Raw genomic sequence first — 131,160 nt, 5'->3', positions numbered from 1 at the left:
AAAAATCCTCCACCAGAGTGGTACATTTATTGAAATTGATGGAGTCTGATTTTGATGCATCATTATCACCCCAAGTCTGTAGTCTCCACTAGGATTCACTTTTGGTGTTGCACGTTCTATGGGTTTTGACGTGTGTATGATGACTTGTGTGCACCCATATAATATCATACGGAATAGTTTCATTGCCTTAAAAATCCTCGGTGCTCTGCCTATTACTCCTTCTCTTCCCCCGAACCCTTGGCAGTCACAGAGTTTTTTACAGTCTCCATAGTTTTCCAGAATGTCATAGTTGGGTTCTGGACTTTTTCCAGAATGTCACATAGTTGGGTTCATATACTACACAGCTAGATTCTGCAATACACTTTTAGTGATATATAATTTTCTTATTCATTTCTCTTACTATCTGCTTCCCTGAATTAGAACGCAGGTTGCCGGAGGGCAGAAACCTTGTGCGTCTTCTTGACTTACACTGTATCCCCAGTACATATAATTGTGCCTGCCACCTAGTAGGCATTAATGAATATTTGTTGAGAGGAAGAATACATCTTGAGATTTGTCCATGTCACGTCCTAATTGATTGGAATCCAGGTCTCCTTAACATAGCCCAAACTAATGAGTTCATTCATCACCACCTTGGGGTGGGGGGGGGGTGGCACGGTAAACAGAGAAGGGAAAGGGCAGGAAGAGTGAAGGGAAGAAAGAAGGAGGGTAAGGGCAAATCAATTTTCCACAGAACACATTGGCCAAGGGGGCCAGTGGGAACATAATCCCCTGGTTCTTCTCAACATAACTGAGAGAGGCTCACATTTGTTTTAAGCAAACAAAAAACTTTACCTAATATTATTTAAGGAGGAACAAAAAGAAAATAAACAATGACAATGCATGAACTGTGAAACAGTCCAGGAGAGACTGGAGTATAAAGTTTCCATTCTCATTGCAGCTAGCTTTATCCCTGGACTCCCAGACTTGGGCTCTCTGCGTATCTTGCTCCCCAATTCCATAGGACTTCTCTGCAAATTTTCAGTCCCCTTGAATGCCTTCCTGGTTTCCCTGCCTCCCAGCTCACAGTCTGTTTGCCTTGGTGGGTGTGTGGGCACATTAAGATGCTCTAAGCATGAAAAAGATGGTGACGATCCTTGTGCAGTGAAAAGCAAGTCAACAATTCAACTGTAAAAAAAAAAAGAAATAAATAAGTCTAACAAAATTCTGAAAATTTCCATGACAGATCTCGTGTTTAGAGGAAAATGACAAATACCAACTTTATCTCTAAATAAATATTTTTCAGTGCCCCTGCTCTGCCAGCACCCAGCACGCCTATTGTGTAAATATTCCCTGTTGCATACCCCCCAACCCTACCTCTGGGGGGAAACATTTAAATTTTTTAAAATGTTTATTTATTTTTGACAGAGAGACAGAGTGTGAGCGGGGGAGGGGCAGAGAGGGAGAGAGAGGGAGACACAGAATCTGAAGGACTCTCCAGGCTCTGAGCTGTCAGCCCAGAGCTCCACGCAGGGCTCACACTTGTGAACCACAAGATCCTGACCTGAGTTGAAGTCAGATGCTTAACCGACTGAGCCACCCAGGCGCCCCTAGAGGAAACACAGGGCATTGTCACTTTTCTCATTTGGAGTATTTTCCCGCTGGGCATGAAAACTCTGAAGTAGTGTTTCCCCAAATGTTTATCTTGGAAGATTTTTAAACTTTCTGCAGGTTTAAAGTTGCGAGAACAATCCAATTTCATCTATACTCTCTAGTCAACACTTCCCCACACTGGTTATGTGTTTTTGCTAAACCATCCTGAGAGTTGCTTGCAGACGTCAACTTCATTCCTAAATACTTCATCACGTACTTACCAAGAGCAGACATTTCTCCATAACCTCAAAACATTATCAAACTCAGGAAATTTAACATTGTTACGGTATTATCTAATATATAGTCCATTTCAAAATTTCCCAATTGTCCCAACAATATCCTGAGGACTTAAAAAAAAAAAAAAATCTGGGATCCAGATTAGTTATGTCTCTTTAGTTTCCTTAAAAGCAACAGTTTCCGGGGTGCCTGGGTCTCTGTCCCGAAAATAAATAAAAAAACGTTGAAAAAAAATTTTAAAAACTGACAGTTTCCTAGCTGTTTTTTTTTTCCTTTTATAACATTGATATTTTTGAATAGAACAGGCCAATTGTTTTAGAAATATACCTCCATTTGTTTCCTTGTGGTCAGATCCAGTTTAAACTTTATTTTGTTTTGTTTTGTTTTGTTGAGACAGAGAGAGACAGAGAGAGGGAGAGAATGTGCACATGGGAGAGGGGAAGACAGAGAGAGACAGACAGAGAATCTTAAGCACAGTGTGGAGCCCAATGTGGGGCTTGGTCCCATGACCTTGGGATCATGACCTGAGTCGATAAGTCACCCAGGTGCCCCTCAACATTTTTGGTAGGAATACTACCTTGGGTGACATTGTGTCCTTCTCAGTGCATCCATTGGGGGTATATGATGTCAGTTTGTCTCATGTTTGGTGGTGTTAAATTTGGTCATTTGGTTAGGGTGGTGTTTGTGGCATTTTGCTTAATCAGAGAAGATATTACCTTAATGTTTATTCATTTTGAATACATTTTGAGAGAAAGAGAGAGAGAGTGAGTACAAGCAAGGGGAGGGGCACAGAGAGAGGGAGAGAGAGAATCCCAAGTAGGCTCTGTGCTGTCACAGAAGAGCCCGATGTGGGGCTTGAACTCATGAACCATGAGATCATGACCTGAGCCCAAAAGAGGGGTCAGATGCCTAACTGAGCCACCCAGGTGCCCCATGGAGCGATGAAAGAATTTTAGTGAATTTGTATATATCTGTGAGTATATATGAGATGAGGAAGTTTGATATTTGCTAAATATTATTCCATTAAAATATTATATCATTAAATATATTCTCACCTCTTATACACATATATAAAGCTGGATTTCTGGACCATTTTTGGCAAGGGCCAAAGCAACTCTTTCCAGTTTTTTTTTTTTTTTCCTTCCAGTAATTACTTAGTCAGAAAGATTGGGAAACAAAGGGAAAATGACCTTCTGACTCTCCTTAATACTCGAAAAAGTTATTTTATTTTTTTTTATGTTTATTCATTTCTGAAAGACAGAGAGAGACAGAGAACAAGCAGGGGTGGGGCGGAGAGAGAGGGGGACACAGAATCTGAAGCAGGCTCCAGGCTCTGAGCTGTCAGCACAGAGCCCGACGCGGGGCTCAAACTCACAGACTGTGAGATCATGACCTGAGCCGAAGTCGGATGCTCAACCGACTGAGCCACCCAGGCGCCCCAATACTCTAAAAAGTTTTAAGGAAAAGTGTGGGCATCATGATATTCTACCTCCAAATACTTCAGTAGTATTTTTAAAAAATAACATTTAAAAAATGTTTATTTATTTTGAGAGAGAGAGAGAGAGCACAAGCTTGAGTGGGGGATAGGCAGAGAGAGAGAGGGAGAGAAAGAATACCAAGCAAGCTCCATGCTGCCAGTGAGGAGCCTGGTGTAGGACTTAATCCCACACATTGTGAGATCATGACCTGAGTGGAAGTCAAGAGCCAGGTGCTTAATCGACTGAGCCACCGAGGCACCCCGAACATTTTTTTTAAAGTAGGCTCCATGCCCAACGTGGGGCTTGAACTCATGACCCTGAGATTAAGAGTCATATGCTCCATTGACTGAGCCAGCCAGGTGCCCCCAAAATAATATTTTCTTATAGCGCCAAAATAACATTATGCTTCCTAACACAATTAAAAATAATTCCATCAAATACCCAGTACATCGTCAAGTTTCTCCACTTGTAAGAAGGGAACTTAAATTAATTTTTGATGGGTTTGGGCTGAGGAGGGACTTGAAAAGCCCTCGAGAAGGAAGTGGGATTTTGAACAAGCCTTGAATGGTGACTAATAGCTACATCATTGTGGCAGGACAATTCCAAGATGGCCCCTATATGATCCCCATCTTCTGGTATTCATGACCTTGGATAATTCCCTTCTCTTGTGTATGGGCTGGCTTAGTGATTTGCTTCAGTTTGTAGAACACAGCAAAAGTGATGGGGTGGCTTTTGTAATTAGCTGCCAGAGATTATAACTTCCATCTTTTTTAAAATTTATTTTATTTTTTAAATACAATTTATTATCACGTTAGCTTACATACAACACCCAGTATTCATCCTAATAAGTGCCCTCCTCAATGCCCACCATCCACTTTTTCCTCTCCCCCATCCCCCATCAACCCTCAGTTAGTTCTCTGTATTAAGAGTCTCTTATGGTTTGCCTCCCTCCCTCTCTGTAACTTTTTTCCCCCCTTCCCTTCCCCCATGGTCTTCTGTTCAGTTTCTCAAGATCCACATGTGAGTGAAGACATGAGATATCTTTCTCTGACTGACTTATTTCACGTAGCATAATACCCTCTGGTTCCATCCATGTTGCTGCAAATGGCATGATTTTATTCTTTCTTAGTGCCAAGTAGTATTCCATTGTATATATAAACCACATCTTCTGTATCCATTCATCTGTTGATGGACATTTAGGCTCTTTCCATAATTTGGCTATTGTTGAAAGCACTGCTATAAACATGTGCCCCTATGCATCAGCACTCCTGTGTCCCTTGGGTAAATTCCTAGCAGTGCCATTGCTGGGTCATAGGGTAGGTCTATTTTTAATTTTTTGAGGAACCTCCACACTGTTTTCCAGAGCGGCTGCACCAGTTTGCATTGCCACCAACAGTGCAAGAGGGTTCCCGTTTCTTCACATCCTCGCCAGCATCTATAGTTTCCTGATTTGTTCATTTCAGCCACTCTGGCTGGTGTGAGGTGGTATCTCAGTGTGGCTTTGATTTGTATTTCCCTGATGATGAGTGACGTTGAGCATCATTTCATGTGTCTGTTGGCCATCTGGATGTTTCTTGGGAAAAGTGACTATTCATGTGTTCTGCCCATTTCTTCACTGGATTGTTTGTTTTTCAGGTGTGGAGTTTGATAAGTCCTTTATAGATTTTGGATACTAGCCCTTTGTCTGATATGTCATTTGCAAATATCTTTTCCCATTCTGTCGGTTGCCTTTTAGTTTTGTTGATTGTTTCCTTTGCAGTGCAGAAGCTTTTTATCTTGAGGTCCCAATAGTTCATTTTTGTTTTTAATTCCCTTGCCTTTGGAGATGTATATGACTTCCATCTTGCTGGCAGACTCTATCCTTTCCTGGCTTTGATGAAGCAAGCTGCCATGTTGGAGAGGCCCATGTGGCCCGTTCAGCAACCTGAAGGAACTCGATCCTGCCAACAGCCACCTGAATTTGGAGTTGGGTTCTTTCTCATTCGAGCCTCAGATGAGACTGCAGCCCTGGCATCTTTGTGAGGTCTTGAAGCCTACAGCATCCAGCTTAGACATGTCCAGATTCCTGATCTACAGAACCTATGAGATAATAAATGTGTGTTGTTTTAAGATGGCAAATGTGTGGCCATTTGTTATGTAGCACTAGGTAACTAACACACTTAACAAAACAGCCTTGTATATGGAAGCCATTGTTATCATCCTTTTTTACTGAGGAGGAAACCAAGGCTCAGGGAGGCTTGATCAATTGTCCAATGTACCAGGTGTCTTCTTGGTTACAAAACCAGAAACCAACTCCAGTTAATGTGGGAAGAGACATTCATTGGAGGGGTAAGGAATAACTTTTCCATGGAATTGACGGAAAGGCCAGAGTACTAACCAGTCTTTAAAAACATGCAGGGGGGCGCCTGGGTGGCGCAGTCGGTTAAGCGTCCGACTTCAGCCAGGTCACGATCTCGCGGTCCGTGAGTTCGAGCCCCGCGTCAGGCTCTGGGCTGATGGCTCAGAGCCTGGAGCCTGTTTCCGGTTCTGTGTCTCCCTCTCTCTCTGCCCCTCCCCCGTTCATGCTCTGTCTCTCTCTGTCCCAAAAATAAATAAACGTTGAAAAAAAAATTAAAAAAAAAACATGCAGGAACAAAGGGAAATTAGGCAGCAGGAACCATGGAAGGGTTTGGTTTTGGAGGTTCTTGCCACTGTCACTGGGCACACCATCGCCAACAGCAGAATAAATTCTAAACTGATCTAGCTTCTTCACTTCACCAGCTCCAGACTCAAAGCCCTTGGTTGGAGTGCCTGATCATCTGAGCTTGGGTCAGCTTCACACAGGCTGGTGCCTGGGATCAGCTCACAGCAAGTAGATGCTCAAAAATAGTTCATTCAGTTTACAAACAAAAGACAAATCTGCAGATGGAGAGCTGGCTCGTGTCTCAGAAACTGATATGACCCTTTGCTTTAATGCAGTGACATTCCCAGCCCTTCCCAGGATTTCCCATACTGCCCCGCAGGGAGCAGGGAGCCAGAGGAGAAGACCGTAGATTAAGTAGTGAAAACCTGGGGCGATTAACTATGGGAATGCAGTGTCAGAAATCTGCCACCAGAGGGCACATGAGACTCAGAAATCTACGAAGGGAGCAAGAGGTTATTGGGGCAGCAGAATTACCAGGAATGGTGGAGAAGGCTGAGGCAGTCAGGCTTGGTTAGGGTTCCTGCAGGCTGGGCTCTGGGGACCCAGAGAAGAAGGAGCAGTGGTGTGGGTACCAACAGGTTTCTCTTGTCTTTGTGGCCCTGGCTGCACCCTCTCCCCACTGTTGGGGCTTTGGACTCCCCTGGTCTTTGTTCTGAGATCTTGGGAGAACTTTGGACTCTTTTTTATGGCATCAATTCTCCAACTGTAAACACTCCCCCCACCCCATCAACCCCAGCTCAGCACTGGAGTAGAGTGCAGGGGTGGGGTGCCTCTGGCCCTGAAAATGGGGCAGGGTTGGGGATGGGCAGTAGCTTCCCAGCCTAGAGCTTTCTATGGCAATAGGGCAGGAGGAGGTAGGTTTGTCTTCTCCTCTGGACTGTAACGTCCAGTTCCTGGCACTGTGCCTGGCATATGGTAGGTGCTCAATAGATATTTTTCGGTTGTTGATATGAATAAACCACACACAGGGAACCAAGGCTGGCTTCGGTACTCCAACTCCAAAGCATTTCTCAACAGCCCTCTATTGCCATCCTTGTCCAAGCCACTGCCGTTTCTCCCTGTGCCACTATGATAGCTTCTTAAGTGGTTTCCCTTGCATCTCTTGATCCCTTGATTTATTGTGTACCCAGCAGCCAACGATCTTTTAAAACCATAAATCAGATCATGCCGCTTCCGAGCCTAACATCTTCCAAAGGCTTCTCATTACACTTTGCATATAATCCAAACTCCTTACCCCGGCCTGTGAGCTTCTGTACTAGCTAAGGCATGTCTCCTTCTCTGACCTCACTCTGTACTCTCTTCCAACACACTGGGCTTTGGCCTCGCTGACTTTCTTTCTGTTTCTTGAACACAGTGAACTTGCTATTGCCTTAGGACTTTTGCACGAGTTGTTCCCTCTGCTTGGAACGCTCTTCACCCAGATTCTTTGCATGGCTGACTCCTTGCCATTCAGGTCTCCGTGAACGTCACTTCCTCAGGGAGGCCCCTGGACAATCCAGCCTGGGTTTCTCCTCCGGTCACTTCCTATCCATCCCCACTTCTAATTGTGATCATGGCAACTTATCACCATCAACTACCTTTTCATCTGTTCACTGGTTTCTTGTCCCTTCCCACTAGAAGTCAACTCCATAAGAACAGAGAGCCAGTCTGCCGAGTTCAACTACTATATCCTTAGTGCCTATTAACAGAGCCCTATCTGGCCATAGAAGTCTCTCAGTACAGATTTGTGCAAAGGATGGATGAATGAATAAATGGTGGGGAGCTAAGGAATAGGCAAGGGAAGTTTGTATCCCTTGGGAGCTTATGGTCAATCATTTCATTCGTTTGGGTGGCAGTTGTTGTGGGACGGGTGGGGGCCAAGGCCTCCTCCAACCCTGGGACCTAGAGGAAGCCAAAATCTTTGGGGTGCTGCAGTCTCATTAGGGGTGGTGAGGTGGGCAGGGTATATATGCTGCATTGAACGAACGTGGGTTTTCTTTGCACATCTTTCTTTCTTACTTTCAGAAAATGTAATGGGCAGAAATCTAATGTTTAAGACAGAGAAGTTAGGGAATGGTTATTTGCACTGTAAAAGGAATCCTTGCTTTGTAAAAGGGAGTAGGCAGAGATTCACTTAGCCTCTGGGAAGACTCAGGGGACTCAAGCCCATCCATTAGTTTTGTTACAGGATGTTTTCAACACAGGATATTTATAGAGTGTTGTCCAGATACACTTAGGGGTATATGAAACTTGCATTTACATGTGATACACTCTCCTTGTGGGAATTTCTCCTTCCTGAAAGTGAGAGGTGTGACTACATCACTGTGAGTGTGGTCTGTATTAGAAAAACCAAGGTCATTGAGACCAAGCTAGACTTGGAGAAATAGAAACAGTTCATGCCAGCTGCCTTGGCTCCTTTTTTCTTTTCATTGTCAGGGTGAAGACCTTTCAATTAATTCCTGACTTGATGTTTATTTTCCATCCTGTGACGAGGAGGTCCTTTCTGAATATTTTACTTGTAGCAGTTCTCGAACTGGGCTCAGTGGGGCTGATATTCTGTAAGCTGGAGCAAGGTATTCTGTCATAAAAATTCAGTAAGAGCCATCTTGTCCCAGTTCAAAGAAAAAAAAATTGGTAGAATTTCCTCTATGTTAAGACTTTTCCAATATTTTCCCCCCTAAGTCTTTGGTGTCTGTGATTCTAGACTCTGTCAGATCTGGCAATAGCACAAAATCGTGATTTAGTTATTTTATTTATTTTTTCCGTTATTTTAATATGTTACTATTTCATCGTGTTCTGCTGAGAGTATCATTTCTTCTAGGGTAGGGGCTCAGTGTAAGTCTGAGAACCACTGTCTCAGAGACTCCATTATTGGACCTCTCTGTGCCTCAATTTTTCCCATGTCTAAGATGAACATGACAATAATAGCATCAGGCAGTTTTATAAGGATTAGACTAATTATTTTGTGTTAAGGGCTTTGAAGAAAACTTGGCACATAGTAAATGCTAAACAAGTGCTTGCTATTAAAATTACCAAAAGGATAGCAGCTGAAATTGACCATCTTTATGACCCCTTCCTGCTCTAATGTCCTGTACATTTAAAAATTCAATAATTGAGGGGCGCCTGGGTGGCGCAGTCGGTTAGGCGTCCGACTTCAGCCGGGTCACGATCTCGCGGTCCGTGAGTTCGAGCCCCGCGTCGGGCTCTGGGCTGATGGCTCGGAGCCTGGAGCCTGTTTCCGATTCTGTGTCTCCCTCTCTCTCTGCCCCTCCCCCGTTCATGCTCTGTCTCTCTCTGTCCCAAAAATAAATAAACGTTAAAAAAAAAAATTTAAAAATTCAATAATTGAGTGTTTCCCATGTGTCTAGCCCTAGCTCATGTTTCCTATCCATGGAACAAGAGACTGGAATCATTTTTCAGGGCCAGTCTATAGTGCTCGAAGAGGTCCTCTGTGTAAGGTGCTGATGGTGAGGAGGAGCAAAGAAAAGGGCTGACGGTACCTCTGCCCTCCAGCAACCAGCAGTAGAACTCAGGAGGCCAGACTAACACCCGGCCATACACAAGGGTAGGGGAGGCCTGTGTGACTGAAAGCACCCAGAGATGGACCCTTGGCACATTTTTCCAGCTGACTTGGTTGGTGTCAAATTTTTTTTTCATTCCAAAAGACGATGAAGGACAAAGCCTTCAGTTCCAAAAAAATAACGTTATAATGCACACAGATGCACGTAAATTTCAAAATTTTATTTTTTTCTCAATTGTGTTTTGGATTTTCCCCATGTGGCCCATGAACGTATTATTCTAAGAGGTAAATGGCAGATACTGGCTTAAGGGTGGAGAGGAAATTTTGATAGTGGTGAGAACAGTGGCTACTTGAAGGGAGAAGTCAAGCAAAGAGGCCCCAAAGGTCAAATAATAGGCCAGGCCTGTACAACCAAGAATCGTCCACAGCAGAATAATCTGTAACCTTTCTCATTTTCATTTCCCATTTTCAAACATTTTTTTGTGTGAGCCTTAAAATCCTGTAAGAAAGACAAGGCAGATCATTTTATCCCTATTTTATGTTTTCTATTTTATTTTAGTAGAATCTTTTAAAATTCCCATTTTAGGGGTGCCTGCCTGGCTCAGTGGGTAGAGAGTGTGACTCTTGATCTCGGGGGTTGTAAGTTTGAGCCCCACTTTGGGTGTGGAGATTACTTAAAAATAAAATCTTTTTTTTTTTTTTTCTCAAGTTAGTTAACATACAGTGTGGTCTTGGCTTCAGGGATAGAACCCAGTGATTCATCTCTTATGTATGACACCCAGTGCTCATCCCAACAAATGCCCTCCTTAATGCCCATCACCCAGTTAACCCACCCCCACACCACCATCACCCCTGTTTGTTCTCTGTATTTAAGAGTCTCTGACAGTTTGCCTCCCCCTCTGTTTTTGTCTTATTTTTCCTTCCTTTCCCCTATGTTCATCCCCTAAGTTTCTCAATTTCCACATATGAGTGAAATCATATGATATCTTTCTTTCTCTGACTTATTTACTTAAAAATAAAATCTTGAGGGGCGCCTGGGTGGCGCAGTCGGTTAAGCGTCCGGCTTCAGCCAGGTCACGATCTCGCGGTCCGTGAGTTCGAGCCCCGCGTCGGGCTCTGGGCTGATGGCTCAGAGCCTGGAGCCTGTTTCCGATTCTGTGTCTCCCTCTCTCTCTGCCCCTCCCCCGTTCATGCTCTGTCTCTCTCTGTCCCAAAAATAAATAAACGTTGAAAAAATTTGAAAAAAAATAAAATAAAATAAAATCTTGAAAAAAATTCCCATTTTTTAGATGAGGCTCCAAGAGGGTAAGTGATGATTTACCAAAGCACATAGTTTGATATTACATATGGCTGATGAGCGATGGAAACAGATTTCCCTAATTCCTCCCCTCTCTTCCTTGCCTCAAGTTCTATCCTGGGTTTAGGAACCCCAGTGGGGATTTGTCAGGACTAGAGTTGGGCTTTGAAGGTCTACAGCGTAGTAGAAGGCGCTGAAGAGCCAGCTGAGGTGGGACACTGGGTGGGGAAGGAGCTGCCTACGGCAAAAGGAGCCATGGGTGTGGTTGAGGGAACCACTAGCCAGGCTTCCAAGGGAAGCAAGCCAGGCAAGCTGCCCTCTTCCCAGCTCTGGAGCAATGAATGGCATTCGTTCCAAAGTCAGACTCACCCACATTCTGGGAATTAACTCTCTTCCCCTTTCTGGCTATAGCATGTTTCAAACCCTTAAAGGGTTAAAGCAGCTTCCACGTGATTTTCCCATCACCCAGGTAACTTCGGTTGATGCTTTGTGCGAGAAAACGTGGGAAATAAATAAAAATCCCCAATAATTTCTCAGTACGTGCACCTAGCAATGCACCCCTCTTCGCCCCCACCCGCTGCAGGGAAGCACAACCCTTTGGGTAAATGGTGCCCGGGGGAGGGCCTCTGCCCGTTGTCAGGTGCGAGGGAGGGGCTGCCGAGAGAGTGGGGCAGTGGGCCGCGGGGGAGAGCGCCCCTGCCTTCAGTCTCCCTCTTGGGCTCTGGGTGCAGCAGGTTCGCGTCGGGCCGGTGCCCCAGAGGGTTGGGGAAGAAGGAAACAAGTGGCTTGTGGGGAAGCAGGCCGCACACACCTGGCGCCCGGTGGAATGAAATCTTGATTAATTATTAAACTGAGTTCCCGCGGGAGGGAGCGGGGCCGCGGCGGCTGGGCGGGAATGGCAGGGTGGGGGCTGGGGGTGGGAGGAAGGGAGGAGGATTGAGGAGTGGGCGCGGGGGGCAGGTTCAGCCTCCAGGGACCCCGGCCGGAAGGAAGCCGACCCTCCTGGCGCGGGGCGGGGCGGGGCGGGAGGGGGCGGTGGGTAATCGCTGAGAAAGAGTGGGTTTGCTGGCGCTCCCGGGGACCCCTGGGTGAGGGTGGGCGGAGAACGCTGCAGGAGGCATCCAGGGGGTGGAGGGAAGGGGCAGCGGGCGGGACGGCCCCCTCCCCTAGGGTCTTGATCCCAGAACAGAAGCCACTTGTTTTCCCAGGACTGGGGGAGGGAGCGGCCGGAGAGAGGAGGGGGGCGCGCGGAGGGAGGGGCGCTGCTCGGGCTCCCCCACCCCTACCCGGCTCCTCGGAAGGGGAGTGGGCCCCGCGCGGGGCTCGGGAGGCGGAGGGGGAGGGGGCGCCCAGACAATAGGAGCTTGTGCCTTTAAGGCGGGGAGTCCGGGAGCCGGCGGGGAGGGGACTTCTGGATCCGGGGTAGAGGGCGGCTGCGCTGGCCAGCTAGGAGGGGGCGCGGGCCGGGCGGACTGCGGACAGCGGGAGGGACGGCCGGGACGCGCGGGCACGGAGCAGGACCGCGGGACGGCCGGCCGCCCGGCCGGAGCCCGCGGCGGTGGCGGGGCGGGGGCCCGGGGGAGGCGCGGAGCCCGGCAGGCAGGTGAGCCCGCGCGGAGGAGCGGTGGAGGGGAGCGGCGGCGCTGGGCGCTCGGGTCTCGGGGGGGGGGGCGTGAAGACTCCGCGCGGCTCCCGAGAGTGAGGGTTTTTTGTTGGGGGCACAGAAGCGCGAGATGGGGAGGCTCGATAGTGTTTGGAGGCGAGCCTGAGGCCATTGGGGCTGGACTGAGAAATCGGGGAGGAGATGGGGGGCTCAAGGCTCCCACCCTCACCCCCTTCCTCCACCCGAAGCGAGTGTCAGGCTTGCTGGGACCCGGGGAAAGGCATGTATTGGGGGAGGGACTGGGTGAGGTTTTCGCAGAGGGGCTGTGGGGTGAGCCTCCGAGTTTGGGGTAGACTGTGATTGTGTTTAAGGGAGGAGGGCAGTCTGGGCGGCAGGAGGGAATGCCCTCTGCCTGCAGGAGTTCCCCCCAACTCCCCTAACCCCAGAGCTTGGCGATGAAAAGGGTGGTGTCACTGCCCGCTGCAGGGGGCCAGGGTGGGGAGCAGACTTTATTCTGAACGTGGCCTGACCGAAAACCTAGAGGTGGAATCCCGAGATGGGGACTCTTTCCCCATACCCTCCCCTTACTAGAACACCCCTGTGGGTGGAAAATCCTAGTGGGGGTTGTGTGCTTGGGTGTGGAAGTGGGAGCCTTCTGCGGTCTTCAGGGAGACTGAAGGTCGGGGAAGCCAGGCCAAGGCAATCCTGGACCTCCAGATACAGGCCTTGGGGGAGGCTCCTCTACATCTGGAAAGGCCTGGAATTGAGGCCCACTTCCCAGCATGGTGGGCGGTGCTGGCACTGAAGGGCCCTGCCTGGGCAGCGCCTTCTACCATGAACTTTCTGAAGTCACTTTAAATCCCCTGGAGCCTCCTTCTGCCAAGGAGGGCAGGGGCAGGGACAGACAGAGGTGGCCAGGAAGAGGGTTTGGGCAAAGCAGTGGGCAGAGCTATCCTTGGGGCTGGGCCTTGGCCTGCTTCAGACTCTGGGTCTCAAGCCGGAGGATCAGTGTTGGGAGGGACTTGAGGTCTGGGAGGCACTGGGCCTCCAACTGCCAAGCTGAATGGATGTGGCTCTGGCTGTGGGAGCTGGTGTCTGGAGCAGCACATCTGTGAGAGAGAGCAAGGGACCAGGACCCAGGGGCGGAAAAGGTTGGAGGCAGGGGAAGAGGGAGGTGGTCTGTGGTTCAGAGTGACGGATTATTTCTGGACAACGAAGGTTGGGGGACCATGTAGGGAAGTTTTGTGGCTTTGAGCAGTGCCCTCCCTTGTTCCTTGTCATACCGGCCTAGTCTGGGGTGCCAGGAGTGCTAGGAGCCTGGTGAGTTCTCCAAGGTGGGCAGTGGTGCTTGGGGTGGAGTCCCAGGTGGGGTGGTTGCAGTTAGTTGGACAGTTACATAACTCGGAAGCTAACCTCTTGGGGAGTCAGAGTGTTCTGGGGATGGTCATGCATTCTCCTGGACAGTGTCTGCCCCTTCCTCTGTGGGTATGAGCCAGATGCTAGGATGTGCTTCCAGGAGGCTGGGAACATGGCCAGAAACAGGTCCTTTGGGAACAGAGGTCTGGGCCATTTCAAGCGGGGGGAGGAATGGTTAATACAGGGCAGGGGACTGGCAAGTAGGAGGAGGCTGAAGCAAAATGTCATGGTAGGGGTGGTGGGAAACCTGCTCACTCTGGGCTTTGTCTCCAGCAGCTCTGGGGACTGACAGCCAAGGACGTGGGGACTGTTAGAACCAGGTGTCTAACTGGCTGGGGAGATGTGTGTTCTTGCTTGTGGCTCTTCTGTCTTTCCATTTCTTGGACGCTGGCAGAGTTTTGGGTTCAAAGTGGTATAGGGTGGGGGAGAAGAACTCATTTATCGGGTGTGTGTTATGTGAAAGATACTGTTGGATTTTTTTCATGACTATTACTTTTCCCATTTTACAGATGAAGAAACTGATACAGGGAGATAGTAACTTGTTCAAGGCTGTGCAGCCAGCATGTAATTACCCTAAGGTTTGAAGCCTGGTCTTGCTCCAAAAATTGTGCTTTTAATGAAGTATTTTGAAGAGCCAGGCTTCCTTTGGTGACTTTTTCCAAATGCCAACCTGACCCAAAGTCTTGGATTTCTGATCTGTCCCTCCAGAGGGTGCTGTTGGTGATGTTAGGAGGGCATGGTGCTCTGTGGGATACGGGAGAAGGGATGCTGAGAGAAGTTGGCTGAGAGTGATCCAGGGATGTGGGTCTCTAGCATGCAGAGAGGTCCCCAGTCTGCCTTCTGTTTAGTGGGCCTCTGGGTGTCTGCTCGAAGTGCCACTTGTCTGCCTTGAGCTGCTGATCCTGTGGGCATTACTCCTCCCCCCCCCCCCCCCAGGACAAATGTCAAGGCTGCTAGCTCTGAAGGTTTAAATACAAAGAGCCCCGGGGTGCCCTGTGGGCATGGAGGACTGTGGCCCTGTTAGAGACACAGGCATCTGTGGACGAGAATGCTCTCATCCACACTTTCTCTTGAGCTGCTCTCAGCTAGGAGACACATTGAGTGTATTGTCATAGAGTCCTCCCCACCCCAGTTGAAGGCACTACCCTCCAGGAGACCTGAGATCTGGGGCTAATTTGGTGACCTAGGATCTCTGTAACTTGGGCCAGCTGTATAGAACTGCTATGGACCTTGTTTTCTTTCTTTCCTTCTTTCCTTCTCCCTTCTCTTCCTTCCTTCCTTCCTTCCTTCCTTCCTTCCTTCCTTCCTTCCTTCCTTCCTTCCCCCTGTCAAATCTGTGTGCAAGGTGGCCACAGGAGCAGTTTCGCAGGGCTTTGGTGAAGATCAGATGGAATTGGGTATGTGAAAGGGACCTCGAAGAGTTTAAAGCACAGAGAAAATATTATCTACCCATCCGCTCTAGGAACACTTATTTAGACCCTATTAGGTGTTTGCAGATACAGCAGGGAGCGAAATGGGCCCAAATCCCTGCCTTCATGAGGCTGACATTCCAGTGAGGAGAGACAATGAACAAATAAGGAAAATATATAGAATGGCAGTTGCTGATAAGAGCTGTGGAGAAAAATAAAGCATGAAGCTGGGAAGAAAGATAGGGAGCTCCAGGAAAGGGGGTTGCTATTTTAATAGAACGGTCAGGGAAAGACTCACTGATAAGGGAACACTTGAGCTGTGACCTGGAGGAGCTCTTAGTCCAGGCAGCGGGCACCACAGTCCCAGGCCGCCCCGTGCATGGTGTGTTGGGGACCAGCAAGGAGGCTAATAGAACTGGAGTGCGGTGAGAAAGATGAAGAATCATAGGATTATCACTCTTTATTATTATTACACAGTAGCTGCTCTATGCCAGTGCCCTTGAGCTTTCTCTCTGTCTTTTCAACATACATTTCTCAAGTCCTTACCATGAGCCAGGCTCAGTACTCGGTGCTGGGGCTAAGGTGCTAAGCAAAACAGGACAATCCCTACCCTCACAAAAGTTTATAGTGAGAGGGGTGGGGACACATGAACAAGGGGCAATTTAATTGTGATAAGTACTATGGAGGAAATGTACAGAGGGTAAACAGGGGGCCAAATTTAGTGTGGGTGGGGGAGCTGGGACATCTTCCCTGAGGAAGTTCCATCTAAGCTGTGACCCGAGGGAGAAGTTGAATTTGGCTTGGTGAAGTGTGCATGGTGTGAGTACGATGAGGAACAATGTAGAAAGAGATTCCCTTTTGTATAGAGGTCACCGATTGGCAGCTCACAGGCTGAATTCATTCCATAGACGTGATTTATTTGGCTTGCAGTGTTGAAAAATGTGAGTTACTTGCCAGCATTTAAAACTCAGGAGATGTCATGTTAAAATGTACATTTTTTTCAGCTTCTGTTGAAAATCAGAAGATCAGGCTCCACTGGGATGCCGGTGCCGGCTATGTGCTGGTGTGGTACCTGCCCCGGTGCTCGGGAGTGGACTTTTCAGTTCCTCCCAGACCTCCTTTGCTTATTGACACAGCACTCGAGCTTGTAACCACCAAGAAATCAGTGCTTTTTAGGGAAGAGGTGAATGTTGAAGTGTACTGCTTTGGAGTCTGGCAGATCTGGGTTAGAATCTTGGTTCCCACACCTCCGTGGCTGCTTGATGTAGGGCGAGTTACCCGCCTGCTTCTGTCTCGGTTTCCTCACCTGCTGAATGGGGATCCCGTCATCCTCCTCCATACTTTTATGTGAGTGGTGTGTCGGAAGCGTTTAGCTTGGCTGTGGATGTACTTGGTTTATGTAGTTACTGGTGGCGGTAGGCCGTGACGGTGGTGTTAATACCAACTCGTTCCCTTCTCTCAGCAGCATGTCCTGGTTTAGTGGCCTCCTGGTCCCCAAGGTGGATGAACGGAAAACAGCCTGGGGTGAACGCAATGGGCAGAAGCGTCCACGCCGTGGGACTCGGACCAGCGGCTTCTGCACACCGCGCTATATGAGCTGCCTCCGGGATGCACAGCCCCCCAGCCCCACCCCTGCAGCTCCTCCTCGGTGCCCCTGGCAGGATGAGACTTTCTTGCGGAGAGGTGGCCCAGGCAAGGAGCCGGGGCTGCGGGCGGTGGCCCTCGGCTTTGAGGACACTGAGGTGATGGCGGCGGTCGGGGCAGCCGAGGTGGCACCCGACGTGGCAGCCCGGGGTAGGCGGTCTTGCTGGCGCCGTCTGGCCCAGGTGTTCCAGTCCAAGCAGTTCCGCTCGGCCAAGCTGGAGCGCCTGTACCAGCGGTACTTCTTTCAGATGAACCAGAGCAGCCTGACGCTGCTGATGGCCGTGCTGGTGCTGCTGACGGCCGTGCTGCTAGCCTTTCATGCTGCACCTGCCCGCCCTCAGCCTGCCTATGTGGCCCTACTGGCCTGTGCCGCCGCCCTCTTTGTAGCGCTCATGGTGGTGTGTAACCGGCACAGCTTCCGCCAGGACTCCATGTGGGTGGTGAGCTATGTGGTGCTGGGCATCCTGGCAGCCGTGCAGGTTGGGGGTGCCCTGGCAGCCAACCCCCGCAGCCCCTCTGTGGGCCTCTGGTGCCCCGTGTTTTTTGTCTACATCACTTACACGCTCCTACCCATCCGCATGCGGGCGGCTGTCTTCAGTGGCCTGGGCCTCTCCACCCTGCATCTGATCTTGGCCTGGCAGCTCAACCATGGTGATGCCTTCCTCTGGAAGCAGGTGCGTAGTCAGGAAGCAGGCACAGGGTAGTGGCTGGGGGCACCAGGCCGGGAATGAGAAGGGGTCTGGTAATCGAGGGTGGGTGGGGACTGGGTGTAGGGATGTCTGGTTGTGTCCAAGAGGAAGGGCAGATGATGGGAGGCGAGGTTTCAGGGGTCGGCTCCATCTGGGATCTGGAGCAGAGGGCACTGCTGAGGAGAGGGAGGGCCCCAGGACCCAGCTTGTACTCTCACCAAGGGCCACGGTTTACAGCTCTTTGGCCTGAGGCACCTGAAATCGTGTAGCCCATAGACCTGACGTAGGGCTGGAAGTGGGAATGTGATGTTTAGCCCCAGGGCAGGAGTGGGGTTGAGAGAGCAGTGTTGGCGACATCTCTGGCCCCAAGTCGATACATGAGACGCAGGCCTTGGTGCCATTCCTGAAAAGCAGCTCCAGGTGGTGACCTGGAGGGAGCAAGCGGGGTTTGGGTGGAGTTAGCAAGAGAGGAGTTGCTTCTCTCCTGGACCAAGGGAGTCTCTAAAAGGACGCGGAGGGTGATAAGTAGGATTCATTTTCTCCTGGGCTGGGAGTGGTTTGAGTGGGGTTGGAAGAGGGGCATCAGGGTCTGATCTCCTCCTACCCTCCTCCCACTGAGCACCAGGGGTCTGGCAGCCCTGCCTCGAGGTTCTCTGCCCATGCCAGCTATTGCATCTGGGTTCTGAGTGGTGCGTGGGGTGGGGCTTGACAGCATGGTATTTGAGTGAGAAATCAAGGCTTGGCTCCGGGCAGACCTGGTTGTCCAATGGGCTGCGTTCTTTTCTGTGAGCTCTTAGACAACTAACCTTACTTCTCTCCCAGCCTTCTTCCCAGTCTGTAAACGTGGGATAAAAATAGTATCTACCTCATGATGTTGCTGTTAGGTCTCCACCCTCTCCCAGAGTGGAGTAGAACCCGACAGGGCAGGGTTCTCACCTGGGGGCAGGGAGGTGTGGGAGTGCTGTAGGGGATGGTACTCAGGGAAGGGCCCTCCCAGAAGTCCCTTTCAGAGAGACAGGAGCATGTGGAGTTGGCCATCTCAGGTCATCCGCTTGACCAGGGAGCAGAGACCAGGACATCTTGCCCAGCTGATCTTCAGGGGCTGCTCTAGACACGGCCCCTAACCAACACACCTCATGATCCCTGTGCTGGTACCCTGATATTGAGGGTGTCTGTCTTGCTCAAGTTTTGAGGGAATTGGCCTCTGCCTTGTCTAGGGTTTGTGGCCTGTAGCCCACCCTAGCCCCACCCACAAAGAGGAAGTTGCCTGGGGCTCCCAGGGTGAGAAGCTGGGTGCTCTGGCATGATGCCCTTCTCCGCCCAGCTTGTGCTCCGGAACAGAACGTACCTTTTTAAAAGTAACTTTATAGCCCATTTGTTTGTGGAGCACGCACCCACAAGGCAGCCAGACCTCTTAAAGGGCCAGGGTCTTTCTGTCCTTGCGGGCCCCCCACTTCTCACCAGGTAGCTATTGTGCTGGGCTTTGGAGTTGGACTACCCTCCTGGGGAAGGAAGAGCTTGGAGGAAGCCAGCTCTCTGGCTGGCCAGGGGTAGGTGGGTGTCTCTTCCCTGCTTTCAGCTGGCATGGTGCCCAGAGCCAGGCCCAAGGCTTGATCGGGGAGGTGCAGCCCCATGGAGGCCAGGACTCTGCCAGCCTCCTGCCTCCCCAGGGGCACCCAGCTGCAGCCTTACCCAGTAGGTCTCAGCATGCACGTTCTTGGGGCGAGGGGAGAAAGTCACCCCTGCCCCTGTGCCAGTCCTTAGAGCCAGGGTTGCCCATACCCCTTCTCTGAACTAAGAAGGATTCCCTGTGTTCAGTTGGCCTATGGGTGTCTGGATGGTGTGGGTCTGTGGCCTCCTTTCTAGGCTCCTTGGGCAGCCCCTTTCCAGATCCAGCCCTGCTCATGGGAAGGAGGCTTCGTTCTCCTCTGACCCACTCATTCAGACACATTGAGCAGTTTCACCCAGTGACCCTGGCGCAGCCTGGAATCTCCTCTAGTGCCCTGGCATCCATTTTTTCTCACAGTGGGATAGGGGTCTGTGTACAGATCTATTTCAGTCTCTCGTCCCCCTTCCCCTTCCCTCCACCATGACTCACTTTTTCCTCTTGGGCTCCTGGGGCCAGGAAGGGAAGTTGCCTGGTTTACCCCCCCTTCCCTTCTCCCCGACTGGGGGCTATTCTTAGAAACTCCTGAGGGAGATAATGTGCCCCCCTCTTCACCCCTGCTGCTGGGAGGGGGGCCCTTGTGAGCTGGACCGGGAAGGAAAGCTGGGAGGCCAGTCCTAGAGGGTCAGAGCTAGAAATAGCTGGGGGTTTGCTGAATCTCCCCCTCCATTTTACCTAAGAAAATTGAAGCCGAGGTCCCAGAGATGAACTGACCTTCCCAAGTTTGCAAGACTGGTTCTGGTTCTGGGCAGAGCCCAGAATTCCTTTCTTCCAGTTGGTGCTCTTTCCCTCCCTTCTCCCCAAACCAGAGCCCTGCCCCAGCCAACTCGGGTGGAGCCACAAATGCCAGGTTAACCCCTGAATTTCCAGAAACACTGAGGCCAGCTTTTCTTAGACATGCTCTCCAGTCAGTGCTACTGATGCTGATTGAGAGGTGATTATCCTGAGATCAGGGTCCTAGGGCATGGGGGCTGGCTGTGCCAAGTATTGGGGGTGCTGGGCATGGTGGCAACACTTCCTAGTTAGGAAGAGTTTTTCATGATAGTCAAATTGATGACTCCCAAGCCTGGGCTATGGGGCTGGACCTCAAGAGCTTGGGTGAGTGGAGTAAGCAGGAATCTTGGAAATCTGGAATGTACCAGCAGTAGGGTTTGGACAGAGGCTTTGGAGTCTGACTGTCCTGGATTCGCGTCCCACACCAGCCACTATTAGCTGTGTGATCTTGGGCAAATTACTTAGTGTCTCTGTGCTTGAGTACCTCACCTTTAAAATGAGATAGTTTCACTTCATAGAGTTGTAGGAAATCCATTAGTTACTGTATAGGAGGCAGCTATAGAAGCCAGCCATATTGGAGACAGCCAGCAAATTAGTTCCAGTGATTATAATAATAATTATTATTCTATCAAGTTATGTCGGAGCAGGGAGGAACCTTAGAAATCTTCTTATTGTCCTGCTCCAGGTTCTAGATGAGCAAACAGAGGCCCAGAGAGATGAGATGACTTGTCCTGGGCATTCACAGGAGGATATAGAGCTCGAGTCTCCTGGGTGTTGTCGTGTGAGGAGAACCACATGCAGAAGGAGCAGCATTTGTCTTTTGTTTGGGCTGATTGTGGGGCAGGAAGTCATAGTGTTCCGGGCCCCGGCCCCATGACCCACCTTGCCCTGGTTGGTGCTTCTGCTCCCAGGAGTTGTGAGAAGCTCTCATTTCTAGCTGTGGAGTGATCCAGGCAGGGGTCCAGAGTCCTGTGGGAGAAGAAGGAAGTGTATTACAGGGGTGGGGAGAGCTTGGGGACAGACAGGGCACAGGATCCGGGCTTCCTTCCCGAAGCAATGCATCCACAGAGAGGATAGCAAGTTGCACCTGTGCGTAGGTGGGGGGTGGTCACCATTCTGCCTCTGCCACCCTCTTGCAGCTTGGTGCCAACATGCTGCTGTTCCTCTGCACCAACGTCATTGGCATCTGCACACACTATCCAGCTGAGGTGTCTCAGCGCCAGGCCTTTCAGGAGACCCGTGGTTACATCCAGGCCCGGCTGCACCTGCAGCATGAGAATCGGCAGCAGGTGGGGCTGTTCTCCCTGTCCAAGGCCTTCCCCCACCTCACCCCCAGATAACCTGTATGCTAGATCTGCTGCCTTGTACCACTCCATGGAATAAGTCTGAATGGTTCCCCCTGATTGTGCACAGCACAATCCCTGTGACACTGGGGTTCCTGTCCTGTCTGAAGGTGGGAGGGCGTAAATGGGAGCATGAGTGAGGGGTTGCGTGGGGGTGGTCAGAGAGGGCTGGGAGGTATATCTGCTGTAGACTGTAATAGGGGAGGTCCAGAAGGGAAGCTCAGGTCTCCAGGGGGGGGTCTGGGAGGCCTCTGGGGTTGTGGAGGCACCAGGAGGAATTACAGTATGAGGCTAAGAAGATAGTGGTGCCCTGTTGAAACTACTGGTCTAGGAACGGCTGCTGCTATCAGTGTTGCCCCAGCACGTTGCCATGGAGATGAAAGAAGATATCAACACAAAGAAAGAAGACATGATGTTCCACAAGATCTACATACAGAAGCATGACAATGTCAGGTAGGGTTGGGGGTGGGAGGATCCCAGGAGGGATGGGGGGACCTGGGAGTCTTTGAGGGCCATGTGGCCCTTCCATCTTCTCCCCATTGTCCACAGCATCCTGTTTGCAGACATTGAAGGCTTCACCAGCCTGGCATCCCAGTGCACTGCGCAGGAGCTGGTCATGACCCTGAATGAGCTCTTTGCCCGGTTTGACAAACTGGCTGCGGTGAGGGTGCTGGGGCTGGGGGGGGCAGGGCTGCATGTGGTGAGAACATAGCCTCATTGGAGCGGCCTGGGAGAGTGGGCTAGATGGTGACTCAGTGAGGGTGCTGGGTGGGCAAGAGAGTGGGAGTGACTGTCTCCAACTCTCTCCCCTTTAGGAAAATCATTGCCTGAGGATCAAGATCTTAGGGGACTGTTACTACTGTGTGTCGGGGCTGCCGGAAGCCCGAGCAGACCATGCCCACTGCTGTGTGGAGATGGGGGTGGACATGATCGAGGCCATCTCGTAAGCAGTGTCCCTCCCAGGCTCCCTGGAACTGAGGGTGCCCCCACCAGCTCTTACCCTTTGATGTGTCCTTGGGATTTTTTTCTCAGTTTTGGCTGTTTCTCTGTTTTGGAGATCCATCGCCTGGGAGGGGAATGGATCTTTCTTCAGCTTGTGCACTTTAGACTCCAGCCAGCCAGGCAGGGTAGGGGAGCCATGGTGAGGGGATTTGGGCTGGTGAGAATGCTAGTTGAGCAAGCCTAAGGGGAGAGCAGTGACTCCTCCCTTTGTAGCTCAATTCCACAGGATGCTGGTGAACACAGTTCTCAAACATTTGTCCTTGAGACCCATGCAGCCTTTTGCCCATGTCCAGCCAAGGCTGTGTTCCCATGTCTGGCACCTGGGTCTGTCCCTGCCTGCTTGGCTCTGAGGGGAGTGAAGGGCCTTAGTTCTGGGCTGGGGGTGGGGATGTCTGTGCCAGAAGCTGAGCCGGAGCCGCCTCCTCCCAGGCTGGTGCGTGAGGTGACAGGTGTGAACGTGAACATGCGCGTGGGCATCCACAGCGGGCGTGTGCACTGTGGCGTCCTTGGTCTGCGGAAATGGCAATTCGATGTGTGGTCCAATGACGTGACTCTGGCCAACCACATGGAGGCGGGGGGCCGGGCCGGGTGAGTGTCGGGTCCGGGTGGCCAGGGATGGGAGTGAGGTGGGCTAGCCCAGGTCTCACCCTCCTGTTCCCTCACAGCCGCATCCATATCACTCGGGCCACACTGCAGTACCTGAATGGGGATTATGAGGTGGAGCCAGGCCGTGGTGGTGAACGTAATGCATACCTCAAGGAGCAGCATATTGAGACCTTCCTCATCCTGGGAGCCAGCCAGAAACGGGTCAGTCCAGGGTGGGGGTGGGGGTGGGGGCAGGCAGGCAGAAGGGCAAATGCAGGGAGCAAACAGACATCTTGTCTGGAACCCTCTTTTGATACTGTGCCCGTGCTTCCTGCACAGAAAGAGGAGAAGGCCATGCTGGCCAAGCTGCAGCGTACACGGGCCAACTCCATGGAAGGACTGATGCCACGCTGGGTGCCTGAGCGCGCCTTTTCCCGGACCAAGGACTCCAAGGCTTTCCGCCAGATGGTGAGGGGTCCACAGCACTAGGACCTGAGGCCTCACCTTCCTAACACGCTGTGCCCCTCTTCCCTCTTTGGCCTTCCTTGTTGTGGCTCATACATCTCCGTGTATGACTTCTGGTACTGGGGGCAGGAGGGGTGACTTCATAACAGGGGTCCTAAGCTCCTCCAAAGTACACGGGGGGAACACTCAGCACAGTGTTGGGAATGGGGAAGGGATTGTGGAGGCGAAGATGGTCTGCCCTTCACCCCATTGCACACTTTGTCCCTTTCTCCAGGGCATTGATGATTCCAGCAAAGACAAGTAAGTCAGGTTATTGAGGAGGGAGGAAGGGGAGGGAGAAGGCACTTACACCCTGGGACAGGGCTGTGGGGGAGCCGAGATCCCCCCTCTTTCCTGGACTGTAGGTGTGTCGTGTGGGAGTAGGTGCCACACAGCTACTCCATTCTTTGGGTGCTGCCCATGCCCTTCCTTTCTCATTGCCTCTCACGTGGTAATGCTCATGCCCCTGGTGAAGCCATGTCCCCTGCCCTCAGCCGGGGTGCCCAAGATGCCCTGAACCCTGAGGATGAGGTAGATGAGTTCCTGGGCCGTGCCATCGATGCCCGCAGCATCGATCAACTACGGAAGGACCATGTGCGCCGCTTCCTGCTCACCTTCCAGAGAGAGGATCTTGAAAAGAAGGTTTGCCCCCAAAGGCTAAGGGCAAAGGGGGATGAGGGCCGGGGTAGGAGGGGAGGTTCAGGGGGGGAGGCTGAGCACAACTGAGGGATCAGCAGGTTTTTTGAGGATTGGGGGGTGACCACAGGGCACAGTGGGGATTCCTATTAATTGAGCCACTGCTTGCCCCTACTTGAGGCCCCTGGCAGTGGCCTGCCTCCCCCAGGGCAGAGCCCAGCCCCCAGCTCAGCCTCTTCTCCCTCAGTACTCGCGGAAGGTGGACCCCCGCTTCGGAGCCTACGTAGCCTGTGCGCTGTTGGTCTTCTGCTTCATCTGCTTTATCCAACTCCTCGTCTTCCCACAGTGAGAGCCCCGCCCTTCCTTGCTCTGTTTCTCTTCCCTCCACCACTTCCCAGAACCTTCTTAAACACCCATGCCAGCTCACAGTCCTGGGAGCCTGTACCCTGCCAATCTGGGGAGTGGGACAAGGATGCCCAGGACTTCCAGAGTAACATTTTCCCTGGCCCTCTTCTGCCCTAGTTCAACTCTGCTGCTTGGGATCTATGCCAGTATCTTCCTGCTGTTGCTGATCACTGTGCTGACCTGTGCCGTGTACTCCTGTGGCTCTGTATGTTGGGGGTTCTTCCAGGGCTGGTTGGGGAGGGCAAGCTGGGCCGGGGCGGTGAGGAATCATGCAGGGAGAGGGAAGAGAAGGCCAGGCCTCCCTTACTGGGCCCCATCCCTGGTTGGCCTTACCCCTTGGCTGACACAGTCTCTAACTCTCGGTCTCTTGCCTGTCTGCAGCTCTTCCCCAAGGCCCTGCAACGCCTTTCCCGCAGCATTGTCCGTTCTCGGGCACACAGCACTGCGGTTGGCATCTTTTCAGTCTTGCTTGTGTTCACCTCTGCCATCGCCAACATGGTAAAGGTCAAGTGGGGATTCTTCTACCCCTCCTCTATGCCAAGCACTGCTCTGGGCTTTGGGGCTACAGAAAGGAATAAGACCCATTTCCTGCCCTCCAAGAGGTTGTTATCCCAAAGGAGGGGGTGGGGTTAACTCTAGTCCCCCATTCTCCTTGCTCTCCCCATCTCCTGTCATCCTTTAGTGAGAACTTTGACCTCCAGGGTATAAGGCACTGAGGCATGGCCCTTGAGCCCCTCTCCTCCATGCGTACCCTGATATGCCTCCCTCAACTTTTGCAGTTCACCTGTAACCACACCCCCATACGGACTTGTGCAGCCCGGATGCTGAATGTAACACCTGCTGACATCACTGCCTGCCACCTGCAGCAGCTCAATTACTCTCTGGGCCTGGATGCTCCCCTGTGTGAGGGCACCGCACCCACTTGCAGCTTCCCTGAGGTGTCCAAGCCGTGTTCAGGCGGGATGGGGTGGGGGGTTCCTAATCAGTACTAGTTATTGACTCCTCTGTGCCAGACCTGCTGACAGGCAATGGGGACCCAGGATCTCACCAGAGTTCCTACTGGAGGAACATCTAGGGGTCCTGGAGTGGTGTGGGGCTGGCTGTGGAAGGTGAAGGAGGTTTGGGTTTGAGGTTGTGGAGGGGAGCTTAGGTCAGGCAGGGAAGTGCGGTGCTCTTCCTGAATGGGTGGGGGAGGGCATGACTTCTGTCTTCGTCCAACACCACCTCTGCCATTGCTCCCCAGTACTTCGTTGGGAACATGCTGCTGAGTCTCTTGGCCAGCTCTGTCTTCCTACACATCAGTAGCATCGGGAAGTTGGCAATGATCTTTGTCCTCGGGCTCATCTATTTGGTGCTGCTTCTGCTGGGCCCCCCAGCCACCATCTTTGACAACTATGACCTGCTGCTTGGTGTCCATGGCTTGTGAGTTTATCCTCAATCCCTTTAATCCCCTGTGAGCTTCCTGACCCTTCTGGGTCACTGTGATTTTTCTGGTCCCCAGGCCTCTTGTGCCCTCGCAATGTCACCACTCACACTCCTCACCTTTAGGGGGAAAAGAGGCAGTAGAGGAGCTCCCAGCATATGACCCCCGACCGTCACCCCAAGGAAACCCCAGTCTTGGGAAGTCCCTGTGTCTTTAGGCTAGACATTTAAAGAATTCCTTCTCTCATTTGCATGGTGCTTTCATACCCATTCTCTTAGGCCACACAGCTGCTTGGTGGCAGAGCCCTGGCTAGGAACAAAAACTTTCGACTCCTGATTAAGGGCTTTGCCTGGGACACCACACTGGCTTTTCCTCTGCAAACCCCATCGCATAGCTCTGTGTAGTAGGAAAAGCCTCTGGAGTCCACTGGGTTTGAACCCCACTCTGCCTCTTGTTAGCTATGTGACCTTAGACAGGTAAGTTAACTTCTCTGAGCCTCAGTTTCCTCATCTGTAAAATAGCAGTGGCACCTAGATTGTAGATGGTTGTAGAGATTACAGTGATATTTGTTGAAGCCCTACTCCAAGCCAGGTGCCATGCTAGGCCTTTTGTGTGCACTATTTAGATCTTGTCCCTCTTTTACTGATGAGGAAACAGGCCTAGAGTTAAACATCTTGTTCCAGGTCACAGAACTGGTAAGTGGAGGAGCTAGGAGTGGAACCTTCTCATAACCTCTGCTCTTAATGAGTTAATATAAGCACAAGCCCTGGCCCTGTGCCTTATTTTGTGCTATGTGCTCAGTAAATGCAGTTTCTGTCTCCCCTTCCCTGCCCCCACCCAGCAACCCAAGAACTGATGACTTTGTCTCTTGTATCTTCCTGCCAGGGCTTCTTCCAATGAGACTTTCGATGGGCTGGACTGGTAAGTGAGGGCTCTGGGGCAGGAAAGGGCAGGACTGCCACATGTCTCTTGCAGACACTGAGCTTGACTCTGCTTACCCTCAGCCCAGCTGCAGGGAGGGTAGCACTCAAATACATGACCCCCGTGATTCTGCTGGTGTTTGCTCTGGCGCTGTATCTGCATGCCCAGCAGGTGGAATCAACTGCTCGTCTGGACTTCCTCTGGAAACTGCAGGTGACTGAGTGGGCCTCCGGGGCAGGGGGAGGATCCTGGGGACAGAATCTGGGTCAAGCCAGAAATGCATCTTGTTAGCTGGCGAAGGCTCAGGCCGCACCAAGCCCACCCTGGCCCCAAGCCTTCTGTGTGCCCATCCCCTATCCCTGCCTCATTCTGTCCCTGCCCCTATCACCCCTTTGCCTGTTCTTCAGGCCTCATCTGTCCATGCCTTTCTTCTTCCCCGTGATTCCCTCTGATGCCCGTCTCCAGGCACTGGCCACTGCACCTATCTCTTGTGAATGTTGGGCAGTGGGTGATGGGTGTGGTGTCCACAGGCAACAGGGGAGAAGGAGGAGATGGAGGAGCTGCAGGCATACAACCGAAGGCTGCTCCATAACATTCTGCCCAAGGACGTGGCTGCCCACTTCCTGGCCCGGGAGCGCCGGAACGATGAGCTCTACTATCAGTCGTGTGAGTGTGTGGCCGTCATGTTTGCCTCCATTGCCAACTTTTCTGAGTTCTATGTGGAGCTGGAGGCAAACAATGAGGGCGTCGAGTGCCTGCGGCTGCTCAACGAAATCATCGCTGACTTTGATGAGGTACTTATCTGGTTGGTTGGTGCTGGCAGAGCGCCTAAGGGAGACTAGCCGGACCAGGGCAGTGGAGAGAACTTTGGATAGGAGGGCCAGCATTGGAGGAGGCGTGGCTGGATTGGGAGGAGGAAGGGAGGTTTGATGGGACCCAGAGATGTTAGGGTAGGAGTAAGGGTAGGTATGGCAGAAACAAGGACAAGGACCCTCGGTGTCCGAGGCAGCGAGGTCAGCCCCAGTGGGGCAGGGTCATCACTGCTGGGAGCAAAGGACATGAGGACCTGCGGAGAGGACATGATAGGTACCGGGTGGATGTTACTGAATAAGAAGGCAGTAAACTGGACAGAACCTCATGAGCCCAAGTAAGCAAGATGGGCCCCTCAATAGAGAAAATGGAAGCAAATGTGAGGAAGTATCCTGAATATCCAGGTCAGGAATGGGTCATTTACTGTTCTGGAGGAAAGTCACTTCCCTCTGGTACTCAGTTTCCCAAAAAGTGAGGGTTAGAATAATTGACGGCTAATATCCCTTCTATAGTTCTGTGAGCTATGGAAGTTTTGTGAGCGAGCTTTGGAAGTTGGCCTAAAGCTGTATGCTTGAGTCCTGGCCTGGGGTTCTGATGGCTGCCTTGTAAAGGAGGCCTATTTTCCAAGTTCCTCCCTCAGTCCTGCACTAACTGGAAGACGGGACTCACTCACTAAAAGGATGGGAGCTGTTGAAACAGGGAAGGGGGGGATGAGGCCGAGGCATGGCATGAGTGAGCATTGGGCAGGGTGGGTTTGGCCTCTCTGCCTTGACAGCCAGGTCTCCCTGTGCTGTCCAGATCATCAGCGAGGAGCGGTTCCGGCAGCTGGAGAAGATCAAGACGATTGGTAGCACCTACATGGCTGCCTCAGGGCTGAATGCCAGCACCTATGATCAAGCGGGCCGCTCCCACATCACTGCCCTGGCTGACTATGCCATGCGGCTCATGGAACAGATGAAGCACATCAACGAGCACTCCTTCAACAATTTCCAGATGAAGATTGGTGAGATGGCCCGCTTGCCTGGCAGCTTTTTCCCAGGGCTGTTTCTGGGTGAGGCCAAGGAATCAGGCTGGGGATGGCATCACAGATTTCCCATCAGGAATCCTTTGGGATGTCCTTTTCTCTCACCTCCTAGCTCGTCTCATATTAAGAACAGAGATCATTGATTGAGGGCCTACTGTGTGCTAGGCACTGAGACATCGTAATCCTCACATTGTTATCCCCTTTTACAGATAGAGATTGACTCTCACATTAAATAACTTGGCCAAGGCCAAACAACTAGTAGGTGGCTGAACTAGGATTCAGAACCAGGTTTATTTAAGCTCTAGTACCTGTACCCTCACCTATGGCCAGTCCAATAAGAGGTACTTCCTCTCAGATGTTCTAGGAGCTGATGGGCGGGAGTAATGGTTAACAGACTGGGTTCTGGACTCATAACTGGTTTAAATTCCGGTTGTTCCACCTACTGGCTTGTTTAGCAAGTCGCCCAACTCCTCTACGTTTCACAAGGTTATCTATAAAATGGGATGATACCTGCCTTTTAGGGTTGTTGAAGGGATGAAATAATGGAATGCATAAAGCTTACCAGAGTGGTTGGCACAGAGCGAGCACTCAGTTGATTAGCTACTGTTAGAGCAATAGCTGTTTTAACTCAGGGGAGCTGCTCAGCTGACATACCCAGATCTTCCATTCTTTACAACCAGGACACTTGTCCCTTTGCCATTTTTCTTCTCTGGGTCCTTCTAAAGGTTCCAGGAGGGGGGGGATGACTCCCTGGGCTGACTCTGGAACATCCACTAGTCTGTTTCTTGCTGCTGTCCCCATCGCAGGGCTGAACATGGGCCCAGTCGTGGCAGGCGTCATTGGGGCTCGGAAACCACAGTATGACATCTGGGGGAACACAGTGAATGTCTCTAGCCGTATGGACAGCACGGGGGTCCCTGACCGAATCCAGGTGAGGGGGATGTGAGCAGAGGCTGGGAAGGGTATGGGTGTGGAGGGCTTCTGCAGGTCAGCTAGGACAGGGGTAGGGTGGCAGTGTTCAGTGGTTGGGGGTGTGTGGGATGGGGGGCTAGCATGACTAGAAACCCCTGGACCCCTGCAAATGCAGCAGGAAGGATCCCAGGCTAAGTGGGTTCCCCTCCCATCCCCCAGGTGACCACGGACTTGTACCAGGTTCTAGCTGCCAAGGGCTACCAGCTGGAGTGTCGAGGGGTGGTCAAGGTGAAGGGCAAGGGGGAGATGACCACCTACTTCCTCAATGGGGGCCCCCCCAGTTAGCAGGACCCAACTACATATTCAGCTGACAGGACCAAGGTGGGCATTTGAGTGGACTCTGTGCTCGCTGGGTGGAGCTGTGGCAGGGGGCACCGAGCCTCCAGACCCTGCTGACCACAAAAGGGAACCTCCCAGCAGGCTGTGCTTGGACCATGCTCGTCTGCCCTCAGGCTGGTGAACAGGGGGATACCAAGAGGATCATGCAAGTGACTTTTACTTTTCTAATTGGGATAGGGCTGTTCCCTCTCCTCTCTTCCAGCTTTTGGGAGCAGGGGAGGGGGCAGGGCAGCAGCAGAGGCAGCAGGGATTAAAATGGCAGCTTGCCATGCCTACCCTTTCCCTGTCTGTCTGGGTAACAGACTCAGGGCTGGGCCCTTCCTTTCCCTCTTTTTCCTGGGAATATTTTGTACAAAGACTGGGGCAGGCATGAGGAGTGCCTATTCCATGCTTGCCTCTGCTATGCCTGCATCCCCAGCACTGGCCTTGGATACCCCACCCCAGTCGGGTCTTCCTCCTAGGCACAGGGCAGACGAGGGAGATGCTCTGGGGACCCTGCTCTGTCCATATTTCAGGGGAATGTTTCCATTTGCCAAATCCTAGTCCCATGATCTGTCCCCAAAGGGGAACAAAGGGACTTCTGACAGCTCAGATTTAGCCCTAGTTCCTGCACAGCTCCAGGAAAAGGGGCATCTAGCCTCCTTTGGTACTGTGAAAACACCCAGCTAGAAAGCAAGCATGTATGTGGGGATGTCAAAAGGTCAGGAGCTGGAAGTTCACCTGTAGATGCCCAAGAGAGCAGGCTGGCCAGGGAGCGGGGTGGTACCAGACTCTTGATCTGAGGGCCCCATTGGGGTCAGGATCAGGTCACTCTGCCCCCATGCTCTCTTGCTGTCTGCTGGCAAGGGGGCACAGAGCATCTCTACCCCTTCTGTTGCCAAATAGAAAAGGGTCAGGGCATGGAGGAGGGTGACCCTGATCTCAAACCTGTCCTCCCAAGTCTTGGCACTGGGGAGGGCCTGTATGTCTGTGTAATGTGTGTGCCTGTCAGCCTTTTTGTGTGTGTATCTGTTTCCAGGTCTGTGTGTGTCCTTATGGTTCTCCTCAGCTCTCCACCCTGGGTTGCCTCTCTCCTGTGGGCCTCTGTCTTCGGGGAATAAGGCAGGGTTTCTGATTTCAAGGGATGGAGAGAGACGCCTAGGTTGTACAGGAGTAGCATGGGGTGTGGCAGCAAGAGGAAGGTGGCCCTGGGGAGAGGAGTCCTTTTTGTGCCAAATCCCTAAGTGCCATTTGGGGGCCGTGTGTGCAGCATGACTGTCTCCCTGCCTGGGGCAGGGACCTAAGCGCCTGCTTGAGCCTCAGTGCTCCATGCACTTGAACTGTCTGGGTTTGGCGGGCAGAGCCTCAGGACTTTCCTGGGTTCCCCAGATGGTGGTATACTTTGGGACTGGGGTAGCATGGGATCCCTCTGAGGACCCAGATACTGGTACTAGGGGATGGGGCAAGGGAACCTGAAACTTGGCTTTCCCCAGCCTTCAGTCTCAGTCTAGCATGTTCCTGGCTCCCCAGTCTCCATGAAGCCTTCAAGGGCTGGAAGGAGGGTCAGGAGGTTGGACTCTAGATTCCCTTCCTATCTCTGCCTTCCTTTTACTCCTTTCCCTGCAACCTCCTTGCCACCTAACTTAGTTGGTGCCTTGGTTTCTCTGTCTGTCTGTACCTATTTAAGCCAGAGGCATTAGCCTGAATTTTGCTTGAAGATCATTTTGTGTTAAAGATGATTAGAGAGACAGAGAAGAGGGTTCCAGAGTTGCTAAGTTTGAAGAATGAAAGGGGTGGGTGGCACCCTTGCCCTTCCTCATGCCTTTTCTGACTCGAGCTCCTTGCAGAGGCCTGGTTTCTGGCTTGCACTGCCTGCCTTGGGGGATCTTGATGCATCAGTCAAGTGGGTCATCAGGCACTTCATTAGCTATGGCAGGAGGAGGGGAAAAGACTAGTTGGTCCAGAGAGAAGATCAACTCCCTCTCCCCAGACATATCCCTGGATGGGAAAGGGACTGCTTGGAGCCCTGGGGTGGGGATAGGGGTGTAAGGAGACCAGAGTGGGAAGACCTCAGTCTTGGGTGATTTGTCTTTGCTTCTTGTCAAGTGGGAGGGACCTGTCCAACACCCTGACTCCCCATACCACAGTGCCAGCCATGCCCTTTTCCTGGGCTACCATTGCCCCCTTTCTCACCAGTTGGTGGGGGAGTCAGTGGATGGGAGGCCCATGGACTTTGGTTTTATAATGTAACCACTGTGGGGGTGGGGGAGGGTGGTATACCATGTATTTCAGTGAAATATTTAATATATTTAAATATCAATAAAATCAAACTCTTTGTAAAATTCCCAGCTCTCTGAAGATGTTCTGGGCCCTGGGTTGGGTCAGAAGTGGCAGAGCCAGGTATAGGAGGCAGCCTTTCCTCTGTGGCTAGAGGGTTTCCTCTGGTTTTCTCCCTGCCAAGCTGAAGCTGCAGTGTCTTCAGAGAGCATGACTACTCTAGGCCCTTCAGCATCATGAAGACCATTGTGTGTCTTCCCAGACTTGTTACTCGGACACCTGCCATTCCTGAGGTCAAGGACACCCTTAGTAGTCTTTCCTGTACCTTGGCCCCTCCCAAACCAAACACCAAGTTCTGGCTCCCACACATCTGATCTCATAGGAATTTGGGCATTGGAATAATTTCCCTCCCCCTCACTGCCAGTGCACACAAGTGACTTCTAATTCAATGTTTACTCTGCTCTTGAGGTCCCCTCCTCCCATTAGTCCCTCAGTGGAACCAGGACACCTTCTCCGTTTTCTCCTTCTTTGCCCTGCTTCCACAGTCCATCGTGCAAATATATCCTGTTCAATACAGACTGAAGTTTCTGTCACTCAGAACAGAGTGATCCATAAACCTGGAAAAGAAAGAGAGGGTCTCAGATTCAGCCAGGCCAGGCTGGTGTGTGTGTGGTGGTGTCCTTAAACATAGCTCCCAAAGACTGCCTCAGGGCAGAAAGGGCAGGGGCAGTAATGAGGAAGTAGGGCTGCTGCCTATGAATGGTGGTTGGAGGGTGGGAGACAGCAATGAAGGGAGTGGAAACATCCCTGGACCTCACAGGAGAGCTATAGATACTTGTCTTGTGCTTGCTCCAGAAGTCCTATCCACAAGATGAAATACACAGACATAAACAAATCTTTAACTTCTTTGAATGCCACCACTGCCCAGATTCTGGGGCCAGCTTTTCCTGGTAAGATCCAAACTTTGTCTTCTATTCCCTAACTCTTAGTAGAGTGAAGCAGTCTCTAAGGATGGAGTACTTCCCTTTGCCTCCCCACCCTTACCCATCCCAGCCTAACCTGGTCATTGGGCTTTTAATGAGGCAGTGGCGGGGGCTCCGGATCCATGGCATGGTTTCTTCTGGGCGCACTCCTGGATCATGGGACCGCCAGAAGCTGAAGTTCTGAGCATCAGTCAAGGGGACTCTGAAGACCTGATTGGGGACTGAATGTTGGGGAAGGGCAAGTTATCCAATTTTTTCAACTTCTTTGCTCCCCCATGGCAGTATAAGCCCAGCCTAGCAACTGGGCCTGACCAGGTGCTGAGAAGTCCTGGGAATCTGGTCACCACACCCATCTTCATTTCTGGATTCCAGCATCTAATACCCTTCATGGTCAGTTGAATCAGTCTTGGTTCTGCCTGCTGTTACTAAGCCCATCTCCAAGAGAGCTTCCCCAAGTGCTAAGATGGTGGAAAAACAAGTGGCCAACCCCTTAGGGAAATGTGCAAGATGGGTCTACTGGCTCTTCCCCCTTGCTCTCAGGCTTAATCATTCTCATTCCCTTCCCTCCTCTCTGAAAAAAATTGCTTCCTTTTCTCATTCCAGGTAATTCTCTGAAACTCAGCAATGAGTACCTCATACTTAGGTACTGCTAATAGAGTCACTTATCAAGTGTCTATTATGTTCTAAATGTATTAGGTGTTCTTAAGATTTTGAATAGTGTATCAGACTTTCCTAGGTTTTTTTGTATTTTTATTCTTTACTTGGATAAATCTAATTATACCACTGTATAAAATTTGTATATTCTTTAAGCTTAATTATAGCCTAATATCCTGGCCATATAGTCTTTATAATCATTATTTAAAAAAAAAATCCCTAATATACCATCGAGTAGATGTTACATGTTTTACTTAGTTGTTTTCTTCTTGATTAATAGTAAGCTCTTAAAAAGAATTTGCTATTAGGAATAACTCTTAGATACTCCTCTTCACACATATGTCTCTTTAAATTTCTGAAAGTATCTTAGTTTTCTAAATTAAACTTTAATTTTGAGATAACTATGGATTCATATATAGTTGTAAGAAATGATAACATAAGATCCTGTGTACCCTTTACTCAGTTTCTCCCAATGGGAAAGGTAATTGGCCTTTTATAGTCATGTTCTCCCACCCCTTCATTGGCAATCAATAATGTGTTCTTCATTTCTATAATTTTGTCATGTGAAGAATGTTATATAAATGGCATTGGGGACTGGCTTTCTTAATTTTTTTTTTTCAACGTTTATTTATTTTTGGGACAGAGAGAGACAGAGCATGAACGGGGGAGGGGCAGAGAGAGAGGGAGACACAGAATCGGAAACAGGCTCCAGGCTCTGAGCCATCAGCCCAGAGCCTGACGCGGGGCTCGAACTCACGCACCGCGAGATCGTGACCTGGCTGAAGTCGGACGCTTAACCGACTGCGCCACCCAGGCGCCCCAGGGACTGGCTTTCTTTACATGGCATAACTCTTTGAAGATTCCTAGTTCTCACATGTATCAGTAGTTTGTCCTAGATGCTTTTTTAAATGTACATTTTCTCTAACTTTTATAACAATGCTAGAGTATGATTCCCATTTTCACATAGTTCAGTGAGGTTAAGTGGTTAAAGGAACTTGCCCAAGGTCACACAACTTGTTTGGAGTTTAAACTCCATTCAAATTCCAAAGCTAGTGCTTGGTCTACCACTACTCACAGGCATAGCATATAATGTAAAAAGTACTGTCTTATTTTGTTGTGATCCTCACAGTTCCGTAAGTTCGGTAGAGCAGGCATTTTTTCCCCCATTGTTTCCCCCAACAAATGAACAAGTGACTACCCAAGGTGAGACACTTAAAACTAGGACTCAAATATGGGGCTTCAGCTTCCAGTCTGATTCAATTTTTGTTTTGTCTTGCTCACCCCATTCAAGTCTACTTTCTCCCTCCTTTTCTCAGCCCCCCTTCTTGGCTATTTTTTTTCCCCTTGCCCTAAAATTATGCCCCACCACAGCCCAGCCATTCTTTATGAACTCAGGCATATCTGTTCTGTCCCTAGCATAGTGCCCACTCCAAGATACTTACATGTCTTTAACAACACCTTCTTTATAGCTTCATGATACCTTGTGTGGCTATTCTGGTGTACGGAATAATTCCCATCTTCTGAGATAATACGGGGAAGCCTAGTGGGCACTGGTTCCTTCTGGTCTGAAACAAGAAGCAGACTTGTTATAAATACTTACAAAGTGGGGCTCTTTGGTTTTGAGTCTCTGGTCTCCATACCAACCAGGCACATGGCAGGGGTCTCTCCTAGCCACTCAAATCTGATCTCAGATCTCAGAAGTCAATTCACAATGCCTGTGTCAGAAGGGAGGCAGAGGGAACCGATCGCAAGACATTCCTCACCCTTCTCTTGCTTCTCTTCAACTCCGGGGTTTTGAATGGCTTCCTGCTGGAATCAGGATATTGACAGACCCGTAGGGTTAGTGCAGGTGAAAAAGGCCCCTTATCTGGATGGACACCTATTTCCTGGGATTGGCATATTTGAAGAGCTTTAACTGGTCTAATAGGGAAAGTTATGTTTGAGCTGTCTTGGAGGATAAGAAGGAGTCCATGGGACATAGTGGTATCAAGAAGAGCATTCCAGGCAGCAGGATAGCAAGTGTGTAGAAGATAGAAGTATGAGAGAGGTTTCAGCTTGCTATTGATTTAGAGCCTGATTTGTGCGTGGCAAAATGGAGAGGGGCAGGGAAGGGGCTAGAAAAGTGGTAGAGAGTAGGGTAGGGTAAGGTAAGGTATGGTAGAGTAGGGCAGTATATATTTTATGTTTTTATTTTATTTTTGAGAGAGACAGTGCGAGCGGGGAGGGACAGAGAGCGGGAGACAGAATCTGAAGCAGGCTCCAGGCTCTGAGCTGTCAGCACAGAGACAGACGCAGGGCTTGAACAGACGGACTGCAAGATCATGACCTGAGCCAAAGTTAGACACCCAAGTGACTGAGCCACCCAGACGCCCCTAGAGTAGAGCAGTATAGACCTAGCATTCTTATGGGGGGTTAGGAATCCTCTCTGAGGCAAAACTGGAATCGCACTATGGAGGCTGAAAAGACCAGAACTTCCTTACCCAGGTCTAAATGTTTGTGTCTCCCCTAAACTCCTATGTCGAAAACCTAATTCCCAAGGTGATAGTATTTGTAAGTGGGGTCTTTAGGAGGTGATTAGGTCATAAGGGTAGAGCCCTTAAGAATGGAATTGGTGCCCTTCTAAAAAAGGCCTCAGAGAGGTCTCCCCTTCCACCACATGAGGGCACAATGAGAAGTCTGCAACCTGAAAGAAGGCCCTCTTCCTGACCAGGCTGGCACAGTGCTCTTGCACTTCCAGCCTCCAAAACTGTGAGAAATACATTTCTGTTGTTGATAAGCTACCCAGTCTATGGCGTTCTGTGATAGCAGCCCAGATGGACTAAGGTGCCAGCCTCTCTTGCAGCTAGGGCATAGATAGGCAAAGAGTTTTAGCTAGGCCAAACACATCTGCCTCAGATTCGGAATCAAAGATGAGGCTGCAAAGAAGCAGGGGCTGTGTAAAGTCTTTTTCTACTAATGGGAAGTTGCAGCAGCGAAGCTACCTCTTCTTTCTAGCAGCAGCATCCAGAGCCCAGTGTCCTTGGTGTCTGCGGTGTCTGCTACAGTACTGAATGCAGCAGTGTCTATGCCAGCCAGGTCTGCAGCATGATTCTGAACATTCTTTCTGGTTATTAGCCACCAAACTTGGTTCTCTGTGCCTTTTACAGCTCTATGCACTTACTGATACTCTTTTTAAAGAAATTACTTTATTGTAAAATTGATGTAAAAGTAGTTGTATATATTTAATATGTATAACTGAATGAGTTTGGAGGTAAGTAGACACCTGTGAAACCATCGCTGCAATCTATGCCGTAAACCTTATCCATCCCCTCCAAAAATTCCCTCCTGCCCTCTTTATTGTAATTTATTTTGTGATAAGAACATTTAACAGGAGATCTATGCTTTTAGGAAAATTTTAGTATATAATACAGTATTAACCGTAGGTTCTATCTGTACAGATCTCTAGGACTTACCTTTTTTTTTTTTTTTAATTTTTTTTTCAACGTTTATTTATTTTTGGGACAGAGAGAGACAGAGCATGAACAGGGGAGGGGCAGAGAGAGAGGGAGACACAGAACCGGAAACAGGCTCCAGGCTCTGAGCCATCAGCCCAGAGCCCGACGCGGGGCTCGAACCCACGGACCGCGAGATCGTGACCTGGCTGAAGTCGGACGCTTAACCGACTGCGCCACCCAGGCGCCCCTGGACTTACCTTTTTTAAATAACATCTTTTTTTTAATGTTTATTTATTTTGTGTATGTGTGAGAGAGAAAACATCCCAAGCAGGTTCTACACTCAGTGCTGAGCCCGATCTCACCATCGAGATCATGACCGGGGCCGAAATCATGAGTTGGATACTCAACTGACTGAGCCACCCAGGTGCCCTTAGGACTTATATAACTGAGACTTTGCACCCTTTGACTACTACCCCTCCACTTATCCCTACCCCCAGCCTCTGGCAACCACCATTCTAGTCTCTGCCTCTGTAAGTTTGATTATTTTAGATTTTTCACGTAAGTGATATCATATAGTATTTGTCCCTTGTTGGCTTATTTCACCTAGCATGTCTTCCAGGTTCACCCATGTTGTTGCAAATGGCAGGACTTCCTTCTTTTTAAAGGCTGAACAATATTTGTGCGCCCGTGTGTGTGTGTGTGTGTGTGTGTGTGTGTGTGTGTGATCATATTTTCTTTATCCATTTGTGTATTGATGGACATTTATGTTGCTTCCATGTCTTGGTTATTGTGAATGATGCTGTAATGGACATCAAAGTGCAGATATCTCTTTGAGACCATAATTTCAATTACTTTGGGTATATACCCAGAAATAGGATTTACTTTTACTTATTTAAGGAACCTCTGTACTGTTTTCCACGCACTGCACCAATTTACATTCCCATGAACAGTATACAAAGGTTCCCCCCTTTTCTCCACATCCTCACCAACATGTTATTTCTTTTTAAAAGTTTACTTATTTAGAGAGAGAGAGCAGGGAAGGGGCAGAGAGAGGGGGAGAGAGAATCCCAAGCAGGATCCACATTGTCAGCATGGAGCCTGGTGTGGGGCTAGAACTCACAAATCAAAACCAAGAGTCAGATGCCTAACCAACTGAGGCACCCAAGCACCACCCACCCCCCTTTTGAAATAACAGCCACTTTTACAGGTGTGAGGTGATATATCATTGTAATTTTTTTAAATGTTTATTTATTTTTGAGAGAGAGAGGAGAGAGAACAGGGAGGGGCAGAGAGAGGAGACACAAAATCCAAAGCAGGCTCCAGGCTCTGAGCTGTCAGCACAGAGCCTGATGCGGGGTTTAAACCCACAAACCACGAGATCATGACCTGAGCCAAAGTCAGACACTTAAACCGACTGAGCCACTATGCACCCCTCATTGTAATTTTAATTTGCAATTCTCTAAAGATTAGTGATGTTGAGCATCTTTTCATATACCTGTTGGCTATACATGTGTCTTCTTTGGATAAATGTCTGCTCCAATCTTATGTCAGTTTTTTAATCAGATTTTTTTTTTCTATTGAGTTACAGGAATTTACTTTGAATATTAATCCTTTATCAAATATACAGTTTACAATGGTCTCCTCTTATTCTGTGGGCTGCCTTTTCGTTTTGTTGTTTCCTTTGCTGTGCAGAAGCTTTTTGATATTATCCCACCAATATTTTGTTTAATAAATTCATGTTCTGCTTAAATAGGCTAGATTTGGCTTGCATCTCAGACTCCTGAGCTTGTCAGGAACTGGAAGCCATTCTCTCCAGAAATTGTTGTGATCACTGACTCACCTCTGGTACAGAGTGGGGATGCTACCTGTCTTCTGGAGTTTTTCCCTGGCTCCTGCTTTCCCTTCATTCTGGCTTGACGCCATTCATTTGTTTCTGTCCTTCCTCCCCAACTTTTGCTCTCTGGTGGAAATCTTCTTTCACATTCTCTCTCATAACACCAGAGTGATGCACTGTTTGAATCCCCTCCTTTCCCAATTGAGGATTTGGACAGGTGACAGAATATTGAGTTCTGAATTCCAAGCCTGAATTCAACCTGGGGGCTGATTTGTACTTCATCACAGATTACCACAATGAGGGGCCAGTTCCTGGAAATAGTGTCATTTGACTTTGGGCAAGGTGGGGGTGCCAGAATGTCTGTGGCCAAGTACATGTGGACTGAGGAGAAAGAGCAAGACCATATTCCTAGTGGGCAAAGGGACCTTGACTGAGAGTAATTATTGGTCTGGGTGCAGGTAATGGTAGGAGCTCTTTATCTGGTCCTGAGGTCTCAGACTGATTGTCCTTAAGGGTACAGCCAGGTCATGTTCTCTATTTAATCTCAGTTTCCAAGTAGCAGGCTCCCAGCTTTCCATATAAGTGGTTACTGTGTGTTTGGAGGTGTGCTGGACAGTATCTCTCATTTGGATGCCTTCCTCCTGAATCAAGCACCAGCTGGCATACTCTTTGGATGGGGGTTTTTGGCAAACTGGAAGATATTTTTGGTAACCCATAATTTCCCCCAGCTGCCAACTTTTGGAAGCCACGTGGGGTGAAGGGTGGTGAGCTGTGGGTAAAAATCATGCCACAGCTACTGCGAATGGGCATGTTGAGGTGGAGGGAGGCAATGAGTTCTTATAAGCAAACTACACTGTGGCAGAGTAGATGAACCCATCATTTTGTTGGCAGTGTAACAGAGGTTCTTCATCCCCCCAGTTAATACTACGCTCCATATAGTTTTTGGTGGTAAATAGATACAAAAGGCCCTGATGGTTTCTTCTAGAACTGGGCCATAAATTGGGAGTTTCCATAAGACCACATCTTATACTTTGAAAGTATCATGAAGGACATTGGGGTGGTGCAAAAGTACTTGGATGGATCCTCCACTTACCCAAATTATTGTTGCAGGTTTCTCAATACTACAGGCTGCATAGGGCCACTGTTATCCACTACTTTGCCTATTGCCTCCGGTTAGTTGGAACTGGGAGTGACTGGCCACAATGTTTTCAGGTTGAAGAATTTTTAGAATGGGTCTATCTCAATGGCTGCTAGAATTCTGACTTGTAGGTTAGGATACTTGCTTGACCATTCCAGATGCTTAGTACATAGTGGTGATAATATCTAACACACATTACTTGCAAGTTGGTATTGCTGTAAGCACAGTAACAGCACCCTGACAAGAAATTCACAGAAGATCAGTTTGAGAGAAAATGTTGTGGTATTTTACATAAAAAATGACTCCTATCTAGGATTTCCTATCAGATTCTGGGCATTAATACCTTGAAGTTGGATGGAGCAATAACATAGACTGAAATTGGCTGAAGGCAATTTGAAGTGTTTGGAAGACCATCTTGATTTATTGTCTTCATTGACACAAGAACATTGTCAGTGCATTGGGAGGAAGTGGACAGGAGCATAAGACCAGGGAACCGGGCACATTTTACATATGGGGGCAGTTCCTTTGCCTCCATGTCCAAAAGTATCTTCCTCAAAGTCATGCATTTGTTCAGGATTCTGAACACAGGGGAAGTAGATGGGATATGGGATAACAGACCTACTGCTGGCTGCAGACTGCTGATGTAAAAGGGACTACATGGATCTTCTAGAGATGATAACAATAAACCAAATGAATAACGAATGTGCTCGGCACAACTATAAGAGGTAGGTACTATTATTATCTTATTTTACAAATGGGGGAAAAGAGTCCCGGAGAAGTTTACTAATTTGCCCAAGTTCACTAAATTAGCATATGGCAGAGACATGAATATAACTCAGTATTTTGGATCCAGAGCCCAGGCTGTTAACCACACTAACCTGTTCTTGAAATCATCTATTCAGGGCTTCCAGGCAAAACAAAGGACTAAGGGAAAACACAAACTGATAAAACTGGCCTCTTGTTGGGGTCCCTTGTGTACAGCTCAGTGGGGGTCCTGTCAAAGGTATCTGCTCACCCTGGGACCAGTGTTGAGTTGGGTTGGCACATGATCTCATTATCTCATTCTAAAGGCAGATCCCTGCCTCCTTGAGCTCCACTGAAATGTGGAGTATCATTTCCTATGACCGGCATTGGGGAAGCAGAGGATTGAACCTGGTTGGCCACTCTGCAGTAGACTGGACCAGTGCCAGTGCAGAAAACCACTGGGGAAAGGCTGTGGTCCCATAGAAAAAGTGGCCTATCTGCTGCCATACAGACATAGTCACCCACCTTGGAGGTGCCTCCTTCTTAGGCTTTGGCAGATTGTAGTTATGAGTAGCCCTGAGTATCTTCTCTAGTTTCAGGTAGATAGGGGATGATGGTCTATAACAGCTACAAGATGTATGGGTTGTTTCCAAGATACATTTCCTTTATTATTTTTAAAAATCTTTTTCAGAGAGAGTGCGCACATGGTGGGGAGGGTGGGGGCAGGGGAGGAGCAGAGGGAGAGGGAGAGAAAATCTTAAGCAGGCTCCACACCCAGGCCCAGTGCGGAGCCTGACACGGGGCTCGCTCTCACAACTGTGAGATGAAGACCTGAGGTGAAATCAAGAGTCAGACACTTAACTGACTGAGCCACCCATGTGCCTCCAAGCAACATTTCTCTAACTTCAGTAAATTTATACATTTCGAAAGGCAGAGGGGTTTTAGAGGCTTTGGGCGATTCATTCCTGGCTGAATTGTGCCATTCAAACTCCCATTTGAAAAGCCAGAACTACAGTGCCCTCTGCTGGAATCTAAGAATGGCATCCCCAGCTGTCTCCTAACAGGTGGGTCACCAAACAGGCAGTTGGGAAAGACCAGAAGACCTAGAAGACTGAGCAAGAACATTCCAGCCAGGGTGGGGAAAATCATCTAATATCCTCTGACAGGATCCAGAAAATGAGAATGCAAGTGAGAAGTGCTCAGCTTTTACCATGCATTTGAGGCTTACTCTTTCTTTGAAGAGATTATTTAGATGGGAGCCCAGGTGGCTCAGTTGGTTAAGTGTCTGACTCTTGATTTTGGCTCAGGTCATGATCTCTCAGTTCATGGGTTCTAGCCCCACATTGGGCTTTGTACTGACAGCACGGAGCCTGCTTCGAATTGTCTCCCTCTCTCTCTGCCCCTCCCCCACTTAAGTTCTTTCTCTGTCTCCCAAAAATAAACAAACATAAAAAAAAAAAAGAATTGGGAGAGCAGCTCTGAGTACTCAGTGAATTCCTCTGGGAAGAGGAATGATACAAGCAGCAGTGGAGGAAGATGTGTGGAGCTTGTACGTCACTGTGTCTGGCTAGAGGGCAGTTGCTAAAGTCTGGCAGGGAACTGTCATTTGTCTCAAGACAAAAACAACAATAATCTCTTCCTACCACCACTCCCATCAACTTGCCTCTGAGACTCCTATCAGTGGGAAATGTCCTGAGTGTAGATTTGTGTTATGATGAGGTTTAGACTGACATTGGGTTTTCATGCAACAGGACAACGGAGTTGCCTCATCAAAGGGCCAAATAAAAGTTAATTCGTCTGAATTCAAGACAATGAAACTCTGGACTAAGAGGACTCCTCAGGTATGAAGCTTAGACAGGAGAGCAGAGTTCAAAGCAGGTGGTGAGATAGAGTCTGCAAAGCAAAGGGCAGATATAGGGTCATGCTCCCCAGGGGAGAACAGAGAAGGGAAAACTTAGGCATTCCAAGAGACCAGCACATAAGGTGAACAAATTCTGGAAGCTGGACCGAAACTGCAGGGGCCACCAGTATTAGGATTAGGAAGAATGAATCTGGGAGGGCAGGAATCTACTGATGGGTGGACATGTGAGTTCTGGTCACTGGTGAGGGGTGCTCTTGTGCGGATAGCTGTAACTGGATGAAAAATCCTTTGAAGCCAGCCAGTAGTTTTTGCTTCTCAAGGAAACTTAATAGTTAAAAATATTGCTTTCCAGATACCCTATCCTGGCAAGTATGTCTCAAGAAGTAAACAAAGATATTTCGGTCATAGGAAAAGTATGTATTCCACATGTATATACTAACATATATTACAGTTTATAATTTTTCCTCCAGTCATCTATTGTACAGTTTTGTGTGCTAGGTCTTATGTGTATTACATACATTATTTCATTTCATTTAATCTGCACAACAGATCTATAAGGCATTATTATCTCCATTTACAGGCAAGGAAACTGAGGCATTCTGAATTTGCTTAGTGTGAGTTAGCCCCCTGAACATGAACAACCCTGGATACCTGATAAAACTGAGTTATGAAGTCAAGGATAGACCTAAGTATGCTCCCCACATCCCTTTGGTTTTTCTATTTTAGTTCTTTATCAGGAGGGAAAAGGAAGGAGGCAGAGACTCGCAGAATATTTGGTTACATGTGTTGACTCACCTCTATAAGTTTCCATTATGACTATAATAAGGAAAGCTTGAGTGGGCCCTTTTGAGTAGAATGTTAATACAGTCACACCTACAGGAGAAAAAAAAAACCCTATCTTTCTTTAAAGAAAAATTGTGAATGACTTAAAAATATCCTTATAATAAGAGTATTAGAAGTTTTAATATTAATAGGTTCATTTTTATGGTTGCTGTTAAAGCCCTAGGTGATAGGCAAGGTTAAGAGTGTGGTTAATTTGAGCATGGAGAACAGGCTCAAGTGCTAGTGCAGGTGAACAGAAAAGGGTCAAGCCACTTGAGTGAATGTGTTGACATGGTGAAATCAGCTAGATAATCATTCTAAAGACAAGTGGGGGTTACAAATCAGTCCTGCAAGATTGTTTGGATTGTGGAACTAAGGGGGAGCAGAGTCAGGAACTGTGGGTTCTTGAATTAATGGACATATCAGTCGGGATTAGGAAGACTGGGGCAAGCAAGGTAGATGTAGGCTTGCTAACAGCCAAATACAATGTTGTGTCTTATCCATACTCTTCCTGCCCCTTCCTTGTTAATTTCCCAAACCAGTTTTTGAATAATAGAAACAAATGGGGCAAGTTCCCCATTATGGTGGTCCACAGGCTCAAACCTCTCCCAGCGGACCATATACTGCAAGCAGCCTCAGCAGTACCAGGAGTCAGAATGATCTGAGCCCTCTTGCACTCTTCTGTTGATGTGTTAAACAAGATGAGAGCTAAGAGAACAGCAACATGGTAAGTGGATATGAACATTGGTGACTAGATACAAGCAGTTCCAGTGGAATGATTGGGGCAAGAGCCTGACTGGCATGAGTTCAAGAGAATGGAGGGGCGTCTGAGTGGCTCAGTAGGTTAAGCATTGGACTTCAGCTCAGGTCGTGATCTCATGGTTCAGGGGTTGAGCCCCGCATCGGGCTCTGTGCTGATAGCTTGGAAACTGCGCATGCTTCAGATTCTGTGTCTCCCTCTCTCTCTGCCCCTCCTCTGCTTGCGCTCTCTTTCTCTGTCTCAAAAATAAACAAACATTAAAAAAATTAGAAAAAATAAAAAAGAGAATGGAAGGAGAAGAAATGGAGTCAGCAAGACCGGACAACTCTCTTGAGGAATTTTTCCGTATAGGGAGCGGGGAAATAGGAAATATAGGGCTTTAAGATGGAAGAAATTGTAGCATGCATGTAGGCAGATAGGAATGACCAGGGACAGAAAAATTGATGCGATCGAGTGCAAATAGTATTGGAGTAGTGTCCTTGAACAGGCAAAAAGATGGGCTCTGATGCACAAGTGGAGGGGTTGGTCTTAATAGGTGTGTGGACCGTTCATTCATTACAAGACAAATATGGACACAGAAGCACGTAGATGGATAGATGTGGTTTGTGTGAGGTTGTAAGAAATAATCTACTTGCTTCTGTTTTCGCAATGAAAACTGTGAAATAGAAAACAAGTCATTATCTGAAAGTGAAGCTAGAGGAGGAAGTGTTGGAGGTCTGAGGAAAGAGAAGGTATGAAGAGGCCTCCAGGAGACAGTACATGGAACAAGGAAATGTAGTCTGACTTCTGGGCAGCCATAAAGGCCCACTTGAGTTTAGTGATTATGAATTTAAAGTGAGGCCTATCAGCATGGTTGTTTTTCTCTAGCTGATGAGTACAAACTACTCTTTCTAGGAGTTGTGGTATAATCAGGGGTGGGAAGGAGGAGAGAATGGTGGAGAAAGAAATGGGAATAATATTTTCAGGGTCAAGGGAGGGTCTTTCCTTCCTTCCCCCCCCACCCCCCTGCAAAAGGTTGCAGAATATTTGGATACTTATGGAAATGATTTATTTAGGAGGAGGAAAACTGAAGGAGAGGGAGATAATTTCAGGAGCAAAATCCTTGAGTAGGTGAGAGGGGATGAGATCCAGTGCACAAATGGAGTCATTTCACTCACTGTGCTAGAGGGAAGTTACAGATGCAGTGGAATGTTAGATGTGATGATGGAAAGTCTCTTCTGATTGCTTCTATTTTCTTAGTGAAACAAGGAGCAAAGACGTTATCAGCTCAGAATGAGGATGGGAGAGGGGTTTTAGAGACTTGAGGAGGAAGAGATGTGAAATAATTGCCTTGAGGAGTAGGGGAGTGACTAGAGAAATATAATAGGATTGTCAGGCAGTCCTGAGTGCCCACCTGAGGTTTGCGGTTACAGTACTAATCATTCTAGAAAGACTAAATGTCCTCGGAGGAGAGCCAAATACATGAACCTTTGTCCTGATAGGTTTCCCTGGAGCTCAACACTCCAACTTCCTGGAGTTTCACAGCCTTATACTAAGCTCCTAGTCAGCCTAGTGTGCCCCAGACCTTGGCCACGTGGGCCCACACTTCAGCTCTGAGACAGCTCAAAAGGCTTCAAGGAAATGATAGAAATAGAACATATTTTCTACTAAATGGAATTTTAGGTAGAAATCTGAATGACATGGTTGAAGCCATGGCTTCAACCACGTTGCCTGAATGTCATTGTGGAAAGGGTAGTAGTGCCAGAAATATTGTTCTAAGTTTCCTTTAATTATGAGGTCATGAATGATGGGCAGAGTGCATAGATATTTCAGGATGTGCATGATTTATTAAAACAGCTTGTCAGAAGTGGGAGATGGGTTACAGGCTTCTGGCTGGGATGCAGTGAGAGCAGTCTGTGATCAAAGTGGGTGCAGGTGCTTTGTTATAGTTTTGGCCTTGAATTGCTTCTAGATTTTAAAATTTTCTATGAAGATAAAGCTCTAGCCTCAGCTCTACACAAGGCTGGGTTGTTCTGATTCTTCAGGGTGTTGCTCAGACATTACCTCCTGGATTACTTTGTTTAATAAAGTGGGCCTCTCCAATAAATAACCTTTAAAAATAAAAGGGGCACCTGGGTGGCTCAGTCGGCTGAGCATCCTACTTCAGCTCAGGTCATGATCTCACAGTATGTGAGGTTGAGCCCCACATTGGGCTCCACGTTGACAGTGCAGAACCTGCTTGGGATTTTCTCTCTCTCCCCCTCTTCTCTGCCCCCTTCTCATGCTTTTTCTCTCTCTCAAAATAAATAAACTTATTCTCCATTTTGAGATCTGCAAACTCAGCTGCCTATAAGAGCCAGACAGATGTTTATGAGTAAAGCAAATTGAATAAGAAACCTGTCCCATCTAACAAGGCAGCTGCTATTTGCTCTGGCTGTTTGTGGTTACATGGGAATTTAAGGCCAGTGTGGCCAGTTCTAATTTTTTAAGAGGCAAGAATGTGGATTTTACATAAAATCTTTTATTTTCACTTATTTTTTTAAATGTTTGTTTATTTTTGAGAGAGAGAGAGAGAATGCACACTCGAGTCGGGGAGGGGCAGAGAGAGAGGGAGACAGAGGATCCAAAGTGGGCTCTCCACTAAATACAGAGAACCAATATGGAGTTTGAACTCACAAACTGTGAAATCATAACCTGAACTGAAGTGGGAGCCACCCAGGCACCCCTTAATCTCCTAACTTTTAAATGTTGGTCCAAAATTTTTGAAGAAAAGAACAATGCAAGCTGAGTCTGGCCTCTAGTCAGCAGTTTATAACTTCTGATCTATTGCATTACCCTCCCCTTATTTCCTCCCTAGCACTTGTTATAATCTGTGAACATCTTGTTTATTTACTTATTGTCTATTAGTCACTGTTGTATTTCCAGTGTTTAACACAGTACTTGGCACAATCAGTTCCCAATAAATAAATATCTGATGTTAGATGAGAAGGGGAGTCTGGATTGGTGCTTTACTTGGGAGCTTTTTATATATTCTGAATATTATTATGTATATGAGTTATACACATGAGGATATGTATGTATATATGTATATATTCATATATACACACATCTTTGTACGGCCAATATTTTCTCTCAATCTCTTTTTAACTTTAATGTCTTTTGTTACACAATTTACAATTTTTTGTTTAGTACAAATTTTTGTCAATCTTCTTAGGCTTCTAGGCTTTATGTCCTATGAAAAAAGTTTTCCAAGACCATCCTAAGATTGTAAAAATATTATTTCCTCTAATGTTTCTATACTTTTGTTTTATAGATTTAGCTCTTTAATCCATCTGGAATTTATTTTTATGTATGATGTGATGTGGGAGGTCTTTATTATGCTTTCATTCTTAATTTACAAAGTGTGTTTTTTAAATGTTTATTTTTGAGAAAGAGAGAGAGAAGGTGCAGAGAAAAGGGGGACAGAGGATCCAAAGCAGGCTCTGTGTTGAGAGCCCAACGTGGGGCTCAAACTCAGGTACCGTGACATATGACCTGAGCCAAAGTCGGACACTTAACCAACTGAGCCACCCAGGCATCCCTACAAAAAGTTTTTTAAAAAATATCAAGGGGCACTTGGGTGGTTCAGTCCGTTGAGTGTCTGACTTCAGCTCAGGTCACGATCTCATAGTTCGTGAATTCAAGCCCTGCATTGGGCCCTGTGTTGACAGCTCAGAGTTTGGAGCCTGCTTTGGATTCTGTGTCTCCCTCTCTCTTTGCCCATCCCTGCTCATGCCCTCTCTCTCTCTCTCAAAAATAAACATTAAGCAAAAATTTAAAAATGTCAAATGCCTGGGTGGCTCAGGTCATGATCTTACAGTTTGCGGGTTTGACCCTGTGTCAGTCTCTGCACTGACAGTGCAGAGCCTGAAGCTTCCTTCAGATTCTGTGTCTCCCTCTGTCCCTCCCCTGCTTGTGCTTTCTCTCCCTCTCTCTCAAAAATAAATAGACATTAAAAAAAATCTTAAAAAAATATATCAAATGCTTTGGCGTGCCTGGGTGGCTCAGTTGGCTAAGCGGCCCACTCTTGATTTTGGCTCAGGTCATGATCTCATGCTGTGTGAGATCAGGTCTGTGTCTGGCTCTGCATTGACTGTGTGGAGCCTCCTTGGGATTCTCTCTCTCCCTCTCTCTGCCTTTCCCCTGCTTATGCACACACAGTACTCTCTCTCTCTCAAAATAAATAAACTTAAAAAAATATCAAATGCCTTTTTAGTTCCTAGTGAGATAGTTGTAAATATCTTTTTAATTTGACATAGGTATGATATATCAATCTTTTCCAATATTAAGTCATCATTGTATTACTGGAATAAGCCCTACTTGGTGGTAGATGACTATCTTTAATACATTCTTGAATTTGATCTGTCAGTGGGATTTGTCCATTTATACTTACATTGGTCCATGGGTTCCTCTTTTGTACTATATTCTATAGTATGCTTTATATTATTTTATCAGTTTTGTGTTAGTGTGACAGAATAGTTTTCATTGCTTTTCGTGTTTTAAAAAATGGAATTATAACTTAAACTTTTGAAAAAACTTCCTATCAAAATTGCACTCACAGACTTTTTTTCATGCAACTGTTTAGCAAGTTTTTCTCTTGTGATCATTGACTTAATATAGGTTTATACTTATTTATTTTATATTTGTCTTGTAATCCAAACATTTACCAAAAAAACTCACAAACTTTCCACTTTCTTGATGGCATCTTTTGAAGTACAACATTTTTTTTTTTCATTTTGATGAAATCCAATTTATCTATCTTTCTGTCACTTACGCTTTTGGTATCATATCTTAGAAACCACTGCCTGATCTAAGGTCAGGAAGATTTTTCTTTCAACAGTTTAAAGTTTTACCCCTTGTATTTATGTCTATGATCCATTTTGAGTTAACTTTTGTATATGGTGTGATGTGGAGTCCAATTTCATTCTCTTGCAAGTGAATTTCCAGTTTTTGCTGCATCATTTGTTGAAAAAATAATTCTTTTCCTATTAAATTGTCTTGGCATTCTTGTTGAAAGTCTATTGATCACAAGTGTAAGGGTTTATTTCTAGATCTCAATTCTATTCTATTGATCTATCTATATGTCAATCCTTATGGCAGTATCACATTGTCTTGATTAGTGTGGCTTTGTAGAAGATTTGAAATTGGGAAGTATGTTCTCCAACAATGTTATTTTTCAATGTTGCTTTGATTATTCCAAGTCCTCTGAATTTCTATGTGAATTTCAGGGTATTTTGTCAGTTTTTGCTAGGAACCATCATCTTTGGCACAAGGAATTCTAAGAAGCTAAGCTACACCTGGAAAGGGAGCTCTAATCTATCCCTCTCCTACATGCTAGCTCAGCTCACATAGTGAATTTGGCAAACATTCAGGAATCTCCAACTTGGTCCAAGACAAAGTTATCTAAGTGTCTATTAGTAATTAATTCTTTAAGATTCCTTAATTTCTGGGGCACCTGAGTGACACAGCTGGTTAAGCGTCCAACTTCAGCCCAGGTCATGAGCTCATGGTTTGTGAGTTCGAGCCCCTCAACAGGCTCTCTGCTCTCAGCACAGAGCCCACTTTGGATCCTCTGTCTCCCTCCCTCTCTGCCTCTCCCCCACTCAGGCTCTCTCTCTCTCTTAAAAATAAATAAACATTTTCATCTTTTTTTTTTAATGTTTATTTATTTTGAGAGAGAGTGCACGAGTGAGGGAGGGTGAGAGGGGAAGGGGCAGAAAGAGAAGGAAAGAGAGTCCCAAGCAGGCTCCATACTGTCAGCTCAGAGACTGATGTGGGGCTTAATTTCATGAACCATGAGATCACTGACCTGAACCAAAATCAAGAATTGGACGCTTAATGGACTGAGCCATCCAGGTATCCCATAAGATCCTTGAATGTCTTGATTTTTTTTTTCCTTGAGGTATTTTAGAACATAAAATGTGAATAACCCAATATTATAAATAGTAGAAGATCCACTGAATAGGCCTGCTAGGTAAATTAATGTTCTTCATTTCCTCTGAAAAACATTAAAAGATGCCTGCAACATTTCAGTTGCAGCTGAGAGCTACTCTTCAGCATATCTGCATACTTCTGCTCCCACAAATTAAACTGTATGGTTACTGGTTACCATGAGGCAGTAGTGTGGTCCGCCCCCCCCCCCCCCGCCAAACAATTTATGCTGGGTTATTTTGTAACTGCAATTTTACAGTTTTAAAAAATATTAAACTAATAGATTATGTGTTAAGAAAAGAGTAGTGATTTATATAAAAAGTAAGTTGAATGTTTTAGAAAAACTCAAAACTTAACAAATTACTGTAAGCCTTGAGTTAAAATAGATTTGAGTTAGGAAATTACCATTTTGTAGCTATCATGAAATAGTATCACTCAGAACTGTCAATAGATACTAAAACTAGTGGATGGAAGTTTGATGAAGAATACGGTATTATGTGGAGTTTGGGTGGCTCAGTCCATTAAGTGTCTCGCTCTTTATTTTGGCTCAGGTCATGATTTCATGGTTTGTGGGTTCAAGGCTCGTGTCAGGCTCTGTGCTGACAGTGTGGATGCAGCCTGCTTGGGATTTTCCTTCTCTCCCTCTCTCTCTACCCCTCCCCTGTTCACACTCTCTGTCTCTCAAAATAGATAAATAAAGTTTAAAAAAAACTTAAGGAAAAAAGAATAAGGTATTTACATTTTTTCGAGTATCTTCCTGGAAAGTACTACAAATTATAAAACAAAAATAATAATGACAAATTACAACACAAAAATAATACCTTGACAGTGGAGAAAACTGGCAAACACCACCTTAATCAAAAGGTCAGTTAACATCACCTATAAAGGGCAAAATGACATTAGGGACCTCCTGATGTGACCTACTGAAAACATACTGTTGCTTATTCCTGCCAAAAATATTTATACCCAATCTAATCATGAGAAACATCAGCAAACCCACATTAAGGACAATTCTACAAAATATCTTATCTGTACTATTAAAAAAAATAAATATCAATGTCATGACACACAAAGGAACTGAGCAATTGTTCCAGATTAAAGGGGACTAAAGAGGTATGCCAACTAAATGCAATGCTGATCCTTAATCAGATCTCTGAAGGAAAAATTTTTCTCTAAAGGACATTAATGGGACAACTGGCAAAACTGAAATATAGACTATAGATTAGATAATAGTATTGTATCAATGTTAAAATTTGCTGAGTTTAAAACCTATATTGTGGGTTATTATCTAAGACAATAAAATACAAACTGAGGGGCGCCTGGGTGGCTCAGTCGGTTAAGCATCTGACTTCAGTTCAGGTCATGATCTCACTGTATGTGAGTTCAAGGCCCACATCAGGCTCTGTGCTGACAGCTCGGAGCCTGGAGCCTGCTTCATATTCTGTGTCTCCCTCTCTCTCTGCCCCTTTCCCACTTGTGTTCTGTCTCTCTCAAAAATAAATAAACATTAAAAAAGATTTAAAATTTTTTTTTTCAACGTTTATTTATTTTTGGGACAGAGAGAGACAGAGCATGAACCGGGGAGGTGCAGAGAGAGAGGGAGACACAGAATCAGAAACAGGCTCTGAGCCATCAGCCCAGAGCCTGACGCGGGGCTCGAACTCACGGAGTGCGAGATCGTGACCTGACTGAAGTCGGACGCTTAACCGACTGCGCCACCCAGGCGCCCCTAAAAAAGATTTTAAAAAATACAAACTGAGATGTCTGGGGATAAAGGAATATAATACGAGCAACTTTTTTATTTTTTTTTTTTATTTTTTTTTTTTATTTTTTTTTTTCAACGTTTATTTATTTTTGGGACAGAGAGAGACAGAGCATGAACGGGGGAGGGGCAGAGAGAGAGGGAGACACAGAATCGGAAACAGGCTCCAGGCTCTGAGCCATCAGCCCAGACCCCGACGTGGGGCTCGAACTCACGGACCGCGAGATCGTGACCTGGCTGAAGTCGGACGCTTAACCGACTGCGCCACCCAGGCGCCCCTATTTTTTATTTTTTTATTTATTTTGGGGACAGAGAGAGACAGAGCATGAACGGGGGAGGGGCAGAGAGAGAGGGAGACACAGAATCGGAAACAGGCTCCAGGCTCCGAGCCATCAGCCCAGAGCCTGACGCGGGGCTCGAACTCACGGACCGCGAGATCGTGACCTGGCTGAAGTCGGACGCTTAACCGACTGTGCCACCCAGGCGCCCCATAATATGAGCAACTTATTCTCAACTAGCTAAGACAGAGAAAGAGAGGGAGAGGGAAAGAAAATGTGGCCAAATAAAATTGGCTAACTTGGATAAACAGTATAGGGAGTTTGTTTGTACTAAACTTACAACTTTTATATAATTTTGAAATTATATCACCAAAGAAAGTTTTTAAAAGATAATTAATTGACCATATAAGTTTATTTCCTTTCTCTCTCAAATTTGCTAAAATGACATCAAAATAACAACAACGGCATTAACCTTCAAGGGCAAAGAGAGAGTAAGGATAAAACAGCAGATGATACATTTCAGTGGAAATATCTTTTGGAAAATGGCAAGTGGACAGAGGGGTAGTAACTAACCTTTCAGAATGGGAACAGTTCTAACTTAAGTTTCTGCAGTGGAGGATAGAACTAGAATTGGGCCGGGGTGCCTGGGCTGCTTAGTTGGTTGGACATCTGACTTGGTTTTGATCTCAGTTTGTGAGTTTGAGCCCTGCATAGAGCTCTGAGCTGGCAGTGCGGAGCCTGTTTGAGATTCTCTCTCCCTCTCTCTCTCTGCCCCTTCCCTGCTCATGCTTGTTCTCTCTCTCAAAATAAACATTTAAAAAATTTTAAAAAAAAGAACTAGAATTGGGTCATTTCATCTGAGAGGTTCAAACTTTATAATGTAACAGCTACCACAGAAGGCAGGAGTAAAGAATAGGTCTGAGAACAGGAAGGTGGTAACTGAAACCCTGTCTACAGAGCATGCACCACAAGCAGAAAAACCACCTAGCCCAACAAGGAGATAGAAGATTTCTCTGCCCAGCAATCTCACTTCTGGGTATATATCCAAAGGAAATGAAAAAAGGATCTCGAAGAGTTATCTTCACTCTCATTTTCATTACAGCATTATTCACAGTAGCCAAGATGTGGATACCTAAGTGTCTGTCAATGGATGAATGAATAAGGAAGATGTGGTGTGTGTGTATATATGTGTACAGTAGAATATTATTTAGCCATGAGAAAGAAGGAAATCCTGCCATTTGCAACAACAACACGGATAGATCCTGAGGGCATGATGCTAAGGTAAGTTGGACAGAGAAAGACAAATATTATGATCTCATACATGGAATCTAAAAAAGCTGAACTCATAGAAACAGAGTAAAATAGTGGTTACCAAGGGCTGTGGGGTGGGGGAAAGAAATGTTGGTTGAAAGATACAAACTTCCAGTTTTAAGATGAATAAGTTCTGGGGATCTAATGTACAGCATAGTGATTATAGTTAATAATACTGTTTTATATGCTTGAAAGGTGCTAAGAGAGCAAATCTTAAACGTTCTTACCACAAAAAAGAAAGGTAATTATGTAATGAGATGGAGGTGTTAGCTAATATTATTGTAGTAATCACTTTGCAGTATATATAATCAAATCAACATGTTGTACACCTTAAATTTACACAATGTTATATGTCAATTACATCTCAATAAATTGGGGAAAAAAAGACTTCTTTGGGGAAAGTGAATCTAAGAGGCACTGCACTCCTAGCCAGGGTTCACTGTGAGGGATGGCATATGGTGGAAGACCAAAAATCTGATGATTAAGTGAAAATTCAGATCCTCATAAGTGTGATTCTCAATACTCCCTTCTCCTGTCCTGGTCCTAGCATTATAACCAAGCCCCAGAGAAACAATTATACGATTCTTCCTGGAAAAATTGTAGCTATCCAGAAGAAAGCTCACAGTGAAAGCTCACAGGCCACAATAGACAATTCCCACCATAGGCTTTTAGTCAGCTTTTAGTTCCTCACTCTTAAATTATAATGGAGAGCCAAGGATCATGAATTGTTTGACAAGAGTCATCAATGAGAAAAAAAAGGTCATAGGAAAAATAGCTCAGAGGAGATGGAGCTAATGCAGGGAACAGAATTTCAAATAAAGTATAATATCCATGAAGAAAAGAGAAAAGATATGCACAAGGAAAGCCAGATAACCAAAAATGGCCCTTGGAACTTAAATATAGTAACCAAGATAAAATGTTCTGATACAAAGGTGTGGTGTTTTCCACATATGTCCACAACTTCTTCACTATTTCTTCAAGAAGTAGAGCTTATTTCCCCTCCCCTTAAGCATGGGCTGCATTTAGTGACTTTCTTCTAACAAAAAGAATAAGGTGGAAGTGATAGTCACTTCTGAGACTAGGTCATAAAAAGGCATTGTGGCTTCCTTACTCTCTTGGATCACCTGCTCTGCAGTTACCTCCCACGTGAGAACACTGCAGCAGCTTATGGAGAGGCCCATGTGGTGAGAAACTGAGGTGTCTTGTCAACAGCCAGAGAGGAACTGAGGCCTGTAGCCATCAGATGACTGCAGCCCCTGCTGACATCCTGTTTTCAACCACATGAGAAACCTTGAGCTAGAACTACCTAGCTAAGTTGCTCCTTGGATCCCTGAGTCACAGAAACAGTGAGGTAATAAATGTTTGTTAAGCCTCTGTTTTAGGATACTTTGTTACATAGAATAGATAATTAACACAGAAAGTTGGAAGATAAAGTTGGGGAATCTCCCAAGGAATGCATTTTTAAAAACCCAAAGAAAATAAAGAGAATGATTAGTGAGTTAGAGAATCAGCTCAGAAGGTTTTTTGTTTTAATTTTTTAAATTTACTTTTTTTTTGGCGGGGGGCAGAATCTTAAGCAGGCTCCAGGCTCAGCACAGAGCCCGAAGTGGGGCTCAATCCCATGACCCTGGGATCATGACCTGAGCCAAAATCATGAGTTAGATACTCAACCAACTGGGGCACCCAGGTGCCCCTCAGCTCAGAAGAATTTATAGTTGACAAATGGAAGTTCCAAAAAGAGAGAAGAGAGAAAATAGAGAATAAATTAATAAAAGACAGTTTCCCAGAAATGAAGGGCACAGGAGCACCTGGGTGGCTCAGTCAGTTAAGCATCCGGCTTGGGCTCAGGTCATAATCTCGCGGTTTGTGGGTTCAAGCCCCACGTTGGGCTCTGTGCTGACAGCTCAGAGCCTGGAGCCTGCTTCAGATTCTGTGTCTCCCCTTCTCTCTGCCCCTCCCCTACTTGTGCTCTGTCTCTCTCTGTTTCTCAATTATAAATAAACATTAGAAAAATTTTTTAATAAAAAAATTAAAAGAAATGAAGGGCACAAATTTCCGGATTGAAAAGGTTCATGAAGTATCTATTGCAATGAATGAAAAAAGACCTACAGCAAATTCCATCAGTATGAAATTTATTACTTTGCAGTCCTAGAAGTCAGAAGTCTGGGCAGGCTTGACTGGGTCCTCTGCTTAGTTTCACCAGGCCAAAATTAAGGTGTTGGCTGGGCTGGGGTCTTATGTGAGGCTCCAAAAAAGAATACACTTTCAGGCTCATTCAGGTTGTTGGCAGAATTCAGTTTCTTGTGGTTATAGGGCTCAGCCTTGCTGACTGTCAGCCAGACCACTCTCAGCTCCTAAATGCCACCCACATTCTTTGGCATGTGGCCCCCTCCATTTTCAAAACCAGCAATGATGTGTCAAATTCCGCTCGTGCTTCTAATCTCTGAATTCCTCTTTTGCTGGTAACTGGAGAAAACACTCTGCTTTTAAAGGGCTTGTATGATTAGGTTAGGCCCACTCAGATAATCTCCCTTTCTCCATATAAAGTAACAATCATGGAGTGTTATCCATCATATTCAGAGGTTCCACCCACACTCAAAGGGGAGGGGATTATACAAAGGTAAGATTCATTGAGGGTCATTCTGAGAATTTTGCCTACGGCAAACCTAAAACTGTGACATAACTATACTGGAAAAACCAGGGTGGGAGAAGAGAAGCACGGGGTATATGGTATAAGAAAGCTAAATTCCCAACTATCATAACAGGAAAGCAATATATCATAGCCAAAAATGGATAAATCAATACATACCATAAAAGCATATTCTTTAAAAGTAGGAAGGTTAAGTACCAAAGAAACAACTGGAAGAGTTCAAAATTTGTCTCTGGAGACTGGAGGTGAGAGGGTAGAGTAGGGGATTCTTATTTTTCATTATAAACTTTTAGCACCATTAGTTTTATTTTTGTTTTAGTTTTTAATTTTTAGAGAGAGAGCGTGCACGGGCAGGGGAGAGGGGCAGAGGGAGAGAGAATCTTAAGCAGGTTTACACTCAGTGCGGAATCTGATGCAGGGCTTGATCCACGACCCTGGGATCATGACCTGAGCTGAAATCAAGTGTTGGACGCTCAACTGACTGAGCCACCCAGGTGCCCCATAATATTACTCTGAAAAAGAATTACAAAGATAAGTTTTAAGTATTTCTGATTACACATGAGGAAGATAACTAAAAGGTTTGAAGAATATCATAAAAATCATAAGAAAAATAAGTTTGCTTTGCAAATGCCTGACTCCACTTTAAAAAGACCCAAATGAGGGGCACCTGAGTGGCTCAGTTGGTTAAGCGTCCCAACTTCGGCTCAGGTCATGCATGATCTCACCGTTCGTGGGTTCGAGCCCTGCATCAGACTCTCTGCTGACAGCTCGGAGCCTAGAGCCTGCTTCAGATTCTGTGGCTCCCCCTTTCTCTGTTCCTCCCCTGCTCATGCTCTATCTCTCTCTTTTCTCAAATAGAAATAAAGGTTAAAAAAAAAAAGAAAATTATAGATGATGCATTGCAGGGGCAAAGAAAGGCATGACAGTCATCAATGGACACAATTTCAAAGAAATGGAATTGGCACCATGTCAAAAAAATTGGTGAATCTACAGTTACACATATTAAGTGAAACTAAAATGTATAAGGTATGTATCTTTTCTTGATTTCCCAATTTACAATGTAATCTTTGACCAACTATTTGTCTAAAAGAGTCTACTGTACAACTGATCCTTGAACAACACAGGCTTAAACTGCATAGGTCCACTTATATGTGGATTTTTTTTTGTCATAAATATACTACAACAAAAGAAGATTACAGTACTACAAATATATTTTCTCTTATGATTTTCTTAACATTTCCTCTTTCCCATATTTACTATAAGAACACAGTGTATAATAAATTTACAAAATATGTGTTAACTGGACAGTTTATGTTCTTGGTAGAGCTTCTGGTCAACAGTAGGCTGTTAGTAGTTAAGTTTTGGGGGAGTCCAAAGTTACATGCAGATTTTTTACTATGTGGGGGATCAGTGCCCCTAACCCCTACATTGTTCAAAGATCAACTGTAGGGGCGCCTGGGTGGCGCAGTCGGTTGAGCGTCTGACTTCAGCCAGGTCACGATCTCGCGGTCCGTGAGTTCGAGCCCCGCGTCGGGCTCTGGGCTGATGGCTCAGAGCCTGGAGCCTGTTTCCGACTCTGTGTCTCCCTCTCTCTCTGCCCCTTCCCCGTTCATGCTCTGTCTCTCTCTGTCCCAAAAATAAATAAACGTTGAAAAAAAAATTAAAAAAAAAAAGATCAACTGTAATTATATTCAACTTATATTATATAGTATTTATTAATTGATCTAAGCTTACTAGCTTGACATATATTGGCAGGTTTATACCAGGGATCTGTAGTTGGTGGTCAGGAGTTTATGGATTAGGTTAGCCACACTCCAGGGTTATATGGACCACAATTAGTTTAACGTGCCTCCTGGAAGGATGGAATCAGTGGTAACTAGTTACCTTGCCAAATGGTGATTTCACTAAATTCTTGTCACAGAACTGAAACATCCTAGTTTTCTCTGGAGTAATAGGATGTGGATAGACTTATATCACTGGGTTTCATCAATAACTCCAGCAAAGTTTGAGTTTTAAGCACAGGAAACATCAAACTATTGTTTTGATATCTGCATATAAGAGACCACATAATAATGACTCTGTGCGTATGAGAGAGAGACAAAAAGAGAGAAGGAACCCACCCAGTTACTTTTTCCCATGCTTGCAGAACACCACTTTGAGGGTGGAGAACTGTAACTTTTTGGGAAGTCGCCCAGGGGCTATGAGAGAAGGTTATAAGGCATTGACTCCATAGAAGAGTTCCCAAATCAACAATTCTGGACATTAGCTGAGCAAAAAGTTACCATTCAGTTCCAGTGAATGGTAGGTAGGCTTCTGGCAATCTTGAGAACCACCTGTTAGAGAACAGTGAACAACTCTATAGCCCACCTGCCATTCAAACTCAGGGTTTAGGAGTTAACAGATTTTCCTAGAAAGGCTGATCATCAATCATTTGTACAGTTGCCTGCTCACAGCAAAAGACCTGTATAATTTTCTGTAATTTTCTTCTGTTGTAGCATATTTGTAAAAAAAAGTCCACATATGAGCAATATGTGTTTGACAATTTGGAATCAAATTTCGGCTCTATCACTGATCTTGGGTAAATAAGTTAATAACCTCTTTGGGCCTGTTTCCTTATTGATAAGAAGAGAATAGTAATACCTACCTCACAGGCATATTGAGAGAATTAAATGGAATCATGCATGAGGGTGTAAAATTGAGGGGGGAGGGGGAAACAACTTGTAGGGGTGACAAAGCTGATGTCCAGTCTTTTTTTTTTTTAATTTTTTTTTCAACGTTTATTTATTTTTGGGACAGAGAGAAACAGAGCATGAACAGGGGAGGGGCAGAGAGAGAGAGGGAGACACAGAATCGGAAACAGGCTCCAGGCTCTGAGCCATCAGCCCAGAGCCCGACGCGGGGCTCGAACCCACGGACCGCGAGATCGTGACCTGGCTGAAGTCGGACGCTCAACCGACTGTGCCACCCAGGCGCCCCCAGTCTTTTTTTTTTAATTTTTTTAATATTTACTTTTGAGAGAGAGAGAGAGAGAGAGAGAGAGAGATTGGGGGAGGGGCAGAGAGATGGGGACAGAGGATCCGAGGAAGGCTCTAAGCTGACAGCAGCAAGCCTGATGTGGGGCTCGAACTTATAACTATGAGATCATGACCTGAGATGAAGCTGGATACTCAACTAACTGAGCCACCCAGGCACTCCTGTCCAGTCTTCCTTCTAACCTTACATTTTAAGCCAACAATTTGGCTAAGCCTACAGCCTCTGATAGTCTGCCACTGGAATGAAAAATATTGGGTAAGCAGATGATAACAGAATACATCTCTATTACCCCATAGGGGACTTCGGTTTTATAAAGTGAAGTCTTTTTTTCTGCCTAGCCTACGATGAAATTAATCAGAAATGAGACTCAGGCCTCTTTGGATTGATACCAGGTCTTATTTACTGGAGTTTAGGTAGCGAACTGGGTAGGAAAACCCTAGGCTTGGGGCTTAGTTCCCTCAATGGTGAGAAGTCCCATCTAGTAGGGGCAGGCAGGGTTGAAGCAGCCAGGAGAGGCCTATTTTTGGCCTGGAACAAAGAAAATTTATGGCTTAAGCCAAATGTGTTTCTCTGAGAGCGGGTGAGGAGCTCCTTATTTGGAGACAATGGCGGCCCCATGGCATAATGCTGGGACACAGCTGGGTGGAGGCCAGGCGGGGAGGGGTGGTGTAGGGGTATTAAGGAATTTCTAGAGTTCACCAGTGGGACCCTTTGTACAAACCATACCTGAAAGGTGGGTATGTAAAAACAGAGCTTTTCTGATATCATTAGAAAGAGGAAAGAGAGTGCCAATAGAGGCCTATACAGGATTAGTCTCTCTCAACCTTAACTTTGTGCTTTATACTTACCAGTTACCCCCTCCCTTCACTCCAATAAAACTTTGCTTTACTACCTGCCTACACTTAATTTCCTTCACATATGTTCTCCATTTTTCCTGAAATGCCCTGTCCCATCCATTTCTGTGCTTTTCAACAATTCATTTTTTAAGACCTTAACCAATTATCACATTTCCTCCAAAGCCTCCTCTAACTTCTTTAGAGATGATCAAATATCATTTATTAATTTATTTACCTACCAGTATTTATTAATTGTATTATGTATTCTTGCATAATACATAGTGTATTATGTATTAGGCATTACTAGGCATTGTGAAGATAATACAATTGGGTATTTACTCACTGCCTATTAAAAATCCTTCAATGGTTCCCTATAAAGTTAAAATTCTTAGCATGGCTAACAGCATCCTCCATTTTCTGGCCCCTGACAAGTTTTGAAGGCTTACTTCTCAGCACGTGTCTTCTTTACACTTTATCTGTACCCAAGGAGTTCACTTAGTATGGCTGTCTCTCAAGTCTCTGTTCCTTTGTGCAATATTCCCTTCTTGTCTACTTGGTGACCTCCAATCATCTCTTAACTCTCAGTTCTGGGAGCATTTCCTGTGTGAAGTATTCTCTAAAGGATTCTCTTGTGCTCATTCAAATCCAATAGTATCAGGTACTTCCTCTTTTGTAGTTCCACAGCATTCTATATTTAATTTATTCATACACTATATTGCAAATTTTTTGTTTGCATATTTATCTTTATCCAGCAGCCACTTTATGGCAGAGACCTCCTATCCATCTTTGTTACCCCAGGCACCAATATAAAGCCTGGCACAAAACTGTACTTAGTAAATGTTAACTAAATGAACAAATGAATAAGAATACATTTATTCCGTTGAACAAACTGAATGTCTCAACATGGATATTAAATGACAGAAGAGGGAAGCTGAATGGATAATCTCCCTACTCCATAATTTTAACTATAGAGTAATTGTTAATTGTGGGGGATAAAGCTCTAACTCAAGGTAGAAAAAGAAACGGCTAAGAAGAAGCTCTTCTATATCTACCACCAGCTCTTCTCCTCCACCCTGTATTCCCCTTACTTGTTTCTTTAGTTGTGTCCCTTTTCTTGTTCCAAAAGGAATTTTGATATCCCAATAGATATAAGTTGAAGAAGGCCATCTTAGCTCCTCCCTGTCCTCTTCTGGAATGTCCAGGCTGGAGCACTGGTCTCTGTGTTTGGTAACCATGGTAATGCCCTGAAGAATTACTATGACTGACACTCCCTTTATCTAAGGAGATAGGATTTATGGGTTCAATGTAGAGCTGGAGTGGGAGTGGGCTAAATAACTTCAGAAAAATGGAGGAATCAAGTGCCAGTTACTCTTTTTCTTGTCCCAGTCTTATGTGTACTGTAAGTTTCAGAAGGCAGCGAGTTGAAAGAGCACAGACCTGGGGTCAAATATTAGTTTTGCCATATTCTTGGGATCTTTGAATAGATTAAGCCTCTGTTTTATTTTTAAAAATGGCAATGGTATCTACTTCATAGATTTAGAATTAAATTGAGATTAGATTCTACTTCATAGATTGAGAATTAAATGAGATAATACATGCCAATTTCCTCAGTATAGTGTTTAGCATATGATGGAAACGACAGTATTTTAATGTAAATATGGTACTTCTGATGAGTCTTTAAGCTATTTCAAGCAGAGTGCTCAATCAGTTCACACTAGTTTTTAGCTGCCTGTTAAATTTTCAGGAATTTTGCAAGCTCATTGTTAAGCCACTATTAAAAAGTATCTAAACATACAATTGAATAAACGATATTAAAAATAAAAGTAATAGATACTAAAAACTCATCTCTTCCTATACTACATTGTACTATTATATATAGGCTTATGAAGTTATTTATATGTATTGTATCTAGATATTGTTTTTATTCTTTTTCTCTTTGCTTTTCAGTTTGCGAAGTTTCTATTGACATATCTTTAAACTCACTGATTCTTTACTTGGTTGTGTCCGGTGTATTGATAAGCCCATCAAAGGCATTCATTTCCTTTATGGTGTTCGTCAGTTGTGTTTTTTTTTTTTTTTTTTTTGCTGAAGTAAGCTCTAGGCCTAACATGGGGCTTTAACTCATGACTCTAAGATCAAAAGTCTACTGACTGTGAGCCAGCCAGGCACCCCTATTACAGTGTTTTTTATGTGATATTTCCTTTTGTAATTTTGTTTTTTTTTTTTTTTAGAGAAAGAGAGTAGGAGTGGGAGAGAGGGAAAGAGGGAGATAGAGAATCCTATGCTCCATGCTGAGCATGGAGCCTGATGTGGCACTTGAATTCATGACCCTGGGATCATGACCTGAGCCGACATCAAGAGCCGACACTCAACCGATTAAATCACCCAGGCGCCCCTCTAACATTCCCTTTTGATTCTTAGCTTTCACCTCCCTGCTTGCATTACTCATCTGTTCTTGCATGTTGTCCACTTCTTCCTTTAGAGTCCTTAACATATTAGTCAGTTAAATTCCCAGTTTGATAATTCCAAAATTATCAAAAGTCTGGTTCTGATGCTTGCTTTGTCTCTTGAACAGTACTTTTTACCTTTTGGTATGCCTTATAATCTTTTTGTAGAAAGTTAGATGTGATATATTGGGTAAAAGGAATGGGGGTTTTATATTTATCTGTTTGGGAATTAGGCTGGTATTTCCTGTTTGCTATGGCTATACCTGTCAGAGGCTAAAATTTCCTCTGATGTCTCTGTCTCCCATGTTGTCTTTGGGTTTACCTACAGACTCCTTAAATAGGGTCTGAATTTGTAGTTCCTTCCATTGTAATCCTGTTATTATACAGATCTACTGATGTGTTGATAAGAGGGGGAAGCTGGGGAAGTGTTTTTTTTTTTTTTTTTAAGTTTATTTATTTTGAGAGAGAGAGCATGAGCAGGGGAAGGGCAAAGAGAGAGGGAGAGAAAGAGAATCCAAAGCAGGTTCCACACTGTCAGTGGTGAGCCTGATGCAGGGCTGGAACTCATGAACTGTGAAATCATGACCTGAGCCGAAAACAAGAGTCATCCGCTTAACCCGACTGAGCCACCCAGGTGCCCCGGGGGAAGCGTTTTATAATCCTGTCAGGTCTCAGTATTTTAGTGAGTTTGTGTCCTCCCTGGACTGACCTTCACAAATGCTTATTAACTTATCCCCTTCCCCCACCCCCATCTTAGGTGAAACCAGAAGGCTAGAGGAGGCTGTTGTTGGTTATTTTCCTTCTCCTGTGTTGGTTAGGCTCTGTTAAGTAGCTATCATTGAGGACAGGCCTTCGTTAAGGAGAACTGAATGCTCTGGGTCTATTTCCAAGTATTTTTTCTCTCTCCCTGACAGAAGGATGAGGGGATTTTTCTCCAATCTTCAGAGTAAGACCTATGGGGCTCCTGGAGGTAAAACTCATGAAAATGTGGGGGCCCTCAGGAGTTTTTGTTTTTGTTTTAATCTCTCAATCTAGCCTATGTGCAGTCTCCAGCAGTTAGTCAACTGCCCAAGTATTCCTATCAGTTTCTGGTTTCAAAAGTAGTTTTTGCTCCCAGTAAGCCATGAGTTTCTGTTCTGCCTCTTCTGATTCTGTCTTTCTAGTTTCTAGTTTTTATGGTGGAGGTTTGCCCTGTCATGTCAGTTCTCTGCTGGATCTAACAAGGGTTGTTGATTTTCAGTTTCTTCATGTTTTTTTGTTGTTATGAGAACAGGGGCAATGACTTCCAAGCTCTTTACATATCAGATTGGAAACCAGAAGTCCCTGTCTATTGTTATCTATACGGAGGAAATACTACGTGATGGTGTTCATCTCTTCCCAATTTCATGCTCAGTGATGTCATATTTGTAGCCTGAAATTGGCCATAATGGGAGAATTTACAATACAGAATTGGCAAATGCTACAAACAAAAGCTTGATTTATTTATTTTGTTGACTAGACTTAAGAAAGCGATAAGAGAATAAGTTAATGTAGATTAAGTTTAAAAGTGTATCATGTTGGGGCACTTTGGTGGCCCAGTTGGTTAAGCCTCTGACTTTGGCTCAGGTCATGATCTCACGGTTTATGAGTTGGAGCCCTACATCAGGTTCTCTCCTGTTGGCATAGACCATACTTCAGATCCTCTGTCTTTCCCTCTCTCTGCCCCTGCCCCACTCTCTCTTTCTCTAAAATAAAGATATTAAAAAAATAAACACAAAAAAGTATATCATGTCTATAGCCATTAAATTGTCAATAGCTCAAAAAATTGAAAGATTCTTCAAGTTTTCAAAAACTATTATCCAAGTCAGCAAAAATGTTGCTCAAGTCACTGAAAATAAGTGGAGTTCCAACATTAAGTCTCATTGTTTCACTTTTATTTTATTGATTAACATAAATGAAAATGTCAACCAATAGTCAAAACTATTCTCATTTGTCAAATGAAATCACAGGTTAGTTCTTAAAACAAGAATTTGGCAAAACTGGAGGTGCCTGGGTGGCTCAGTCGGTTGGGTGGCCAACTTTGGCTCAGGTCATAATCTCATGGCTCGTGAGTTGGAGCCCCACATCAAGCTCTGTGCTGATAGCTCGGAGCTTGGAGCCTGTTTCAGATTCTGTGTCTCCCTCTCTCTCTGCCCCTTCCCGCTCATGCTCTGTCTTTCTCTCCTTCAAATATAAATAAACATTAAAAAAAAAAAAAGAATTCAGCAAAACTGGGTTAAAGTATTCTGTGAGAATCAACTGGCTATAAGAAATTTATGATAAAGATTGTAGGAGTGCCTGGGTGACTCGGTCGGTTAAACTCAGGTCTTGATGTCATGGTTCCTGAGTTTGAGCCCTGCGTCGGGCTCTGTGCTGACAACTCAGAGCCTGGAGCCTGCTTTGGGTTCTGTGTCTCCCTCTCTTTCTGCCCTTCCCCAACTTGTGCTCTGTTTCTCTCTGTCTCTCTGTCTCAATAAACATTGGTTTAATGTTTAAATAAACCTTAAAAAAAAAGAAATTTATGATAAAGATTGTATATTCTATTTTTTAGAAATTGTGTGCTACACATCTTTTATGTTGGTAAGTTTATGTATAAACTTATGTACATATATGTACACATATAATTATTTTCTGGATAGCTAGTTGTTAATAATTTACCAGAACACCCACACACCATGGCAAATTTCAAGCTATCAGAGTGACATCAACTGAATGTGGAATTAGGAACAGTTACAAATGGCACACCATCTTTTCATGTTTTAATTTGGAGACTATACAAATGTTAGAAAGAAATTTTTGGGGGGAAATTTCTTTTTTAAATGTTTAAGAGAGGGAGAAAGAGAGAGAGAGTGGGGGGCAGGGAGAGGCAGAGAGAGAGAGAGAGAGAGAGAGAGAGAGAGAGAGAGAGAGAGAGAAAGAGAGAATCCCAAGCAGGCTCTGAGCTGTCTGTGCAGAGTCTAATGCAGGGCTTGATCTCATGAACTGTGAGATACTGACCTGAGCCAAAATCAAGAGTCACTTAACTGACTGAGCCACCCAGGGGTCCTGGAAAGAAACTGTTTTAACAGTAGTAGATGGTAATGTTCAACGTGGATGAAATACAACATTTGTAAGCACAATGCAAAATAAGATCAAACCATGCGATATGGTATAATCCTACATTCAGAACAAGATTAATCTAGTTATGAGGAAGAGTAGCTTGATGGGTTTCACTTATAGGAAATAGGGTCCTATTTAAATTAAAAAAAGAGAAAAAAAGGAAAATTCCTCTGGTTTAAGATTTTGTCAATTGTTCTTTCAGAGCAACTTATCTGAAGGTTAACATTATTTTTTATTTATATTTATTTATTTATTTATTTAATTTTAAATGTTTTTACTTATTTTTGAGAGAGAGAGGCAGAGCATGAGTGGGGGAGGGGCAAAGAGAGACAGACACACACACACACCAACTCTGAAGCAGGCTCCAGGCTCTGATCTGTCAGCTCAGAGTCCAACGTGGGGCTTGAACTCATGGACCGTGAGATGACATCCTAGCTGAAGGTGGATGCTTAACTGACTGAGCCACCCAGACGCCCTGAAGGTTAACATTATTTTGACAATAAACATGCACTGAATACCTACTATGTGCCAGATGGTGTCCCGTCAGGATCCAGAGATAACATTTAAGATCACACAGCTAGTTAAAAGAACAGCTGGGAATTTTAAGGACATTATACTAAGTGAAACAAGCCAGTCACAGAAAGACAAACACTGTATGATTCCACTTATATGAGATAGCTAAAGCAAACTCATAGAAGCACAATATTGAATGGGGGTTGTCAGAGGTGTGAAGAGAGGGAAATGAGGAGTTGTTCAATAGGTATGGAGTTTCAGTTCTGCTAAATGAAAAAGTTGTAAAGACCAGTTGCATAACAATGTGATTACAGTTGACACTATGGAACTGCACACTTAAAAATGGCTGAGGGTTAACAACAACAACAAAAAAGAGCTGGGATTTGAATACAGGCCTGATGCAAAACTTGTGTTTAGCAATTATTATTATTGCTACCTACTTTCAAATATTTATCTTCAGTCAAAGAATATTTCCTTTCTCTGAGTTCTGTATGCCTGGGTAGCAAGGCATTGATTACCACCTGCATTGCCTAGAGCTTAGCAGATACCAGAACTTTTTCTTGGAAGACTGGTATACTCAGCCAGGATAGCAAATTCAAAATGGAGTCATTAATCCAAGGGATCAAATAGAGAACCAAACACAGGTCAGAGAAACAGGCAAGAGGGTTCTGGGAGAAATAATTTTGGCTGTTTAAAAGATTATATAATGACTACATAATTGAAAAAATGCTTATTCTATTAAAAGACACAAGTCTGTGATATCAGAAGTTTGAAATCATACATTTTTTTTAAATGTTATAACCTGAAATAAGTCACTTAAATCTTCCTGAACCTCAGTTTTTCTGTAGTAAAATGTCGCTAATGCTAACTGTAGGTAGTAGATGGCAGAGAAGGGCCTGAAATGGAAGGAAATACTGAGAATGAATTAGAATCAAACTGAGTGAGAACAGCCACGTCTAAAATGGTGAAACTCAAAATATTATAAAAGACAAAGGATCTAAATCTATACCAATTTAATTAAGGCAAATTGAGTGTTTTAGAAAAGCAAGAATACAGTTTACTAGAATGGAAAGAATTATGGAATTAGATTTGATTTAAAAACTTACACTTACAAGCAGTGTAGTGTGTAGGGCAAACTACTTAATCTCCCCGAGCCCGTTTCTTTATTGTAGGGTGTTGTGAGCACTTATTTGACAAATATTTATTGACTACTAGGGCCAGGACTGCACTAAGTAAGTGCTATGGACACAAAGATGAAGAAGGCATTGTCCTTACCCTCAATTTTAATATAATAAACACTATGATAACATCTAATCAATGTTTTCTATGTTCCTATGATCCAGGTACTATTACAAAGGCTTTTAACTAATTATAGCTTCATTTAATCCTTCTCACAACCTGTAGGTACTATTATTACCATTTCCATTTATACGAGAGGCACAAAGAGGCTAAGTATCTTGCCCGTGCGTTCAGCTGGAGTATATCTCGACGGAGGACAAGGACTTACAAACTTGTGCGTGTGTTATGTGGAGGTGGAAGCTTTCCACAATGAAGGAGTTTTAGTTCATTCGTCCACCAAACGAGGACTGAAGTACTACTATCTCTTGGTAGTGATATTGGGCCTTTTAAATGAAGAGTCAATAGTGCGCCTGGAACATAGCAATCACTAAATTAAAAAAAAAAAAAATTGAGAGGGAGGAAGGGCAGAGAGAGGGACAGAGGATGGAAGTCAGCTCTGTGCTGAGAGCCCCACCCAAGGTTTGAACTCCCGAACTGTGAGATCATGCATGACCTGAGCTGAAGTCCGAAGCTTAACTAACTGAGCCACCAAGGCGCCCCATAATCGCTAAATTCATTAACACTATTCATTTCATTTCATTCCCTTATGTTGAATCACTGTGGCAAGGGATAGGAATTTTTTCAAGGCTTTGGATAAATGTTGTAAAGCGGCTTTGTAAATGGGTAGTTTACAGTTACCAACAACGTAACAGCTTTCTTGTTGCTTTATATTACGATATATGATAGGGTCACTCTCTTTGATTACTTTCTTCAGTTTTCGACAGTCTCACCTGTTTTCTGTCAAGTTCAGAAAAGGCACCATTTTTATACCTCCACCCCCACCACAAACGAAATTCTCTGAAGAACCACCGAGGGGCGCGTGGGCGGGCGCCTACGCCCGCCACAACCCTTACCCCGCCACCTCTTCCACCACGCGAAGGCTAAACCCAGATCTCGCGGGAGGAGATGGGGTTTCAAACGAGAACTTCTAACCCCACCCTACCTCCCAGGGGTCACATGACTGGCGCCTGCGTCCTAGACTCAAGGTCTTTCCTGGTTGCCTACTGGCTGTTAATTCGGCTACAGGCTGTCGTGAGGTCCATTCCGGAAGTAGATCCCTTATCTAGTCCTTCTTTGCGGAAGCCTGTCACAACCTAGCCGTCCATCCTCCAGCGGAAGTTCGTCACGTCGCGGTTGCCCCCGCACAGCGGATGTGTGTCGCCGCTTAGGTGACGCTGGGAAGTGCTGCAGCCTCCGCCGCTGCCTTCTGGTTGAAGCACTATGGAGGGAGAGAGGAAGAACAACAACAAACGGTGGTATTTTACTCGAGAACAGCTGGAAAACAGCCCGTCCCGTCGTTTTGGCCTGGACCCAGATAAAGAACTTTCTTCTCGCCAGCAGGCGGCCAATCTGCTCCAGGACATGGGACAACGTCTTAACGTGTATCCTTGCGGCCTAGGCCTCCGGCCTTGGAGTCAGACCCGCCTAGCTCGGGCGTCCAGGCCTCAGGCTATGTCAGGGACGGAAGAGGGAGGCAGGGGCTGAATGTCTAGGTGGTAGAACCTGCGTTGGGGCAGCCTCAAATTCAGTGTTTACGCGAGGGAAGCGAAGCGGAGTTAATTTCCCGCTCGCTCACCAGTGCCATCAGCCTTGCTGGGAATTCGTATCCTTCGCAGTTTTGTGTTTTAACCAGCCTTTCCTAGTCCCTTTTCGTTGTGTTGTGGTCTCTTGGTCTGGTGACTTTCAGATTGTACTTTTCCGCTATGCCCTAAGGTTTTGGTAGAGGTTTCACTGTTGATGGCTGCCCCTTGAACTTAGTGTTTAAAGAGAGTTTTGAGAAATTCAAGACCTGAAGGGCTTATAAAGAAAGGGTGACCTAGAATTAATGCCCCAGCTTAGGTTCAAAATCCGTTCCTCCCAATTACTAGCTGTTTAGGAAACTTGTCAAATTCTTGGTTTTCTCGTCTGTAAAATGGAGTGTTACCCTTTGCATGTAGTTTCTGTGCCCAACACAACGCGTGGTATTTAGATTTTCAAATGGTAGCTACTGTTAAAACTATAGAATTTCAGAGGAAAGAAGGATGTCAGTTTCTGTTCGTAAGCATACAGACCCAAGGATCTAATGTTTTAAAAAAGCATTTAAATAAATAAGCCCTTACAAATGTTGGGTTTTTAAATTACTCAGAGTTCTAATGTGTATTTTCTTTGCATTTCAAAGATCAGGTAACTTAATGACTTATTTCACTTGAAGTATTTTTGTTAGAAAATATACTCATTTTGTAACAGATAAAGCGTATATAGTTTTTTTAAAAATTTTTTTAACGTTTATTTATTTTTGAGACAGGGAGAGACAGAGCATGAACGGGGGAGGGTCAGAGAGAGGGAGACACAGAATCTGAAACAGGCTCCAGGCTCTGAGCTGTCAGCACAGAGCCCGACACGGGGCTCGAACTCACAGAGTGCAAGATCGTGACCTGAGCCGAAGTCGGCCGCTTAACCGACTGAGCCACCCAGGCGCCCCAAGCGTATATAGTTTTAAAGTCTGAGAGTGGAAAATTATTTCTGGGTGGATTAAGTGTGTTGGGTTAAGTGTGTTTCTGAGTGGATTGTGTTGCTGGCTGTAATGTTTGTGTCTTAAAGTTGTGCTCCTCTCAAAAGAAGTGGCCTCTTTGTTGCAGATATCCAATTTGTTTCCTAAGCATCAGTTCAGTACTGAGTTAAGCTTTTTTTTGTTTTAAATTCTGTTTCCATACATCTAATCCTTTTTTATATGTGTGTTGTTGTTAAGGTTGTTGCCGTCATGGGATGACGACCTTTTCTCTGAATAACAACCCACATTGTCTTCTGAGGGCTTTAGAAGTAAAGGCATTTAAGTTTTTTTCTTGTCAGTGAATGAATATAAAATCATTCCATAGTGTTTCTGGTCCAAGGGATCACCATATGGAAAGGCTTATTAGTTGCCAGAGACAAGTGGGAGTGGAAAGTTAATTTCTAGAGGTCAGAAGGTGAGGAGATAGTGGAGACATACCTAGGGCCCGGATCACGGAAGGTGTAATGTTGTAAGTCATGTGAAGAGATACCCTGAGCTAATGGATCACCACTGCAAGATTTTCAGGAGGCAAGTGACTGGTTTAGGTCTTACGTAAATTTTTTATATCCTTCTTGATCCCCACGTGCTAAGAAGCTTGCTTGTGTATCAATTTAGCATATTATATTGATTATCTGTTGTATGTATGTAAGGCATTATGTTAGGTGTCAATTGGTGGTTAATAACTTGGTGAAAGAAAACAGATTTGCTCTTTAATTTGGAAAATTATGTGTGATTTCCCTTTAGAAGCATGTATTGTGCATGGCTGCATGGTCCTTTTGGGAGGATATACAGGTTGTATTTTCGGGAATCGTGCTGCCAGTCTGTTTTCGGGCCTTAACGAACATTTTAGCTCACAATTGACTATCAACACTGCTATAGTATACATGCATCGATTCTACATGATTCAGTCCTTTACACAGTTCCATCGAAATGTAAGTATTTTGTTGTATGTGTAAACCTTTCGTGATTGATTCCAACATGTGTGTGTGTTTGTGATCTTTGTTGGTGAACTGGGATTTCAGTGGGATCATTATGTGCCACACTGAATCCAATTCTTCCAATTTTCCTGCTTAGGTAGTTATTTGGTAGGCTTAGTGTATCCTTAGAATAGGTGGATTCTCTATAAAAAGATTATTGAACACTTAAACTTAGCATTTTGGGGATGGGAGAGGAGCATTAAAGGGGAAACAATGCTTAATTTAAGTGTAATTTTTGAAATACTAAATAATAATATAGTCACAGGAAAACAGGTGAACATAAATGATTCAGTGACCAGTTGGGAAGGGAAGGCACATTATGTGATGACTGGGGGGTGACTTTTAAGACAGGAAAAAGAAAATAATAGTAATAAAGGGATTTTTTTTTTCTGGACAGAATTGTAAATAGTGCTATTTTCAGTTTTGATACCTGAAATGGTCCTATTTAACATTATTATAAGTGACTTGGAAGCGAGTGCATAGTGATTTCCCGGTTGCAGGTAAGACTATATTTGTTTAATAAAATCACAAGGTAATAGGGTTAAACCTGATGAATACTTCGTATGGATTTGTGAGTCAAATATTTCATCTTTTTTTTTAAAGAAAGGTTATGTTTTGTGGAAAAGTTTTCAAGACTTGTCCTTAGGATGATAGCTTTGACCTCTTTTTTTTTTAATGCCATAGAAAGAGAATCTGTGAAGCTAGATATTGCTCCTGTAAGATATTGGCTACTCACAGGAAACCCTTTGGATCTGTGGATTAAGTGTTCCGAATTTTTGCCAATTATCCAGTCAGCTTGGCTTTGTCCTATCAGTAGACCTTTTACCTGCAACCATGCCCTACCTCTGATTGCAAGGAGCAAACTAAGACAGAGAAAAGCATTTATTGAGGGTATCTGATAGTTCTAGAATAGAAGGCAGTGTGGATAAAGAATGAAATTTGAAGACAAAGTCCATAGCTGTCTTGCCAATTCTAAAAGTTTTCTAAATGTCTTCTCTTTTATTATGGTAAAGTATATTTTTTCCTTATTTCCTATGTATTATACGCTTAGCAAGGACAGAGACTCACTTTTCTGTATATCCTCCAAAGCACCTTCAGTAAATTTGAATATGATTTGATAATTATTCAATATAGAGAGACTCTAGTGGATGGCGTGACCTTTCCCAAAATCCAGTGACTTTAAATTTGGGATTGTTGTTTCTCTCTAGAGAATTGATTTTAGGCACATTTGAAAATTAACAGATCAAAAATATCACCCTTTAATATCTTAATTTTTAAGAGTTTACTTGTGATAAGTTGAAATTCAAATTATAAATCACATCATACATTATTGTAGCATTGATATTTGTCCAGTCAAGCTGCCATGCATTTTTCATGGTATTATTTTTTTTTTTACCATTACAAAGGTAATAAATACTTATGGTAAAAATTAATATAGAAATGTATAATGTAGGGGTGCCTGGGTGACTCAGTTGGTTAAGGGTCTGACTCTTGATTTCAGGTCATGGTCTCACAGTTCATGAGATCAAGCCCCACATTGGGCTCACTGCTGGCAGTGTAGAGTCTGTTGGGATTCTCTCTCCCTGCCTCTTCCCCACTCGCACACTCTCCTTCTCTCTTAAAATAAATGAATAAACTTAAAAAAAAGTAGGAAAGAAAGACATGTATAATGTGGAAAGTGAAAGCTCCTTTGTAATCCCACCCTCCGGAGGTAACCACTGATAAATGTTTTGTCATTTCGGGTCTTGGACATTTTTTTATAAATATACTAGTATTTATTTATTTCTAGTAAAAAAATCATTTCTTACTATACTCTTAAGCGAGTTGCTTTTATCAGTTAACAGTATATTCTATCTTTTTGTATTGGTTTTTCATTACAGTTGACTTTTGAACAGGGTGGGGATGGGGCACTGACCCCCACATAGTCAAAAATCTACATATAACTTTTGATTCCCCAAACACTTAACCTAATAGCCTGCTGTTGACCAGAAGCCTTACCAATAATACAGTCAACACATAGTTTTCTTTTTGCGTTATGTATACCATACCCTTACAATAAAATATGCTGGAGAAAAGAAAATACTAAAATCATGAGGAAGAGAAAATACATTTACAGTACTGGACTATATTTATAGAAAAAAACCCACATATAAGTGGACCCACACAGTTCAAACCCGTGGGTTTTTTTGTTTGTTTGTTTTTTTTGTTTGTTTGTTTTTTAGTTTTTTTTAATGTTTGTTTATTTTTGAGAAAGAGACAGTGTGAATGGGGGAGGGGCAGAGAGAGGCGGAGACACAGAATCTGAAACAGGCTCCAGGCTCTGAGCACAGAGCCTGACACAGGGCTCGAACTCACAAACTGGGAGATCATGACCTGAGCCGAAGTCAGATGCTTAACCCATTGGGCCACCCAGGTGCCCCAAACCCCAAATGTGCCCCAAATGTGTTTTTGAGGGTCAACTATACTTTAAATGGTCACGTAGTATTTATTTGTGTAGTTACTATAATTTATTTCAGCTCCCTATTGGTAGATACTTGGGTTGTTTCTAGTTTATTAATTACAAATAGTGTTACATAAAATTGGTACATATATAGTATGTGACTTATGTGATTGCTCTAATATAAATTCCTATAGGTGAAATTGCTGTGTCCAGGAGACTGCATTTGAAAAATTTTTATGTCAGTTTGCCCTACTGAGATAATATCAGTATACATTGTTTCATTGTGTCAGTTTGCCCTACTGAAAGATTATATCAGTATGCATTGTTTATAGCACTGTAAGAGAGGATCGTTTTCTCTGCTTCATCACAAATAACTTCTATTCATTACATCAGAACTTCTATTCATTACATCAGGAAATACCAAGTTTTAACTACTTGTTGAGCACTTGGGATACAGTGGTGAACAAGTTAGAGGTAGTCCTAAATTATTTTCTTAATTTACATTTCTTCAGTTAGTGAAGTTGAGTTTCTTACACCTATTGGTCACTGTTCTTATGAAATTGAAGAATTGACTAAAAATTGTTGATTCCCTTTGTCCCGCTTTTATCCTGATTTCCTAATTTATATGAGCTCTTATGTGTTAGAGCTGTATTTCACATGTTGTGGGTACTTTTCTCATTTTTCAGTGTTTTGGAGCCTAGAGCTCTTGCTTTTTAAACATTTGTTTTTTAAAAAAATGTATTGAACAGTAAAGCATAAAAATCTGAAGTGTGCAACTTGATTAATTTTTGCATTATTGTATTTTGCATCACTTATATCAAGATAAAATATATTTCAAACACCCTGGAAGATAGAGAGGTTGCCTTTCAATGGAAATAAGTTTTATTTCTTTAGTGAACATGATTGAATGATTTATTTTTACTTAAATTCTGGCATTGCATTACTCTCTTTTTGAGAAGAAATTTAACCTCATGAATTTCTATATGTATTATTTTAAATATTTTCAAATGGGGGAATATAAAATTAGTGGTGACCAACTTGGTATGTGTGTTTATGTTGTATTTCATATATTGTAAAATGTGGGTGTTGTATTTTGATAACTAACTGATTTGATTATGTGTATTTTATTCTGATTAGCTAATCCGTAAGGGGTCAAGCTTAGTGGTTAAGAGGATGGGCTCTGGAGTCAGACCTGTCTAGATTTGGATTTTTGTTGCACTGCTTACTAGTTCTATGGCTTTGGGTAAGTTACATAGGCCTCAGTTTTTTCATCTCTTTGGAGTCAGTAACAGTGCCTGTCTCATAGAGTATTAATAAGATTTAAATGAATTAATTTACAAAATGCCTGTACATAGCAAACAAATATTAAGTGGCATTTTTATTATTTTTTTAATTTTTATTTTTTTTAATGTTTTTTAATGTTTATTCATTTTTTTTTATTTTTTTTTATTTAAAAAAATTTTTTTTTTCAACGTTTATTTATTTTTGGGACAGAGAGAGACAGAGCATGAACGGGGGAGGGGCAGAGAGAGAGGGAGACACAGAATCAGAAACAGGCTCCAGGCTCCGAGCCATCAGCCCAGAGCCTGACGCGGGGCTCGAACTCACGGACCGCGAGATCGTGACCTGGCTGAAGTCGGACGCTTAACCGACTGCGCCACCCAGGCGCCCCGTAATGTTTATTCATTTTTGAGAGACAGAGACAGAGTGTGAGCAGGGGGAGGAGCAGAGAGCAGGGGAGACACAGAATTGGAAGCAGGCTCCAGGCTCTGAGCTGTCAGCATGGAGCCTGATGCGGGGCTGGAACTCACTGACTGCGAGATCGTGATCTGAGCCGAAGTCGGACGCTTAACCGACTGAGCCACCCAGGCGCCCCAGCGTTTTTATTCTTTTAAAATGTAGGAGCGCCTGGGTGGCTCAGTCGGTTAAGCGTCTGACTTCGGCTCAGGTCATGATCTCACGGTTCATGGGTTCGAGCCCCGCATCGGGCTCTGGGCTGGCAGTGCGGAGCCTGCTTGGGATTCTCACTCTCTCCTCTTGCTCAGCCCTTCTCCCACTCACTCTTTCTCTCTTTCAAATAAATAAACTTAAATAAAACAAAATGGAGAAAATCTTAAACTCTTAGCTGGTATAAGAATCCTCTTAGAAACTGCCTTTAATGGGAAAATGTTTTGATAAACTGGCTTGGTAAGTGATTCCATGAGGAACAATGAGTATTTACATGATTGACTGCACAAAAGTTAGATTAAAATTTATCTCTTGTAGTCACTTCATTATTATCTTGCCTTCTTAGTTATTGTTAGTATACTATGTTTTAGTTTCTGCCTTTCAAATACATTTTTAGCTCTTTGAAGGCAAAGTTGTAGGCTTAGAATCTTAGTATTGTCATTAAGTAGTTCTTTTCCATTTTTTCAAATCAGTTATAAAGTCCTGTTAATTTTTATAGTGTTAACTGTTTTTATGTCTCTATTGGTGTGCAGTCATCATCATCAAATTAAAAGAAGACAGAGAGTAAAGGAGGAAATGATGATATTCTTACACTGTTTGGAGATAACCCTGTTACCATTTTAGGATTTTTTTTTTCTGCGTGCAAATACATACATTTAGTGAAACCCTATTAATTTTCTAAAATCATGCCTGTGTTTTTTTTCCCCTCATTTGTATTGCTAGTTCCTACTCTAAACTTTATTTTTTAATACCTGGATTATTAATTTTTTTTTAAATTGCCTTTTAATGCATTTCATTCTTTCTTCCTTTTGGTCCCTCCTGGGACCAAAGATATCTTTCTAAATGTTTCCTAAACTATACATTTTTTTTCCTAAAATCTTTAGTGTCACTCTTTTGTGTGTTGTTTTTTTAATGTTCATTTTATTTATTTTTGAGAGAGAGAGAAAGCGTGCGCACATGCATGTGAAGGGGGCGGGGCAGAGAGAGAGAGAGAGACTGAGAATTCCAAGCAGGCTCCCCACTGCCAGCGCAGAGCCCGACACTGGACTTGATGCCACAAACCATGAGATCATGACCTGAGCCCGAAATTGGACCTTAACCAACCGACCCATCCAGGCGCCCCTAGTGTCACTCTCTTGTTAAAGATCTTTTGTGTCCCACATCCTGTTATCTGTGTCACCTACTCAGTTTAGTGTGCTTCCTGCTCTGATTCCCCACATCTTGTTCATGACAATTTTCTTCTGGTTCTGCTTTGCTTATCCTAAGGTCTAGGAATGTATGTATATGGAGCTTGCTGCATACAAATATGGCTCCATACAAATATGAAGGAAATGTGCAGTAAATATGAAGGAAGAGAATTGTTACTGTGAATTGAATTTGTGGATAAAAATCTCTTCTAGCAAAGTAGCAGATAGCAGGGATACAAATAAGTATTAGAATGCTTGTCAGTTCTACTCAGTAAAGTGGATGTTTAAGTTGTGTAAAAAATTATTTATTGTATTTCTTTGACTCCTGCCTCTTGCCATTTCCATCTTTGATTCATTGAAGTATTCTTGTTAATATTCAAAAGAATTCTTCCTGAGGTTTTCTAGATCACTACCAGGCTACACTTATGTCCTATTGCTCTAATCTCTTATATTGTTTAGTGACTGAATTTGTTGTCTACTTGTGTGTTGGCTTGAGATTCTTTCCCTCCCTAAGTGCTTTCTTTGTATAGCCTCTTGAATGTAATAATATTCTTTGAATTCCCTTGAGATTTGTGCTCCCTCATATGTAAGTGTACTTGAGATAATTCACATAAAATACAATTTATCCTTTAAAGTGTACCATTAGCTGGTTTTAAAGTGTACAGTTAACACACAAAGGTGTGCAACCTTCACCATGATCTAATTCCACAACATTTATATCACCCCAGAAAGAAACTTCTTAAGCATTAGTGATCACTCCCATTCTTCTCTTCTTCTAGCTCCTGGCGACCACTAATTACTTTCAGTGTACTCCTTTAAAAAAAAGTATACAGAGGGCTATGATATAAACTTAAAGAAAGAATTTTATTTTAAATGAAAAGCCAACTATTTACACCTAGTAGTTTCTTGCATTAGGTAGGTAGTTTGTTGAAGGATTGGTTTTCAGGAGTGGATGCGAATTAATGGGTAGGAGAGGGGAGGACATTTTAAGTAGAAGAAAAGGCATTAACAAGAAGTGATGAAGTTGAGGCAGGCAAAGAACTTGGTTTGAGACTTAGTTCTTTTTTAGATCTCCTTCGATCTAGAAATAAATACGATTTATTTTCTCTCCATCCAGTCTGTGGCTCCAGCGGCCTTATTTCTAGCAGCTAAAGTAGAGGAGCAACCAAAAAAATTGGAACACGTCATCAAGGTAGCACATACTTGTCTCCATCCACAGGAATCACTTCCTGATACTAGGAGTGAGGTAAGGGATTAATTACACATATCTGTTTTTCTTTATTTTGATGATAATTTAATTTTGTAACTTTGATTTGCTGAAGTCAAATGGGGGCTGTTAAACTTTCAGTGTTTTCCTTTACAAAAAATCAGAAACTTTATGGCAAAAGTTAATTGTATACATTATAGTAAAATTGGAAAACACAGGAAAACAGAAAGAAAATATATTATTTAGATATAATTTGAACCATGGATATGTAGGTGAATCATTATTTCCAGCTGCTTTTCTATGAATAGCCACACACGTACATACTTTGTATGTCTTTTTCACTTATTATTATCCCAGATATTTTCTTTTTTTAATATATATTTTTTAAGTTTATTTATTTATTTTGAGAGAGTGAGAGATTGGGGCAGAGGGAGAGGGAGAAAGAGAATCCCAAGCAGGCTCTACACTGTCAGCATAAGGACTGGCATGAGGCTCAAACTTCCAAACCATGAGATCATGACCTGAACCGAAACAAGAGGTGGTCACTTAACTGACTGACCCACCCAGGTGCCCCCCAAATATTTTCCCATCTTATTCTCCATTTTCTTTAAGTGTTGAGATAATTTATTTCCTTATGTACATATAATAATCATTCATTTTCTGCTAACATAATTTCCAACTTTTTACCAGTATAATATTGTGAATAATATTCTTACAAATATATTTTTGTTGTGAATTCTTAAAAAAATGAGTCCTGTTACTTTTTTTTTTTAACTTTTAAAGAAATTACAAAAGATTTATATGCTTGTTATGAAAGAACCCAAACATTTGGGGCGCCCGTGTGGCTCAGTTGGTTAAGCGACTGGCTTCCGCTCAGGTCATGACCTTGCAGTTCTTAATTCGAGCCCTTGCATCAGGCTCTCTGCTGTCACTGCAGAGCCTGCTTTGGATCTTCCGGCTCCCTCTCTCTGTGTCCCTCCCCTGATGGTGCGCTTTCTCAAAAATAAACTTAAAAAAAAAAAAAAAGAATCCAAACATTTAAGAATCATTTGAAGTAAAAGTTAAAGCTCATCTTCCTTCCTCTTAGCAAGATATTACTGATTATAATTCCAGTATATATTCTATCAGACCTTTGTCCTATGCATGTGCACATAGCTTTTTTTTACCCTCCATTTTTTAAAGAGGGGAAACTCTGTCCTGGCTTTAGTAGTCTGGGGTGCGGGGGGTGCCTGGGTGGCCAGATGGTTGAGTGTGCAACTCTTGGTTTTGGCTCAGGTTATGATCTCACAGTTTGTGAGTTCAAGCCCCATGTTGGGCTCTGCACTGGCAGCACGGAACCTACCTAGAAACTTCTCTCTTCTTCTTTCCCTGCCCCTCCCCTGCTTGTGTGCTCTCTCTAGAGTGTGCTCTCTCGCTTTCTCAAAATAAACTTAAAAAAAGTCTTGTTGGAGAGTGATGAGTTGTGAGAAATTTTGAGGTCTGACCATTTGTAAGTATTTAAACTATGGGTTTCTGTTACTAGATTACTTCTGTCTCTTACAATGGATGCATGAGTCATCCTTTATCAAATAAATTTGCGTGTTTTGCTCATATTGGAGAAAGTAATTTTTGAGAGGGTTCTTTTTATTTTGATAATAGCCCCTAATTATGTGAATTGTTTTGCATAGCAGTGTCTTGACATCATTTTCTCTGGGTACAGCAGTAGCTCTTCTTGAAAGACTTATATTGCCCTGGACATTTTTTTTTTTTTTTTTGGCTTTAGACTAGTAAATGACACTGGTCCATAGAACTAACCAAATAAAACAAAATTTTATTTTCACAAAGTAAAACAAAAAATAATTCTCACTTTTTTCCCTTTAAAGTGTATTTATATAACTTCTCACCTGAGTTTTTTTTTTTAATTTTTTTAATGTTTATTTATTTTTGAGAGACAGAGAGAGACTGCATATGAGCAGGGGAGGGGCGGAGGGGCAGAGAGGGAGAGGGAGGCACAGAATCCAAAGCCGGTTCCAGGCTCTGAGCTGTCAGCACAGAGCCCAATGTGGGGCTCAAACTCAGGAACCGTGAGATCATGACCTGAGCGAAAATCAGACGCTTAACTGAACCATCCAGGTGCCCCTTACCTGAGTTTCTATTCCTCATGAGATGATGAATCCTTTTTTTCTTTTCTTTTTTTTTTTGTAAGTATAATTTATTGTCAAATTGGTTTCCATACAACACCCAGTGCTTTCATGAGATGATGAATCTTAAGAGAAGATATTTTCTTCACTGTATGGAGAGGAGAACTGGCATAGTTTAAGTCCTTACTGGACTTCCTCAGGATCATAAAGTGGAAAGTTCACTACGGTATATAGATCTAACTCCTCCCTCAGTCTCATTTTCCTAGAGGTCTAGACCATTCCTTTCCAATAGAAATATAATGGGAGTCATGTGTAATTAAAAATTTTTGACATTTCATTGAATTTGATTTAAAATCTTCATTAAAAAAATGGAATATTCATTTAAAGGAAGAAATTTTAATGATTTTATGTAATTTAACACCAAATATCATATCAGCATAAAATCAATATTAAAACATTATTAATGAGGTAATTTGCATCATTTTTTAAAATTAAGTCTTCAAAATTTGGTGTATATTCTATTACACATTTAAATTTAGCTACATTTTAAGTGCTCAGTAGCCATGTGTGGATAGTGGCTATAGTATTGGCTGGTACAAATATGAGAGAGTTTTTTTCTGTTTATTCCCTTTTCCTTTGAACTCTTATAATTTTTAGAAATCTACCTCAAAGGTTTATCAGTAGTCAAATGTTTGATATTGCCTATAGTACTATAGGAAGGGTCTACAGATGTATTTTGGTGATGTTGAAAAAGATGTATTTTTAATTATCTATGTCTGCATCACAAATATTATTCTTGAAAGTGAGCCAAATCTCTGGTGCCTTTTCTGTAGCTAGTTATCAATAAAGTGTTATATCTCAGTATACCACTTGTTTTCTTCTTTTAAGAGGAGAATTTGTGCTGAATAGATACAAGGATTCTATTGTAGTTCCTACTCTACCTCCTAACTCCATTCCTGCCTTTTGTTGCTTTAGTTTCCCTGGAAGGGGTGTTAGAATTGTTTACACTTCGTATATTGTGCCTTTTTGGGGAATAATTTATCTGTCTTCTCACCTGCAGGCTTACCTGCAACAAGTTCAAGATCTGGTGATATTAGAAAGCATAATTCTGCAAACTTTAGGTAAGTTATTATTTTTCTTTAAAATAATATTTTAAAATTTGCAAAATAGGAAACAGGAAGAAAATTTCTACTGAAGGTTTTTGCAAATTATAGAGGTTGTAGAGTGTGGAGAGTGCAGGTATAGCCAACCTATGGAGTAGCAGTTAGCAGGGTGTTTAAATTTTGGGTTCATGATTTGCTTTTTAAGGTTGGTCAATTTTTTAAAAAAGTTTTTTTAAATGTTTATTTTTGAGAGAGACACACACATACACTGAGTGTGAGCGGGGGAGGGGCAGAGAGAGAGGGAGACACAGATTCTGAAGCAGGCTCCAGGCTCTGAGCTGTCAGCAGGGCTCGGAACTCATGAACTGTGAGGTCATGACCTGAGCTGAAGTCCAATGCTTAACCAAATGAGCCACCCAGGCGCCCCCAGTTTTTAACTCTCTGATAAATAATGGCAGAAACTAAAGAACTTTTTCCTTTGCAGATTTTTATGATCGGTTTGTCATTATATTTATTTTATTACTATTATTATTATTATATATATTTTTAATTTTATTTTTTATTTTTTAAAATTTACATCCAAATTAGCATATAGTGAAACAGTGATTTCAGAAGTAGATTCTTTAATGGCCCTTACCCATTTAGCCCTTCCCCCGTCCTGCAAGCCCTCCAGTAACCCTCAGTTTGTTCTCCATATTTATGAGTCTTTTCTGTTTTGTCCCCCTCCCTGTTTTTATATTAATTTTGTTTCCCTTCCCTTAGGTTCATCTGTTTTGTCTCTTAAAGTCCTCATATGAGTGAAGTCATATGATTTTTGTCTTTCTCTGACTAATTTCACTTAGCATAATACCCTCCAGTTCCATCCATGTAGTTGCAAATGGCAGGATTTCATTCTTTTTGATTGCCGAGTAATACTCCATTGTATATATATACCACATTTTCTGTATCCATTCATCCATTAGTGGACATTTGGGCTCTTTCCACACTTTGGCTATTGTTGATAGTGCTGCTGTAAACATGGGGTGCATGCGTCCCTTCAAAACAGCACACCTGTATCCCGTGGATAAATGCCTAGTAGTGCAATTGCTGGGTCATAGGGTAGTTCTATTTTTAGTTTTTTGAGGAACCTCCATACTATTTTCCAGAGTGGCTGCACCAGCTTGCATTCCCATGTTTGTCATTATATTCAGATAATAGCATTTATTTTTAAAATTGGTGGTCAGTGTTTAGCAAAGTGGAGGTGGAGAAATTCAAGCTATCATGGTTGATCGGCAATGCTGATGATGCTATTATCATTGTTTTTATCAGAGACTCTGCCTTTAAAAGCTTACCAAATATGGAAACAAAGATTTTTTTTTCTTAGTTCTTTTGGGCTATTTTTCTCTTCTCTGGGAAGGGAAGATTTCCTGAGTCGTGTTGGAAAGTTACTGGTATAGCTGTATTTTATTGCATGTCTGTACACACAGTTCTGCAAAGCTTATCTCTGAAGTTAGTTTATGTTAATTAGCTTTTTACTTTAAATTACCTTCAAAGTAACATATTTTAGGGGACAATGATATTTTTCTGGTGGAATAAATTTTTATTAATGTTTTAATGTGGAAGCCACTAAGATTTAATTTGCCTGAGTCATCCATTTAGAATAATTTACATCATGTAAATTTCTCAGAATTTTTTAATTGTATCTAGAAAATTTTATTTACATATGCAAAAGAAAAGAAACTTACTAAAATTTTTTTATAGACCAATTTCTCCTTAAGTATTTTTGGTAAAGACCATTTGGGGTTAAATAAATGATTACTACTTATTATTATAAGTTAGAATGTTGAAAAGGAACAAAACTGAGATAAAAGTAGTAGTTTTTTTTTAATTTATTTTTATTTTATTAAAATTTTTTTTAAAGGAGTGGGTTTTTTTTGGTTTGTTTATTTTGAGAGAAAGAGAGCATGAGCAGGGGAGGGGCAGAGACAGAGGGAGACCGAGGATCCTAAGCAGGCCCCACACTGTCAGCGCAGAGCCCAACGTGGGGCTCCAACTGTGAGATCATGACCCGAGCCAAGACGCTTAACTGACTGAGCCACCCAGGTGCCCCAAGAGGAATAGGTTTTAAAATGTTTTCTCAAGGTTAAGCTTTAGAAGTTACTACTTGAATGACTGTTTATTCTAACCTTATATTCTATTGTCCCTAGAAAAAGTGTTTTCTATTTAGAGATTATTGGTTCGTCAGGAGTCTTAAAAGTGCATTAGCTTTATTATTTAGCTCAAAATATAAGTGTCATTGAAGATCATATGTCTTAGAGAAGAGCATGCTGTGTATGTTGTGTGACCCTCTTAGCCTCTGAACAGCACTTTTGGGAGAGGAAAATGAGAGAGGCCTTTAATGATGACTCAGAAGTATAAAATGACTCTAGTATCTTTAGCTTTTAACTAGTTATTTTATTTTTTTAAAAGGATTTGAACTAACAATTGATCATCCACATACACATGTGGTAAAGTGCACTCAACTGGTTCGAGGTAAGGAATCCCAGCTTGAAACGGTTGTCTAAAGTTGTTTTACCATTTAATGGCTATGATTTATTTATGGTGGACAGATATATAACAGCTAATTTAGCTAGAAGTTAAATTGAAAGGACTACCTGGTTTAAATCAAAATGAGTGTTTCTAACTTGGGATTTTATTTTATTAAAAAAATTTTTTTAATGTTTATATTTGGAAGAGAGAGAGCGTGAGCGAGCACAAGTGGGGGAGGGGCAGAGAGAGAGGGAGACAAAGAATCTGAAGCAGGCTCCAGGCTCTGAGCTGTCAGCACAGAGCCCAATGCAGGGCTCGAACTCATGAACCATGAGATCATGACCTGAGTTGAAGTCAGACACTTAACTGACTGAGCCACCCAGGCGCCCCTCTAACTTGGGATTTTAAAGTTGAGTTGGTGGGACTCAAACCCACCAATGGTGGGATCATGACCTGAGCTGAAGTTAGACGCTTAACTGACTGAGTCACCCAGGTGCCCTGAGGATTTTTTTTTTAATGTTTATTTTTGAGAGAGAACGAGAAAGAACATGCGTGTGGGAGAGGGGCAGAGAGAGAGGGAGACAGAGAATCTGAAGCAGGCTCTGTGCTGTCAGTGCAGAGCCTGATTTGGGGCTTGAACTCACAAACCATAAGATCATGACTTGAACCCAAGTTGGATGCTTAACCCACTGAGTTACCTAGGTGCCCTGGGTTCTTAAAATTTTTAAGAACAGTTAAAGAGAATTAGCCTCTTGAGGATGTTTCTCAGAGCCTGGAGCAGATTTTATAAAGTCAAATCATGAGTGTCTAATAGCAGTTTAAGGTTATCTTGGGAGTGGTGATCTTAATTTGATTTTAGGGTTGATTGTCCTAGGCCACTCAGAGGATCATGTAGAGTTTATTTGACTTATTTCCATGATTGACAAACCCTTGGCAGGACTTCCTTTTTTTTTTTTTCTAATTTAACCTAGTAGCTATAATCGCATGAAACCTTGTTCCTTTTACTTAGTTTAATAGTAGTAGCAATATCTAGACACTTGTGCATTGGAGTGCCTTTTCATTTTGTAGATGAAACTAACAATTGGCTTTATTTTATATTTTGCTAATGTGTGCTTCATCTGTAAATTCCCAAAGTTTTCCCAACTTCTTGTGCAGCGTTGGTGGTATAGTGGTGAGCATAGCTGCCTTCCAAAGGTTCCCCAAGTTCTTTATATTTTGAAAGCATAAGAAGGTTTATTTTGAACAAGGATAAGGTTATAAACAGAGGTAGATACATGCTAATATTGAAAAGACTAAGCTTTATTTTACCCAGAGAAGTTTTTTGGGGAAAGAGGGATGTGTCATTGTTTTTTTTTCCCCCTTGATTATGATATATCAGTAATTCATGTTATTTGATGATTTGGGGTATGAATCACAGGATACTCCATTAAAAACCTTTTTTTTTTTTTTTTTTTTTTTTTTAAAGCACAAATCACTTTTACCAAATATATCAAGGTATTCTGGGTTCTGATCTTGCCTCCAAATTAGTTCATCTTCCAGTTCAGTATTTCTCAGTGAACTCTTGCATCAGAATTTCTGGGTTACCTATTAAAAACGCTTGTATCCTTCTCCAGACATACTGAGTCACACTGTAGGGAGGATGTCCAGGAATTGCATTTTATTTTATTTATTTTTTTTAATTTTTTTTAACGTTTATTTATTTTTGAGACAGAGAGAGACAGCATGAACAGGGGAGGGTCAGAGAGAGAGGGAGACACAGAATCCGAAACAGGCTCCAGGCTCTGAGCGGTCAGCACAGAGCCCGATGCGGGGCTCGAACTCACAGACCGCGAGATCGTGACCTGAGCCGAAGTCGGCCGCCCAACCGACTGAGCCACCCAGGCGCCCCCAGGAATTGCATTTTAAACAAGTACCCCAAATATTTGGTGTGTAGAAAGCTTGAGTTCCTAGGTCTGGAAGCAGCATAGTTATTGTAATCACAAAAACTAATTTGTCACTTTTGGTATAATGTTAAATAGCAGGTGATCAAGGACCCTGTCTGCCTTATTCGTTATGATATTCTCTACGTGGAAATATTAAATGTTCACTAAATAATTGTTGAGAATGAAAGGAACTAATAATTTTTCCTCTCCCCCCCTTTTTTTTTTTAGCAAGCAAGGACTTAGCACAGACTTCTTACTTCATGGCAACCAACAGGTTTATATTTTAATATTTTTCCCTTATATTTTGGGATAGGACTTTATTTGGGTTGGAATTGTCACCTTTTGAGGGGTATGTGGAAAGATATCAGGTCTGGCACTTAGTAAACTAGAACCCAAAGACCCAGGATGGATCTTTGATAACAATGTGATAACAGACAATTCTCTGGTAAATGTTGATTTGTCTATACAGTTTTCATACTGTACCTTAAATTTCCATGCTATTTAACTTGCTAAGGTAATATAATTGTATAGTACTGATTGTTTGGTAGCCTACTCAATTCTGCATGTCTTACCTTTCTTTAAAATATCTGAGAGCATAGTTCTGTAAGGTTAGGTAAACTTGGGGTTCATTGACAGTGACTGAGAATCTAATTTGGAGGATTCTGCAATAATTATGATAATGAAAAGACTTCCTTTTTCTTCCTCCATTCCAGATAAATGGGCATGTATATGTGTAAAGAGTTATAATAATTTTCTTTTTTCTTGCTTTAAAATAATTAATATATAACTTGTATTACCAAATTATTTGCTCATTCTCATCTCTAATTGATTGTTCATGGAAACCAAAGATAACTTCTATTGATGCCGGGACTAAGAAGTTCACTTTTATAGCCTGATAGGAGACATTTTTGAAGTAAACCATCAATCAGCCACATTCACAATTAAGAGAGTGATTGTCTATTCGTTATTTTAAGTGGACCAGACCTGTGATTGGCAAGAGACAAGATAATTTTAAGGGGGTTTTAAGTATTTGGTTTAGGGGTTACACATAGCCAAAATCTTACAATTTTCCTTAAGTTCTAAGCTTCTTCTCAGAAGAAGCTTATTTTAATAGATTCTTATTTTAAATAACAGAGTTCCTTGTCTGTTTGGTTTTGGTCCTGGTCCTGGTCCTTCGTCAGTATGTGTATTGAGTGATGTGTAGCCAAAAAGTTTAGAAATGTTACCTGAGTGGGCAGGTGGGTTAATGGAAAGTCATGTTGAGTGCTGGATCAGAGCACTGGATATTTCTTGCCCTTTTTACTCCCCAGTGTTTTGTTTTTTTTTTTCAACTTTTTTTTTTTCTTTTTAAATAATGGAGAGTTTTAACTTTGGGTTCAGAATTGAGAGCTCATGACACTCTCTTGTTTCCTTCCCTCTGATGTCAGCCTGCATTTGACCACATTTAGCCTGCAGTACACACCTCCTGTGGTGGCCTGTGTCTGCATTCATCTGGCTTGCAAGTGGTCCAACTGGGAGATCCCAGTCTCAACTGATGGGAAGCACTGGTGGGAGTATGTTGACGCCACTGTGACCTTGGAACTTTTAGATGGTAAGTTTTAGAGTAAGGGACCTTTGAAAGCACTTGCTCTTGATCTGTCACATATCTGGCCCAAAGTGACTTGATTCAGAAGAAAATAGTTAGTTGAGGTTATTCTTGGTTTTTACTTGTGCTTTAAGTTTTTCTCCAATGTTCTATTTCATTTGTAGAACTGACACATGAATTTCTACAGATTCTGGAGAAAACTCCCAACAGGCTCAAACGAATTCGGAATTGGAGGGTAAGAATTTTTGCTGTCAGCTTGCGGTACAAAACTATTTTTTTTTCTTTTGACTGCACAGTGAATATAGCAGAATTGGATATGTACCCCATGTTTGAAATTTTCCTTTTCTTAGTTACATACTGATAGCTTCATAGCTTGGATACTGGCCCAGACCCAGAAGTCCATGGTGGTAGGTAATAGCAGAATTTGTTTTGTGTTGTGCAACTCCTGTGATATAGTCAGTTAGCAACATTGGTTGAGTGTTTTCTGTGTGGAGACTTTTGGGAAAAGTATGGCTTCTCTGAGTCATAAAGTGTTGACTTCTGGTACAGGAAAGATGGAGTTGCAGGGTTAGAGCTGGTATCATGCTGTCTTTGACATTATTTGCTTTTTAAGTTTTTTTTTTTTAATGTTTATTTATTTTTGAGAGAAAGACAGAGCATGAGCAGGGAGGGGTAAAGAGAGAGGGAGACACAGAGTATGAAGCAGGCTCCAGGCTCTGAGCTGTCAGCACAGAGCCCGATGGATGTGGGGCTCGAATTCATGAACTGTGAGATCATGACCTGAGCCAAAGTTGGACACTTAACCAACTGAGCCACCCAGGCACCCTGACATTATTTACTTTTTTTTTAAAAATTTTTTTTTTTCAACGTTTTTTATTTATTTTTGGGACAGAGAGAGACAGAGCATGAATGGGGGAGGGGCAGAGAGAGAGGGAGACACAGAATCGGAAACAGGCTCCAGGCTCTGAGCCATCAGCCCAGAGCCCGACGCGGGGCTCGAACTCACGGACCGCGAGATCGTGACCTGGCTGAAGTCGGACGCTTAACCGACCGCGCCACCCAGGCGCCCCAATTATTTGCTTTTTAAATGGATTTTAGAACTTTGTTTTTATTTAGATTGCAGGCTAAAGTTGTATTTCAAATATTTTTCAAAGTTTTACTTATGCATAATGGAATCTTTTTTCCCCCTAGTGTCAGATAGAAAGTTTGTTTTAAAATGTTCCCTGCATTCTCAGAAATCCAGATTGATAAACTTAATTCCATTCTTCTGAGCTCAGTGAATTGTAGAAAATGAGTTTGCCTAGGATTCAAAGAGGCTTATGATACATAGGTCACCATGGTAATCACATCACACCTCACCAATATTTCTGGAATTTGCTTTTGGACTAACTGCTATCCTATGCAGTCATAAGGCATAGACGTTCACAAATGGATTTTAGATATGCACAGATTCATTTTTTTAATTGCCTGTAGCATTGGTATAGATTAATGTAACTTTTTTGGCAGGTGATAGAACACCTAACGAGATTGACCCCTTTAGCAGATTTTCGCATATACAGTACTATATTGTTAAACTACAGATATTATGTTGTATAGTGGGTCTCTAGGACTTACCTTGTATAACTGGCACTTTGTACCCTTTGACTAACATGTCCTTGTTTTCCTCCTCCCCCCAGGCCACTATCTGTTTTGTCTATATGAGTTTAACTATTTTAGATTGCTCATATAAGCGAGATCATGCAGTGTTTTTGTCTTCCTGTGTCTAGCATATTTCACAGCAAAAGGCCTTCCAGGTTCGTTCATATTATGGCAGATGGCTGGATTTCCATCTTTTTTTCTTTTTAATTTTGGTAAAATACATATAACATTAAAGTTACCGGGGCGCCTGGGTGGCGCAGTCGGTTAAGCGTCCGACTTCAACCAGGTCACGATCTCGCGGTCCGGGAGTTCGAGCCCCGCGTCAGGCTCTGGGCTGATGGCTCAGAGCCTGGAGCCTGTTTCCGATTCTGTGTCTCCCTCTCTCTCTGCCCCTCCCCCGTTCATGCTCTGTCTCTCTCTGTCCCAAAAATAAATAAACGTTGAAAAAAAAAAAAAAAAATTTAAAGTTACCATCTTAACTATTTTTTTTAAATTATTTTAGTGTTTCATTTATTTTTGAGGGAGAAAGAGAGAGACAGAGACAGAGACAGAGACAGCACGAGCAGGGGAGGGGCAGAGAGAGGGAGACCCAGAATCTGAAGACAGGCTCCAGACTCTGAGCTAGCTGTCAGCACAGAGGCCGATGTGGGGCTTGAACTCAGGAACCATGAAATCATGACTTGAGCCAAAGTCAGACGCTTAACTGACTGAGCCCCCAGGGGACCCCATCTTAACTATTTTTAAGTGTATAGCTCGGTAGTATTAAATATATTCATATCGTTGTGCACCCATCATTACCGTTCACCTCCATAATTCTTTTCATTCATCTTGCAAAACTGGAACTTTATACCCATTAAATAACTACCTATTCCCCCTCCCCCAACTCCAGCCATTGACAACTACAATTATGCTCTCTGTCTTTATGATTTGACTACTGTAAGTACCTCATAGAAGTGGAATCATACAGTATTTATCTTTTTTTTAATGTTTGTTTCTGAGAGAGAGAGAGAGAGAGAGAGAGAGAGAGAGAATATGAGTGGGGGAGGGGCAGAAAGAGAGAGGGAGACACAGAATCTGAAGCAGGCTCCAGGTTCCAAGCTGTCAGCACAGGCCCCGACGCGGGGCTCGAACTCACAAACCATGAGACCATGACCTGAGCTGAAGTCAGTTGCTCAACTGACTGAGCCACCCAGGCACCCGCAGTATTTATCTTTTTGTGGCTTATTTCATTTAGCATAATGTTCTCAAGGCTCATCCATGTTGTAGCTTACTGAGTTTTGTTTCTTTTAAAGGCTGAGTTATATTCCATTGTGTGTATGTACCACATTTTCCTTAACTATTCATCTGTTGATGGACACTTGGGTGGCTTCCATATTTTAGCTATTGTAAATAATGCTGCTGTGAACATGTACAAGTATTTCTTCAAGACCTTGCTTTTGATTCTTTTGGTTACGTACCCAGAAGTGGAATTGCTGTTTTTAATTTTAATTTTTTGAAGTGATTCTTAAATTTTTTTAATTAGAAAAATAAAAAAAAAAATTTGAAGTTCAGATTGTTCTTTTTGTTGTTATCTGTGCCATTGATGTTATATCCAGGAAGTTGCCAAATCCACTGTTGTGAAGCTTTTGTTCTGTGTTTTCTTCTAAGAGTTTTAAGTTCTGTATCCATTTTTGAGTTAATTTTGTATGTAGTATTAGGCAAGGGTACAGTTTCATTTTTTTGCATGTGGATATCTAGTATTCCTAGCACTATTTATTGAAATGACTATCCTGTAGCACCTGGATGGCTCAGTTGGTTAAGAGTCTGACTTTGGCTCAGGTCATGATCTCGTGATTCGTGGGTTTGAGCCCTGCCCCTGCATTGGGCTCTGCTGACAGGTCAGAGCCTGGAGCCTGCTTTGGATTCTGTCCCTCTCTGTCCCTCCCCTGCTCATGCTCTGTCTCTCTCTCAAAATAAACATAAAAAAAAAAAAAAAAAAAGACTATCCTTTTGCCGTTAAATGGTCTTGGCACCTTTGGCAGAAATCATTTGGCCATATATTGCATGGATTTATTTCTGGGCTTTCTATTCTGTTCATTTGTCTGTGTGTCTCTTTATGCCAGTACCACACTGTATTACTGTACAGTGATTACTGTAGCTTTGTAGTAAGTTTTGAAATCAGGAAGTGTGAATTCTCCAGTTTTGTTACTCATTTTCAAATTGTTTTAGCTATTTGGGGTCTTTAGAGATCCCATATGAATTTTAGGGTAGCCTTTTCTATTTTGCCAAAAAACATCATTGGGATTTTGGTGGGGATTGCATTGAATTTGTAAATTACTTAGGGTAATAATATTCACATTTTAACAATATTAAATCTTTGAATCTAGAACATGGGATGAGTTTTCATTTATGTCTTAATTTCTTTCAACAGTGTTTTGCAGTTTTAATTGTACAAGTTTTTCACTTCCTTGGTTATGTTAGTCATTCGGGTTTTTTTTTTTTTTTTGATGCTATTGTAAATAGAATTATTTCATTATTTCCTTTACAGATTCTTCATGTACAGAAATGCAACTGAATTTTATGTGTTGACTTTGTATCCTGCTATTTTGCTGAATTCATTTATTTTGTGTGTGTGTGTTTTCTATGTAAGATTATATCATCTGCAAACAGATAATTTTACTTTTTTGCCAATTTGAATACTTACTCCTTTTTCTTGCCTAGTTCTTTTATTTTATTTTTTTAATTTGAGCGTGAGAGAGAAAGTGTGAGTGTATGCGAGCAGGGGAGAGGGGCAGAGGGAGAGAGAGAGAATCTTAAGCAGGCTCCACACTCAGTGCTGAGCCTGATGCAGGTGTGGATCCCATGACACTGGAATCATGACCTGAACTGAAATCAAGAGTCACATGCTCAACCCACTGAGCCACCCATGCACTTCTTGCCTAGTTGTTATGATGAGAACTTCTAGTACTTTGTTGAATAGGAGTGGGCATCCTTGCCTTTTTCTGTATCTTAGCCGAAAGGCTTTCAGTTTTTCACTGTTGAATGTGATATTTGCTGTGTGTTTTTTGTATATGGCTTTTTTTTTTTTTTTTGAGGTAGTTTCCTTCTAGTCCTGTTTTGTTAGGTGTTTTTATCATGGAAGGGTATTGAATTTTGTCAGATGCTTTTTCTGTATCTAGACGATCATGTGGTTTTTTCCTTTATTGTGTTTATGTGATGTATCGCATGGTTGATTTTTGTATGTTGAACCATTCATGCATTTCAGAAATGAATCCCTTTGGTCATAGTGTATAATCCTTTTAATATGCTGCTAATAAATTCTGTTTGTTAGGTTTTTTTTTTAATGTTTATTTTTAAGAGACAGAGACAGAGAGAGACAGAGTGTGAGTGGGGGAGGGGCAGAGAGAGAGAGAAAGACACAGAATCTGAAGAGGCTCTAGGCTCTGAGCTGTCAGCACAGAGCCAGATGCAGGGCTCAAACTCACAAGCCGTGAGATCATGACCTGAGCTGAAGTCGGACGCTTAACCGACTGAGCCACTCAGGCGCCCCAAGTTTGTTAGTATTTTGTTGAGAATTATTAACATCAATGGTCATAAGGGATATTAGTCTATAATTTTCTTTCTTTCTTTTTAATGTTTATTTACTTCTGTGAGAGAGAGAGTAGGGAAGGGTCAGAGAGAGACAGAGATACAGAATCTGAGGCAGGCTCCAGGTTCTGAGCTGTCAGCACAGAGCCCAACACGGGGCTCAAACTCATGAACCGTGAGATCATGACCTGAGCCAAAGTCAGACGCTTAACTGACTGAGCCACCTAGGCGCTCTAGTTTTCTTGTAGTGTCTTTGTCTGGCTTTGATATCAGGGTAATGCTGGCCTTATAGAATGAGTTGAGAGGTGTTCCTTCCTCTTCAAATTTTTGGGAAAATTTAAAAAAGATTGATGTTACTCTAAACGTTTTGTTAAGATTCACTAGTGAAGCCATCAGGTCCAGGGCTGTTCTTTGTTGGGAGTTTTTTTTTTTTTTTTAATTGATTCAGTCTCCTGACTAGACAGATCTGTTCAGATTTTCTACACTTTATGGTTTATTCTTGGTAGGTTTTGTGTTTCCAGAAATTTGTCCATTTCATCTAGATTATCTAATTTGTTGGCATATGATTGTTCAAAGTACTCTTATAATCCTTTTTATTTCTGTAGAATTGGTAGCAATGTCTCCACTTTTATTTCTGATTTTAGTGGTTTGAGTCTTCTGTTTTTTTCTCAGACCATTTAGCTAAATAAAGGTTTAACTTTTTTGATCTTCTCAAAGAGCCAACTTCTAGTTTTATTAATTTTTCTCTATTATGTTTTCTGTTTTGTTTATCTCTGCTCTAATCTTTGGTATTTCCTTTCTTCTTGCTTTGGCTTTAGTTCTTTTTTCTAGTTGCTCAAGTTATAAGGTTAGTTTGTTAATTTGAGATCTTTATTGTTTTTTAAATGTCAGTGCTCATAGCTATAAATTTCTCCTTTAGCACTGCTTTCGCTACATCCCATAAATTTAAAAATTATTTTTTTAATGTTTTATTTTATTTTTGAGAGGGAGAGACAGAGTGCGATCAGGGGAGGGGCAGAGAGAGAGGGAGACACAGAATCGAAAGTAGGCTCCAGGCTCCGAGCGGTAGGCATGGAGCCCAGTGTGGGGCCTGAATTCACGAGCCGTGAGATCATGATCTTAAGTCGGACACTTAACCAACTGAGCCACCCAGGCGCCCCCATCCCATAACTTTTGATAGTTGTGTTTTTGTTTTCATTCATCCCTAAGTATTTTCCAGTTTCCCCTTTGATTTCTTCTTTGATCCATTGGTTGTTTAAAAGTGCTGTTTAGAGGCGCCTGGGTGGCACAGGCAGTTAAGCATCTGACTCTTGGTTTTGGCTCAGGTCATGATCTCACGGTTTGTGGGTTTGAGTCCCCCATTGGGCTACGTGCTGGCAGGGCGGAGCCTGCTTGGGATTCTCTGTTTCCCTCTCTCTTTGCCCCTCCCCTGCTTGAGCTCTCTTTTTCTCTCTTAAATAAATAAATAAATAAATAAATAAATAAATAAATAAATAAATAAATAAATAAATATTTTTAAAAAGTGCTGTTTAATTTCCACAATTTTGTGAATTTTCCAGTTTTCCTTTTGTTACTGATTTCTAACTTTATCCTGTTGTGGTCAAAAAAGTTAATTTGTATGGTATCTGTCTTTTAAAAATCTATTGAGACTTAATTTGTGGCCTCACATATGGTCTATCCTGGTAATTGCCCTATGTGTACTTGAGAAGAATGTTTTTAGTGTTGTTGGGTAGAGTGTTTGTTCATATATGTCTGTTAGAGCTAGTTGGTTTATTTTTTAAGTTCTCTGTTTATCTTTTGTTGGCTTGTTCTGTCCATTGTTGTGGGTAGGTATTGAAGTCTGCACCTATTAGTATAAAACTGTCTTATTTCTTCCTTCAATTCTGTAGGTTTCGCTTCCTGTATTTTGATGCTCTTTTATTGGGTGTGTAAATGTTTATAATAGTTATAGTTGTTGTATTGAGCCTATTATTAATATATGCTCTTTTCTCTTGAAACCTTTTTTATTTTTTTTTTTGAAAACTTTTTTGGTTTTAAAGTGTATTTGTTTTATATTAGTGTAGCCACCCTTGGGGGGGGTGCCTGGGTAGCTCAGTTAGTTAAGTGTCCTACTCTCAGTTCTGGCTCAGGTCATGATATCACGGTTTGTGAGTTCGAGCTCTGTGTTGGGCTCCAAGTTGGTAGTATGGAGCCTGCTTGGGATTCTCTGTTTGCTCCTCCCCCACTCACACACCCATGCAGTCTCTCTCTCTCTTTCTCTAAATAAATAAACTTAAAAAAAGTTAGAACCTTAAAAAAAAAAAAGTATACCACTAGCCACCCTTGCTGTCTCTTGGGTACTGTTTGCATGGTGTATTTTTTTCCCTCCTCCTATTTTCAAGTTTGGGTCTTAGGATCTCAGTTGCTTGTAGAGAGCGTATATATAGTTGGACATATGTTTTATGCATTTTGACAAAAATTTAATCTATTTACACTTAAAAGTAATTATAAACGATATCATCATGCTTATGCTATTTGTTTTCTATATGCCTTATAGTTTTTTGTCCCTCATTTCTTACATTACTGTCTTCTTTTAGGTGATTTTTCCATAGTGAAAATTTTAAATTCTTTTCTCATTTCCTTTTGTGTGTATTTTATGGCTATTTTCTTTGTGGTTCTCATGAGGATTACATTTAACATCATAAAGTTATACTAATTTGAATTTATATTGGTTTAACTTCAGTAACATACATACAAAACTCCTCCTTTTAGCTGTGTCCCCACATCTTTTGATTGTTGGCTGTCACAAAGTTGTATCTTTAAACATTGCATGCCCCCAGAACATAAACTAATAATCCTTTTAGATGCATTAGGCTCTTAAATTATATAGAAATTAAGATTTGAATTACAAACCAAGGTTACAGTAATAACTAGCTTTTACACTAATTGTGTTTTTTCCCTTAAAATGTATTAAGTCTCTTAAATCATGTAGGAAACAAAGGCACAGTTATAGACTATTTTTTTTTGAATTTTTTACAATGTTACTTATTTTGAGAGAGAGAGAGTGAGCCCCCTTCATGGGGCTCAAACTCATGAACCGTGAGATCATGACCTGAGCTGAAATTAAGAGTCTGGAGCTCAACCAACTGAGCCACCCAGACTCCCCTAAGGGAGTTATTTTAAAGTCTTTGTGTAGTAGATCTGCCATCAGGTCTTTTCCAGGGATATTTTTTGTTGATTTATTTTTTTTCCTTATGGGCCATACTTTCCTGTTTCTTTAAATGCTTTGTGATTTTTTTGTTGAATGCTGGCCATTTGAATCTAATAATGTGGTAACTCTAGAATCAGATTCCCAGGGTTTTCTGTTTTTGTTATTGTTTTTGGATGTGGAGTGGATTTGATTTTGTATGGTGTCACTGATGAGGATCAGCCCGAGGTGTAAACTTAAGGTATTCTCACTTCTTTTCTGATCCTTTCCCTGGGAATGTGTGGTCCAAGTTTTCTAATGTCCTGATCTTTAATGTCTGGCTCCCCAAAGGGGAAAAAAGCAAAAAATGAAGAGGAGAAAGGATGCAGGTGCTTCAGATCCCCTGGAAGTTACTTTAGCCAGAGGGGGAGGAGCTTGCAACAGTGGAGGGAGGCACAACAACAGTGGCTGCCTGCCTCTTGGTCTGTACCTCTGTGATCAGAAGCTGCAATCAGGGGTCAAAGCACAGAGCTTGATATTTGTAGGATAGTCTTTTGCTGGTACTGGCTTCCCCAAAGTGTGTGCAGGCTATTCCAGGAGCAGGTGCACAACTGCCTTCATTGTGGCTGGGGTAGGAGATGGGTAGTTGCTGATGTGCTGAGAGATGAAACTGATATAAGTTAACCTCAATTTACTGTCCAAGGCTTGCCCCAAAAGTTGCAAGCCTTCAACGGACTCCAGAATAGTTACATCAGACAGATTCTGCCAGTCCAATTGTTTTCTAGGTGGGGAGACAGATTCCTGGTGCTTTCTACTCTTGACATTTTCCCAGAATCCTCCTCTTTTTTTTTTTTTTTTTTTTTATGGCTAAGCATAATTTCATTGTATGTAAGTACCACATTTTGCTTATCCATTCATCCATCGATGGATGGACACTTGGGCTGCTTCCCTATCTTGGCAGTTGTGAATAGTGCTGCAGTGAACATGGGAGTAAAGAGATCTCTTTGAGATCTGTTTGTATGACTCTTGATTGAAAGTTTTTAAAATCTGACTTCTAGTGGTTATAATTATTGATCTCAGAGTAGCCAACTGCCTGTGCAGTATCTGAAACTTCCAGTGTTGCAGCAAGCACAGTCTTCTTATTTTAGGTTGTGCTTATTTGTTTTTGTTTTCCATTTTATAAATTTCCTGAAGTGAAGAGATGTCATCTGCTTCATTCTAGGCATGCCAGGCTGCCAAGAAAACAAAAGCAGATGATCGAGGAACAGATGAAAACACTTCGGAGCAGACAATTCTCAATATGATTTCCCAGAGCTCTTCAGACACAACTATCGCAGGTTTAATGAGCATGTCAACTTCTTCTACCACAAGTTCAGTGCCTTCCCTTCCAGCCACTGAAGAGTCATCCAGCAACTTAAGCAATGTGGAGATGTTGCAGGGCGAACGTTGGCTGTCCTCCCAACCCCCTTTTAAACTGGAACCTGCTCAGGGTCATCGGACTAGTGAGAATTTAGCACTTATAGGAGTTGATCATTCTTTGCAACAGGATGGTTCGAATACATTTATTTCCCAGAAGCAAAATAGTAAGAGTGTGCCATCAGCTAAAGTGTCTCTGAAAGAATACCGTGCAAAGCATGCAGAAGAGTTGGCTGCCCAAAAGAGGCAATTAGAGAACATGGAGGCCAATGTGAAGTCACAGTATGCATATGCTGCCCAGAATCTCCTGTCACACCATGATAGCCATTCTTCGGTCATTCTGAAAATGCCCGTAGAGGGCTCAGAAAACCCTGAGAGGCCTTTTCTGGAAAAAGCTGACAAAGCAGCTCTCAAAATGAGAATCCCAGTGGCAAGTGGAGATAAAGCTGCCTCTTCAAAACCAGAGGAGATAAAAATGCGCATTAAAGTCCATGCTGCAGCTGACAAGCACAATTCTGTAGAGGACAGTGTCACAAAGAGCCGAGAGCACAAAGAAAAGCACAAGACCCACCCATCTAATCATCATCATCATCATAATCACCACTCACACAAGCACTCTCACTCACAGCTTCCAGCTGGTACTGGGAACAAACGTCCAGGTGATCCAAAACATAGTAGCCAGACAAGCACCTTAGCACACAAACCCTATAGCTTGTCTAGTTCTTTCTCCTCTTCCAGTTCTACTCGTAAAAGGGGCCCCTCTGAAGAGACTGGAGGGGCAGTGTTTGATCATCCAGCCAAGATTGCCAAGAGTACTAAATCCTCTTCCATAAATTTCCCCTTCCCTCCTCTTCCTACAATGGCCCAGTTGCCTGGGCATAGCTCAGACACAAGTGGCCTTCCCTTTACACAGCCTAGCTGTAAAACTCGAGTTCCTCATATGAAACTGGACAAAGGGCCCACTGGGGCCAATGGTCACAACACAACCCAGACAATAGACTATCAAGATACTGTGAATATGCTTCACTCCCTTCTTAGTGCCCAAGGTGTGCAGCCCACTCAGCCCCCTGCATTTGAATTTGTTCATTCTTATGGTGAATATCTGAATCCACGGGGTGGTGGAATGTCCTCCAGGTCTGGCAATACAGACAAACCCCGGCTCCCACCTCTACCATCAGAACCTCCTCCACCACTTCCACCCCTTCCTAAGTAAAGAAAAAGAAGAGGAGAAAAAAAACTTCCATAAAAACAACTTTTTTTTTTTTAACTACTGATTCTGGACTAAGGAAATTACTTCCCTCATGAAATACGTCACCCTTCTTGGACTAGGGAATAAATGAATATTGACATGCAGGTGGGAGGGTGGTAGAGGGGCTTGGTTGTTATATCTACTGCCTCAGAAATTTAACTATTTTATTATAGTTTTTACTGGTATTAGAGAGGTGAGAATGTGTTAAGCTGTGAAGGATTAAGAGTACTTTCTCTGTTCTTGGCCTCTCCACCTCCTAATTAGATCGATTAGAGTTGATGTCTTCCCTCTTCTTGCCAGGACTGAAATATGGAGGGTTGGTTTTATCAAACAGTTGTGGATCCTTTTGGTGTTTAATATTATCAGAAGAGAGGAAGTATTTAAACGTCAAAATCTTTTAAGAGACTTTTAAAAATAATTTAAAGAAAGTAAGTTATCTGTTTAGTTTTTTTTATATCATTGGGGAGGGGATAGGGATTTTGCTGTGTGTATGAGATACATAGCAATGACTCCTGGGGGGTGGGATTGGAGGGTGGGGGGGGTGTAGGGGGGATGGGAGGGTAGGCTTTGGCCTTGAGTTCTGATAGGCTCCGGCCACTTGAAGTGTTGAGACCTTTAAGTGTGTATGTAAGTGTGGGTATGTGCGTTTTTAAGTATGTGTGTTTAAAAATCATGTTTTATCTTTCCCTCCCTGTCCCTCACCATTTTCACTTCCCAACAGTCTACTAGAGAGAACACGGTGTGGCCTTTAGAACATAAAGGAAGGAAGAGGCATGTGTTTAACATGGTATTTTCCCATTTCTTTATGTTGTAATTGACTGGTAGCCTTCTAAATTCTAGTTTGGGCAAGTGTAGCCGGTGGCCTGACTCTGGACTCCATTATAAAAACTTTTACCCCCTTTTTCCTTTTGATGCAGAACAAAGGTGGGGTTGCGGAAGAAGGATTGGAGAGCAAGGCTGGCTTCTGCCCTACAGAATTGGGTGTGTCTTTTTTTCAAGTTGGGCTTTGGGAAAGTGTTCAAGTGAGAGCAGTCTCAGGGTCTCTGAAGGGAAGGGGGATGTGCTGTATATCCTGCCTATGAAAGCCCAGACCATATATGAGAATAGTTCTGGGAGAAGCCATGGAGCTAGAGGATACTGAAAACAATGAAATTGTGATTGGGTATTTTTAGGATATTGTGTTTTAAATTACATTATGAATGTAAGACTTGCTTTTTATCTGTATATCTAAAGGGAAACAGCTGCATCCTTAATTTTTGCAAACCTATATGACTTCAGAGATTAGAGCTTGTGAATTTAACAGTACTGGTGTCATGAGGGTGAGCAAGCCTAGCCCACAGGTACAGATCGTTCATCTTTGGTGGCTTTAGCTTCTAGGCAGAGGTTTTTCAGGTTTCTAAGAATTTTTTTTAAAAAATGGATTAGGAGTCCTATTCTTATGGGTGTTTGACTATCCCAGATTTCAGGATAAGTGGTATTCAGGATCCTAGCACTCAACACTTTTGCTGAGGAAAAAAATTTTTCAAGGGGCTAGAAAGCATTCTAAGCCAAGTTGTGTAACTGAAAATGCCACCAAGCCACAGATCATTTGATGTGATAGTCTTTGGTCTTCATGGTATTTCTTGCTATGGAAAAGATGATGCAATTTGAATTTGTCTTCTTGTTTTTAACGCAGCTTCCTTTACCAAATATTCTTTATAGAGAAATTGAATATTTTTCATTGGAAGTCATAGGGAGACAGGAGTTGTACATGTGCTGCTGCTTGCCAGGAACAGATTGGGGAGAAAACCGAGGCAATTGGAATTGTTGATGCACTGGCCTAATGTAGGAAGGAATTTGTACAGTAAACTTTAAGGTGAATTAGTGTCCTGTATCTCTGCATATTTGAACTGTCTAGAGTGCCTGCCATTGCTGTGTAAAATGAGCTCTCTGCTGATCTATAAACCAGTAATACTTTTGACTTGGAATGTTACTTCGTTTTTACAGATGGCATTTTCCTCTTTCTCCTTGATATTTTCTGTGTTGTGCTATGTAATTGGTAGATTTATGATGTGCTTACTAAATCTAGGCTATTTGTTTAGATTTTGTTTGGTGGAGTCTGCTCTCCTTCCTGACCTTCCCAAAAGTTTATTTAGTTTGGATTTGTGTCTTGGTGGAATTGATCACTGATTTGATTATGAAAATACCTTTTACAGTGTTCAGTTTTTCTCATCAAATGCCACATATTTTCTAATCATATGCACTCCCTTCACCACAGAGGCATACATATCCATTTGGCCTCCGAGCCGTTCTCCATGGCAGTCTGTAGTTAGTTCCTTAGACCTTTTGTCAGGAGTAAACTAGAAAAAGTGCTTTTTAGAGCCTGAGGGCTGCTTTCTGCTGTGTAGTCTGGCGTTTGCACTAGTAGATCATTGCTGATATAGGTCAGTTTAAAGACTTCTATATTACTGCCTCCTGATACTGTTTTAAGATACCTACAGTGTTTGCTTTTAGATCTGTCCATATGTCATGAATGTCCTGTGTGCTCTGCATGAAGCTGCTGGATTTGGGTTAGCAGATGTGCCTGTCAGCTAGCATGCCTTTTGTTCAAATTAACATAGACTTAGGCTTCAAAGGGTAGTGTGGTTTCTAAACTCTGTGTTTTCTCTATGCTCACACCTTCAAAGGGTGAGAATGGGATTTATACATCCAAAGTTAGTCTAGTTAAACATGGGGTTTTTTTCTCCTTTTAACCTAGACTATGAAAAGGATAAGTGGTGGTAAGCAGGCCCGGAGCTTCAAGTTCTATAAATCTCATTACTAAAACCTTGCTTGACTCTCATGTTGGCAAAAACAAACACCTGTGGAATGTCCTTAGGGCTTTTAATCAGATACCTGTGTTGCTGTTGACTGAACTCTAGTGAAGCATTAATTTAAAGCTAAATTGGTCTTCTGCAGTATCAGTTATGCTTTTTGGGTTTAGAAAATACAGAGGACTTAATCTAAGTTTCTCACTCATGAATCAATGTGTTTCAATATCTGAGACTCTCAGTTTCTTCTTTTTTTTTTTTTTTTAAACGATTTTAGTATTTTGATTCAATATATCCTTTGTCATAGTTATGTATTATTGGCTTCACCAGGGTTGATAGAAAAAAAAATTAAAATCTCCAGTTGGAAACAGCAATGGATTAGGGTATAGAAATAAAATCATGGTAACATCAGTGCTTGATTTCCTTAAACTTTTGCTACCTAATTCCCCGTATTGAAAATGTATACCCCTCATACTATGCTTCTGGACAAAGGCAATTAGAGGGATCTTATCCCAGTATGGTAGGATTTTGTGTTTCCCACAGAAACACAGGGACTGTGGGAACTTGGGAACAAGTCACTTCTTTAAAAGGATTATTCTTTTGTTGGTAAGTTCTTTTGATACTAATGGTAGGAAAAGGGATATTCTAGAACATCTTGAAGTTGGATACAAATGTTATTCTCTTGGGTTTAGGAGAATTTAAGCAGTCTATGCAACCCCTCACATGGTGAGAAATAAGCCCTCCGCAGTCCCACTAAGCTTTCAGTGACTTCAATACCTCCCCAGATTTCCCATGTTGCTGCTTTTTAACACCCAGCTTTTAACTGAGTTTTGCTCCTGATGGTTTAAGAGATGTTCATGTTCTATCAGAATATCAAGTTTTATTTTGTCATTTTATCCCTCTGTGGGTGTGAGTTTGAAACAAGCATGGTACTGCAATCCTACCTGATAGAGTGGCCTGGAGTGAGAATTATTTTCTAAGTGGGAGACCCTTCCATTTTAATGTTTCTAAAGTTTTTAATATGAACTTGGCATTGGAAAAGGGAGGGAAAGAAAATGAATGTTTACTAAAAAGCAGTGTCTGCTCTTCCCCTTTGTGAGTGCATATTTATGGTTGAATTAAAAGAAGAGAAAGACTTGGGTTTTCCGTTGCCACGTTAAGCGTGGAGAGGGATGCTTGACAGCATGCTAATTGAAGCCAGAGCAAGTATGTCTCCATCAGGTTATCAGGAACTCTTCAGTCGAATGCTGAGGAACTGATTAGTGGTTGATCACATTGGAAATCGTTGTAAGATGGAAGTGCTGTCTGGGTTAAGCACCCAAAGAAAAGAATGCAGCAGCCTAACTTAGTGTTAACCTAGGTTTCTGGATTTGAAACTGACCTTTCCTTATCCTGTTCCACACACCTGAAACTGTCCGTTTTCTTATCAGACCAAAGAGCAAAGAAGAAAAAAAAAGTAAAATACTTTACCAATCTATGTCACTCAGGTACAATTTTGTGGTAATATTTTTGTCTGTTTTCTTTGTATTGCTCTTAAGAGTCCTTTCTCAGCATACTATTCTGCTGTTGCCTCTGTCCTCCTTGGGGCACCTCAGTTCTGGATGCTACCCCTGGGATCTCTACTGTTGTTATGTGATTGATAGGATGTAAGTGACCATTACAGTAAGGGCTCTTTGTAAAAAAATTCAAAACATTTTTAAAAAATTTAAAAAAGGATGTTGTATACATTTTATAGTCTGGCTATCAGTTTGATATCTTGCTGTCAAGTATGTTTCTCAATATGTATTTATCCATCCCATCAATAAATGTTAATGATAAAACACTTATCTGATTGTTGTTCATGTGTCCTAAGTCTTCAAATTAGTCTTTAACTGTCACCTTATTGTTATGATTACAGTTTTTAGTTTTGGTAGTAGTATGTACTTTCTGACTACACAGGATCCTGTGTGAATTGAGTTCATTGGAAGGACCTAAGATCTGGTGGTCACAGTGAACCCGGTAGTATGGTAGTATGATGTAGTCAGAGGGGGAAAAAACCCTCACTCAATAAAGTGTTTTTGGTGGTGCTTGGAAAAATTGATAGTGAATATTCTTTCTGGGACATGTAAAACCACACATATGTAAATTACACATTTAAAGGGAAAGGATTTTATGCTAAAATACTCCCAAATTATAACAAAGTTAGCGGAAGCTATAGTTTAAAAACTAAAAGGCGGGGCCTCCTGGGTGGCTCAGGCTGTTAAACATCGGACTCTTGATTGTGACTCAGGTCATGATCTCACGGTTTGGGAGTTCAGGCCCCGACTTGGGCTCCACACTGACAGTGGAGAGCCTGTTTGGGACCCTCTCTCTGCCCCTCCCCCACTCTCTCTCTCTCTCTCTCTCTCTCTCTCTCTCTCTCTCAAAAATAAGTAAACTCTACAAGGAAAAAAGATCAATTTAACAGAATGATGTACACTTCTGAAAAAAAAATCACTTGAGTTCTAGTCATCCTTCCATTTTCTAAAATAAGACAACTTAGGATTTTTGTTTGCTGTACCTCTCCTAAAACTTTTGTGGGAATTGCTGACATTTTAAGAATTCTGGTCTGGTTTGAATGGAAGAGAAGAGAAATAATGTAAGGATGGATGATACTACAAAATCATAAGTTTAGTGATTTCTCTTTGTTAGAGTTACTATCAACTGTCATCCTTGGGAATAGATGAGGTATAAATCAATATAAAGGTGGTGTGCAACTGGATCCCCATTCATAGGGCTTGTTGAACTAATTGATAGAATTAGGCTTCATCTTCTAATGTTTATGTGATGATGGTTTCCATGACACTTGATAGCTGAATAAGAATGGCTTGATCTCTATCATTCATTGTTCTGAGGAAAGTTTGAAGCCCCTTCTGTGGATTGCATTTACTGTATAAGAGGCATGTGTTCACTGCAATCTGTAGCTCTAGGGCCTATTTCTGAACTCGTGGTTTATGTCACCTGTCCTATGCGTGCTACCTTTTTGCACCTTTTCTTCATTTCACATAACACAAAACCAACACGTAATCAAAAAGCCACAGCGATAAAAGCAAGTTAAAATTGAATACTAGATCAACCTTTTCTGAAGAGTAGTTTCAGGCACTTTTCTACCTTACATTTATTCCTTCATTAGAAAATAGTACCTATCAGGGGTGCCTGGGTGGCTCAGTCGGTTAAGCGTCTGACTTCGGCTCGGGTCATGATCTCACAGTTTGTGGGTTCGAGCCCCGCATTGGGCTCTGTGCTGACAGCTTAGAGCCTGGAGCCTGCTTCCAATTCTGTGTCTCTCTCTCTGCTCCTCCCCTGCTCATGCTGTCTCTCTCTCTCCTTCAAAAATAAATAAAAACATTAAAAAAAAAAAAAAAGAAAATAGTACCTATCAAGTGCTGTGTACCGCTTAACTGATGGGGATATGGTGGTAAACCACAAACATCCTTCCCTCACAGAACTTACACATTGTAGTTGTAGGGGAAACAAATAAGTAAGTAGAACTTAGTATGTTAGATGACAAGGACTTTGGAGAATGTAAAGGGGAGAAGGAGGGATAGAGATGTTTTGTGTGTGTGTAGGTAAGGCTCTTGAAATCGGAAATAAGATGGCTAGGAAGGAAGGCCTCATGAAATTACAGTTCAGCAAAGATCTGGAAGAGGTGAGAGCAAGCCATGAGAATAGTTGGGGTAAGAACTTTACAGGATCATTCCAGGAAACAAGTGCAAAGGTTCTGAAGTGAGAATACACTGGCATGTTTGAGAAATAGCAAGGAGGCCAGTGTAGCTAATATGGACATAAGTGAGGAACAGAGAGTAGTAGGATATGTGGTTAGAGAGGCAATGGAAAGCTAGATACTATAAGGCCTTGTAAGCCATTATATAGACAGTGAAATGCACCCTCAAACGCTTTGAGCTGACAAGTGACAAGATCTGGCTTAGGTTTTAAAGTGTTCATTTGGACTGCTGTATTTAAGATGGATTGCATGAGTCAAAGCTAAAGGGGCTTTCACAATAATTAAGGTAACAGATGAGAGTGGCTCGGACTAGGTAGTGAGAAATTACGTATCTTGAAGATGGAGACATAGGATCTGCTGTAAGGTTGGAAGAGAAGTCAAGGATGATTCCCAGTGCTTGGTCTGACCAACTGGAAGAATGGAGTTGTCATACTGAGATGAGGATGACTATAGAAAGAGGAGGAGTTTGGCATTCATTCATATTCATTCTGTCTCTGTCTCACACACATACCTTTCTCTAGGATTGGTCCCCAAAACTCCAAATTCTGAAAAACTCTCAAGAATTCATTTTTGTGGGGCACCTGATTTTGTGGGGCCTCCTGGTTCAGTCAGGAAAGCATGCGACTCTTGACCTTGGGTTCATGAGTTTGAGCCCCAAATGAGGTTACTTAAATAAACAAAATTTAAAAAATTCATCTTTGCCAATTTTTCTTTACAAAGATCCTCAGGTCCACTTTAACCTATTTAATACCTAGCAGAGTGTTCAGTGGATTACAAACAGCCATCTACTTTGTTAAACAGCACAAAAAGTTTGCTAACATCTTGACCCTTCAATAATATCTGCCCTCTTACTCACTTAGAAGGAAGTGGCTCTACATAGCAACTTTTTTGCCTTTCTTGGATTTAGCAGGAGGGTTTTATTTCAACTAAGACCTATGGTAGACCTAATTAAAGTCTGCTGTATCCTTATCTAGTTCCTAAAGCCTCTTTTCATTGTTCAGTATAGTAGAGTTTTAATATCCCTTTATGATATTACCACATTTGGTTACAGATTCTTTTTTTTTTTTTTTTTTAGGTTTTATTTTTAAGTAATCTCTCTACCCAAGTGGGACTTGAATTTACAATGCCAAGTTCAAGAGTTGCATGCTCTACTGACTAAGCCAGTCAGGTGTCCTTGGTTGCAGATTCTGATTCCCATATTTTCTGTAATGTGGTTTCCTCCAGTTAGTTTGGAGTTATAGAGTGTTTATAACAAATATCTTCTTTGTACCCCTTTTGAAGGTTGGAGTGTTTGCTTATGTGTACAAATCACAGTTGCTATTAATATTATGTTTGTATTGCATCCACAATCCCAAACTGCTCAAGCATGTTTACTTCAAAAGAGCATGGTTATCTTTCTTGTTCTCTCTGTATGTCTAGTGCATGGCACTTAGGCATTCAGTAAATATTTGTTGAATGAATTTCAGTAATGGGCCTTCTAGGGATGCCCTAATCTGGAATTGGCATCTCCTCTACCTACTCCACCTCCCATTTTTGTTTTAATCTCTTGTGACTAAGCTGACTGCTGTTGTTTGAGCATTGTAGGTTCTCTATACTCACCTGCACTGTGAATCATACCTGCTCATTGGTACTGGAGAAACATTAAATGAAACTGACACTAGATAAAGAAGCTTGGGAATGTTGGGATGCAAAAAAGATCCAAAAGGGTTAGAGGGAAAGATTGTTGGTTCATTTCTACAAGAGGTGTGGTGATGAAAAAAGATGTTTTTAACTAAAAATGGCTGACGTATGATAAAATTGGGATTGTGTCTACCATTTCTATATACCTCCATTATTTAGCATGAAATTGTAGAGAATTTTCAATAACCAAGGCCTAAACCAGAACTCATATTTCCTTATTCTCAGTCCAATGCTCTGTACTATAAAGGGATAAAGAATGAAGGTTGGATTCAAATTCTCCTTCTGCCATTTACTAGACTTAGGCCCATTCTATTCCTTGGTTATCTTATCTGTAAAATGGAAATAATAGCCTCTGCCTCTTAGGGTTGCTCTGAAAAATCAAGTGTTTAATTTCCCAGACTCCGTACTCAAACCAACTGCTCACAAAAGAAAACTACAGCTTTTTCCTGTATAAAGAGTCAACTGTACCGTGATCCTTTGGCCTCTATATGACTGATTTTTTTTACCCGCTGTGTAGGGACGGTGAGGTAACAGCACCCTAGAACCACACAGCGGCCAAAAGTAGTCCCACAAGTATACCGAAAGGAAGCCACGCTGTGACGTAGAAAAAAACACCACCACCGCGCCAAAGACTCCGGCAGCTAGCTCACCCTCAACCTCACCCTCCCCGGGGCGGAGCTGTTGACTGACGGACAGGTCTTCTTAGCCACCCCAGCCGCGCTTTTTCTCAGCGCCCCGCCCCCCCAGACATGATAGGTAGCTGGCCTCGGCCAATGGTGACACACCGCCGTGGGCACAGTAGCCAATCAGGAATTGGGACCCTGGAAAGGAGCGGGGGCCGAGTTAGAAGCGGCTGGCGCGGGCAGAGGCCTAGCGGCGCGGCGCGGCGCGGCGGCACAGGTAACATGGCCGCGGTGCTTGATCTCTCTTCTGCAGTTAGGCTGCTGCTTAGCTCCTCCTGCCCTCTCCGAGTTGTTACTTTGTCTCAAACAGCCTGGAGGTCGCTCTCCTGCTCTGGGCTCCCAGAAGCCAGATTCTCCGGTGCCCAGAGCCGGAGGACAAAATGGCGCTTGCACAGGCGGCCGAGGACGGGCAGGGCCCAGCCGTGAGCTCTGAGGCGGGCTGGGACAAAGGCGGCGTGCAAGGAGGCGGAGGCGGAGGCGGAGGCCGGGCGCGGCGCTGCGGCATTGCCGCCACCGCGTGGGGCGGGCGCTCCTTCCTCGTGCGCCGGCCATGCTAGTCTGAGATACGACGTGCTTGTGTTCAGGGTGGGGGCGGGCATGGCGCAGAGGTTGAAGTGAGACAAATTGTCTAATGGCCTGGGGAGACCTGTGCGGAGGGGAGTTACAGAGCGTGACTTCTGCTTGTCATTTGGAAGCTATCTGCAGTCTGCCCGGATGTCGTAGAGCAGGAATTTTCGGGAAGGGTAAGGGCTTTTTGTGTGTGTGACCCTGCAGGTTTTGGTATGAACAGGATTCGGATCCACGTCTTGCCGACCAATCGGGGGAGGATAACCCCAGTGCCCAGGTCTCAGGAGCCTCTGTCTTGTTCATTCACTCATCGCCCATGCTCGCAACCTCGTCTGGAGGGGCAGGAGTTTTGTATTAAGCATATCCTTGAAGACAAGAATGCACCCTTCAAGCAGTGTAGTTATATATCGACGAAGAATGGAAAAAGATGTCCCAGTGCTGCTCCAAAGCCTGAGAAGAAAGATGGGTATATATGTGTAGATAATAATCTATGTCGTTTGTACTTTTAGTTTTAAAGTGAGAGGGGAGATGTGGTATATTGTGGGCTTGGGAATATCTGGGATTTTTGTAAAATTGGGGTTATGGATATATCCTTGGGGAGAAAAAATAAAAACGTTGAAAACTGGAGAGACCACTTCCGTTTGGTCCACTCAATTAATCTGTTTAGACCTTTTCTCTTGTCTATAAAATAAAGGGATATTGTAGATTATTCTTAACTCTGGAGTCCATGGCCCTGTGGGTCATCCCTGATCCTTGTTAAGTAATATGCAAAACTGCGTGTATGTGTATTCTGGTTCCCCAGAAAAGCTTTATAGCTTTCATCATAGAAGCAAAAGTAGTCACATAACTTGGCTAGTTAATTCTGCATGTATATTTTGGTTTTAAAATTGTGTCCCACATCTTCTTACCTTCAGTGGATTGATACTGAATTAAAGTGTAGAGTTGCCTTCCAGAACCAATTTTGAAAGATGAAAGAGGATCTCTTTGATTTGTTCTAAGATGATGTCAGCGTTTTTTAGTTGGAATGTTTTGTTTGATGAATGAAGCACCAGATTATGATACCTGCATTTCCCCTTAGTAATACCAAATGAGTTGACCTTGGGCTAGTTAAATTACTCTGCTTCACTGGCCTTTTTAATTTATAAATGAAGGTAATAGTAATTTTAATTTCCTAAAAATGATCTAAAGATTAGTGACAGTGAAAATGGTAGAACTCTTTCAAGAAGGGACCTGAGTATAAAATGTTAATATTTTGTCTTCTTAGGGTGTCTTTCTGTGCTGAACATGCCCGTAGGAATGCCCTGGCACTTCATGCTCAAATGAAGAAGACTAATCCAGGGCCTATGGGTGAAACACTCTTGTGCCAGCTGAGCTCCTATGCTAAGACAGAGCTGGGGTCTCAGACTCCAGAAAGTAGCCGCAGCGAAGCCAGCCGAATTCTGGGTAAGGATCTTCTCTCCTTAGAATGAAAAAGGAAAAAGTAAGTTAAAGAACTTATTTTGGTTTATTTAGCACAGTATCTTGAACATATATGACATGTGATAATACGGTAATTAATTCATTGACAATTTGATGAGAATTCCAGCATTGCTATGTTCACCAGTCTTTTCAGTTTGAAGTAGCCTGTGCTTGGGTTTACTTTCTTGACTTTATGACTGTTTCCTTCATAGCTGTTTTTATGCTTGTCTTTGTTAGGCAAGGTAATTTCAGGAAGCAAGAGTAATTTTGAGTTGACCTTTCTGTCCTTTTGAGGGCATGGTTACCTCCTTATGTTATAAGTACTCTCACCTGGGTTGTATTTTTTAAGCTGACTTTATTTGCCAGTGCCTTTCTGCTAAAAATTTTTTTTTGGGGAGGTGGGGGGGAGTTGTTTGTTTTGTTTTAAATTTTAAGGTTTGGGTTGATGTGTTAAGTAATCTAGTTTTGTGTGGTGGAGTTACAGAGGTGGGAAGTCTTAATGGCTGCTCTCCCTTCCTTGCCTCAGATGAAGACAGCTGGAGTGATGGGGAGCAGGAACCCATTACTGTGGATCAGACATGGAGAGGTGACCCTGACAGTGAAGCTGATAGCATAGACAGTGATCAAGAAGATCCCCTAAAGTAAGTTGTAACTCCACATAAGGCTTTTAAATATTTTTTGCAGTCAGTGTGTGGACTACAGTAATGCTGTTAATTAACTATAGTAAACTATTAATAGGTTAATAACCTAGCAGTGTTGAAGATAACTTAGTTATTTGTGAGCAGTAATAGCTTAATAGCTTCCGTATGTTAAAGTGTCCTGGTTCATCACCATCTTGCTGCAAGGCAAAATTTGATTCTTGTTTGGAAGTCTTGGAATTTGGGGAAGTTTTTAGGTATCAAATTCTACACATGAGAAAGTATAGGGGAGAAAATAGGAAATTTCTTGGACATAGGAGTGGGAGGTTGGTTGAGAAATGGCTTAGATCAGTTAGAGAAGAGGAAACTGATGTAAGTGGATTCCTGGCTTAAATCTCAGGAACAATAATGTGATTGTATTTGAATACATTTTTTTCAGAGTTACATTTTATGAGTGGTTTTTTTTTTTTTCCCCCTGGTGGAAAAATAAAAAGATGTTCAAGAGTGCCCTTTGGTTTCATGGCTAAGAGAAACTGAGGTAGAAACCAGAAGTGAGTAATATGTGTATGTAATTATATCTTAACTAAGGTTCTACTCTTCATTTAACCCATGGGTCACCTTGGAGTTACAGGAACAAAAACATTGCCACTCAAAAGTCTCATGGTTTGTGTTTACTTGAGTTTTTTCTTTTTTTGTTTTCTTCATTCTTTTTTATTACTGTCTAATACTTCCCACTGACAGTTTGCATAGAAGTATTATAAATAGTGGGAGGGGTAATGAGTTTCTAGACTGTTCATAAAAAGTCATTTAGGTTTACATTTTCTGAGTATAATAATTGTGTCTGTTTTTCTTGAGTAATGTCAGTGTAGTCAGCTCTTCAGGAAGTACTTATTGGAAAGTTCTATCTAAGTAGTTTGCAAAGGAATGTTCGTTATCTAGTCATTATCTAGCAGAATTCTCTCATAGTAACTTCGGTTTATTTGGTTTATTTACTTGGTAACTTAATATCAAACATTCTTTCCCCCCCATTGTGCTTCTGGAAATGCCAGACTTGCTGCTTTGAAGAGGTATATGCTCTGTAGGGTCACAAAGTGACTGTCCTTTGGTATGGTAAATAGGTTTGAAGGTCCAGAAACTTGATTTTGTCAGTAGTAATCTAGAGTGGATCAGTCTCTTGGGGACACATTTATGCTAGTGTAGCTTAAAAATACCAGTTAATTTAATGAGAAGTAATAAATGTTAAAAGGACTAGGTATTTGGTGTCAATTTCTCCTAAAAGGAACATTCCAAGGGGGAAAGTAAAGCCCCAAGTATGATCACCTATTAGGCAACTAAATATAAGGCTTTCCTTAATTCCCCCATGAGATTATCCAAAAAATTTTGACCTCCTAAAATATTTGCATTTTTAGGGATGTAAATACAGTTGTGAAATGTCTTAGAGTATTAAATTTGTTAATGTGGTTGCATATTACTGTCTTGTTAAATTTAATAAAAGAGTATTGAATGAAATTCTTTTCATCTCATCTCTGGTGCCAGTGTTTTATTGTCACTAGGACCACTTTTTGAATCGTTAGCAATTTACAGCATTATATCGTCTTCATTTGCTTGTTCCAGGAGGGTGCTTTTTGTATTGTTTATGATGATGTCATTAGAGATTTTATCCTAACTAGGATTAATATTGGCATAGTTTCTTTTCCCCCTTATAGGTATGTGTATGTGATTTCCCTCAAAGTAACCATTTACTTAATTGCTTTGTAAAAAGTAATCTGAGGGGCACCTGGGTGGCTCAGGTCATGATCTCACTGTTGGTGAGTTCGAGTCCTGCATCAGGCCCTGTGCTGACAGCTCAGAGCCTGGAACCTACTTTGGATTCTGTGTCTCCCTCTTTCTGTCCTTTCCCTGCTCGTACTGTCTCTCTCTGCCTCTCAAAAAATAAATAAATGCTAAAAAAATAAAAATAAAAATAAAAATAAAAAGGAATCTGAAAAGTCCATTTATAACAACATCCAGCACTGGTGAAATTTTAGCCTATGAGTAACTGTTAGGGGCGCCGGGGTGGCTCAGTCGGTTAAACATCTGATTCTTGATTTCAGCTGAGGTCCTGATCTCACAATGGTAAGATTGGGTGTGGAGCCTGCATAAGATTCTCTCTGCCCCTCTCCCCCTCTCTGTCTCTAAAATAAAATAAACAACAACAACAGAAACAGCCAGCCAAGAAAAGTTTAAAAAAAAAAAAAAAAAGAGTAATTGTTTAATCGTTCGCTTTTTAGAAAGTAATTTTTTTTTTTTTAATTTTTTTTTTCACCGTTTATTTATTTTTGCGACAGAGAGAGACAGAGCATGAACGGGGGAGGGGCAGAGAGAGAGGGAGACACAGAATCGGAAACAGGCTCCAGGCTCTGAGCCATCAGCCCAGAGCCCGACGCGGGGCTCGAACTCACGGACCGCGAGATCGTGACCTGGCTGAAGTCGGACGCTTAACCGACTGCGCCACCCAGGCGCCCCAGAAAGTAATTTTTATCATATGACTTCTACAGGCATTCAGAGTTAGTTTCGGTAAAGGTCATTTCAAGTTATTGAGTCTTCATTGTTATTAAAATAAATTTGGAGGAATGCCCTTAGATAAGAGACACTAATATACAAGGAATGTAAGATGATTCCCTCTTTGTTGAAGATGCATTCAGATAATAAATCTCTGACTTAAATTTATGAGTATCAGAGTAAGGGAAGTTGGTGCATGCTTTTATTAAAAAAAATTTTTTTTTAATGTTTGTTTATTTTGAGAGAGAATATTCCAAGCAGGCTCTGGCTGTCAGCATAGTTTTTTTGTTTTTTTTTTTTTTTTTTTTAACTTTTTTAAATGTTTTATTTATTTTTGAGACAGACACAGAGTACGAGTGGGGGAGGGGCAAAGAGAGAGGGAGACACAGCATCCGCAGCAGGCTCCAGGCTTTGAGCTGTCAGCAGAGAGCCTGATATGGGGCTCAAACTCATGAATGGTGAGATCATGACCTGAGCCGAAGTCAGACGCTGAACTGACTGAGCCGCCCAGGCCCCCCTGTTGGCATAGATTCTGATGTAGGGCTTGATCTCAACAGCTGTGAGATCATGACCTGAGCCAAAATCAAGAGTCAGATGCTTAGCTGACTGAGCCACCCGTGTGTCCTGGTTTTAATAACATGATTTTAATAACTAGCCATGAATGTCTGGAACAGCCATATTGATTTGTTTGTTTGTTTATTTTGAGAGATTGTGAGCAGGGGAGGGGCTGAGAGAGAGAGAGAGAGAATCTCCAACAGGCTCTGCTCTGTCAGCATAGAGCCTGACATGGGGCTCAACGGTGAGCATGTGACCAGAGCCAAAATCAAGAGTAGGGCACTTAACTGACTGAGCCACACAGGTGCCCCTAAAATTAGAGTATGTAATTTGCATGCATTGTGTTTTAAGTGAAGGAAATAATTTTTTACTCAGAATGAAAATAGCAAGTCAAGGTACATACCTAGTTTGCTCTTCCTGTTTAATGATCACACAAGGCAAATGGAACCAAAAGTCTTTCAAATTTGCAACTAGTCTTTTCATTTTGAGTTACTTAAATCAGAGTCTGGAAAGTCTCCATTTAAACCGCCGTTTAACTTATTGGCTTTGTGACCTCATAATCAGCACAATAACTTTAAAAAGTTCTGTTTATAATTGGTGGCAAAGCTTAGTAAAATTGGTGTGGATCTAGATCTTTGGCAATTAAAGGTTAACTTAGGGTACTGTATTTTGAGAAATTTGTCAAGGAAATGAGCTGGAGGACAGTGAATAGCCTTTGTGGACCAGTGTTTTAAGGGCCCACGTAAACCCCAATATAGGAATGTGTTTTAAATTACGGGGCATCCGTATGGCTCAGTCGGTTGAATGCACAACTCTTGATCTCAGCTTAGGTCTTGATCTCAGGTCATGAGTTTGGGCCTCAAGTTGGGCTCTGGGCTGGGTGTGGAGCCTACTTAAAATTAAAAAAAAAAAAAAAGAATGTATTTTAAATTAGAAATTGAAATTATTTGTTACCTTTTGTACTTCATTTAAAATATATTAAGATATAAATGCTACTAAATTGAATACTTTTAAGCTGTCCTGACTGGTAAGTGACTAAATTATGGGGTAAGAATGTAGATTAATAAAAATTTTTGAGTGTTCCATGTCTTCACTTTTTCTTAAACATAATGTAACATTACTGGGGAAAATAATGAAACATCTCCCCTTCCTCATATTGTGAGATTATACATTAGCATCCATACTTGGAGATTTTCTTTGTTGTTTTGTTTTTGTTTTTGTTTTTGTTTTTTAAATTTTTTTTTAACGTTTATTTATTTTTGGGACAGAGAGAGACAGAGCATGAACGGGGGAGGGGCAGAGAAGGAGGGAGACACAGAATCGGAAGCAGGCTCCAGGCTCTGAGCCATCAGCCCAGAGACCGACGCGGGGCTCGAACTCACGGACCGCGAGATCGTGACCTGAGCTGAAGTCGGACGCCTAACCAACTGAGCCACCCAGGCGCCCCTGTTGTTTTGTTTTTTAATAACAACTTGCATGTTGCATGACAGTGTTCATATTTAATAAGGTGATTGTCTCAGTGGTGAGTTCTTTTTTATTTTTTAATTTTTATTTAAATTCTAGTTAGTTAACAAACAGTGTAATATTGGCTTCAGGAATAGAATTCAGTGATTCATCATTTACATACAACACCCAATGCTTGGGGCGCCTAGATGGCTCAGTTGGTTAAATGACTAACTTCTGCTCAGGTCATGATTTTACAGTTTGTGAGTTCAGTCCCTGCATTGGGCTCTGTGCTGATGGTGTGGAGCCTGCTTGGGATTTTTTTTCTCTCTGGCTCTCCCCCTTCTGTGTGCATGTGCTTTCTCTTTCTTTTTCTCTCTCAAAAATAAATAAGTAAACTTAAAAAAAAGACTCCATAACACCCAGTGCTTATCACAAGTGCACGCCTTAATACATATCACCCTTCCAGCCCATCCCTCACCCACCTCCCCTCCAGCAACCTCAGTTCTCTGTAGTTAAAGAGTCTTTTATGGTTTCTTTCCCTCTTTTTTTGTCTGTCTCTCTGTCTGTCTATCTATCCAGCCAGCTATCTATCTCTATCTATCTAGCCGTCCAGCCATCCCGCCATCCCCCCTTCCCATATGTTCATCTGTTTTGTTTCTTAAATCCCACATAAGTGAAATCATATGGTATTTGTCTTTCTTTGACTGACTTGTGTAGCATCATAATACACTCTAGCTCCATCCACATTGCAAATGGCATGATTTCATTCTTTTTGATGGCTGAGTAAATATTCCATTTATATATATGCCACATCATTATCTTCATCTGTTGATGGGTAGTTGGGTGACTTCTTGTTAAGTAACAAGGTTAAGTCTCACCTCTACCCTTGTCTCCTTTTAAGCTTGGGGTTTATTGTGTTTTCTTATGCTTTGCTGAATTCTGTTTCATTGTAGACATGCTGGTGTTTATACAGCAGAAGAAGTTGCCCTGATTATGCGTGAGAAACTAATTCGGTTGCAGTCTTTGTACATCGATCAGTTTAAACGACTTCAGCATCTGCTCAAAGAGAAGAAGCGACGTTATTTACATAATCGCAAAGTGGAACATGAAGCTCTAGGCAAGTTTTATGCTAAGTTCCAATAAGCTGTTGTATTGTGGGTTCAACATGTGATTTGGTAGTACTTAGATGTATTTCTGTCTTGGTACCTGGAGTGAAAAATTTGCTTTTGAAGATGGCTGTCTTACCGCTAAAGATTTCCCAGTTTATTTCTTCTTAATTTGGGGAAGCCATCCTTCATTGGTTACTTGGCACATAGCGTCTTGACTGTTGTGACTCACCAGGTAGTAGTCTCCTGACTGGCCCAGAGGGACTTTTGGCCAAAGAACGAGAGAACTTAAAGCGTCTAAAATGTCTTCGGCGGTATCGTCAGCGCTATGGAGTGGAAGCCTTATTACATAGGCAGCTGAAGGAACGCAGAATGCTGGCCACAGATGGTGCTGCCCAACAGGTAATTTGTGTTTATACCTCTAAGGGGCATATATTTGCTTTGTTTACAAAGTCACAAATAGTGAAAATATTGTATAGTCTTGGCTCTGAAATCTGACTTAATTTAATTGGATGTGGGGTAAATTGAAAAGAGCACAGTTAAGTGATCATTCTTAATTTGTTTTTTAAGCCCTTGGTCTCTGCCTCAATGATAATTCCATTTTTATCTGTTTTATTTGTTGAGGCTCCACATAAAACTAAAATTAAAAAAATTTTTTTTTAATATTTATTTATTAGAGAGAGAGAGACAGAGTATGCAGGGGAAGGGCAGAGAGAGGGAGACACAGAATCTGAAGCAGGCTCCAGGATCTGAGATGTCAGCACAGCTCAGTGTGGGGCTCAGACTCATGGACTGCAGGAGCATGACCTGAGCCGAAATCAGACACTTAATTGACTGAGCCACCCAGGCACCTATAAAATTACAGTTTTAAAAAGTGGTTTGCTGGGGCGCCTAGGTGGCGCAGTCGGTTAAGCGTCCGACTTCAGCCAGGTCACGATCTTGCGGTCCGTGAGTTCGAGCCCCGCGTCAGGCTCTGGGCTGATGGCTCGGAGCCTGGAGCCTGTTTCCGATTCTGTGTCTCCCTCTCTCTCTGCCCCTCCCCCGTTCATGCTCTGTCTCTCTCTGTCCCAAAAATAAATAAAAAACGTTGAAAAAAATAAATAAAAAGTGGTTTGCTAGGGTGCCTGGCTGGCTCAGTCTTTGGAGCATGCCACTCTTGATCTTGAGGTTATGAGTTCAAGCCGTAAAAAAGGGGGAAGGGTTTCTAAAAGACAAAATAGTTTGAAAACCATTAGGCTGATCACATTCTTATAATCTGGAGAAGTATTTTGGATTAGGGTTGACTCATTATTTGAACATGAAGTTTTAACTTTTTTTTCCCTTTCATATAGTCTTGTGAGTAAATTTGTCAAATATTGAGGGTTTTTTTTTTTTCTTTAGCCTTTAAGGGTGTACCTTATATGTTATAAGTTAGTATTGTCATAGATAACTGGTTGTATTTTCTTTTGAATGTTTATTTATTTTCTCCATTTTAGGCTCATACGACTCGTTCCAGTCAGAGGTGCTTGGCCTTTGTGGATGATGTTCGATGTTCTAATCAGTCTCTTCCAATGACCAGACACTGCCTTACCCGTATCTTTTTTATTCCTTTCAGTTTGCTAGCTAGACTAAAGGCTGGTGGGAATATCTCATAGTTTGCTTAATTGAAGGTCTTTGTTTTCCTTTGGCCCTGAATCAAGGCCAGCAGTTTGTCGAAGCTGTTGGTTTCAAGCAGGAGCCTAAAGAAATGTCTTTCTATGGTCTGTTGGCCATTTCAGAACTTTGGAAATGTAATGGTCAGTTCATTAGAAAGAAACATCTGAGTCATTAGAGATAGGTGTGGGCTAATATTTATTTGTTGTTGATTAATACTGGGATTCCAAACTATAGAGATCCCTGATAGAACTTGTTCATTGGAATTATAATACTGTTAAGTCCAGTTATCAAAAAAAAAAAAATTTACTGTGGGTTTTCCACCAAAAAAACAATAGGTTCTGAACTGTGACCTTCCTTTGAGAATTAATCTTTTGTATGGCCAATTTGTGTATTTTAGACTTTATTCAAATTAGAAGCTTATCTATTTCCAAAAATGGAATGCTCCCACCCCTACCCTCCCAATTAGTTTGCCTTTGAACCATCATAGCATCTCTTGATTCGGCTACAAGGTCACATTTACTATCAGGTTATAAGACTTTTTGACTTGTTTATTCGATTGTGAAAGTGCATCTTTATTATGGATATCGAGTAAGTTGCTTTCACAGTAAAGTACTTGTTAAATACTATTATCTAAAGGCATAAATCTTGATGGATTTCATTTGCCTGGAAGAGATATAAAGTATATGGAAAATAAAATATCTTTTTAATAGAAAAAGGAGAACCTTGGTCTTTGAAAAGAAGACTTTTTTCTATTCTATTTATTGAATGTTTTACTAGTTTATTAATTATTGCAATAAATGTCTGATGAAGGATTACTGTCCTTAATACACAAAATACTTGTGCAAGGTAATTAAAAACTATAAATAAATGCTCAAAACATAATTGGACAAAGGTGGACAGATGTAAAAGTAGAAATGGCTAATAGTGGAAAAGTGTTTTCACTGTACATAAATGAAATAGGAAATGAAAATTTTAATCTATGAATTTGATGTTTGTATATATATGATGTTTACTGAGTGAATTTCAGGTTGAGGTTATGGTGAAATGGATCCTTCTAAATATTGTCATTGGGAAGATCAAGTGGCACAAACTTTAGAAAGCAGCTTGACAGTATTCATATTCTTTGATAATGATAATGTCACCTCTGGGAATTTATTTTAAGGAGATAATCAAATGCAAAGACTAATATTTTTACATAAAACTCTTTCAACTAGAGACAGCCTTGAAATTCTCAGAGATGGGGAACAAAGAAGAAAATTATTATATAATATGGAATAGGTCAGGGGTTAAACATTTTATTTAATAAAATTAATGAATGACATAGGAAAATGTTTGATAGTGACAAAAATAGGGTATGGAATTCCATATAATCAAATCCTGGGAGGGGAAGTAAAAATTGACTATTTTTGGATGGTGGGGTTGTGAATGCCCTTTATTCCTCTGCCTTGTACTTGCAGGTTTTCTTCAGTGAGCTTGAATTTATAAGTCAAAAAAACTCAATTTACAGATATTAAGGAGTATTTTAGACTTACAGTATTATTCTCAAATAGCTTATTAGAATATTAATATTTTAAAAAGCAGAGTTGAAAATGAAATGTATTTGAAAAGAGAAGGGAAGTATGATTTTTTTTGTTTTATGCTTTTTTCCTTTCCGCTCCATAGTTGCTTAAGTCACTTACCCTTCCTTAAGTCCTTCTCCCAGAGAAAGATGCGACTGCTATTGGTGACCTGTTAACTCTTTACTCTGGTCTAATGGAGACAGCACTGGACTGAAAGTGAAGGACCCAGACTCTAGTTGTAGGTCAACCATTCCCTTCTCTTTGTCTTTCTTGTCCCCATCTGAAAGGAAAGGGGGTGGAGGAGGATGGGGGGGAGGGTTTTTCCAAGATACATATATTGTATTAAATAAGACTTATGAAAGTTCTTTGAATTCCATGAAAACAGTTCTGATTAAAACATTTAATTTAATGGGTTGATCTTAAGTATTAATAATTTAATAAGATTGGGCTTTTTAAGCACATTGGAGACTGTTTAGATTTTCTTAAGCAATGCAAATCTGATTGTTCCTATTAGATTCATGTGCTTGTTCATTTGGTTGTTCGTTTTCATTCAATAAATACTGTTTACTTTGTACTATTTACTGTTCTTTTAGAGGAGTGGTTCTCAACTCGGTGCCATTTTATCCTCATTTGGCAATGTGTGGAGACAATTTTGCTTGTTCTAATTCAGGAGTGACAATGAGATGCTACTGACATCTAGTGGGTAGAGGCCAGAGTGTTGCTAAGCACCTGGCAGTGCACTGGGCAGCCAGTAACGTCAATAGTGCCAGGGTGTGAAACCCTGCCTTAGATTTCCAAGAAGTGATTGTGAGAAATGGCTTATTCAAGAAGTTTTACTTGGTTTAAAAATAAATTGTATGTTAGATTTTTTTTAATTTTTAGGAATTATCACAAAATGTGGGAGAAAAGTTTACTCATAATTCTATAATCCTGGGTACACGTAGTTTATAGGAAATGGAGCTTTCTGGTTTAAAAATAAACCCACATTTGAAATAACAGTTGTCTGTTAATCTAGGGAAAAAACATGTAGTTAAGATTTCAAGAAGTGGTATCATTTGAGTAAAAAACTATTTCATAGGGTAACTGGAACTAAATTTTGTTATTTTACCTAAGATGATTTTAATTTTGATTCATTTTACAGAGCTTCTTTGCCAACTTGGAAACTGGCCCTTTTCTGTTTTACTCTTAATAGAAGTAATTGTTAGTACTCCTGAAATGTTCCTGGAGTAGTTCCTTTCCATGGGAAATTCTATTTCCTTTCTCTCTGGGGGAGCATACAACTCCTCTGCATTAGTACCCCCACCCCCTCAAAAGGGAAGGGGGCATGGAAATAAAATAAGTTTATTTTTATTTTTTTGTCAAGATAAGATCCCTAGTTACTAGAGGTTCTATTTTCCCCAGTTCTCTGCTGCTTTAAGTATAAAACATGTAAACAGTTTGGAAATAAAATTCAAAAAGTTTTTGTAATCTTTTGCCAGTCTGCTTAACAGAGCAGAAACATTTGTGTCTTGATTCTTGGAAGGAGGTGGTACCGCCTCTGCAAGCTATCCACCTGCTTTTGCCATAACCTGTTTCTTCTGAATAGGTGTAGAGACCTAGAATTGTTATTGCTATTTGCTTAGCACTGTTTTCAAATGTTTTGCGTTTGACTCTCCTCAGTGAGAACAAGATTAATGTCTCTGGTTTAAATGACTGGGATCCTGAAGTGGGGGGGACTAGATTTAAATTACTGTTTGAGCTAGAATTAGATGCTAGTGAATGACACTTATTTTGAGAAGAACTTTAAAAATTGCTAACTGGGTTTGGTTCTGTTTCAAATGTAACCAGTTGTCTCCGTAGTCCACACCTTGAATTTTACATGGCAGACAACTCTTTCCTATTTTGTGCCTCCAATAGATCCATTTTATTTCCCTTGACCGTTTTTCTACAGATATTTGTCAGGACACGAATCAGGTTCTCTTCAAATGCTGCCAGGGGTCTGAAGAGGTACCCTGCAACAAACCAGTTCCTGTAAGCCTCTCTGAGGATCCCTGCTGCCCACTGCATTTCCAGTTGCCTCCTCAGATGTATAAGCCCGAGCAGGTACTGTCTGTGCCACACGATCTGGAAGCCGGCCCCATGGATCTGTACTTGAGTGCTGCCGAGCTTCAGCCCACTGAGAGTTTACCTCTGGAGTTCAGTGATGTAAGTTAGAGAAGCTCTGCTCTGGTTGGCCCTTGAGGCAAGGCCTTATTTATTAATGGTGAGACTAGGTTAGTCTTTTGTGGCCAGGAGAGTTGATAAAGTTTTTGAAATGATATATGTATGGTTGTATTTGTATGTTAGCATATTGATTTAGAGACAGTTAAATTGGCAAGAGTTTTTCTGCAAGAATGATAAGGAAAATAAACTGTAACCTATGGGAAATTGGAAAGTTAAGATTATGGTTGGATTTGGTGTAGCCAGGAAATTTGGTACCCACAAGGTGAGTGATTCACTAGAATCTTAGTAATACAAATGGATTCTGAGATCTACTCTTGACAGTTGTAAGCTTGTGTTTTCGTTCTGTCGTAGTAAAGGTTTCATTTTCAGGTTAATGTGCCCCCCAGAAAATGACTGTAAACTTAGCTCTGGCTACTGGCTTTATTTTTGATGTGTTATCATAGATTCTATTGTGAATGGACTAGAACAGCAGTGATCTCTTTATTTATTTTTATAGCCTTCTAAGTATGTACAGTACTTTTTGAAGCTTGTTCCTCAATTGGTCCCAGCCCATAAACCCATCTCTGATTTCGTTTCCCTAATTAGCACTACCCTACTGTCTGACTTCAGGCATCAGTTGACACACCATCGCTAGCTTAGCACCTTGCTTAATATTTAGCCCTTTGGATAAAGGTCTTCATTATTTATTCTGAAGATAATTCTTCTGAATTTCATAATAAAAGGTGTATTATATATAACCACGTCATGTTTAATGTGACAAATCTAAATGGAAGATTGAATATAGGTTTTAAGATTTTTGCAAAGGGTAGAAGCAAAGTTTGAGTGGCCTCAAGGGTATTGCTTGCTAAAAAAGGGGATATACCAGGACAGGGTAATACCTGAAAAAGATCCTGGGGCACCTGGGTGGCTGAGTCAGTTAAGCGTCTGACTTTGGCTTAGGTCATGATCTCTGACAGTGCATAGACTGCTTGGGCAGGATTCTCTGTCTCCCTCTCTGCCCCTCCCCAAAATAAAAAAACTTAAAAAAAGTTGCGTGCTTCTCCCAACTAAGCCAGCCAGGTGTGCTCGTTTTTTTAAATTTTATTTTTTTAATTAATTTTATTTTATTTTTTTAATGTTTATTTATTTTTGAGACAGAGAGACAGAGCATGAATGGGGGAGGGTCAGAGAGAGGGAGACACAGAATCTGAAACAGGCTCCAGGCTCTGAGCTGTCAGCACAGAGCCCGACGCGGGGCTCAGACTCACGGACCACGAGATCATGTCCTGAGCCGAAGTCAGCCGCTTAACCGACTGAGCCACCCAGGCGCCCCTAAAATTTTATTTTTTTAAAGTAATCTCTACACCAAATGTGGGACTCAAACCCACAACCCCGAGATCTCTCTCTCTCTCTCTCTCTCTCTCAAAATAAATAAAAACTTAAAAAACAAAAGAATAAACTGATTCTAATTTTTTTCCATAACACCCCTGTTTTGATTATGTATGGTTTACATGCTTATTAGACTGATTTTCATTACTTCATTTATAATAAAATTACAATTTTTATTATAATCTTAATTCTTACTAAAAATTTTTCACACAGATTTCATAGAATATGAAAACTAGAAAGGGACCTTATTATATACTTAAGTGCTTTCCAAATTTTTCCAAAGAGATTATGTTGAAGAGGGTAAATGAATACATAGTCCTAGATTGATAAGGACAGAGTTTGTCCACTTTCCTTCATTTTAAATGTGAAGAAAATGCAGAGAGGTGCCCTTTTCTTTTTTCTTTTCTTTTCTTTTCTTTTCTTTTCTTTTCTTTTCTTTTCTTTTCTTTTCTTTTCTTTTCTTTTCTTTTCTTTTCTCTTTTCTTTTCTTTTTCTTCCTAACTTTTAGTAACATGAGCAGCTTTATAGGGTCTAAAAATTAACCTAATAAGCACATCACCAGATTCCTTTCAGGTACTAATGTACATATGTAGAAAGTAGCAAATGTATTTTATATAGATGTATTAGGTTAGTAAATTCTATATCATCTGATTTTAATTTCTTACAACCATTTCTGTTTGACCTTTTTGCTTTTCCCTTTTCACCTGTTTTTGTCATCTCAGTATTGCTTTTTGGAGAATTTTTCACAAAACATTAGAGATTATAAGATGTGATCATAGGTGAAGCTTGACATTTAAGGAATCTTAAAAAATATTTTAAAATATACTATCAAATCTGTTAATTCTTATTTGTTGTTTGGATTTTTTAAAAAGAATGTATGGGAGCGGCGCCTGGGTGGTGCAGTTGGTTAAAAGTCTGACTCTTGATCTCTGCTCACGTCACGATCTCATGAGTTTGAGAGTTCAAGCCCAGCACTGGGCTCTGCACTGATGGTGCAGACCATGCTTGGGATTCTGTCTCCTTCTCTCTGCCCCTCCCTGACTTGTGAGTGTGCTCATGCACATGCTTGCTCGCTCTCAAATAAACTTAAAAAGAATGTATGAGAAGTAACCCCTTATTTTTGGGAATCCAGTGAGTTTTTAAGATGGACCTTTGACATTAGAGATTTAAAAATGATAAACATTCCATTTTGTACTTGAACATCTATTATGTTCATATTAATGTACTTTTGATAAACCATATTGGTCATTAAAAGTTAGTTTTATTCTTAATCTTTGGAGGTAAAAATTCTCCAGAAAATGTTGAAACAAAATCCAGTTTTAGAAAAGAAATTTTGTCCTATAATTCTGGATATATTTATTAGCATAAAAAATTTGCTGGGAAAAAAATGATTTAACTGTATGAATTTCACCAAGCATTCTTAGCTTGTAACCTATATTCTGCCTTATATACCATTTCTATAACTTGTTAATAATTTCTGGTAACTTTACCTATGGGAAGACCTGGTATTAGGTATTAATCTAGGTTAAAATTCAGTCTTTCATCTGGGTGTTATATTTGCCTGTTTTCTGTGCTTTGATCCAAGGATGTTTGGCAAGTACCTAATACCTTAATTCTATTACTTTGAGGTTCCTCTCTTTTTGTGTGTGATTTTTGAGATCAGAACAAAATATATATTCTTTGTGTCCTGATGGATTTATATCTCTGAATATTGCTGTTCTGATAGGCATTTCTGCTGATCCCTTCTTCCTCTCTTGTTTTAGGTTCTTTCCCCCAATTTTAATTCTTGTAACAGACAATATAACTATGTGAGAAAAGCCTTTTCAGTATCTATTTTGTTTTGAAGACATTTCCTTACCATTGTCGTCCTGAGATTTGGAAACTTTGTGGTGTGCCACCTAAACGGGTTCTTTTAAATTCCATGTTAATTATTTGTATAATGTGCATATTAAAAGAATTGGAGAAAATAGTTCACAGGCTTAACCACGTGCAAACACTGGTTTCTGTGAATAGTACAGAAGTTTCTTACACATCGGAAATAGATGTTAGCCGGCCATACCCTTTTCCAAATTTCTGCTTTAATTGATCAGCTTTAAGTCTAGTACATTCTTTAATTATATTCTTTACCTTAATTATTGTGAAGTGTGATTAGCACACCAAAGAAAGGGAAAGGGTTTCATATTCTTAGACTTAATTTAAAAGCATAGAACTAAGCCTCTTGTGAAGCTAGATTACTGGAAACTTTGAGCCTCTATTGGGGCTTTGTGGGGCTAAGTGGATTGGGTGTAGGGGAGTAGAAACCCTTGGGTAATATTCACTCTTGTGAAGGAGAGGTTAGCAGTAGACTCTTGGTGGCATGAAAGTCAGTTTGACACATTGTCTATGGCTTTGCAATGCTTAGGCCCTGAATCAAGACCAGTGGTTTGCTGTAGCTGTTGGTTTCAAACAGGAGCCAAGAGTAATGTGTTTCTGTGGTCTGTTAGCCATTCAGCACCCCAATGGGAATGGCTAGTTCAATTGGAAGAACATAGTTTATAGAATTGTTCGTACTTTTTCTCCCTTCCCCTTCCCCTTCCCCTTTTCCTTTTCCTTTTCCTTTTCCTTTTCCTTTTCCTTTTCCTTTTCCTTTTCCTTTTTTGCTTTTTTCCTGTTTCTCTCTCTTAGCAACTGGAGTATGTGTAAAAATCAGGGATTTGCTGTTTGGGGATAGGGACTTAATCAAAATAGAATTTTGTAGTTCACTGTGGCTGTTAGGGCATTAATCAAGCAATCTTCTATTGTCCAATTTTTTTTTTTTTTTTTTGTAGTAAGCTCTGTGTCCAGCATGGGCTACTCATGACACTGAGATCAAGAGTCGCATGTTATATCGACTGTGCCAGCCAGGCACCCCTCATATTGTCCAATCTGTTAAAGCAATATTTTAGTTTGTGATTATGCTGATTGTCTATATTATATTCAACATCGGTGAATGTAGATCTTGATTACAGTTAGTCTTAGAGGGAATATGCTTTCTTTTTAATAGAGTTTCTTTGTAAAATATTTGTAACATGAAATTTACTGTTTCAACCATTTTTAAGTGTATAATTCAGTGGTGTTAAGTACGTTCACAGTATTGCACAACCATCACCATCTCCAGAACTTTCCCATCAGCCCAGAGACTCTGTGCCCGTTGAACTAGAACTCCTGCTTCCTCTCTTCCTCCAGTCACTATTCTTTCTGTCTCTGAATTTTTCAATTTGAAAATATGGGTTTAAGCTACTGTAGTGGTCTGTGCTTTATACTCAGCAGCAAGGAAAAGTTTTTAGTGCTTTTGGATCTTACCCCATTTGTTAGACATTTGGGGAAAATCTTTTTTTGATTAAAAGTAGGCAAGGAGGTGAGGGAACTATGGGAGAATTGCTTTGAGGTTTGTTGAAAAATATGCCAACTTAAGCTTATTTTTTCCCTTGGTGTTCCTGATAGGCTTTTCTCTTTCTTTTCCTAGGACTTGGATGTTGTGGGTGATGGTATGCAGTGCCCTCCTTCACCCTTGCTTTTTGATCCTTCACTAACCCTTGAAGATCATTCAGTCAAAGAAATTGCTGAAGGCTCAGTGGATATTCTGGCAAGTGAAGAACAATCCCATCCAGACACAGGTCTCCCTGCTGGCTATGGCTAGCATGTACTCCCAGTGAGTGGGGTTGTTATCACAAGAGGACTGTAAGGTGCCCCAGATGGCAATTCTCCAGATGGGCCCTTAGAGACAACACCTGATGGACACTAGTCCCAGAATCTCAGAGAGCAGGAAACTGTTTATGTAGTTAACTAGAAGAGGTTAAGACAAGGAGTCTACATAAATGGTTCTTTTTAAAGGGAGGGTTCAGCACTGGAATTGTTTTTCTCATAGAGTATGGACAAGTAATGTGATATGGCTTCTTTCTTTGATTCTTGGGTGGGGTACCAGTGGCCCTGACTGAAGACTAGCAGTTGTACTATGCTGTTGGTTTCAAGCAGAGGCCCAAAGAACTATCTTCCTGTGATTTGCTGGCTGTTCTGGAGTCTCAGCAAAGAATGGCTGTTTCATTGGAAGAAACAACCCACAGTTCTCCTTCCCATTGGGAGAGCCTCAGGAATGCTATAGCTAATGACTGCTTACTCCCAAGGGTCAGAGATTGTTACGTATGGGGAAGAGCATCTGCTCAGAGTTGTTTTATTTCTGCTGTCTTGATCCTGATAATTCAGATTCATGTTTCAGACCCTAATGAATGGATTTGTAACCAAAGTGATTTTCTTTTAACAGGGCCAGATACAGATGGCTGGAGATGGGTGCAGATCACAGGGGTCTCGAAATTCTGAGAAAGTCTCTGCACCACTGCCTCAAAGTGGAGTGGCTACTGCAAATGGGAAGCCAGAACCTTCTTCTATCAGTTGATAGTTTGTTTTGGGAACCATTTGACTTTGGAGGATTTGAATTTTCCATTCTTTAAACAAATATTTATGACTCTCTCTCACTGAAGGACAACTCCGATTACGTTGTTTTTCCTCTGGGTTATTGAGTGCTGTAGTCAAACCAAATTTGGGGGGAAGGGACCAGTAGTGTCTACAGGTTGTGGATGGCTTCTCACTCTGTGCAAGGAAGAGAGATCGGTGATTCATGTCAGAGCTGCTGGGATTGAGAGAGTATTTGGGACCATGCCTGAGGGGAGAGACATCTTTGTAATGGGAATTCCCAAGTCTTGGAATAAATCCACATAGGTGTTTCGGCAGGAGATGTGTACCCTTTGGATATTGATGAAACCCAGTGTTTGATTTTCTCTATCTAATGGCTTGTGTTTTAGCCTTTCTTCACCTCTCACCTGGTTGGATAATCTGAACCCCCCCTCAACCCTCCAGTGAACTCTGACCTATAACCTCTGAGAATAGCCCACAGGACTGGGCCCTCCTTAACCATCCATCTTGCTTCTAACCTATGTAAATTTCTGTAGTGGCTATCTTATGTAAGATACAATAAAAAATTATTGTATATAATTTCTATTAAATGTTAAAATGTTATGAAAATGTAAAACAATCACTTGAATGCATGTTTTGTTTATATTTGTGAACATATATATATTTTGGAGTCCTTAGGGAGTTGTCTCTGATGGGAAAGGGAAAACAGGACAGGTAAACTTCCTTTCCAAGAAGTAGATACATTTTTGGTAAATTGGTTTGGTTTGGAGGATAACATAAAAACCTGTAAGAAGTAGGTAGAAAGGGGTGGAACTTCCTTATTAAAGCCTACTAGTTCCAAGTATCTTCCTTATTTTCATCCTGCTCTCTGTGTCCCCTACTTCCACTTGCCTTTCTTTCTCCCAGTTAATGTCTCGTTATCATAGAATTCTCCAGAGCTTGGAATATATATATATGTAAAACTTCCATTGAAGTCGGGCCTGATGCTAGATCACTGAGAGAGACATAAGTTGTCAAGATCATTTTGATGATGAATCTAAAGATAGGGTTAAAATAGAAGTTCATTTAGGTTTGAGTTACCTATGCTAGAAGTTATCTTTTATAGGCTTAACTCAGAGGTATTGTGGGTTAGGTTCCAGACCACTGTAGTAAAACAAATATCTAGATAAAGAGCCAGGTGAATTTTCGGGTTTCCCAATGCATATAAAGGTTATGTTTATACTATAGTCTATTAAGTCTGCAGTAGCATTATGTCTAAAAAAAGAGCATACCTAGTTAAAAGATACTTTATTGCTAAAAAAATGCTAACCATCATCTGAGCTTTCAGCAAGTCTAATCACTGATCATATATAATAATGAGAAAATCTGAAATATTGCAAGAATTAAACATGTGATCTAGAGACATAAAGTGAGCAAATGGTGTTGGAAAAATCGTGCCAATACATTTGCTCAATGCAGGGTTGCCACAAACTTTCATTTTGTGAGGAAACGCAATTATCTGCGAAGTGCAATGAAGTGAAGCACAATAAAATGAGGTATACCTGTAATTGTCCCTTGACTTTTGTCAGTGAAAGTGCTGCCCACCTTTATTTAGTAGCCCCATGATCTTCACGGGTATTACCAAGCTCGGTCCTGGCCTCCAGAGAAGGCACACTGAACTTAGTAATATTGGTGCCCTGCTTACCTGATGGCTTTGGTGAATGAGGATGTCCTCTGGGCCTCACAGAATGGACCCAATTTGGCATATCCTCCTCCCTGCACCTTTTGATTTGCCTTCTGCCAGGGCAATTCTGGCATTTTCATTTCGCTGAGTGCTTGCCGTCATTTTTTCCTCAGTTTTCTGAAAGGCTCCCCGGAAGCTAGTTTACCCCCATTCCCTGGGCTCCTGGCCAAGATGTTAAATCCTGAGTACTGAGGACATGCTCCCAAGTCCATGACTTATCCAGTTTTATGTTCTGGTGCCCTTGATTAGGCATACCCTTGGTATTCCCCTGCCTCCTACCAGTATATGCTAGCTAGTTCTTAGTTCGTTTGTGGTACAGTTTATTTGACCCACTGCATTTCCAGCTGGATTATGCTGGGATTTAACCCTGGTTACTGGCCTGGCAGAAGAGAGATGAGGTTGAGGCAGCTTTGTGTGAGGAAGGCTTTCTTTAAGAGAGCCCGCCTGCATGGGGGAAGTGCTAGCTATTGCTAGGGAGTGATGGGCCACCTCTGCAAATACAGTTCAGGGAAGTCTGCAGAACCAGTATTCTTGGGGGCTTCTACCCAGATGTGTTAATACTATAGGATCTCAGGTTTTTCCAGTCAGGTTCCTGACCTTAGCATAAGTACTGTGGTTGAGCATTGGAGCTTTTTTTTTTTAGAATTTAACTCTTAAATCTCAGCCCGTTACTCAGTTCTGGGTGCTTTTGTGCTGCAGGTGAAAGAGGCCTCCTTTTAAGAAACCCCTTTGGCTCTCCTACTTCCCATTTAACTTTTTTTTTTTTTTTTCAATCTGTAATTACTTCTCCAGAATGTATTCATTGTGTAATGGGAAGTTTGTACCTCTGTCCACGGTCACCCATTTCCCCTATCCCCACCCCTGTCTCTGGCAACCACCATTCTGTTCCCTGTTTCTGTGAATTGGTTTTTTTTAAGACTCCATGTGTAGGTGAGATTATACACTATTTGTCTTTCTCTGGCTTATTTTACTTAGCATAATGCCTTCAAGGTCCATCCATGTCTCAAATGGCAGGATTTCCTTTCTCTCAGGAAGCCTTTTGACCAGTGTGTGGCTGGGATAAAGATAGGTTAATGCCTTCAGATTCCAGCAACCAGGGATGGTGTAATGGGCAAGTGATCATAGTCTCAATGTTTGAAATTAAGTTTCCTTTAAGAGGAGAGGATATTTTCTGGGTTCTCTGTTTCATTTTCCTAACACTGAGGTCCCCAACTGGCTCAGCTCCCCAGATCTCTCAACCTGCAATGATTGGCCACCTTGGTTGTAACCTTAGGTCATCAGGACTGTCACCATCCTAACATTAGACAATACCACCTGGCTTCACTGTTAGCCTCCATGGATGGTTCCATTTGATGGATGTATCTACCCAGCTTTTCTCAAACTTAGTCTGCTTAGTACCAGGTGTCACTTTGATGTCCCATGTTTCATCAGTTGACTAGGTATCACTGATGGAGCTGAGCCAAAGATGTAGGGATGGGGGTGGTGGTGCCTAGAGAACAGGGATATAGCTGGAAAATGACTTCAGCTCCAACCCCAGTCATTCCTTCAGCTGATTAGTTACAGCTACCCAAATGTTCCTTATACCTCTTCTACCTGTGTTTCATGGCTTAGTGAATGGCATACCATCCACCCAGTGACCAAACTGGAAATCTAGAAGTATTCCATTGTTCTCTCTTCTGCCCACACCTGATTGATTGCTATCACAATTCCTCCTTCATAATGTCCCTTGAGTTTGTTTCCTTTCTTCATCTCTACTGACATTACCTTATTTTGGGCCACAGGTTGCAAACTGATGACCTTCATTACCAGATTTGGCCTATATGTGAGGACTTTTTTGCACAATTGTGAAAATAAAAAAGTTATATTAGGGGCGCCTGGGTGGCGCAGTCGGTTAAGCGTCCGACTTCAGCCAGGTCACGATCTCGCGGCCCGTGAGTTCGAGCCCCGCGTCGGGCTCTGGGCTGACAGCTCAGAGCCTGGAGCCTGTTTCCGATTCTGTGTCTCCCTCTCTCTCTGCCCCTCCCCCGTTCATGCTCTGTCTCTCTCTGTCCCAAAAATAAATAAATAAACGTTGAAAAAAAAATTAAAAAAAAAAAGTTATATTAAAAATGTCTTGACAATTTGGAAGCTCTAGCGATACTGAGCAATATTCTTGTTTTGTTTTGTTTTGTTTTGGTACAAAAAGGTGATTTTATTAAAGCATGAGGACAGGACCCGTGGGTAGAAAGAGCTGCCACTGAGCAATATTCTTGAATGAAACAATTGACGAGCCGAATAGTGTTTTTTAAGGGATACGTGCTTTTCATTTTCCACAGATCTCACCTCTCTCTTGTCTTAGACCCTGTCTGCTTCATTCACTTAATGTCAGGCTCCTACAGACATTGGAATTTGCAACCCCTTGTTCTCTTGAGAAAGACAATAGCCCCCTACTCTCCCAGCTTGAAATCTTACCCTTTTAATTTTTTTTCTTTTTTTCTTTTTTCTTTTTTTTTTTCTATAATTTACTTATTTTTTACATCCAAGTTAGTGCATGGTGCAACAATGATTTCAGGAGTAGATTCCTTAAGCCTCTTACCCGTTTAGCCCATCTCCCCTCCCACAATCCCTCCAGCAATACTCCGTTCTCTATATTTAAGTCTCTTATGTTTTGTACCCCTCCCTGTTTTTATATTGTTTTTGCTTTCCTTCCGTTATGTTCACCTGTTTTTTATCTTAAAGTCCTCATGTGAGTGAAGTCATATGATAATTTGTCTTTGACTAATTTCGC

The 131,160-nt window shown here is 42.6% G+C and overlaps 4 protein-coding genes, 2 long non-coding RNA genes and 3 other non-coding genes across 18 annotated transcripts; 8 read left to right on the top strand and 1 right to left on the bottom strand.

The window, feature by feature from the left end:
• The first annotated feature begins 13,456 nt into the window (after positions 1–13,456).
• Positions 13,457–32,277, top strand: ADCY6 (adenylate cyclase 6). Of its 6 annotated transcripts, none has more exons than XM_047066319.1 (23): positions 15,409–15,679; positions 16,259–16,601; positions 16,720–17,572; positions 21,167–21,316; positions 21,702–21,823; positions 21,920–22,031; positions 22,186–22,313; positions 22,802–22,960; positions 23,038–23,179; positions 23,297–23,425; positions 23,697–23,722; positions 23,956–24,103; positions 24,345–24,442; positions 24,620–24,707; positions 24,884–25,000; positions 25,282–25,440; positions 25,746–25,924; positions 26,811–26,846; positions 26,930–27,059; positions 27,377–27,640; positions 28,455–28,659; positions 29,487–29,611; positions 29,812–32,277. In XM_047066319.1, the coding sequence occupies exons 1-23, from the start codon at positions 15,634–15,636 to the stop codon at positions 29,935–29,937; spliced, it is 3,885 nt and encodes a 1,294-aa protein (XP_046922275.1). In that variant the 5' UTR covers positions 15,409–15,633; the 3' UTR covers positions 29,938–32,277. The 6 variants fall into 6 exon arrangements, with proteins under 6 accessions (XP_046922280.1, XP_046922278.1, XP_046922275.1 ...); XM_047066318.1 differs by having other exon boundaries at positions 16,717–17,572; XM_047066324.1 differs by lacking the exons at positions 15,409–15,679; positions 16,259–16,601 and adding an exon at positions 13,457–13,580.
• A 538-nt stretch (positions 32,278–32,815) lies between these two features.
• On the bottom strand, positions 32,816–61,463 carry TEX49 (testis expressed 49). The gene is made up of 4 exons (XM_047066873.1): positions 61,385–61,463; positions 35,327–35,449; positions 33,307–33,451; positions 32,816–32,864 (listed from the first exon to the last, which is right to left on the bottom strand). The coding sequence occupies exons 1-4, from the start codon at positions 61,461–61,463 to the stop codon at positions 32,816–32,818; spliced, it is 396 nt and encodes a 131-aa protein (XP_046922829.1).
• On the top strand, positions 42,790–53,595 carry LOC124502280 (uncharacterized). Of its 2 annotated transcripts, XR_006959890.1 has the most exons (5): positions 42,790–42,875; positions 43,248–43,308; positions 43,476–43,584; positions 44,260–44,444; positions 53,569–53,595. It is a non-coding gene; the product is annotated as an uncharacterized LOC124502280 (long non-coding RNA). The 2 variants fall into 2 exon arrangements; XR_006959891.1 differs by lacking the exon at positions 43,476–43,584.
• Positions 53,642–68,092, top strand: LOC124502279 (uncharacterized). The gene is made up of 3 exons (XR_006959889.1): positions 53,642–53,747; positions 57,286–57,453; positions 67,778–68,092. It is a non-coding gene; the product is annotated as an uncharacterized LOC124502279 (long non-coding RNA).
• Positions 68,093–68,142: 50 nt separating this feature from the next.
• CCNT1 (cyclin T1) lies at positions 68,143–98,786 on the top strand. Its single transcript, XM_047066457.1, has 9 exons — positions 68,143–69,093; positions 71,092–71,173; positions 77,910–78,038; positions 81,180–81,240; positions 83,671–83,733; positions 85,881–85,926; positions 87,080–87,243; positions 87,402–87,472; positions 96,831–98,786. Exons 1-9 carry the CDS (start codon positions 68,933–68,935, stop codon positions 98,235–98,237), a joined length of 2,184 nt encoding a protein of 727 aa, XP_046922413.1. The 5' UTR covers positions 68,143–68,932; the 3' UTR covers positions 98,238–98,786.
• An 8,477-nt stretch (positions 98,787–107,263) lies between these two features.
• On the top strand, positions 107,264–128,217 carry KANSL2 (KAT8 regulatory NSL complex subunit 2). 4 transcript variants are annotated; one of them, XM_047066049.1, is made up of 10 exons: positions 107,264–107,384; positions 107,942–108,200; positions 108,999–109,177; positions 109,719–109,833; positions 115,326–115,489; positions 115,714–115,880; positions 116,954–117,050; positions 120,603–120,856; positions 125,727–125,877; positions 126,522–128,217. In XM_047066049.1, exons 2-10 carry the CDS (start codon positions 107,950–107,952, stop codon positions 126,575–126,577), a joined length of 1,434 nt encoding a protein of 477 aa, XP_046922005.1. In that variant the 5' UTR covers positions 107,264–107,384; positions 107,942–107,949; the 3' UTR covers positions 126,578–128,217. The 4 variants fall into 4 exon arrangements, with proteins under 4 accessions (XP_046922005.1, XP_046922007.1, XP_046922008.1 ...); XM_047066051.1 differs by having other exon boundaries at positions 125,727–125,912; positions 126,522–126,612; XM_047066052.1 differs by having other exon boundaries at positions 107,269–107,384; positions 120,603–120,754; positions 125,727–125,846.
• On the top strand, positions 117,142–117,278 carry LOC124502802 (small nucleolar RNA SNORA2/SNORA34 family). Its single transcript, XR_006960050.1, has one exon. It is a non-coding gene; the product is annotated as a small nucleolar RNA SNORA2/SNORA34 family (small nucleolar RNA).
• Positions 124,641–124,773, top strand: LOC124502803 (small nucleolar RNA SNORA2/SNORA34 family). Its single transcript, XR_006960051.1, has one exon. It is a non-coding gene; the product is annotated as a small nucleolar RNA SNORA2/SNORA34 family (small nucleolar RNA).
• On the top strand, positions 126,185–126,319 carry LOC124502804 (small nucleolar RNA SNORA2/SNORA34 family). The gene has a single exon (XR_006960052.1). It is a non-coding gene; the product is annotated as a small nucleolar RNA SNORA2/SNORA34 family (small nucleolar RNA).
• Positions 128,218–131,160: the final 2,943 nt, after the last annotated feature.

Source organism: Lynx rufus, unplaced genomic scaffold (assembly GCF_022079265.1).
Source record: "Lynx rufus isolate CCGP_SWC_20201006 ecotype Redwood Valley unplaced genomic scaffold, mLynRuf1.p SCAF_7, whole genome shotgun sequence".
Taxonomy (NCBI): Eukaryota; Metazoa; Chordata; class Mammalia; order Carnivora; family Felidae; genus Lynx; species Lynx rufus.
This window is presented reverse-complemented; position numbering and strand designations above follow the sequence as displayed.

Excerpts from the sequence above, each read along its gene's own strand:
- CCNT1 (XM_047066457.1), top strand. The coding sequence starts at position 68,933 with ATGGAGGGAGAGAGGAAGAACAACAACAAACGGTGGTATTTTACTCGA. Across the intron at positions 78,039-81,179 it reads TTCCTGATACTAGGAGTGAG|GCTTACCTGCAACAAGTTCA; the intron begins GTAAGGGATTAA and ends TCTCACCTGCAG. Across the intron at positions 87,244-87,401 it reads GACCTTGGAACTTTTAGATG|AACTGACACATGAATTTCTA; the intron begins GTAAGTTTTAGA and ends TTTCATTTGTAG.
- ADCY6 (XM_047066318.1), top strand. The coding sequence starts at position 15,634 with ATGGTGTGTTGGGGACCAGCAAGGAGGCTAATAGAACTGGAGTGCG. Across the intron at positions 22,032-22,185 it reads GGTTTGACAAACTGGCTGCG|GAAAATCATTGCCTGAGGAT; the intron begins GTGAGGGTGCTG and ends TCTCCCCTTTAG. Across the intron at positions 22,314-22,801 it reads GACATGATCGAGGCCATCTC|GCTGGTGCGTGAGGTGACAG; the intron begins GTAAGCAGTGTC and ends GCCTCCTCCCAG.
- TEX49 (XM_047066873.1), bottom strand. The coding sequence starts at position 61,463 with ATGGCCTTCTTCAACTTATATCTATTGGGATATCAAAATTCCTTTTGG. Across the intron at positions 33,452-35,326 it reads GAAGGTGTTGTTAAAGACAT|TCCCCAATCAGGTCTTCAGA; the intron begins GTAAGTATCTTG and ends CCCAACATTCAG. Across the intron at positions 32,865-33,306 it reads ATTAAAAGCCCAATGACCAG|GTTTATGGATCACTCTGTTC; the intron begins GTTAGGCTGGGA and ends TTTCTTTTCCAG.
- KANSL2 (XM_047066048.1), top strand. The coding sequence starts at position 107,950 with ATGAACAGGATTCGGATCCACGTCTTGCCGACCAATCGGGGGAGGATA. Across the intron at positions 108,201-108,998 it reads AAGCCTGAGAAGAAAGATGG|GGTGTCTTTCTGTGCTGAAC; the intron begins GTATATATGTGT and ends TTGTCTTCTTAG. Across the intron at positions 109,834-115,325 it reads GATCAAGAAGATCCCCTAAA|ACATGCTGGTGTTTATACAG; the intron begins GTAAGTTGTAAC and ends GTTTCATTGTAG.